This window comes from Solea solea, chromosome 18, assembly GCF_958295425.1.
Source record: "Solea solea chromosome 18, fSolSol10.1, whole genome shotgun sequence".
In the NCBI taxonomy this organism is placed as follows: Eukaryota; Metazoa; Chordata; class Actinopteri; order Pleuronectiformes; family Soleidae; genus Solea; species Solea solea.
This window is the reverse complement of record NC_081151.1, coordinates 24387299-24495781: the sequence shown is the minus strand read 5'-3', so window position 1 is coordinate 24495781 and position 108483 is coordinate 24387299. Positions and strand designations below refer to the sequence as shown.

Sequence of the window (108483 nt, the reverse complement as noted above, 5' to 3'; positions counted from 1 at the left end):
GTCCATTGGAAAGCCCATGGCCACATTAGGGGGGGGGGGACAAAAATTCAAGTCAATCCGAAAAAGTCAGATTTTGACGGTTTTTGGGAAATAACTCAAAAACTACACGTTTGGTCATGGGGTGTTTTAGGCTGGCTAAGTGCGGCTCCTCGAGACGCATCGTTAGACACCTAGCTCGGCTTTCTAGCACCTTCCTAACTCGAGATAAGTTCAGAATGACCGAAGAATTTTCGGTCATTTTTCCATATCTCGGCTTCCTTTTGTCCCACAATCACGGGGGTTTCACCAGGGGCTCCGGGGGGTGCCTAAATGGGGGGGCGGACGTTGGTTTGGAGTCGATCCCACCTTCCGTTCAAAAGTTATTCGCGGAATGACCGCAAAATGGTGGTTTTCATCCCTATACCTAACCCTTACCCTAACCCTTACCCTAACCCTAACCCTTACCCTAACCCTAACCCTTACCCTTACCCTAACCCTTACCCTAACCCTAACCCTAACCCTAACCCTAACTAGTCCATTGGAAAGCCCATGGCCACATTAGGGGGGGGGGACAAAAATTCAAGTCAATCCGAAAAAGTCAGATTTTGACGGTTTTTGGGAAATAACTCAAAAACTACACGTTTGGTCATGGGGTGTTTTAGGCTGGCTAAGTGCGGCTCCTCGAGACGCATCGTTAGACACCTAGCTCGGCTTTCTAGCACCTTCCTAACTCGAGATAAGTTCAGAATGACCGAAGAATTTTCGGTCATTTTTCCATATCTCGGCTTCCTTTTGTCCCACAATCACGGGGGTTTCACCAGGGGCTCCGGGGGGTGCCTAAATGGGGGGGCGGACGTTGGTTTGGAGTCGATCCCACCTTCCGTTCAAAAGTTATTCGCGGAATGACCGCAAAATGGTGGTTTTCATCCCTATACCTTACCCTAACCCCTAACCCCTAACCCTAACCCTTACCCTTACCCTAACCCTAACCCTTACCCTAACCCTTACCCCTAACCCTTACCCTAACCCTAACCCTAACCCTAACCCTAACCCTAACCCTAACCCTAACCCTAACCCTACCCTCCCTATACCTAACCCTAACCCTAACCCTTACCCTTACCCTAACCCTAACCCTTACCCTAACCCTTACCCTAACCCTAACCCTTACCCTAACCCTAACCCTTACCCTTACCCTAACCCTTACCCTAACCCTAACCCTAACCCTAACCCTTACCCTAACCCTAACCCTAACCCTAACCCTAACCCTAACCCTAACTAGTCCATTGGAAAGCCCATGGCCACATTAGGGGGGGGGGACAAAAATTCAAGTCAATCCGAAAAAGTCAGATTTTGACGGTTTTTGGGAAATAACTCAAAAACTACACGTTTGGTCATGGGGTGTTTTAGGCTGGCTAAGTGCGGCTCCTCGAGACGCATCGTTAGACACCTAGCTCGGCTTTCTAGCACCTTCCTAACTCGAGATAAGTTCAGAATGACCGAAGAATTTTCGGTCATTTTTCCATATCTCGGCTTCCTTTTGTCCCACAATCACGGGGGTTTCACCAGGGGCTCCGGGGGGTGCCTAAATGGGGGGGCGGACGTTGGTTTGGAGTCGATCCCACCTTCCGTTCAAAAGTTATTCGCGGAATGACCGCAAAATGGTGGTTTTCATCCCTATACCTTACCCTAACCCTAACCCCTAACCCTAACCCTCGATCCCACCTTCCGTTCAAAAGTTATTCGCGGAATGACCGCAAAATGGTGGTTTTCATCCCTATACCTAACCCTAACCCTAACCCTTACCCTTACCCTAACCCTAACCCTTACCCTAACCCTTACCCTAACCCTAACCCTTACCCTAACCCTAACCCTTACCCTTACCCTAACCCTTACCCTAACCCTAACCCTAACCCTAACCCTTACCCTAACCCTAACCCTAACCCTAACCCTAACCCTAACCCTAACTAGTCCATTGGAAAGCCCATGGCCACATTAGGGGGGGGGGACAAAAATTCAAGTCAATCCGAAAAAGTCAGATTTTGACGGTTTTTGGGAAATAACTCAAAAACTACACGTTTGGTCATGGGGTGTTTTAGGCTGGCTAAGTGCGGCTCCTCGAGACGCATCGTTAGACACCTAGCTCGGCTTTCTAGCACCTTCCTAACTCGAGATAAGTTCAGAATGACCGAAGAATTTTCGGTCATTTTTCCATATCTCGGCTTCCTTTTGTCCCACAATCACGGGGGTTTCACCAGGGGCTCCGGGGGGTGCCTAAATGGGGGGGCGGACGTTGGTTTGGAGTCGATCCCACCTTCCGTTCAAAAGTTATTCGCGGAATGACCGCAAAATGGTGGTTTTCATCCCTATACCTAACCCTAACCCTTACCCTAACCCTTACCCTAACCCTAACCCTTACCCTAACCCTAACCCTTACCCTTACCCTAACCCTTACCCTAACCCTAACCCTAACCCTAACCCTTACCCTAACCCTAACCCTAACCCTAACCCTAACCCTAACCCTAACTAGTCCATTGGAAAGCCCATGGCCACATTAGGGGGGGGGGACAAAAATTCAAGTCAATCCGAAAAAGTCAGATTTTGACGGTTTTTGGGAAATAACTCAAAAACTACACGTTTGGTCATGGGGTGTTTTAGGCTGGCTAAGTGCGGCTCCTCGAGACGCATCGTTAGACACCTAGCTCGGCTTTCTAGCACCTTCCTAACTCGAGATAAGTTCAGAATGACCGAAGAATTTTCGGTCATTTTTCCATATCTCGGCTTCCTTTTGTCCCACAATCACGGGGGTTTCACCAGGGGCTCCGGGGGGTGCCTAAATGGGGGGGCGGACGTTGGTTTGGAGTCGATCCCACCTTCCGTTCAAAAGTTATTCGCGGAATGACCGCAAAATGGTGGTTTTCATCCCTATACCTTACCCTAACCCTAACCCCTAACCCTAACCCTCGATCCCACCTTCCGTTCAAAAGTTATTCGCGGAATGACCGCAAAATGGTGGTTTTCATCCCTATACCTAACCCTAACCCTAACCCTTACCCTTACCCTAACCCTAACCCTTACCCTAACCCTTACCCTAACCCTAACCCTTACCCTAACCCTAACCCTTACCCTTACCCTAACCCTTACCCTAACCCTAACCCTAACCCTTACCCTAACCCTAACCCTAACCCTAACCCTAACCCTAACCCTAACTAGTCCATTGGAAAGCCCATGGCCACATTAGGGGGGGGGGACAAAAATTCAAGTCAATCCGAAAAAGTCAGATTTTGACGGTTTTTGGGAAATAACTCAAAAACTACACGTTTGGTCATGGGGTGTTTTAGGCTGGCTAAGTGCGGCTCCTCGAGACGCATCGTTAGACACCTAGCTCGGCTTTCTAGCACCTTCCTAACTCGAGATAAGTTCAGAATGACCGAAGAATTTTCGGTCATTTTTCCATATCTCGGCTTCCTTTTGTCCCACAATCACGGGGGTTTCACCAGGGGCTCCGGGGGGTGCCTAAATGGGGGGGCGGACGTTGGTTTGGAGTCGATCCCACCTTCCGTTCAAAAGTTATTCGCGGAATGACCGCAAAATGGTGGTTTTCATCCCTATACCTTACCCTAACCCTAACCCCTAACCCTAACCCTCGATCCCACCTTCCGTTCAAAAGTTATTCGCGGAATGACCGCAAAATGGTGGTTTTCATCCCTATACCTAACCCTAACCCTAACCCTTACCCTTACCCTAACCCTAACCCTTACCCTAACCCTTACCCTAACCCTAACCCTTACCCTAACCCTAACCCTTACCCTTACCCTAACCCTTACCCTAACCCTAACCCTAACCCTAACCCTTACCCTAACCCTAACCCTAACCCTAACCCTAACCCTAACCCTAACTAGTCCATTGGAAAGCCCATGGCCACATTAGGGGGGGGGGACAAAAATTCAAGTCAATCCGAAAAAGTCAGATTTTGACGGTTTTTGGGAAATAACTCAAAAACTACACGTTTGGTCATGGGGTGTTTTAGGCTGGCTAAGTGCGGCTCCTCGAGACGCATCGTTAGACACCTAGCTCGGCTTTCTAGCACCTTCCTAACTCGAGATAAGTTCAGAATGACCGAAGAATTTTCGGTCATTTTTCCATATCTCGGCTTCCTTTTGTCCCACAATCACGGGGGTTTCACCAGGGGCTCCGGGGGGTGCCTAAATGGGGGGGCGGACGTTGGTTTGGAGTCGATCCCACCTTCCGTTCAAAAGTTATTCGCGGAATGACCGCAAAATGGTGGTTTTCATCCCTATACCTTACCCTAACCCTAACCCCTAACCCTAACCCTCGATCCCACCTTCCGTTCAAAAGTTATTCGCGGAATGACCGCAAAATGGTGGTTTTCATCCCTATACCTAACCCTAACCCTAACCCTTACCCTTACCCTAACCCTAACCCTTACCCTAACCCTTACCCTAACCCTAACCCTTACCCTAACCCTAACCCTTACCCTTACCCTAACCCTTACCCTAACCCTAACCCTAACCCTAACCCTTACCCTAACCCTAACCCTAACCCTAACCCTAACCCTTACCCTAGCACCTTCCTAACTCGAGATAAGTTCAGAATGACCGAAGAATTTTCGGTCATTTTTCCATATCTCGGCTTCCTTTTGTCCCACAATCACGGGGGTTTCACCAGGGGCTCCGGGGGGTGCCTAAATGGGGGGGCGGACGTTGGTTTGGAGTCGATCCCACCTTCCGTTCAAAAGTTATTCGCGGAATGACCGCAAAATGGTGGTTTTCATCCCTATACCTTACCCTAACCCTAACCCCTAACCCTAACCCTCGATCCCACCTTCCGTTCAAAAGTTATTCGCGGAATGACCGCAAAATGGTGGTTTTCATCCCTATACCTAACCCTAACCCTAACCCTTACCCTTACCCTAACCCTAACCCTTACCCTAACCCTTACCCTAACCCTAACCCTTACCCTAACCCTAACCCTTACCCTTACCCTAACCCTTACCCTAACCCTAACCCTAACCCTAACCCTTACCCTAACCCTAACCCTAACCCTAACCCTAACCCTAACCCTAACTAGTCCATTGGAAAGCCCATGGCCACATTAGGGGGGGGGGACAAAAATTCAAGTCAATCCGAAAAAGTCAGATTTTGACGGTTTTTGGGAAATAACTCAAAAACTACACGTTTGGTCATGGGGTGTTTTAGGCTGGCTAAGTGCGGCTCCTCGAGACGCATCGTTAGACACCTAGCTCGGCTTTCTAGCACCTTCCTAACTCGAGATAAGTTCAGAATGACCGAAGAATTTTCGGTCATTTTTCCATATCTCGGCTTCCTTTTGTCCCACAATCACGGGGGTTTCACCAGGGGCTCCGGGGGGTGCCTAAATGGGGGGGCGGACGTTGGTTTGGAGTCGATCCCACCTTCCGTTCAAAAGTTATTCGCGGAATGACCGCAAAATGGTGGTTTTCATCCCTATACCTTACCCTAACCCTAACCCCTAACCCTAACCCTCGATCCCACCTTCCGTTCAAAAGTTATTCGCGGAATGACCGCAAAATGGTGGTTTTCATCCCTATACCTAACCCTAACCCTAACCCTTACCCTTACCCTAACCCTAACCCTTACCCTAACCCTTACCCTAACCCTAACCCTTACCCTAACCCTAACCCTTACCCTTACCCTAACCCTTACCCTAACCCTAACCCTAACCCTAACCCTTACCCTAACCCTAACCCTAACCCTAACCCTAACCCTAACCCTAACTAGTCCATTGGAAAGCCCATGGCCACATTAGGGGGGGGGGACAAAAATTCAAGTCAATCCGAAAAAGTCAGATTTTGACGGTTTTTGGGAAATAACTCAAAAACTACACGTTTGGTCATGGGGTGTTTTAGGCTGGCTAAGTGCGGCTCCTCGAGACGCATCGTTAGACACCTAGCTCGGCTTTCTAGCACCTTCCTAACTCGAGATAAGTTCAGAATGACCGAAGAATTTTCGGTCATTTTTCCATATCTCGGCTTCCTTTTGTCCCACAATCACGGGGGTTTCACCAGGGGCTCCGGGGGGTGCCTAAATGGGGGGGCGGACGTTGGTTTGGAGTCGATCCCACCTTCCGTTCAAAAGTTATTCGCGGAATGACCGCAAAATGGTGGTTTTCATCCCTATACCTAACCCTTACCCTAACCCTTACCCTAACCCTAACCCTTACCCTAACCCTAACCCTTACCCTTACCCTAACCCTTACCCTAACCCTAACCCTAACCCTAACCCTAACTAGTCCATTGGAAAGCCCATGGCCACATTAGGGGGGGGGGACAAAAATTCAAGTCAATCCGAAAAAGTCAGATTTTGACGGTTTTTGGGAAATAACTCAAAAACTACACGTTTGGTCATGGGGTGTTTTAGGCTGGCTAAGTGCGGCTCCTCGAGACGCATCGTTAGACACCTAGCTCGGCTTTCTAGCACCTTCCTAACTCGAGATAAGTTCAGAATGACCGAAGAATTTTCGGTCATTTTTCCATATCTCGGCTTCCTTTTGTCCCACAATCACGGGGGTTTCACCAGGGGCTCCGGGGGGTGCCTAAATGGGGGGGCGGACGTTGGTTTGGAGTCGATCCCACCTTCCGTTCAAAAGTTATTCGCGGAATGACCGCAAAATGGTGGTTTTCATCCCTATACCTAACCCTAACCCTAACCCTTACCCTTACCCTAACCCTAACCCTTACCCTAACCCTTACCCTAACCCTAACCCTTACCCTAACCCTAACCCTTACCCTTACCCTAACCCTTACCCTAACCCTAACCCTAACCCTAACTAGTCCATTGGAAAGCCCATGGCCACATTAGGGGGGGGGGACAAAAATTCAAGTCAATCCGAAAAAGTCAGATTTTGACGGTTTTTGGGAAATAACTCAAAAACTACACGTTTGGTCATGGGGTGTTTTAGGCTGGCTAAGTGCGGCTCCTCGAGACGCATCGTTAGACACCTAGCTCGGCTTTCTAGCACCTTCCTAACTCGAGATAAGTTCAGAATGACCGAAGAATTTTCGGTCATTTTTCCATATCTCGGCTTCCTTTTGTCCCACAATCACGGGGGTTTCACCAGGGGCTCCGGGGGGTGCCTAAATGGGGGGGCGGACGTTGGTTTGGAGTCGATCCCACCTTCCGTTCAAAAGTTATTCGCGGAATGACCGCAAAATGGTGGTTTTCATCCCTATACCTATTACCTATTACCTAAACCTAGCCTACCTGTCTCCTGTCCCTAAAATCTCCTATCTGTCTCTGACCCTGTCCCTAATAAAAAGAGGATAATTTTATTACAACTACAATAATTGAAAAAAAGAAAAAAGGAGGATTTTAAAGCACTACATTCAATTTTGCAACAAAAAATAGGTAACCAAACCTGAAAAAGTAGGAGGACAGCTGGCCTGCATCTCCTGGCTCCTAGGTGTCTGGGGCAATCCCACTCGGGGGCGTGTCCTAGGCTCCTAAGGGTATAAGAGGAGAGCTCTGCCTTCTGGAGCTCACTCGTCACGGCTTGCGAAAAGGAAAAAAACTGTCCCTCGTTAGCAGTGACTTCAATCTTCACAACACTGTGCCGAAAACAACCGCCTGCAGAAGACCTGTATTGGGTCGAAACGTTGCAGGTTAACAGCACTTGCATACATACGCATGCACATACACCACATTTGTTTACCTCATTGATTTTCTTTTTCTCTGTTTTTCTCTCCTTTTTCTTCTTTATTATCATTATATATCACTAAATATAAATATCTACCTAATAAATAAATAAACTATTATTACATATGATACAAAGCTGCCTGTAAAAAAACTTTTCTTTGGGAAAAAGAAACCTTGGATTAGGATTCACGATGGTCCATCCGCAGGATGGATTGTGGACGGAGGTGCGATATGGGAGGAGACAAAGGGACCCATATGCTGCCCACACAAGAGATGTGAGGTATTGGGATGTTGCTGGTCCTCGGTCTTGGGAGAGGGGGCGGGAAGCCGTTCGGGAAAAACCATGCTCTTCCTGCTCTGCTTCCTTTACCTAACCCTTCAGAAAAAAACCAGACTGTTTTAAAGACCGGTTTGCAGAGGTCTTTAAAACAGGAGATTTTGGGTTTTCAAAGAGCACCAACTAGACATGATCACTTAGATCATTAGTAAATACAATTGATGCCGAGTATTTGTGGCATATTTGAGAAAGGAAACAATTTGTCTGCACTTTTTGGGTTACGATAAGTGGAGCTTTCAATGATTTGAAACCAAGTAAAGGGGTTTCCCTGGCAAGCCTACAGGGAGAAAGACAAGCAGACACACACAAACACACCCACTCATGCAGACGGGGAGAAACAGACAGCCATTTAACAGGAGAGGAAAAGGGAAAGGAAACAGGAGGACAGACATTGCATGTAGATGCTAACAAGCAAAAGTATTCTTATAAACAATGTGTCCTTTTCACAAATGAACTCACTTTTTGCCACATCGTTTACTTTGGTTCACACACAAACACTGACAGAGATTTATTTTCAATTCAATTTTATTTGTATAACACCAAATTATTAACTCAAGGCACAACATCATGGAGAGCAGAGACACCCAACAGTTCACAAAATGAGCAAACACCAGGCATCAGTCGAGAGAAAAAAACTCCCTTTTAACAGGAAGAAATCTCTGACAGAACCAGACTCAAAGATGTGCGGCCATCTGCCTCAACCGGTTGGGGTGAAAAGAAAAATGGAGGACAGAAGAGGTGGGGGACAGAAAGGGGGGAGACAAAGGACAAGGGTTAGGGAGGGAGGTAGAGACAGGAGAGAGAACAGGAGCAGAAATACATCAACCAAAACATGTTACAGAAATGTAAAACACACAAGGGGCCCCCATTTTGTGCTGTGGAAGTGTCGATTAATGATTTTTGTATACGCTTTGTGTTGCTGTGGCAGCAACTTTGAGGTTTAAATGGCGTTGTCGCTTTGTGTAACGTTTTGTGTTGCTGTGGCAGCAACTTTGAGGTTTAAACGGCGTTGTCGCTTTGTGTTGTTGTGGAAGCAACTATGAGGTTTAAATGCCGTTGTCGCTTTGTGTTGCTGTCGCAGCAAACTCGAGGTTTTAATAGCGTTGTCGCTTTGTGTAACATTTTGAGTACGAGCAGACCCTAACCCTACAGACGTAAAAATTTAACATATCCTATAGATGTTTTGGAGATCTGCTAAGCGTCAAGCTCAAAACTATGTTGGGTACCCTTTCTGGAAGAACAGCAGCAAACATCCCAGTCATTTAAGTCACAGTAGGAGATTGGGATACTCACCACCATAAATTCTTTATGTATCATGCTGGCCACTGACCGGGGGGCGGACTTTGACATTGGTAGTTCTCTAATCTGGAATAGATTAGAAAAAAGAAAAAAATAACAGCAGCAAACATCCCAGTCATTTCAGTCACATAAGGAGATTGGGATACTCACCACCATAGGTTCTTCGCATATCATGTTGGCCACTGACTGGGGGGGGGGCTTTGACACAAGTAGGTCTCTATTCTGGAAAAGAGTAGAAAAAAAGTACAGCAGCAAACATCGCAGTCATTTAAATCACAGGAGATTGGGATACTCACCACCATAGGTTCTTCATGTATCATAATGGCCACTGACTGGGGGGGCAGGCTTTGACACTTGTAGTTCTCTAATCTGGAATAGATTAGAAAAAAAAAAAACAGCAGCAAAAATCCCAGTCATTTAAGTCACAGTAGGAGATTGGTATACTCACCACCATAGGTTCTTTACATATCATGCTTGGAGATCTGCTAAGCGTTGCCTCAAATTCAAAACCATGTTGTGTCTCCATTCTGGAATAGAGTAGAAGAAAGAACACTGACAAAGTAGCAACAAACATCAGTCACTTGTGCCACAGGAGATTGGGATTCTCGCCACAATGGGGTTTTTTGTCATGGTGGCTACTGACCGGAGGGGGGGGCTTTGAAGCAAGTAGGTCTCTATTCTGGAATAGATTAGAAAAAAGAACAGCAGTAAACATCCCAGTCATTTAAGTCACAGAAGGAGATTGGGATACTCACCACCATAAATTCTTTATGCATCATGGTGGCCACTGACCGGGGGGGCGGGCTTTGACACTGGTAGGTCTCTAATCTGGAATAGATTAGAAAAAAGAACAGCAGCAGCAAACATCCCAGTCATTTAAATCACAGGAGGAGATTGGGATACTCACCACCATAAATTCGTTATGTATCATGATGGCCACTGACCGGGGTGGGGGGGCTTTGACACAAGTGTGTCTCTATTCTGGAATAGATTAGAAAAAAGAACAGCAGCAAACATCCCAGTCATTTAAGTTACAGAAGGAGATTGGGATACTCACCACCATAAATTCTTTATGTATCATGGTGGCCACTGACCGGGGGGCGGGCTTTGACACAGGTAGGTCTCTAATCTGCAAAAGAGTAGAAAAAGGAAACAGCAGCAGCATACATCGCAGTCATTTAAGTCACATAAGTCTGGTATGCTCGACACATAATAGAAGGACAGAGACAACGGACGACATGTATGTGATATTTTTTGAGAAAAGAGATTATGCTTAGTCTCTTTAGCATAAATATAGTCCGATACATTTCCATTGCATTGGGTCCGATCCAGTTCCATTGCATTGTGTCCGATCCAGTTCCATTGCATTGTGTCCCATCCAGTTCCATTGCATTGTGTCCCATCCAGTTGCATTGCATTGGGTCCATTACAGTTCCATTGCATTGGGTCCGATCCAGTTCCATTGCATTGGGTCCGATCCAGTTCCATTGCATTGGGTCCGATCCAGTTCCATTGCATTGGTCATAAAGCAGCAACAAACATCCGTCACTTAAGCCACAGGTGGGTTTGGGGATATTTGCCACCCTTTTTCCATTCAGGTGTCGCAGATCAATTGGACAGCACCCAATACAATACATTTCAACCAATGCATTGCACCAACTCCAAAAAAATACATTTCACCCAATGCATTGCACCAACTTTTGTGTACACTTTATGTTGCTGTGGCAGCAACCTCAAGGTTTTAATGGTGTTGTCGCTATGTGTAACATTTTCAGTACGAGCAGACATTAATACAGATGTAACAATGGAACATCCTATAGATGTCTTGGAGATCTGCTAAGCGTTGCCTCAAACTCAAAACCATGTTGTGTCTCCATTCTGGAATAGAGTAGAAGAAAGAACACAGACAAAGCAGCAACAAACATCAGTCACTTGTGCCACAGGAGATTGGGATACTCGCCACCATAGGGTTTTTTGTCTTGGTGGCTACTGACCGGAGGGGGGGGCTTTGAAGCAAGTAGGTCTCTATTCTGGAATAGATTAGAAAAAAGCAAAGCAGCAGCAAACATCCCAGTCATTTAAGTCACAGGAGGAGATTGGGATACTCACCACCATAGGTTCTTTATGTATCATGGTGGCCACTGACCGGGGGGGCGGGCTTTGACACTGGTAGGTCTCTAATCTGGAATAGATTAGAAAAAAGCAAAGCAGCAGCAAACATCCCAGTTATTTAAATCACAGAAGGAGATTGGGATACTCACTACCATAAATTCTTTATGTATCATGCTGGCCACTGACCGGGGGCGGGCTTTGACACATGTAGTTGTCTAATCGGGAATAGATTAGAAAAAAGAAAAAAATCACAGCAGCAAACATCCCTGTCATTTATTCACAGGGGGAGATTGGTATACTCACCACCATAGGTTCTTCACGTATCATGGTGGCCACTGACTGGGGGGGCTTGGACACAAGTAGGTCTCTATTCTGGAATAGATTAGAAAAAAGCAAAGCAGCAGCAGCAAACATCGCAGTCATTTAAGTCACAGGAGGAGATTGGGATACTCACCAACATAAATTCTTTATGTATCATGGTGGCCACTGACCGGGGGGGGGCTTTGACACAAGTGGGTCTCTATTCTGGAAAAGAGTAGAAAAAAGAACACATTTATATTTCCAGATTGTGGCTATGTTTGCACTGAGAGTGTTTCTTTAATTTCAACAATGTAGCCATAATGGTCTCTGGTTTTATGAAGTTAATGTTGAGAATGTATCTTGTCTGCGGGGAATGAGTTAGTTCAACTTTAACCATTTAGGAAACCAATTAAGTTTATTAACTCAAACAATTTAAGCATACAAAAGTATTTGATTTGAGTACAAGTAACTCAAGTATTTGTTGTTAAAGTAACTTGGGTAAAGTGCATTGTACTAATTCCATTCAGTTAATGAAAACTACTAAGTATGTGACACTTATGTGAAACGGATTTATCTGAACTGAAATGATCTTCTTTCTACAAATGTTAATACTTAAGTTGAATTGACTCTTTTCTTTCTACTAAATCAAATTATTACATTCTACTTCTGACAACTTCAAATGGAGAGCGTAGATCAGTGTGTGAGCCATTACAACCTGATTGTGAGGACCAGAGACACATGGTGAGTTTCAAAGGGAACTCCTGCAGGAACCTGATCTTCATTCACTACTGCCACCAGAGCCACTGCCCCTCTTGGGTTGCTTCCAACTCATCCTGAAAAGGGAACAAACACATGTTCAGTGTTTTCAGTGTATTCAGACTGTTTATTTTGTGTATGTATTGTGTTGCTGTGGCAGCAACTTTGAGGTTTTAATGGTGTCGTCGCTTTGTGTAACGTTTTGTGTTGCTGTGGCAGCAACCTCGTGGTTTTAATGGCGTTGTTGCTTTGTGTAATGTTTTGTGTTGCTGTGTCAGCAACTTTGATGTTTTAATGGCGTTGTTGCTTTGTGTAACATTTTGTGTTGCTGTGGCAGCAACCTCGAGGTTTTAATGGCGTAACACTGTGTAACATTTTGAGTACGAGCAGACAATACAGATGTATGTATGTAACAATGTAACATGTCCTGGAGATGTCATGGAGATCGGCCAAGCGTTGCCTCAAGCTCAAAACCATGTTGGGTCTCAAGTGACAATCAGTCACTTGTTCCACAATAGGAGATTGGGATACTCACCACCATAGGTTCTTTTTGTATCATGGTGGCCACTGACCGGGGGGGCTTTGACACAAGTTGGTCTCTATTCTGGAATGGATTACAAAAAGAAAAGCAGCAGCAAACACCCTAGTAATTGAAGTCACGGGACGAGATTGGGATACTCACCATCATAGGTTCTTTATATATCATGGTGGCCACTGACCGGGGGGGCGGGCTTTGACACAGGTAGGTCTCTAATCTGGAATAGATTAGAAAAAGAAAACAGCAGCAGAAAACATCCCAGTCAATTAAGTCACTGTAGGAGATTGGGATACTCACCACCATAAATTCTTTATGTATCATGGTGGCCACTGACCGGGGGGGGGGGGGCTTTGACACAAGTGGGTCTCTATTCTGGAATAGATTAGAAAAAAGAAACACAGCAGCATACATCGCAGTCATTTAAGTCACAGGAGGAGATTGGGATACTCACCACCATAGGTTCTTTACGTATCATGGTGGCCACTGACTGGGGGGGCGGGCTTTGACACAGGTAGGTCTCTAATCTGGAATAGATTACAAAAAAGACACAGCAGCAGCATACATCGCAGTCATTTAAGTCACATGAGGAGTCTGGTATACTCGACACATAATAGGACAGAGACAACGGACGACATGTACATCATATTTTTTTGAGAAGAGAGATTATGCTTAGTCTCTTTAGCATAAGTATAGTCCAATCAAGTTCCATTGCGTTGTGTCCCATCAAGTTCCATTGCGTTGTGTCCCATCCAGTTCCATTGCATTGTGTCCGATCCAGTTCCATTGCATTGTGTCCGATCCAGTTCCATTGTATTGTGTCCCATCCAGTTCCATTGCATTGGGTCCGATCCAGTTCCATTGCATTGGGTCCGATCCAGTTCCATTGCATTGTGTCTGATCCAGTTCCATTGCATTGTGTCCGATCCAGTTCCATTGCATTGGTTCCGATCCAGTTCCATTGCATTGTGTCCAATCCAGTTCCATTGCATTGTGTCCGATCCAGTTCCATTGCATTGTGTCCGATCCAGTTCCATTGCATTGTGTCCGATCCATTTCCATTGCATTGGTTCTGATCCAGTTCCATTGCATTGTGTCCGATCCAGTTCCATTTTCAACCAAAAAAAATACATTTCACCCAATGCATTGCACCAACTCCAAAACAATACATTGTACCCAATGCATTGCACCAACTTTTGTGTACACTTTATGTTGCTGTGGCAGCAACCTCAAGGTTTTAATGGTGTCGTCGCTTAGTGTAACATTTTCAGTACGAGCAGACATTAATACAGATGTAACAATGTAACATATCCTATAGATATGAGATCTGCCAAGCGTTGCCTCGAGCTCAAAACCATGGTGTGTCTCCACAAAGAACACCCACAAAGCAACAAACATCAGTCACTTGTGCCACAGGAGATTGGGATACTCACCACAATAGGTTTTTTGTCATGGTGGCTACTGATGGGGGGGCTTTGACATAAGTAGGTCTCTATTCTGGAATAGATTAAAAAAAGGAAAGCAGCAGCAAACATCCCAGTCATTTAAGTCACAGGAGGAGATTAGGATACTCACCACTATAGGTTCTTTATGTATTAAGGCCATGACATCTCGTCTCCTGTGCCTCTCTGACCTGCTGCTCTGATCTGAACATGGATGGCCTCATTAAGGAAGTTGAATATTGGTGCCAATGGTCAGCCAATCAGCAAGTTTGTGTCAGAGTGGGAATTGTTGGAGGGGGAAAGGCTCATTATTGATACCTTATGAAACAAGGGTAAGATATCAGTCACAGCACACTTAAGTGTATTTAAAAACATTCCACAAGTGTTGACAAAAGGAAAGACAAAATAAGCAATATCAATACATAAACACATAGGTTACCTCTGCCATCCAGACTAGGACTTCCTTAGACCAAACCTGCCTCGAGCTCCCCTGCCATCTGGGCAAGGGCCTTTTGTCAGGGGATACAGAGGTGAACCATCAGGCTTGAGGAACCGTCTGTCTGAACACCAGGTCTCGGTGTGGGGAGGCTTGGCCGACAGGGGCCCTCCAATGGTGGGTGGAGGTAAAAAACCATGTTTGGTTTTGATTCTGGACTAGAGTGACCTCTTTTACCCATTTTGTTTCACATCACATTGGGAAAAAAACCTCAAAGGCACACTACCAAACCAAACGTAATACAATGTAACACCTCAGTCAAAAACCTGAACCCTGAGTCTGTGGGGGTGGGTTAGGGTAAACAAAAAGCATCTTACCCAAGCGCAGTCTTGGCGGTAGCCCCAACTTCCAGTTTCTTTTAATCTATGCATGAAGAGACAGAAATTTGGAATAAGAAAATAAGTAAGGTAAGGTAAGAAAGCAAACATTTTTAAAAGTACCCTTACACCATGAAAGTGCAAAACAGCAATTACTGGAGTGACAAATCATTCAGTGTTACATATACACCAGGTATAAGCACATTTCTAGGGTAAAACAAAGTACAGAGGGATATTTCACCCACCATGTGCTCCCTCCAAGCTGCTAATGCTAGCAGGTGTGAAAATCAAGGCTCTTAGGGATAAACAGTGAGCTCAACATTGCATGCATTGTGTTGGTATCTTCAAGTCCCATATTTTCAGCTGTTGGGTTAGGGTTAGCTGTAAGCTGTTAAGGTGCCACTAGGTGTTAGCAGATAAATGAATGCAGACACAAAAGTTAGTTGACAGTAAAATAAAAGAACATCTCATTTCAAAAATGCAAGTTGAAAGAAGTCAGTCCAAAAACAACAAAACCTAAAGACACAGGCTGGAAGTGATCCTGTATCTTGAATGTATCTCGGTTTGCACCGGCTCCGCGGCTGCTGTGCATTTCGCACTGCGGTTCCGGTGCCGTGCGCGGGGGCGACCTCATTTTATATTTCCAGATTGTGGCTATGTTTGCACTGAGAGTGTTTCTTTAATTTCAACAATGTAGCCATAATGGTCTCTGGTTTTATGAAGTTAATGTTGAGAATGTATCTTGTCTGCGGGGAATGAGTTAGTTCAACTTTAACCATTTAGGAAACCAATTAAGTTTATTAACTCAAACAATTTAAGCATACAAAAGTATTTGATTTGAGTACAAGTAACTCAAGTATTTGTTGTTAAAGTAACTTGGGTAAAGTGCATTGTACTAATTCCATTCAGTTAATGAAAACTACTAAGTATGTGACACTTATGTGAAACGGATTTATCTGAACTGAAATGATCTTCTTTCTACAAATGTTAATACTTAAGTTGAATTGACTCTTTTCTTTCTACTAAATCAAATTATTACATTCTACTTCTGACAACTTCAAATGGAGAGCGTAGATCAGTGTGTGAGCCATTACAACCTGATTATGAGGACCAGAGACACATGGTGAGTTTCAAAGGGAACTCCTGCAGGAACCTGATCTTCATTCACTACTGCCACCAGAGCCACTGCCCCTCTTGGGTTGCTTCCAACTCATCCTGAAAAGGGAACAAACACATGTTCAGTGTTTTCAGTGTATTCAGACAAATCATTCAACTTAAAAAAGAAAACATGATGTCATCATCACTACTTGCGATGCAATAGTCAAAGAGAAGCACTGTCAATAAAAAGGTAAACATGTTGCATGTATTAGTTGTGAAATGTGGCGTTACACTGTACTCACATCTTATACCAAACTGAGGAGACAAGCTTATTTAGGGAAGATCATCACCCTTCATTTCTCCTTCTATACGATGAGGAGATCAGCGGTCAGCCAGATCAGCCACCTTCACGCCTGAGCCCGAACAACGGCCCCGCCCACCTGCTGCTCATCCTAGCAACAGCTGTGTTTTATATACGTGGACAGCCTTTTTTCCCTTGGCACTGACGGAGAAGACGCCAACAGTCCCACAACCACACCACTGCAGCCCGTCCGGGCCTCTCCTCCTCTCCCATCCAGTCTTCCGACCAGCTTCCCACGGCTGACGCCGACCGCCAGGCAGAGGACCCTGGCCGGGCTCATGGAGCCCCCTTCCTTGGGCAGACGCAAAGCTACTCGCCATATTAGCACTCTGAGGAAGATGAAGGACTGGCACATCACGGTGAGGAAGAAGGTCCTAATTGTGGGGGACTCTAATGTTTGCAGGTTCCCGCCCTTCTTGGATCAGCACCTGCAGGTGGACAGCTACCTGGGGGCTAACTTTCGCCACGCTGCAGCCCTGTTGTCCAGAGCCATCGCCATCACACCACCGGAGCTGATCGTTCTGGCCTTTGGTTTGAACCACAGGGCACAGAGAGCACACATTACCTCTGAAGCAGCTGCAGGCAGCTTTAAGAGCTACGAAGCTGAGATTTCCCCTCGCCAGAGTTCTTGTCCTGGCCATTAACTTCTCCCCTGCTTTGCCACAGCAGGAGAAATTCAGTCTCCTGGCTCTTAATCGCCACATCCAGGAGCACTGTGACTATTTATTCCACCTCTGCCGAGGGAGAAGTTCAGCACTGAGTCTGACCAGGTCCACTGGTCCAAGGAGACGGCGGCTGCCATGTTCGACCACTGGTGTGAGCATTTAAACTGAGGGTCCCCACAAACCTCTCCTCTCAGGTGGGGTTTAAGAATGTGTTGTGTGATTCTGTTCACTTGTCCACCCCACAGCTTGCTCTTCTTAACAGAGGCCTTACTTTCATCCCCACTATTAATATTAACAGTAATATCAGGCAACAGTCTAGATTCGACTTACAAAAATACCATAGAAGATTAAAGTTGGCAGCTTTCTATGGTGATGAGGGTGATTCCAGGCCCCCCCCCTTTCACTCCCACATCTGATTGGGCCCCTCCCGATGCACAACTACTCCCCCAGTTAAGTTAATTAAAAAGGACTCAAAATATCTGGACCGTCATTTCAGGATCCAGCATGTGACTCCAAATTTGACAGGGGAAGAACCATTAGCACTAAAAGAGTTAATGGATAACAAAAATATCATTATTAAACCTGCAGATAAAGGCAGTGTAGTGGTAGTTATGGACCGAGTGCAGTATTTGTGGGAAGGATATAGACAACTAAATGACAAAAACTATTACGTTAAATTACAAAAACCAATATTTCTGGACACCATCCCATTAGTGACTAAAATCGTTAATAAACTTCATGAGAAGAAGTTTATTAGTTAATAAACTTCATGAGAAGAAGTTTATTAATTCAAAACAAAAACTATTTACTTGGTGATCCAGAACCCAGACCTAGACGTTTTTGCATGTTGCCAAAGATACACAAGGACCCTGTTAAGTGGAGCAAGCCGCACATTATGCCTCCAGGTCGCCCCATTGTTTCTGACTGCAGCAGTGAGACCTACAGAACCGCAGAGTACCTGGACTTTTTCCTGAATCCACTGTCCACTACGCACCCTAGTTATATTAAAGACACATACGATTTCATAGATAAAATTAAAAATGTAGACATTCCGGCAGATTCGATCCTCTTTACTATCGATATTGATAGTCTCTACACTAATATTGACATAAAGGAGGGAATTCAATCAGTGAAGAACATTTTTTCCAAAAATGATAAAAAAAGAACGGAGAAAGAATTATTGCAGTTATTAGAGATTAATTTAATGAGAAATGATTTTGAATTCAATAATGAATATTTTTTACAAATTAAGGGCACAGCAATGGGCAAGAAATTTGCGCCCGCATATGCCAATATTTTTATGGCAGATTGGGAGGCAGGAGCCCTCCGACAGTGTGAAAAGAGACCCATTTATTATTATCGCTATTTAGACGATATTTGGGGCGTATGGACACATTCAGAGGATGACTTTAAGATTTTCTTAAACACTCTTAATAATTACAATCCGTCTATTAAGGTTAAATCCACCATGGATCGAAATTCAGTAGATTTTTTGGACACAACCACATTTAAGGGGCCCACCTTTAATCAAACTAATCGATTGGACGTTAAAGTTTTTTTCAAAGAGACGGATACACATGCACTATTGCATAAGACCAGCTTTCACCCAAAACACACTTTTGCAGGTCTAATTAAATCGCAATTGTTACGTTTCCATAGGATCTGCACACAAAAAGAAGATTTTCAGAAAGCGACTAAAGTGCTCTTCACTGCTTTGGCCAGCAGGGGGTACTCTAGATCCTTCCTTAGAAATTGTTACAAGATGTTCCTCCAAATGAAACCTCAAATGGTGTCCTCTGTGGTGCCTTTCATCACCACTTATTCGGACTCCACGGTGAAGCTGGTCAGAGAAATTAAGAAAAACTTTGAAAATTCCTTTAAAGAAAGGGGAATTTTATATAATGACAGGATCATTGCTGCAAAAAACAAAAATCTGAAGGATTACCTGGTAAAAGCCAAAATTCCTAAATTAACTGATCCCAAACCAAAGCCACTGGATAAATTCTTTAAACAGCAAGTGTGGGTATCTAATAATAGAACCAAATTAATATACCAAATTGATAAGGGAAATATTAATTCCAGAAACTGTGTCCATATAATAATTTGCAAACAATGTGGTCTTAAATATGTCGGTGAGACTGGAAGCACAATTCGCACCAGATTCTCACGACATAGACATAATATCTTAAGAAAGAAAGACATCCATACTCACCTGGTTAAACACTTTCTGCAGCACCGCTGGGATGCAGTTCAGGTCTCCGTCCTTGAATCTAACCCAAATTGGAACACGACCCAGAGACAGAGAGCCGAGAGGGTCTGGATATACAAATCAGGCACTTTAGTTCTGGGGGACATCTTGAGAACCACGCATCAGACACTGCCGGCTAGGGTGTCCGTCGATGTGGGCAGTCCAGGCAGACAGTCACACGCCAGAACTGCCCCGCGTGTACTACTTCAAGATATTAACAAATCCACTCGGAAACCGGGCCTTTTCACTGGAGCCGCCCATTCCCGGCCCCAGACCAGGCCGGCGACAGTACCGTTAGAACCGCTGTGGCCCGATTAGTGGGTACTGAAGTTGATCCCAAGTTTCTGGGGGATACTGATAAACCCAATAAGCGGTGGTTTTCATCCCTATACCTCCAAGCTGCTAATGCTAGCAGGTGTGCAGGCTGAAAAATCAAGGCTCTTAGGGATAAACACTGACACAAACAAGTCAGCTCAACATTGCATGCATTGTGTTGGTAGCTTCAGGTTCCATATTTTCAGCTGTTGGGTTAGGGTTAGCTGTTAAGCTGCGACTAGGTATTAGCAGATCACTAAATGCAGACACAAAACTTAGTTGACAGTAAAATAAAAAAAATCTCATTTCAAAAATGCAAGTTAAAAGGAGTCAGTCCAAAAACAATAAAAACAAAAGACGCAGGCTGGAAGTGATCCTGGAAAAAATAAAACGCAAAATAACTTAACTTACCATGGCTGGGATCAAAAGCTGAGAAGGACAGGATGAAGGCTGAGTGTTACCGGTAGGAAGACAAAACAATGTGGCAAACACTGAGTGAGTGAAGGGTGGCAATCAGAGTAATCTGCAGCAGGTGAGTTGGAGGGAAACCAAGTAAAGGGGTTTCCCTGGCAAGCCTACAGGGAGAAAGACAAGCAGACACACCCACTCATGCAGACAGGGAGAAACAGACAGCCATTTAACAGGAGAGGAAAGGAAACAGGAGGAGAGACATTGCATGTAGATCCTAATAAGTAAAAGTATTCTTTTAAACAATGTGTCCATTTCACAAATGAACTCATTTTTAGCCACATCGTATAGCACCAAATTATTATCTCAAGGCACTGTACCCAGACAACATCATGGAGAGCAGAGAAACCCAACAGTTCACAAAATGAGCAAACACTAGGCATCAGTGGAGAGAAAAAAACTCCCTTTTAACAGGAAGAAATCTCTGACAGAACCAGACTCAAAGATGTGCGGCCATCTGCCTCGACCGGTTGGGGTGAAAGGAAAAATGGGGGACAGAAAGGGGGAGACAAAGGACAAGAGGAAGGTAGAGACAGAAGAGAGAGAACAGGAGCTGAAATTCAACCAAAACATGTTACAGAAATGTAAAGGCACAAGGGGCCCCCCATTTTGTGCTGCGGAAGGGTCGATTAATGTTTATTTTGTGTATGTATTGTGTTGCTGTGGCAGCAACTTTGAGGTTTTAATGGTGTCGTCGCTTTGTGTAACGTTTTGTGTTGCTGTGGCAGCAACCTCGTGGTTTTAATGGCGTTGTTGCTTTGTGTAATGTTTTGTGTTGCTGTGTCAGCAACTTTGATGTTTTAATGGCGTTGTTGCTTTGTGTAACATTTTGTGTTGCTGTGGCAGCAACCTCGAGGTTTTAATGGCGTAACACTTTGTGTAACATTTTGAGTACGAGCAGACAATACAGATGTATGTATGTAACAATGTAACATGTCCTGGAGATGTCATGGAGATCGGCCAAGCGTTGCCTCAAGCTCAAAACCATGTTGGGTCTCAAGTGACAATCAGTCACTTGTTCCACAATAGGAGATTGGGATACTCACCACCATAGGTTCTTTTTGTATCATGGTGGCCACTGACCGGGGGGGCTTTGACACAAGTTGGTCTCTATTCTGGAATGGATTACAAAAAGAAAAGCAGCAGCAAACACCCTAGTAATTGAAGTCACAGGACGAGATTGGGATACTCACCATCATAGGTTCTTTATATATCATGGTGGCCACTAACCAGGGGTGGGCTTTGACACAAGTAGGTCTCTGTTCTGGAATAGGGTTAGAAAAAAAAAGAGAACAGCAGCAAACATCCCAGTCATTTAAGTCACAGGAGGAGTCTGGTATACTCACCACATAATGGGAGGACATAGACAACGGACGACATGTACAACATATTTTTTTGAGAAAGGAGATCATGCTACACTAAGGTTAGTCCAATCCAGTTCAATGGCATTGGGTCCGATCCAGTGCCATTGCATCAGTCACAAAGCAGCAACAAACAACCGTCACTTAAGCCACAGGTGGGTTTGGGGATATTTGCCACCCTTTTTCATTCAGGTGTCACAGATCCATTTCCATTGGACAGCACCCAATACAAAACAGTGCACCTAATGAATTGCAAATACTCCAAAACAATACATTGCACAGAAATCACACCACACAGTCACTCTCACAGCTAAGTGGTGTTTAACAATTTTTTAGTTTTGTGCTGCAGCACATTTGAGAAACCCCTTTAGAAACCTTGAAACCCCTTGAGAAACCTTGTAAAACCTTGAAACATTAACAACCCCTGAAATGTTTTTTAAACCTTTAAAGCATACATTTTAAACCTGTTGCCATTTTATAGGGTGCACCCTCTGGCATTAAACTTATGATTCCCCTGAAGCTTTACTAATATTTTTGGTCCTATATAAACCTTTAAATAGACCTTTATGAAACTGGGTTTCTGTTGTGCCTACAACAGGAAAAACGACTCACGTCCTCGCTGGACTCCGGGCTGTGTGCAGCAGCTGAGATTGAAGCCTGTTGTGAAGAGATGATAAGAACGAGAGCAGAAAAGAACCCGTAAACCAGCCAAAGTCAGCATTTATTTATGGCGTATTTCCACCGGTTCAGGTTATGGAGGACTAAACCTGACTTACTGCATCAGGTGCTGCTGTCCCGTCTACCTCTGCACAGCCCAGTGACACAGCATCAGGTGCTCCTGTCCTTTTTAATTTTATCACTTGTTTCTTTCTTTAGTTTTTATTTGGTGTGATATTTTTTACTCAAAGAAATAAAATCTTGGATACACACATGCAGTTTATGTGTGATTGTATGAAAGTTGATTGTGAAATTGACTGCTGTGATGCAAGGGGGCGCCAGCTAAAATCTTGCCTAGGGCACCAAATTACTCAGGGCCGGCACTGGTTACAAGAAACTTTTTTCACTCTATGTTATTGACAAAATTACTCCGGTAGAACGTTAAAGATTAAAAACACATTTTAAAGTCTAAAAACATAGATTTCCAGGCATTTTTCATCCCATAATAGTCATAATACTGCACTTGTATATTGTGGACTTTTAGCTGTACATTAAACCTCTGTGAGAATTATGAATGCAATGGTACTTTTGTAATTTTTAATGTTATATCATCTGCCTTCAGCAGCATGAATGTACTTTTTACCTTATATATGCTTCCTCTAGGGAACATTATTAGGAAGCACAACATACACTTTCATTGTTATGCAGATGACACACAGCTATATTTATCAATGAGGCCGGATGAAATAAATCAGGTTGTTCAACTCCAGGGGGGTATTCCAGAAAGCGGGTTATGTGAGAACTCTGAGTTTGTTAACCCTGAGATGAGGGAAACTCTGAGTTATCCGTTCCAGAAAGAGAGGTAACTTAAACTCTGGGTCTGTTACTGCGGTAACTTACTCTGTGAACATAACCTGCTCCCTGGCAGGTTTACTATAAGAAACCCAGAGTTTCTACCTGTCTCCTCCCACACGAAGAAAGCAGTTAGACATGGATTGCCCATTCATTAGAAATCCAATCGACATCGAAGCCGTATTGATTAGAAATGCATTACGTCGTGAGAGAATCTTCCGACCCAGATTAGACGTTTTGATTAAAAATAAAAGACAAATTCACATGTGATTTGGTTCTTCTTTATTCCCTAAAAGTACAAAAGCAACAGTCAGGATTTGTAATATAGTTCCAACTATTAACATATTTCACATATTCACCTGTTTCACCATGACAATGCACCCACCTCAACTGGCGTTCAAGTAATAGAATTTCCAAGTCTGTTTTTCTGATTTGCCGGTCCAGGTACACCATTTCTTTCTCGGTTTTTTGAATGGTTTAGGTTTAGGTGCACCCTGTACAACCCTTTTACCGGCAACTCGGAAACATATGGACGACATTTAATTCCTGCAGTTCTACATACAGATTTAACATGGTATTGACCGAAAATCTCACTGTGTCAAGCTGTGCTCTAGAAGTTGATGGACCCTCCTCTTGGTGATGCCCAGCCATGTTCTGTTGAAGGACAAGAATGTGCTAGTTTGTCCATTATCTATGCTCATCACTTCAGTGTACATGTCAAACTCCAAATTCCACTCAAGAATGTAAATGAATATGAATGGGTAGAGCAGTGCCAGGAGCTATACATAATATTAAGACACACTTCAGTAGGCCCCTCCGGATCTCTCCCTGTGACAGCAGACAGCGTTTCCTCATCATCATCGTCCTCCTCCTCCTCCTCCATATTGTATGTGTGTGTATATATGTGCGCACACACACACACACACACACACACATATATAACTTATATATATGTTTTATTTTAAAAAAAGACATAAGTGTATACTTGCATCTGATGTATGCACTTGTGTCCTGGGGGGTGACAGGCTCAGATGAGCTTCCCCCGGGGATGCCTTCAGCCACAGGGCGACCCCTGTTTTGGCTGAGAGCCAGCTCCTCAGCCTCTGACAGAGGTGGTGGAGGTGGCCCTCCACCCGTTTTTCGGGCCTCTGCCTTCTTTCTGTTGGCTGAGCAGAACTCAATGTTTGCAATCTGAATTAATATTTACGTTACGTTTAATAGCCTTAGTCAATTAAAAATCAAAAAAATAAATCAAAGTGTTCTTACGGTTAAATGTTACGTCAATGGAATAGTACATTCAAACTTACGCGTTGACTCGGGCAGCAATTTTCTCCCATGCGGTCTCTGTCTCCTTCGCTGCTGCAGCTGTGTTGCATTTGCGGCGAAATATGTGCTCATATTCTCCGAAGGTCAGCATAAGGATCTCCAACTCCTTCGCACTGAAATAAGTTGATCCTTTTTTTTTCTCGGTTGTCATGGTGACTCGTGGTATCGGGGCTCCATTGATGATGGCTTTTTATAGTGGTTGTGCACGCGCGTACCTCGAGGTTAACATACTCAGAGTTGATTGAACTAACTCAGATCAGCTGTTCTGGAACCGGATATTCAGAGTTTCCCGACTCAGAGTAAGTCAACTCAGAGTTCAGGGATAGACTCAGAGTTTGTTGAACCTGCTTTCTGGAATACCCCCCAGGAATGTCTCAGAGACATTAAGTCAACACAGGAGTTTGAATATTGGCACGAATGGTCAGCCAATCAGGTGTGAAAGTTTGAAATGTTTGGGGTGGGGCTTATTATTGAAAACAGGTAAAGTTAACCATAACTTTATTTAAAACATTCCACAAACATTGACAAAGAAACAACACCCCCTTCAAAAAGAGGAAAAGGGGATGTTGTAAATAAACAACTTGATATAAAATAATTAGAGGCAGTTTGTGGATGCAGTTGAAAGAAAAGATCCTTTTACATCAACGTCACACTTGCACTCATGTTAAAGGACTTTTGTTTTATTTGTTACAAGAAACTTTCTTCACTCGATGTTATTGACAAACTTACTCCAGTAGAACGTTAAAGATTAAAAACAAAGATTTAATGTCTAAAAACATAGATTTCCAGGCATTTTCCATCCCATAATAGTGATAATTCTGCACTTGTATATTGTGTACTTTTAGCCGTAGATTAAACATCTGTGAGAATTATGAATGCAACAGTACTTTTGTACTTTTTAATGTTATACTTCAGCAGCATGAATAAAGACATTTTACATCCAATCCAACTTTATTTATAATCCCTTTCAAACAAAGTGCTGTGTGCTTGATTTTATTCAACAATAATAATGATGATCATGTATGTAAATACTTGATGATTGATGTGATTGTAAATGTTCCTTAATTTTTCAGACAGACAGATCAGAGACAGACACACACACACACACACACACAATCTGTAAAGTTCATATAAATATTTGTAAATGTGTGAAAATAAAGTGGTTTTTTTTCTTTCAATGACAAATCAAGTCTTATTTTGAAAGAAACATAGATATCACTTCCTTTCAGATTGTATGTGTAGAGAGCTTGATGCTCCTCCCACTCTGACACCCCTCCCCCTCAGGCCCTCCGTGTTTATGCTTTTTTTATGAATATTTTTTCTTTCATTATTTTTAAAGAAAAACATTTTTAGATCAAAATAAATATTAAAACATTATTTATTTGTTTTTCAAAATCAATTAAAAATGTTTGTAATCCAGTTAATAATCTGCATCACATGACACAATACCATAAACCTGCAAAGCATTCTGGGAGAGAAACAAGGCTCTGCCTGTGGACACCAGGGGGCGTCTTTTTGTTTAATGTGAACAACAAACAAACAAACCACGATGACAGTGAGTGAGGGGGCGTGTCCTTGTGACGTTAGTGGGAGGAGGAGGAGTCACTCATCTTCATCTCTTCTGCACAAAGTTTAAATATAAACATGAGACACTGTTTTAATATAACACACATTTATAAAGGACTTTATATTTGTATTATTATTATATTCTACGTTTTACACACACACACACACTCACAGAGACACAAACACACTCTGACATGACACAAACTAGAATTGATATTATTGATATTATTGATATTGATATTAAACTAAATAACAATAATAATAATAAAAAACTCACCAGTTTTTTTTCTGTTGGAGAGTTTGAGCAGAACAGAGTCAACCTGTAACACACACACACACACACACACATTATCTGTGTGTGTGTGAGAGAGAGAGAGAGAGAGAGTGCGCGTGTGTGTGTGTGTGTGTCTGACCTGTCCAATGCTCTGTGTGGGAGGAGAAAGTGAAAGGTCAAAGGTCAGTGTACCAAGTGGCTCCATGTTGATGGAGCAGTGGCTGACCTGTGACACACCTGAGAGAGAGACACACACATCTATATACATATATATATATATATATATATATACACACATGTGAATGGGTGAGTGAGTGGGTGACTGTGTGAGTGACTGACTGTGTGTGTGAGTGAGTGAGTGACTGTGTGAGTGACTGTGTGTGACTGTGTGAGTGACTGCGTGAGTGACTGTGTGAGTGACTGAGTGAATGAGTGACTGTGTGTGTGTGAGTGAGTGACTGTGTGAGTGACTGTGTGAGTGAGTGAGTGACTGTGTGTGTGAGTGAGTGTGTGAAATGTAAAATAAAATAATAGTGTTGAGTCATGCATGTCAGTGTCAGGTGAAGAACAGTGTTCAGTGGACGAGTAGAGAATTACACACAGATATACCTGCAGTGACCTGTCCAGGTGAGCGGCTGTTTTCACTGTCTCTGTCCTCCTCCTGCTCCTCCTGCTGCTGTCGCCCCCATGAGGCCTGAGAGTCACACTGCATGTCAGAGGTCACTGCACACGTGTGTGTGTGTGTGTGTGTGTGTGTGTGTGTACCTGCGTTTCCATCTTGCTCCTCAGACTCAGCAGGACACGGTGACCTCTGACCTGTCCCTCACTTGGCGGGTCATGGTCCTGAAAGACAAACAGACACCTTAGGCTCCGCCTCCTGGTGAAGAGCTAATGCAGAGCTAGCAGATGGCTAACATGAGTCTGCCAGCAAGAATCATGGATGTATTATAAGAACTGGATGGAGGACCGCACCCTCTGCCTTGAAGACAATTTTGTCATGGTGGCCACTTCTGGGTACTGCAACAACAAATAAAAAAAATTTTTTTTGACGTCACAGCTGTGTACGAGCACAGCAAAGCGCGGTCATGGGGCTTAATTCTTAAAACGTTCTTGGCATATGCACTGGGTTAGCAACTCCATAGGAATGAACGGAACCAGAGGGGCGGAGCGCTATCCAGTTTTTATAATACATCCATGACAAGAATCCACCTGAAAGGTCTGAACTAAAGGAGGCGGGATGTGAACTGAACTGAGAAACAGCTACAAAATGAATGAAGATGTGGCGTCAATCACCATGTCCTGCAGAGAACTGGACAAACTGCAGAGGGCGCCATCATCTGACAGAGAGACAGACAGACAGAGAGAGAGACAGAGAATTAAGCAAACATTAATAGGAGAGATGATGATGATGATGAAGTTTATGTCACCTGTGGTGGTGGTCAGCTGATTCAGGCTGATGAGCAAACGTCCCTCTGACATCACAGCATCCGTCTCTGTCGTCTCTGAGCTGCTGCTGCTGGAGACGGAGTCTGAGGAGCTTGATGCTGGTCTAAGGTCAGGCTCAGGGTCAGGGAGACGAGGAGAAGAGAAGGGGGAGGGGAGAGGAGGCTCCTCCTCTGCTACTGACATCACACTGGAGGAGTCAGAACAAACAACCAATCAGCTGCTGCCAGCCAATGTTCATGAGTATCTGTTTAAAGGGGACATATTATGCAAAATCAACGTTTTAATCGTTGTAAGTGTAAGTATAGGCGATAAAACACGCAATGTTGAATTCCCTGCGCATTGTGATGACAGAATGCGCATTCCACCGCGAATGTTGCCACCCGACCAGTGAGTTACGTCGAGAGCTCCACCTTAGCTCCACCTTAGCTCCACCTTAGCTCCACCTTAGCTCCACCTTAGCTCCACCTTGTCCCTATTAAATGCGAGAGTGCAGGCGAGGGAGGAAAAGCGGTATTATGTCAACGCGGAGGGACAAGTGTGCTGTTGGTGGCTGCACAGTGGAGCACAGTGTTTTACACAAACTTCCAGCCTCAGAGGATTTTATATATGAAGCTAATGTTCCGGATAAAGTCAGCAAACGTGTGTTTGTGTGTTCGCACCACTTCACATCAGACTGCGGCCAACGGTCGCCGTATTTAGTCAGTGACCGTATTTCACCGACGTACAAACACACACATTTTTAAGAAAAGGTCAAATAGAGGTCATAACTGAGCATTCTGACACATTCTAATTAAACATATTTGTTCAGTACGTCCTCCATGACCGGAGCACAGACTCAGTCTGATACAGTCACATACAGCGGCAGTTTATGCAGCGATCAGCGGTGGCGATCAGTGGTGTTGTCTGTAAGTGTTTTTAACTGATTTACAGTTGGTCAGTGTTCGGCTTGATACTTGTGTCGGACGTCTCTTCCTGTGACGACACTCTGGCTGTTTTCCGCACACGCTGCCATGTTGATATTGTCAGAGAACTAGTGGAGGGAGGGAGAGAGGAACGAGGGGAGGGAACAGGAGCTGAGTGAGTGAGCGCAGTAAAAAGGACAAATCAGAAACCCCCTGGAAGAAGTGGGTGTGTGTTTGCCTGTGTCTCATTTGCATATAAAGGGACCATGCACCAAAACCGAGCGTTCTGAAAGGGGCGGGTTTAGCAGGGTTATTGAACTGCTATGGTGCTTCATCCTTATGGTATTTTGACCAAAGCATGTCACAGACATGTTCATTAGGAAACCAGGGAACTATTTTAACTTGGAGAAGTAGGGTATAATATGTCCCCTTTAAATAAAGTTTGAACATACAGCGGTCGTGTGGGCGTGTCCACACGTTCTTCAGGCCTCTCCTCGTCCAATGGCAGCTCAGCTTGTCCCCATGCGACAGCATGCGAGGGTGGATGAAGGACAGTGGGACTTGCTGCTGAGGGGGCGGTGTCTGGACTGGGTGTGGGCGTGGTCATAAGCTCTGAAGTCACAGAGAATCACATCGGCATCGGTCATTTTTTTCACTTGAAGAGGGGGCGGAGCTATGTGTTCAAGAACACACACATGCACACACAAACACTAACATGCTAATCACTGCTAACATTAACATATTTAACTGTAACATGCTAATTACTGCTAACATTAACATATTTCACTGCTAACACGCTAATCACTGCTAACACGCTAATCACTGCTAACACTAACATATTTAACTGCTAACACGCTAATTACTGCTAACATTAACATATTTCACTGCTAACACGCTAATCATTATTAACATATTTAACTGCTAACATGCTAATCACTGCTAACATTAACATATTTAACTGCTAACATGCTAATCACTGCTAATGTAAACATTGAAATGAACTTATGTTTCTATGATGCAAAGCTAACAGGTCTGCTGCTAGTTTAGCCATGAAAGCTAAAACAATGTGCTAATGTTTGTCAATAAACTTGTTTTATTGACAAACACAGTACTTACATTTCTACGACTAATAATGTTGGCTCATGTCTTCTACAGCTAACCTCATGAATGCTAACAGGTTTCTCACCTGGAGCTGTGATTGGCTCAGGACACCTGTCTCTCTGGTCGCTGGTTTGTCGAGATGGTGTGGGTGGGGGTGTGGCTGGGGGTGTGGTCTGTCTCGTGGCTGTTTTGGGGCTGGGAGGAGGGGTGGGTTTTGGTGTGGGAACCAGAAGAACAGGTTTGTCCTGGAAGAGAAGAAGATCGAGTTCAGGAACACAACACACAGCCTGGTTTTTCTGTGTCCTCAGTGTTTGTACCTCTTCATCAGCTCCTGATCCCTGTGGTTCTGGTTCTAGTTCTGGTCCTGAAGCCACACAGTCCCTCCTTCCCAGCATCGAAGCCACAATCTCTGCCAGAACCTCGTTCACCAGCTGCCGGATCAGAGCCGGGTCCACTGCCATGCTGGAGTCCACAAAGAGCTGCAGACCAGCGCCCCCTGCTGCCTCCACTGAACATGTGACACATACAGGAGAAAACAGGCCAGTCATTGTGGACCTGTCCGCAGCCAAATCAAACTTTATTTGAAATAGTGCTGAGTCGCAGAGATCTGTGATCTGGGTTAGGGGCTTCGACTTTACCTCGACTAACGACGACAAAAAAAAAAAGCACTTCCTTGTACATCATATACACATGTACACTTATGACGAGCATTTAATAGTTTGGCTTATTTGAAGCACTTACTTAGTTCTTGTTTGTACACAAATGTTGAAATGCACTTATTAGCTACTTATATACTTATAACCAGTATGTCTGCTGAATGACATGTAATGTAACACGTAATGTAACACGTAATGTAACACGTAATGTAACACATAACATGTAATGATCAGTTCTCTCAACTCAGTCACTTCACAGTTCTTCCTCAACGTGGGCTGGGTTTTCATGAGTCTCCTGATTGGTCGGTCGATCTGTGACTCACAAATGTCCGAGGTCATGCTCTGCTCCTCCTGCTCTGATTGGTCAGAGGAAATATCATGGGTGGGGTCAAAGGGAAGGGGGCAGTACATCTGTGAGATCATCTTGGACATCACCTGCTGCTCCACCCTAAAAACACAATCACAATAAAAACCCCAGGATCCAGTTCAGTTGGGATCAGACCAGGATCTGCTCTCTTACCACTCCACCAGCCGAGTCTCCAGCAGGTCTCTGTGCTGCCCGGTGTCCAGGACAGAGGTCTGATCCTGGTCAGGGAGGGAAGAGGAGGACTGAGGAGGAAAGACTGGACCCTGGTACAGAACTGGAGGAGGAGGAGATGGATCTCCAACCAGCTCTACAGCGCTCCCCTCCTCCTCCTCCTTCTCCACCTCCTCCTGAGGAAAGGAAATAAAACCTCATATTTTAACAGGATCTCTAACAGGATTTAACAGGATCTCTAACAGGATCTTTAACAGGATCTTTAACAGGACCCCTAACAGGATCTAACAGGATTTAACAGGATCTTTAACAGGACCCCTAACAGGATCTAACAGGATCTCTAACAGAGCTTTTTTGAGCTGGAACTCTAAAACTCTCTTAATTTTACTCTCCCGCCCAGATTCTCTCCAGGACAGAGCAGACACACTTCCCTCTGCAGTACAATGTTACTCTCATATGAATATACACCCCGTATCATTCCTTCTACCTTTTATAACACCATATATATATTTGATATGTAGCCGAGTAGAAATATCTTCACTAAACACAAATGAGTTTGTTGCAAATCTTCCTTTCTCATTATTTTCTCGAGGTAATGTCTAAATTGCAATAATGTATTAAAATCCTGATTGGTTAAACTGAATCGATTAGATGTTTAAATCTCAGAAATCAGAGTCATATCTTATGACCCAGTTTAACTACCTTGTTAAATGAAATTGTTATTAATGTGTTCATGTCTGTTAGACAAACAAGCCACTGTCCCTGATGATTGCTTGTAATGGAATATCACTTGATATCCGACATTCTATGTCATTCCACTCCACATTATAAGGAGGGCTGCAGATATTAACTAAAATGTTTATCTACACTGCTTGGTAGTCGGAGAGCGAGGCTGCCTTTGTCTTTTGCTAGTTGAAGAGTCTCTGAGTGAATTTTTGGCCTCTTCTCCTGCCAGATGAACCGGGATATTCATTTGTCTAATTCTTGAAATTTCCCCTTTGGAAGTTTGCTGGTATGTTTTGGAACAGAGGTTCATTTTTATTGCTTCTATCCTCCTAACCCCATAGTCCTAATCCTATAATCCTAACCCTATAGTCCGAACGCTATAGTCCTAACCCTATAGTCCTAATCCTATAGTCCTAACCTTATAGTACTAATCGTAAAAAGGGCAATAGATTCCATTTGGTCAAGTTAGATCTGAACCCCATGATCATTTTCTGACAGACAGAACTTTGTGTCCAGCAGGTGGAGCTGTGGCGCGGCAGCGGATGGTTACCTGGGCGATGTCGGCCACAGACAGGAAGTCAGTCCCAGGAAAGTCGTCGTCCTCCTCCTCTTCCTCACTCTTCATCTCAATCACAGGAGGAGGAGGAGCTTCACCTGCGTCCGGCCGCTCCTCCCCCTATCCACAAAAGAACACCTGTTAGAGACCTCTGGCCTCTGAGAGAGGATGTGTGGAACCATGAGTGGCTTCATCTCACATGTGCGTGTCGCTCAGCTGTTTCATCGACCACAGCGGGCGGTGATGTCACTTCCTGCCGACGCTCTGTCACGCACCTGGAGGACGACTCTATCCAGCGAAGACCTGCGGGGAGGACGCAACGTCCACTTCCTGTTTGACCTTCAGTCATATTCACATCAACTTTGCAGGTAAATGAGGTGAACTAACCTAGTGGAATTACAGAGGCGGAGTCAGCTGACCTCATGAAGCCCGGGCGTCCAGGCAATGAACAAAGGGGAGGAGCCAAACGGGTCTGAGTCTTAGAAGACTTCATCTTCACACCTGAGACACAAACAACAGTAGTTTGCTCCGCCCCCTCACAGGTCATCAGATAAAAACATGAAAATTGTTTTAATTTATGAGTTAAACTGGAAAAAAAAAAAATGTATGAAAAGAAAAACAAACCTCTGACATTATCCAGCAGGTGAGGGCGGGGCTTCCTGGTGGGTGGTGACTGAGCAGGTGAGCTAAAGTGAAGGTATGGAGTCTTCTTCAGGGTCCGTCCCCCGCTGTCATACGGTGTTCGTCCGTACAGATGTGTCAGGTAAGACTCCGCCTCCTCCAGTTCACCTGGGACTCCAGCAGGCGCCGCCCCCTGCACCTGTAAACACATATCATCAATAAAACACACTGATCAGTTGTTACTGATCAAATCAATCAATCAAGAGTCCACTCTGACGTCATTCTGTCCAGCTCTCGGTCCTCGTCCTCCTCGCCCCTCTGTGGTTTTACTTCCTGTCTGTTTGAGTGCGCTCCTTGGCCTTCCCCTCCCTGAGGAGGCGGAGCTTCCTGCAGCAGCTGCTGTAGCTTCATGTGAGGACAATTCAGCCTGAGGACAGAAGATATCTCAAACCACTCATCAGCAACATCAGAGTCTGACATAAAGCACGGAACGGACTTGTTTAAAAATAAAAATAAAAAAGATCAACATCTGAAATTCTGACTTTTATACTGGACCTGTCTCACCTGGACCTGTCTCACCCGGACTTGTCTCACCTGGACGTGTCTTACCTGGACGTGTCTCACTCAGACGTGTCTCACCTGAATGTCTCTGGATGCAGTTTTGATCCAGGCATCCACAGTCTTCTTGATCCAGACTTTGTCAGAACAATCTCTGCGGACAGACACGGAGACACCATCACAGACAGCTAGTTAGCGTGGACAGTTAGCATGGACAGTTAGTGGATAGTTAGCATGGACAGGTATAACATTCATCACCTGTTACCAGCTAGCGCCTCCAGGTGGCAGTGGAGCACCTCTGTGTTCTTGGCTCTGTCCACAGAAGCCAGGTTCTCCTCCAGAACCTCCCTACGCCTCCGAACCTGACGCAGAACCTGACGTGCCTCCTCCAACACAGACGGTATCACAGGACCTTTGTGGACCGGATTTGGTTTGGACTGGATTTGATGGGACGGTGTTTTTTTGGACTGGGACTGAGAGACGTTAGGTTGAGTCTGGTTCTGATGTGAGGACACAGACGGTTGGGACCGGGACTGGATTATTTGGGAGGGAACATTGTGGTTAGGTGACCTGTGGTCAGGGTCAGGTGTGGTCAGGTGACCTGTGTTCAGGGTCAGGCGTGGTCAGGTGACCTGTGGTCAGGGTCAGGCGTGGTCAGGTGACCTGTGGTCAGGGTCAGGTGGGGCCAGGGTCAGGTGTGGTTAGGTGACCTGTGGTCAGGGTCAGGTTTGGTCAGGTGACCTGTGGTCAGGTTCAGGTGTGGTCAGGGTCAGGCGTGGTTAGGTGACCTGTGGTCAGGGTCAGGTGTGGTCAGATGACCTGTGGTCAGGTGACCTGTGGTGTGTTTTCTCACCAGTAGCAGTGTCTTCATGTCAGTCTTGAGATGTTTCATCTCCCTCAGAATCTGCTTGACCTTCGTGGCCGTCAGTAGACTGTGATTGGCTGAAGTTTCAGAAGTCATGGGGTCACTGCTGAATAAAACAGATGGACTTTCAGTTATATTGTTACACAGAGACATAACTTTGAAGAACAAGGAAGAACTTGTGACCAGTGAAACCTCAACAAGCTAAGATAAAAACTGGATTGACTTTATGACATCATGAGTGCAGTTGTGACCGTTTCCATGGCAACATCTAGAATCAGGGCTTTTGTGGATGTTCAAGATTTTGCATATATGTTAAAGCGTAACTAAACCCCTCTTCTGAGGTTAACTCCACCCAGTGCCTGGTTTTGAAAAATGCCACAAAGTGATCTGAGTGACAGAGGAGGGAGGAGCAGTGTAGGGGGCGTGGTCTAGTAGCCTCAGCTGTGGTGTCTGTGAAAGGGACGGACGGACACACAGACACACACATGCTGCAAATAAGGTATAGTTGCATAGATTAAAGGTTAATTTAAGTCTATATTTAAGTGGAAGAAAGAAAAACAACGTGGAGGTCAAATAGTGTTTGACGTACATGTTGGCTGCATCCGATAATGCACTGGGGTGTCCTCGGGAGGAGGATCAAAGCCAGGATGAGAGAGATCAAAGTGTGTGTGTGTGTGTGTGTGTGTGTGTGTGTGTGTGTGTGTGTGTGTGTGTGTGTGTGATGGGTGGGGATAAAATGGCTACCACTCATGAGAAACTCAGCTGCTGCAGACAGTCTGCTGCTGTTGCTAGGCAACACCTCCATTGTTTCTGTGGTGAGACAGCACTGAAGCTGAAGGAGGAGTACTAAAGTAGCTGACCACATCCCCAGCATTTCAAAATAAAAGTCACATTTCACAGAAAATATTTATAACAATGAAATGTATTACATAAGACAGAGAAACCAAAAGTCTGAACAATAAAGACATTTAATTCAGTAAAAATTACAATACAAAATTATTCAAATACCTTTAAAAATAATATATTACACATTTAAATGAATCTTTAAATCTGCTATAAAAACTTATTTTATAAACCTTTACAGACAATAAACTCTTTCCACATGTAAATAATTATGTTTTACTCATGGAAATATGTCACAATCTAACAAAACCTTAATCAGGTTTACACAAATATCAACGATAACTGATTATCAGTGAGGAAGCTGATCCACTGACATCACCAGTGAGGTCACCAGTGAGGTCGCTGGTGATGTCACGGTTATACCAGTGACATCATCAGTGACCTCACGGGTCTGTCTCCTTCTTCACCTTCACGTCTCCGGCCAGGATGGTGGCGATCTCCCCCTGCATGAAGGCCCAGGGCAGGTTGGAGCCCAGCAGGGGGCACTTGTCTCCGCTGGGACAGTAAACCTCAGTGGTGGCCCCCTGCTTCTTGATACTTTCTCTGGAACAGGGGAAACAGAACTTGTGGCTGTGGACGGAGGGACACTGGACAAAGTGCGTGTCCTCCAGCCGCTCATGGCAGATGGTGCAGCACAGAGGTCCGCTGCTTGCCATTGGAGAGTCTGACACGTTCTGTTCATGAGCCTGGTCCACTCCCCCTGCAGAATGAGACGGTGTGGTCAGTCCGAGGTCTCCGCTGCGGGAGGACAGGTGTCTCTGACTGGACATGGTGGAGGAGGACAGTGGACTGCTGCTGCTGCTGCTGAGTCTGGTGGTGGAGTGCACAGAGTCTCTGTCCTTGTTGGACGAGTGCACATTCCCGAGTGTATCAGTGACCGTCGGGACTGCGCCCATCGGGGACGTGGCAGTGGGCTCCGGGGGTGTGGTTCGACCAAGTGTGGGAGGAGCCCCGGTGAAGGAGCCCGCCCCCATGGAGAGCTTCACGGCCTCAGTCTGGCTACTGACCCACTGATGCCTCTGCTGCTCCTCCCCCAGTTTCAGCACACCCTCCGAGTCCAGCTCCGGAGACGCCTTCCTCTTCCTCGCCGCAACTCTGGAGCTGTTGTTCACAAAGCCTGAAGCCAGAGCTCGGCCCGAGAGAACCAGGGAGGTGGGCAGGGGCGGGAAACTGTCATCGATGTGCGACTGCGGCAGCATGTCTCCACCCAAATCCTCCTTAAAGACCCGCAGAGACTCTGGTAACAAATCCCCAAGCAGATGCCAGTCCCCAGAGCCGTACTTCCTCTCATACTCCAGGTACTTGAACCCTGATGACAAACTTCGGCCAAAGTCCTTCATGCAGTCCTGGTACATCTGCTTTGCCACACCTGAGGCGCTGGAGAACACATTCCCAGAACCACTTGGGTACTCGATAAAGATTTTCAGCTCATAATCCATCCCTGGTTTTGACACAGCGTCAAAGGCGCACACCCGGCCCACTAGCCCGTGGTCTTTCTTAAAGCGGACGTCAAATGGGGTGCAGCTGGACAGAGTGACCAGCATGTCCCGTACCACCTTGGGCCTGCTGCTCCAGTCCTCGTGCCGGTTCTGGAGGCTCTCGCTCAGCTCAGCCAGAGCCTCGGTGTTCCGTTGCTTCTCCTTCAGCTCTCGCTCCTGGTCCGTACTTGACACAGAGGCCGGACGATTTCCTGTTGGCTCAGGCAGTGTCACCTGTCCAGGTACTGGGCTCTGTGGAGTGGTTCTGTTCAGCAGGGTCTGGGGAAGCAAGTTTGGCGGAACATGAACGGGTCCCCCGTGGCTGCTGCTCCTTGAGTTGGGACTCTGGCGGTTCAGTTCTGGCGGTTCCTCATCTGGTTTGAACCCGGTGGGTCCTCCAAGTACGTTAATCATCCTGCTGCTGCAGCTGAAATCAAACGGAGGCCGGCAGTCCGAGTAACGGTCCAAACTGGACTGCTGAGACTTGACCAGTGCATCAGTGCGGTGGTGGATGTGGTTCAGTCCCAGCGACTCCTTCGCATTCTTTGTCACCACTTGCTGCTGTGGCGCTGCACTGTCCGAGGACCGGCAGTCCTGAAAACCCTGAGCGTGCTTCTGGTGCCGGGCCGTCTCAATGACCAGCTCCACCCGGTCCACTCCCTCGTAGTTAACACAGCCACGACACACGGGCTCTGTGAAGTCCCAGATCACAGCCCAGGGCATCCGAGGAAGATCACACAAATAACATGACTGTCGCCGTGACGACGACGACGGAACCGACATCTCTGCTCCAGCGCCCAGAGAAACAGAGAGAGAGAGGAAAATATAGGGAGATGAGGAGGAAGAGGAAAAGAGATACAGAGAGAGGGAGACAGGGAGAGAGGAAGAGGAAAAGAGACAGAGAGAGAGAGAGAGGGAGGAAGAGGAAAAGAGAGAGAGAGAGGGAGACGAGAGAGAGGAAGAGGAAAAGAGACGGAGAGAGAGAGCGGGAGAGAGAGAGAGAGGAGGGAGGATGAAGTGCAGCCTCCTCTTCTCTGCTCGATTTCTGATCAACAGTGATGCTGAGCTCAGAGGGAGGGGGAGGGGTGAGGGGGCGGAGCTGCAGCTCTTCTCTCTCTTGTTCTGTTGCTGCAGCGATGAGGAGAATGAGGAGGGGGGATTGATATTTCCCAGCATGCTTCACTGTAGCTGAAGCTGAGGAATTGAAATGGACTCCTCCTCCTCAGGGTAGAGTCAGTGATGTCACTGTCCCCACCCCCTCGGAGATTAAATGATGATGCAGCTAGAATTTGTTTTGCAGTTATTTGACCTCTGTATTTATACACACACACACACACACACACACACAGCAGGTTCAGAGACTTTAAGGTCTTATATTTAATTAAATACATGCTTTTATTGTGTTGTTATTTTTAGTGTTACTGTTATAAACAGGAAGTGGTCATACGTCACACATGAGCAGAACAACCCTCGCTGAGCATCATGGGAGATTCTACCATGTTTATGTTACATTATGTATCAAGAAAAACCAGAACAACATCTGGACCTGGTCTGACCTGAAACCCTTACCTGGTGTGTTGAGCTCTTTGGTTGGGTGTTACCATGGTTACAGGGCCACCGGTCACCAGATGCTGTTTACTGGAGACTGCGATAGAAAAGAAAAAGGTCAAAGGTCACAGTCACAATAGTTCACCTTTGACCTGTGTGTGACTGTGTCTCTCTCTGTCTGTCTGTCTGTCTGTCTGTCTGTCTCTAGTGTGTTGTCTTTGCATAATAGGCGACATAATAAAACATGGTCAATTTATTTGTAGAAAAAACAAAAAAATAATTTAATTTATAAATTAAACTCAAGATGTAAGCATTAGATAAAATCTACTGAATTTGTGCTCTTGTTTCTTCTTTTTAAAGAAATGGCTGAAAAGAAGGGTGACACTTCACTGAGCCAACACCAGGCAAGGCTCGGTGCAAGCTTTGTAATTCATTGGTCAGCATGGAGGCTGATACAGGAAAGAAAAAAACACTTCTAATATGTGGACTCATCTCAACATGTTCTCAGAAATTTGCATATTTCAGTGTTAAAATTGTTTGTTTATTGATAAAAAATCGGCTGCACGTATTGGACATCGGCTAAGGCTGATGTCAGAAAAAATGGGAATCGGCATCAGCCATAAAAAACCTGTATCGGTCGACCTCTAGTTCAGGTGTGTGTGTGTTTACCTGCAGTGTTAAGGTGTGTGTGTGTGTGTGTGTTTACCTGCAGTGTTAAGGTGTGTGTGTGTGTTTACCTGCAGTGTTCAGGTGTGTGTGTGTGTGTGTGTGTTTACCTGCAGTGTTCAGGTGTGTGTGTGTTTACCTGCAGTGTTCAGGTGTGTGTGTGTGTGTTTACCTGCAGTGTTCAGGTGTGTGTATGTGTGCGCATGTTTACCTGCAGTGTTCAGGTGTGTGTGTGTGTGTGTGTGTTTACCTGCAGTGTTCAGGTGTGTGTGTGTGTGTGTGTTTACCTGCAGTGTTCAGGTGTGTGTGTGTGTTTGTGTGTTTACCTGCAGTGTTCAGGTGTGTGTGTGTGTTTGTGTGTTTACCTGCAGTGTTCAGGTGTGTGTATGTGTTTACCTGCAGTGTTCAGGTGTGTGTGTGTGTGTGTGTGTGTTTACCTGCAGTGTTCAGGTGTGTGTGTGTGTGTGTGTGTGTTTACCTGCAGTGTTCAGGTGTGTGTGTGTGTGTGTGTGTTTACCTGCAGTGTTCAGGTGTGTGTGTGTGTTTACCTGCAGTGTTCAGGTGTGTGTGTGTGTGTGTGTGTGTTTACCTGCAGTGTTAAGGTGTGTGTGTGTTTACCTGCAGTGTTCAGGTGTGTGTGTGTGTGTGTTTACCTGCAGTGTTCAGGTGTGTGTGTGTTTACCTGCAGTGTTCAGGTGTGTGTGTGTGTGTTTACCTGCAGTGTTCAGGTGTGTGTGTGTTTACCTGCAGTGTTCAGGTGTGTGTGTGTGTGTGTTTACCTGCAGTGTTCAGGTGTGTGTATGTGTGCGCGTGTTTACCTGCAGTGTTCAGGTGTGTGTGTGTGTGTGTTTACCTGCAGTGTTCAGGTGTGTGTGTGTGTGTGTGTTTACCTGCAGTGTTCAGGTGTGTGTGTGTGTTTGTGTGTTTACCTGCAGTGTTCAGGTGTGTGTGTGTTTACCTGCAGTGTTCAGGTGTGTGTGTGTGTGTGTGTGTTTACCTGCAGTGTTAAGGTGTGTGTGTGTTTACCTGCAGTGTTCAGGTGTGTGTGTGTGTGTGTGTTTACCTGCAGTGTTCAGGTGTGTGTGTGTTTACCTGCAGTGTTCAGGTGTGTGTGTGTGTGTTTACCTGCAGTGTTCAGGTGTGTGTATGTGTGCGCGTGTTTACCTGCAGTGTTCAGGTGTGTGTGTGTGTGTGTTTACCTGCAGTGTTCAGGTGTGTGTGTGTGTGTGTGTTTACCTGCAGTGTTCAGGTGTGTGTGTGTGTTTGTGTGTTTACCTGCAGTGTTCAGGTGTGTGTGTGTTTGTGTGTTTACCTGCAGTGTTCAGGTGTGTGTATGTGTTTACCTGCAGTGTTCAGGTGTGTGTGTGTGTGTGTGTGTGTGTGTGTGTGTTTACCTGCAGTGTTCAGGTGTGTGTGTGTGTGTGTGTGTGTGTTTACCTGCAGTGTTCAGGTGTGTGTGTGTGTGTGTGTGTTTACCTGCAGTGTTCAGGTGTGTGTGTGTGTTTACCTGCAGTGTTCAGGTGTGTGTGTGTGTTTACCTGCAGTGTTCAGGTGTGTGTGTGTGTGTGTGTGTGTTTACCTGCAGTGTTCAGGTGTGTGTGTTTACCTGCAGTGTTCAGGTGTGTGTGTGTGTGTGTGTTTACCTGCAGTGTTCAGGTGTGTGTGTGTGTGTGTTTACCTGCAGTGTTCAGGTGTGTGTGTGTGTGTTTACCTGCAGTGTTCAGGTGTGTGTGTGTGTTTACCTGCAGTGTTCAGATGTGTGTTTACCTGCAGTGTTCAGATGTGTGTGTGTTTACCTGCAGTGTTCAGGTGTGTGTGTGTGTTTACCTGCAGTGTTCAGGTGTGTGTGTTTACCTGCAGTGTTCAGGTGTGTGTGTGTGTGTGTTCACCTGCAGTGTTCAGGTGTGTGTTTACCTGCAGTGTTCAGGTGTGTTTGTGTGTTTACCTGCAGTGTTCAGGTGTGTGTGTGTGTGTGTTTACCTGCAGTGTTTAGGTGTGTTTGTGTGTTTACCTGCAGTGTTCAGGTGTGTGTGTGTGTTTACCTGCAGTGTTCAGGTGTGTGTTTACCTGCAGTGTTCAGATGTGTGTGTGTTTACCTGCAGTGTTCAGGTGTGTGTGTTTACCTGCAGTGTTCAGGTGTGTGTGTGTGTGTGTGTGTTCACCTGCAGTGTTCAGGTGTGTGTTTACCTGCAGTGTTCAGGTGTGTGTGTGTGTGTGTTTACCTGCAGTGTTCAGGTGTGTGTGTGTGTGTGTGTGTGTGTGTGTGTTTACCTGCAGTGTTCAGGTGTGTTTGTGTGTTTACCTGCAGTGTTCAGGTGTGTGTGTGTGTGTGTGTTTACCTGCAGTGTTCAGGTGTGTGTGTGTGTGTGTGTGTTTACCTGCAGTGTTCAGGTGTGTGTGTGTGTGTTCACCTGCAGTGTTCAGGTGTGTGTGTGTGTGTGTTTACCTGCAGTGTTCAGGTGTGTGTGTGTGTGTGTTTACCTGCAGTGTTGAGGTTTGTGTGTGTGTGTGTGTGTGTTTACCTGCAGTGTTCAGGTGTGTGTGTGTGTGTTTACCTGCAGTGTTCAGGTGTGTCTGTGTGTGTGTGTGTGTTTACCTGCAGTGTTCAGGTTTGTGTGTGTGTGTGTGTGTTTACCTGCAGTGTTCAGGTGTGTGTGTGTGTGTTTACCTGCAGTGTTCAGGTGTGTGTGTGTGTGTGTGTGTTTACCTGCAGTGTTCAGGTGTGTGTGTGTGTGTGTGTGTTTACCTGCAGTGTTCAGGTCTGTGACCCTCAGACGTTCTGTGTGACCCGAGGCTGTGGAGGTGGTGGGGGCGTGGCCTGACAAGATTCTCACAGCTGAATCCAACAGCTGGCTCTGTTTGGAGGATAAGAAGAACCAATGAGCTGTCAGCAGAGAAATGCTGAGTCAGCGTCAGATGAAGAAGTGGTTGTGATTTTACCTGCAGGTATGGACAGGTACTGCAACCTGCTACTCAATGGCCTTGGGGTTAACTCTAAAGTACTGTAATATCTTTACTATCTTTAGAATCTTTACTGTTTTACGATCTTTACTGTCTTTACAATCTTTATTGTCTTTACTATCTTTACTGTATTTACTATCTTTACTATCTCCACTATCTCGACTGTCTTTACTGTTTTACTATCTTTACAATCTTTACTGTTTTACGATCTTTACTATCTTTACTGTCTCTACTATCTTTACTGTCATTACTATCTTTACTGTTTTATGATTTTTACTGTCTTTACTATCTTTACTATCTTTACTGTTTTATGATTTTTACTATCTTTACTGTTTTATGATTTTTACTGTCTTTTAGAGATGTAACGATATGAAAATTTCATATCACGGTTATTGTGACCAAAATTATCACGTTATCAATATTATCACGGTATTGTTAGATGTGTTCAAAATGTTCCAAAAGTACTGAACACACACACTGAAATCTTTTAACCAAGTTTTATTTAAAAAAAGATATTTTATATTATATGATGATTATTATTGTTGTTGTTGTTGTTGTTGTTAATGTAACAAACACATTACATTACATTACATGTCATTTAGCAGACGCTTTTATCCAAAGCGACTTACAATGGAATTGAGTACAATCAGCCAGGGGTGAGATCGAACTTGCGACCATGATGTCTTTCGCACACAGGGTAGGGTCTTAACCACTGAGCCACTCGACACATTTTGCTCTGCTACAGTACGTGTCATCTGCACACTACTCGCTTTCGCTGATAGCGCCCAATAACATGTATTTTTACAGGAGTAACGTTAGGTAACACTCAACTTAGGTTTCCGTTTCCGTTTTACAGACAAACCATGACGTTTCCCACTATTCTGAAATCCCGTTTTTGTTGACTTACTCTCTGAAAAGTTGTGGGTAGTGGTCACGGAGATGGCTCATCATATTGGAAGTGGCTTCGCGGAGATTTTTTTTTTTTGCATTTTCTGCACAAGGATTGATTGTCTTCAATTATTTTACCGTCAACATCGTTTAAAAATACAAAATATGCCCAGACTTCTGATCTTGTTTTTTTTACGGGGGGGAAATCTCTGGAGCGCAGGTGGCTTCAGCCGTGTTGTCGCTGGACAGACAGTGGAAACTGCGCATGCGCGCCCGCTGAGCGAGTGCCGTTCAGGTGCTGCTGCTTCTCCAGGAAAAGAGCAGTATCACTGTGAGTTTTTCGGTAATCAGTTGCGGTAATCAATCACGGTTTTAACAATAATTAAAATTTGAAACGGTAGTACTAACCGTCGGGAATTTTACCGCGGTTTATCGTCATACCGGTAATCGTTACATCCCTACTGTCTTTACTATCTTTACAATCTTTACTGTCTTTACTGACTTACTATCTTTACTGTATTTACTATCTTTACTATCTTTCATGTCAAGTAAACGATTTTTACTATCTTTACAGTCTTTACTATCTTTACTGTTTTACGATCTTTACTATCTTTACTGTCTCTACTATCTTTACTGTTTTATGATTTTTACTGTCTTTACTATCTTACTAATGTTTTAGTTCTGCTAAATGTAAATAATGAGAAATTAAAAAAATTTAAATAAAAAATAAATGAGAAATTTAAAAAAACAGTAGTAGTTAAAATGTTACCTGCAGCTGCAGCTGCTGACTGTGCAGCATCTCCATGTGCTGCAAAACCTGCTGGTTCAGGCTCCGCCCACACTGCCTGCCCACAGAGCAAACAGTGATGTCACAGTGATGTCATGGTGATGTCACAGTGACACTTCATAATGATCAGCTGATTTATTCACCTGTCACTCTGCAGCAGCCTCTGAATGTCACCTGACATCTGACGCACCTGAGCCTCTACTGATGACTGTACACACACACACACACACACACACACACACACACACACACACACAGTAAAATTTGACCACAGTCACTCTGAATGGAAAGTGCTGAGCTATCACAGGATCATGTTTACATTCATCAGTGGAGCGCTGATGGAATCACCACGGCGACCACAGGATGGCCCCGCCTCCAGACCTACGGCATCCTGGGAGCTGGTGTTGACAGGCTCCTGGTCCAGTGGCTTCACCTTGACTTCCCTCCTACAGGGGGTGCTGTGAGAGCTGAGCACACACACACACACTTTCTAAACACTGAGCTGTTACTTTGTATTTAAATGTTGTCTTTGTGTGTGAGCTGACCGTTGTTTCAGAGCGGTCAGTACGACCCCGCGACCTCCGGCGCTGAAGCGTGACGTCACCACCTCATCACCTGACAGTGATGATGAAAGCAGAGGCGGAGTCAGTGATGTGCGATGTATGTTGGATTCACAAACGGAGGCGGCTCTGTCACCGGGCTGTCGCTCCCTGTGGGTCCTAGCGTGGAGCCGCATGTCAGGGCTCAACTTCGCTGGAGGAGGAGCAAGAACTGCAGGGGGAGGAGCCTGATAGAAACAACCATCCAGTTTGTTCAGACTTTTCTCCTCCAGTCACAATAAAGTTTCAGGTTTACACTTCATCACATTATTATATTCTCTTTAAAATGGACCTTACCGGAATGACTCGGTGCTGCTCCCCCGGGCTGCTGCCGGACGCTGATCTGGATCCTGGTTCTGGTAATGGTCCTGGGTCCGGGAGGAGGATCCTGGTGGAGCGGATTAAAACGTCACCGGCGTCCGAGCTGCAGCAGGACTGATCCGGACTGAAATGGACCGGGTCGGACTGTCTGAGCCTCAGTGACATTTAAATTAAGTTATTAATTCAAACACTTCGACTAGTTAGCATACAGGCTAACTGCTGCTAGCATCGTTTAAACTTCCCGCCACATAATCAACCGCGAGTTGATCGTCGAGAGAGAAAGTCGTCTAGAGGCGGGAAACCGAACAGGAAGTGAAAGTTTAACATAAAACTAAAATCAGAATGTAAACAAAATGACTCGTAACAGAGGAAAAAAAGAGAAGAACGAAAGCGTAAACAGCGACAGTTCGTGACAACAACTCAGCACTTCCGCTTCTTCTTCTTTAGTTTCCGGTTAGACGGAGCGTCCTCTGCTCTGCTGCCACACAGCGGTGACTTTAGGTAATCACAAAAACTTCATACAATAATCAAACTTTGAAACATTTTAATAATGAATAATAACCCAAAACCTTTGATTTAAAGGATAGAAGATGATGAAAAGAAATAAGAAAACATTGTAATCTATTTACATATGTTGGAATAATTAAAGTATTTACGTCCTAAAGCAGATTAATATTTTTAAAACTTTTAATCCTCAAAGGATTCATGAAAGATGTTATCATTTTAAATCAAAGCAAAATTAATTCAAAACCTCGTGACTTTTACTCTGAGAACAATCTTTGATGTGGAAAATAATTAATAATAATATTAGTAAGAATAAGAATAAAGTGATCATGCACCCACAGAGCTCACAGGGCCTGACTTTGAGTCATGTGACATGGACAAGAGAACTGTAAGTATATTACTAACAAATAAATAAATAAATAAATGAATGTGCGTGTGTTAGGTTATTGTAGAGGAAAGTTCATCGAGGACCAGGTCTCCAGTTCACCAAGGACCAGGTCTCCAGAGTGAGTGATGGTATTCTTGCAGCATTTTAAATCCTCAGACAATAACAAGTTCATATTTTGTATCACATGATTGTGTTTCTGAAGCTTTAGCTGAATAAACTTCCACAGAAGCTCAGCTCACTAGCTTTGAGTCATCGTCCAGCTGCAGGAAGACAGAATCTATAATATGCTGTGGTTCTTCACAGTCTTCTATCCATTCAGTGGTGGATCCTAAATCTCAGAGTTATTGGTGTCTGTTGATCACAGTTAGCTGGAAAGTGTTCTGTTAACAGAAGATTCTTCAATTTTAAATGTGAAAACCTCCCACTTTGAAACATAGATATTAAAGTGTCCTCAGCCATCACATTTCATCAGGTTAGCCCTCGTTTCTACAACGACCACCAGTGGGCGCAAGAGTCGACTCAATAAAGAATATGGACAAGACTACTGTGTATATGTGTGTATATATATATATATTATATATATATATATATATATATATATGTATATATATATATATATATATACATATATATACATATATATGTATATATATATACGTATATATATACGTATATATATATATATATACGTATATATACATATATATCTATGTGTTATATAGATATGTATATGTATACATATATCTATGCATATATGTATACGTGTATATATATAGATAGGTAGATATACATACAGTATATACACAGTATAAATGTATATACTGTATATATATATATCTATATCTAAATATAGATATAGATATATATATATAGTATACATAAATATATCTATAAATATGCAGTAACAGTTCCGTTAGATCCACTTTGAATCCCACAGTTTGAGTCCAACTCCTCACCAGATGGTGGCAGTAATGCACTAAACCATCATAAAAAGCTCAAAGAAGAAGAAAGAAGACGGAAGAGTTTCCTCCGGACGGTGTTTAGTGTGACACACGGTCGGACTCACGGTCACAGTTTCGTCACGAGCCGTTCTTTAAACACTATTTTCAAACTCAGTGTTTATACGTTGATCTGCACGCGAGCGTTCATTTACCGGAAGTACAATTATCGAACATTGGACCTTTTTTCACTCGGTGTTTCTGAGCCAGGTTTGTGTGTGTGTGTCTCTGTCTGTGTGTGTGTCTCTGTCTGTCTGCGTGTGTCTGTCTGTGTGTGTGTCTCTGTCTGTCTGCGTGTGTGTGTCTGTCTGTCTGTGTGTGTGTCTCTGTCTGTGTGTGTGTCTCTGTCTGTCTGCGTGTGTCTGTCTGTGTGTCTCTGTCTGTCTGCGTGTGTGTGTCTGTCTGTCTGTCTTCGGCGTGTCTCTGACTGTCTGTGTGTGTCTGTCTGTCTGCGTGTGTCTGTCTGTGTGTGTGTCTCTGTCTGTCTGCGTGTGTGTGTGTGTGTGTCTGTCTGTCTGCGTGTGTGTGTCTGTCTGTCTGTGTGTGTCTGTCTGTCTCTGTCTGTCTGCGTGTGTCTGTCTGTCTTCGGCGTGTCTCTGACTGTCTGTGTGTGTCTGTCTGTCTGTGTGTGTGTGTGTCTGTCTGTCTGTCTGTGTGTGTGTCTGTCTGTGTGTGTGTGTCTGTCTGTCTGTCTCTGTGTGTGTGTGTGTGTCTGTGTTCACTGACGGTGTTGTTTGTTTACAGAGTGAGTGATGGCTGTGCAGGTGAGCGAGTCTGATCAGATCAAACAGGTGAGTGACACTGTAGTGTGTGTGTGTGTGTGTGTGGGGGGGGGGGGGGGGGGGCGTGTTATAGCCTCGTGTTATAACCTCCTCCTCTTCCTGTTTCAGTTTAAAGAGTTTCTGGGGACGTACAACAAAGTGACGGAGAACTGTTTCATGGACTGTGTCAAAGATTTCACGACCAGAGACGTCAAACCAGAGGAGGTGATGTAACATGTGGGCGTGTCATGTATAACGTATGGGCGTGTCACGTATATTGTGTGGGTGTGTCACGTATAACGTGTGGGCGTGTCTGGTTGTTTCAGTCCAGCTGCTCTGAGTCATGCCTGCAGAAGTATCTAAAGATGACTCAGCGGATCTCCATGAGGTTCCAGGAGTATCACATCCAGCAGAACGAAGCTCTGGCAGCTAAAGCCGGACTTCTGGCTCAACCTCGCTGAACTGCATCATGGGAAACTGTGGAATTGTCCTTTCTGTTTTTTTGGAATAAAAATGTTGATACTGATGTTTACGGACAAGTCACATGATCATTATTATTGTCATTATTATTATTGTTATTATTAATAATCTACAACACATGATGTCATTAGATAACATGCAGGTGAAATGAGGACAGTCATCCACAGGAGGGCAGTGTGTGTGTGTGTGTGTGTGTGACTGTGTCTGTGTGTGTGTGCGTGTTGCACTTACCAGGGTTCTTTTGCACCACAGATCCAGAATCAGGGAGTCAGTTGAGGGGGCGGAGTAATTTCCTGTCTGTGTTCATCAGGAAACAGGAAAAGCACTTTGTAATCATACTGATCACACTTCCTGTCCTGGACATTTTACACACACAGAGTCACACAAATACAAAGAGACAGACACACACACAGTCACACAAATACACAGAGACAGACACACACACAGTCACACAAATACACAGACTCAGACACAGTCAAACAAATACACAGAAACAGACACACACACAGAGTCACACAAATACAAAGAGACAGACACAGTCACACAAATACACAGAGACAGACACAAATACACAGAGATAGACACACACACAGTCACACAAATACACAGACTCAGACACAGTCAAACAAATACACAGAAACAGACACACACACAGAGTCACACAAATACAAAGAGACAGACACACACACAGTCACACAAATACACAGAGACAGACACACAAATACACAGAGACAGACACACACACAGTCACACAAATACACAGACTCAGACACACACAGAGGCAGACACAAAGTCCCACAGAGACAGACACACACAGTCACAAATACACAGACTCAGACACAGTCAAACAAATACACAGAGACAGACACACACACAGTCACACAAATACACATAGACAGACACACACACAGTAACACAAATACACAGAGACTGACACACAAATACACAGAGACAGACACACACACACAGTCACACAAATACACACAGACAGAGTCACACAAATACCCAGAGACACACACACACACAGAGTCACACAAATCCACAGAGACAGACACACACACACAGTCACAGAAATATGCAGAGACACACACACACAGTCACACAAATACACGGAGACAGACACAGTCACACAAATACACAGACTCAGACACACACACACAGTCACCCAAATACACAGAGGCAGACACAGAGTCCCACAAATACACAGACAGACGCACACACAGTCACACAAATACACAGACTCAGACACACAGTCAAACAAATACACAGAGACACACACAGTCACACAAATACACAGAGACAGACACACATACACAGAGTTACACAAATAAACACACAGTCACACAAATACACAGAGACAGACACACACACAGTCACACAAATACACAGAGACAGACACACACAGTCACACAAATACACAGACTCAGACACACACACACACACAGTCGCACAGATACACAGAGGCAGACACACAGTCCCACAAATACACAGACAGACGCACACACAGTCACACAAATACACAGACTCAGACACACAGTCAAACAAATACACAGAGACACACACAGAGTCACACAAATACACAGAGACAGACACACATACACAGTTACACAAATACACACACAGTCACACAAATACACAGAGACAGACACACACACAGAGTCACACAAATAAACAGACACACACACACAGTCACACACATACACATAGACAGACACACACACAGAGTCACACAAATACACAGAGACAGGCAGACACACACACACACAGAGTCACACAAATACACAGAGACACACACACACAGTCACAAATACACAGAGACAGACACACACATAGTCACACAAATACACAGAGACACACACACACAGAGTCACACAAATACACAGAGACAGACACACACACACACACAGTCACACAAATACGCAGAGACACACACACAGTCACACAAATACACAGAGACAGACACACACACACACACACAGTCACACACACACAGTCACACAAATACACAGACTCAGACACACACACAGTCACACAAATACACAGAGGCAGACACACAGTCCCACAAATACACAGAGGCAGACACACAGTCCCACAAATACACAGAGATAGACACACACAGTCACACAAATACACAGAGACAGACACACACAGTCACACAAATACACAGACTCAGACACACACACACACAGTCGCACAGATACACAGAGGCAGACACACAGTCCCACAAATACACAGAGACAGACACACACAGTCACACAAATACACAGACTCAGACACACAGTCAAACAAATACACAGAGACACACACACAGTCACACAAATACACAGAGACAGACACACACACAGAGTTAAACAAATACACAGAGACAGACACACACACACAGTCACACAAATACACAGACACACACACACACACACACAGTCACACAAATACAGAGACAGACACACACAGTCATACATATACACAGAGACAAACACACACACACAGAGTCACACAAATACACAGAGACAGACACACACACACAGTCACACAAATACACAGACACACACACACACAGAGTCACACAAATACACAGAGACAGACACACACACACAGTCACACAAATACACAGAGACAGACACACTCATACACACACAGAGTCACACAAATACACAGACACACACACACACCAAAGTTTAAATGAAAAATACTTTTACAGACGTTTTATTTTCAGCTTTAACATGTTAATATTCATGTGTGTTAATAACTCACACACCAAACCTCAGAGAGAAAAACACTGATTTTAACATCACACACACACACACACACACAGGAGCTGCTGCTCCTCTTCTGCCTCGTGTGGTCACTTTGTGTCACTGAGTTCAGTCTAAATGAAATATTTTAAATGCAGAATTTTACAAAATCAGACATTTGACAGTGATGTAGGCAGCAACAAGTGTGTGAGTGTGTGTGTGTGTGTGTGTGTGTGTGTGTGTCTCTGTCTGTCTGTCTGTGTCCAAAGTCTAACAGTGAGATAAAGACACGATCATGTGACGCAGATAAAGACGCGGTCATGTGACCTAGATAAAGACGCGGTCATGTGACGCAGATAAAGACGCGGTCATGTGACGCAGATAAAGACGCGGTCATGTGACGCAGATGAAGACACGGTCATGTGACCTGGATAAAGACGCAGTCATGTGACCTAGATAAAGACGCGGTCATGTGACCTAGATAAAGACGCGGTCATGTGACGCAGATAAAGACGCGGTCATGTGACGCAGATAAAGACGCGGTCATGTGACGCAGATGAAGACACGGTCATGTGACCTGGATAAAGACGCAGTCATGTGACCTAGATAAAGACGCGGTCATGTGACCTAGATAAAGACGCGGTCATGTGACCTAGATAAAGACACAGTCATGTGATGCAGATAAAGACGCGGTCATGTGACGTAGATAAAGACGCGGTCATGTGACGTAGATAAAGACGCGGTCATGTGACCTAGATAAAGACGCGGTCATGTGACCTAGATAAAGACGCGGTCATGTGACCTAGATAAAGACGCAGTCATGTGACCTAGATAAAGACGCGGTCATGTGACACAGATAAAGACGCGGTCATGTGACCTACATAAAGACGCGGTCATCTGACGCAGATGAAGACACGGTCATGTGACGCAGATAAAGACGCGGTCATGTGACGTAGATAAAGACGCGGTCATCTGACGCAGATAAAGACACGGTCATGTGACGCAGATAAAGACGCGGTCATGTGATGCAGATAAAGACGCGGTCATGTGACACAGATAAAGACACAGTCATGTGACGTAGATAAAGTGACGTAGATAAAGACACGGTCATGTGACCTACATAAAGACGCGGTCATGTGACCTACATAAAGACACGGTCATGTGACCTACATAAAGACACGGTCATCTGACGCAGATAAAGACGCGATCATGTGACGTAGATAAAGACGCGATCATGTGACGTAGATAAAGACGCGGTCATGTGACGTAGACTGGTTCTCAGCAGCAGGGGGCGCTCACAGCACAGACAACCAGAGTTTAAAAACACATACAGACCCTTTAATGATTTAGTGTTGAACATTTTGATTAAAGTGAACGTAAAGTTTTCTTCTGGACCAATCACAGCTCACATGTCTCTCTTCACAGCTCACGTGTCTCTCTTCACAGCTCACGTGTCTCTCTTCTCAGCTCACATGTCTTTCTTCACAGCTCACGTGTCTCTCTTCTCAGCTCACGTCTCTCTTCACAGCTCACATGTCTCTCTTCACAGCTCACATGTCTCTCTTCTCATTGGTCGCTGCAAATGAATCCTGACCGTCTCGATTTTTCATCGGCATCTTCTCCGACGTCTCTATGTCGTGTTTTTTTGCTCACATCAGGCAGCACTTCACCGTCACCGCAGCGACGACCACCAGAACCAGCAGAACCGCCACAGCCGCCAGAACCGGGATCAGGATTCCCGACAGCGACCCGCCCTCCTCCACGGTCACCATATCCACGCACGCTGACGAGCCCTCGTCGTGGCGCCGCCCGTCCTCGTCGGCGCAGACGCACCTGTATGAACCCTCGGTGTTCAGGCAGGTGTGTCTACAGGGGGCACCACTGCACTCGTCCACGTCCATACAAATTCCAGAAGCGTCTTTGTGGAAACCGTCAGGGCACGGCTGGCAAATGGCGGTGAGGTCGGCGGGAGCGTCGTCGAGGAGACGCCACAGTGCGGGGCGACCGCGGCAGTAAAGCTCCAGCTGAACCTTGGACCAGCACTCGACCAATATCCTGCTGCTGTTGTCCGGGTCCTGACTGAGGGAGCGCGCTCCGTCCACCAGGGGGTTCTGACACATCTCGGACCACATGCTGGGACCAGAGCCAAGTTTAGGATCAGATCCAAAAACAGATGGAGAGCCAGGTCCAGAAGTTGGTCCAGGATCAGGTGCCTGCAGTTCAGTCCTGGAGTCGGGAAGTTCAGGTTCAAGTGTAGCAGATTTAGATGGTTCTGGTTGTGGTGGATCAGGTTTAGATGGGTCTGGTTGCGGTAGATCAGGTTTAGATGGATCTGGTTGCGGTGGATCAGGTTTAGATGGTTCAGGTAGCGGTGGATCAGGTGTAAAGGTGATGCTACTTGTAGACTCACTGTCTCTGAGTCTACAGATGAAGGGATGAAGTTTTCTGTAGGTGATCTCCGAGATCAGACCCCACCTGGTCACGCTTGACCCATCACTGAGTCCCTGCAGCGCCGCATAGAGGACCGTGGTGCAAGTAGACTCAGGTTCTTTGGCCCAGCGGCTCACCTGAGAGTCCTCGCTGCCATCCTTCGTCCACTGAAAGCCTCTGAGGGGCAGTGTGGAGACCACACACCTGTTCTTGGCTTTTTTCAGTCCAACCCAGAAGGTGAATTCGCTCTGAGGTGGCAACGACTCTGCGATGTGTCGCAGGACGTCGTCGACCTCGTGCTCCGTGGTGAGGCTGGCGAGGACGCCGGGAGAACACCTGTCCACGGCCTGGTCAAAGCTGAGCGCGGCACGGTGGACGGCATAGGACGGCGGGGACGTCTCGGCACAGGCGACCAAACCCACGCAGACCAGCACAACTCTGAGCCACGACGCCATCTTTCCTGACTCCGACCACACTGATGATGTCACAGAGTCTAAAGAGAACGTGAAAAAGAGGCGGAGTTTGGGATTAGGGTTAGGTGAGATGAAAGTCTTCATTCATGTGATCATTCATTAGAAGAACCTTTCGAAAACGTGAATAACGATTTATGGAAGAATGTGGGAGGAGCCTAACTGACTGTCAATCACAGCCTCCGTCTAACTCTGACCATGTCAGTGAGTGAGTGAATAAGTTAACGAGTGGGTGAGTGAGTGATAGTGAACGAGCGAGCAAGTGAACGAGTGAGTGAATGAGCGAGTGAGTGATTGAGTGAATGAGTGAGCGAGTGAACAAGTGAGTGAACATTGAGTTAGTGAGTGAACGAGTGAGTGAGAGCGAGTGAATAAGTAACAAGTAACAAGTGAGTGAACGATTGAGTGAGTGAACGAGTGAGTGAGAGCGAGTGAATAAACAAGTGAGTGAACGAGAGTGAGCAAGAGAGTGAGTGAACAGTTCATGTGTTTTTATTCAAACATGAACTGTCCCTTTAATCTGAATTTACATGTGGAAAAGGAAGCATCCTAAAGAGAAGGAGACAAGGAAGCTTGTTCTTACCTTCGACTGAATCCTTCCTCTTCCCTCCGTCCTGTGATCGTTCTTCTCCTCTGAGCTGACTGAGGGACAGTCGGCCACACCCCCTCACCCCCTCGACAGGAAGTGTGCTGAGTCTTGATACAATGACCTCATTTCCTTGACAGAATCAGGGCCGCACTCTGGACTCGAGTCAAATCTGTTTTTCAAATGAACAGAGACGTCCACGTTCAGAGACATCCAGAGACTCTCAGAGATGTCCAGAGACTCTCAGAGACGTCCACATTCAGAGACGCTCAGAGACGTCCAGACTCTCAGATATGTCCACATTCAGATACGTCCAGACTCTCACAGACATCCAGAGACTCTCAGAGACGTTCAGAGACTCTCAGAGACGTCCACGTTCAGAGACGTTCAGAGACGTCTAAGTTCAGAGACGTCCAGAGACTCTCAGAGACGTCCAGAAACTCTCAGAGACATCCACATTCAGAGACGTTCAGAGACTCTCAGAGACGTCCACATTCAGAGACGTTCAGAGACGTCCAGAGACTCTCAGAGACGTCCAGAGACTCTCAGAGACGTCCAAAGACATCCAAAGACTCTCAGAGACGTCCACATCCAGAGACTCTCAGAGACGTCCACGTTCAGAGACTCTCAGAGACGTCCACGTCCAGAGACTCTCAGAGACGTTCAGAGACGTCCAGACGGTCCTTGGCGAGGACAAAACTGTTTGATCTTGTTCTTCTGTCCTTAAGAAGTCCTGGAGGAGAGACGAGGCACACACCCACAACGAAAGAACAGTTGTCACGGCGACGCAGATGCTTCCTGGAGGAAGTGAACAAGAATGACAGGAAGCCAAAGGGCATGGTGGGCGGAGCCAAAAGAGAGAAACTGTGACTGACGTTGTCATGTTGACACAGATTGAAGCAGCAGGTGATAAATGATATAAAAAAAACAGTTTCTCTGTTTTTATGAGACTTTTATTAGAAACCAGAAAAAAAACTTTAGTGTTGTCTGCGGAGTCATGAGCAGGAACATGTGACGTCACTTCCTGATCATGCTCACACACAAGTGTTACTAAGAGACAGAGAGCAAGGGGCGGAGTCAGTAACTCAGGCAGCAAATGCAACACGGTAAACATAATGTAGACAGGTCAAAGGTCAGAGGTCATGTCATCAGGTCAGAGGTCACGCAGCGCTGGACACAGCCAGTTTCTTCAGGTGATCCATGAAAACCTGGAGACTGACGTCATCGGTGAGGATCGGAGCTCCAGACTCCTGGACACAGACACACACACACACACAGTTAGCACATGACAGGTCAAAGGTCACAGGTCATGTTTGTAGGTGATGCTCTCACCTGACCCCAGGAGAACATGTTGTTATGAGTCTGAGACGGATTCACTTTAGAGAGCAGGAACCGAGCCTGAGAGAGAACACGCACACACACATTAAGTGATTATGGTTTACATGAGTGTATGTGTGTCACCTGGCTGCCTCCGTCCTCTGTGTCGATGTAGTGTGTGTGCGTGTGCGCGTGTGTGTGCGTGTGTGTGCGTGTGTGTGCGTGTGCGCGTGTCACCTGGCTGCCTCCGTGCTCTGTGTCGATGTAGCGTGGCATAGGGAAACGTGTGTGCAGCAGCTCCTGAGCGTCATCTACTGGAGCCTGAAGAAGGTGTTTGAAGTTTTCATACTCAGACATTTCCTGGTAACCAGCCTTTCTCCACTGAGCCACCGTCTGCACACACACATGAACACACACATGAACACACACATGAACACACACACACACACACACACACACACACACGTGTTCATGAGTGTGTGTGTACCTCTCCATGGTAGATGAGGATCTGGAAGAACGTGTCCATCAGGAGGATTCTGTCTGGAAGAATGCTGCTGCTGTCCAACAGGACAGGCTGGAACACACACACACACACACACACACACAAACACACACACAGACATCAATAATGGTCAACCTGTGCCAACAGGTGCTTACCCCGCCCCAACGGCGCGTGGGCGTACCTCTGGCGGGCCGTTGAAGGAGTAGGCGTAGAGCAGCGGCTGCACCATGATGAGCGCCTGCGTCAGGTCCTGACGGTTGAACTGGTGTCTGTAATACGAGCTCTCGTCAGGACTGTTGTTGAAAACCTGCAGGAACGGCGAGCGTCGCAGGTGGAACATGAACTACAACAAACAAACAGGAAGTCAGACAGGAAGTGGAGCCACTCATCACAGCAGAGCATTATGGGACGTGGATCACCTGAGGGTAGAGAGAGAAGGTCTCTGAGAACCTGAAGGAGTTTGGATCGTCTTTGTGGTAATCTCCAAACTTCTGACACTGGAAAACAAAAACACAAGGTCAGAGTCTGACAGCATAGTCCAGCTCCGTGTTTTCACTCTCTCAGTCGTACCAGTCTGATCAGCTGTCTGTCCAACCACCTCAGGACGTCCGGCCCCTCCTCGGTCTCGGCGCGGTAAACCGCCAGCCTCGCCATCAAGATGGCTGCCGCCTCCTGGTCAAAGGACGCCGCGATGTTCTGGATCTGAGTCTGAGCGTCTGCCCAGCTGAGGGGGAGGAGTCGAGAAAGAGACCAGTTTTAAACGCAGCCTCACACAGACAGTGCACACCTCAACCAAGTGGGCGGGGCTTGCAGTCTTACTTCCTGGCCGTGGTGGTCACTCTGATCCGCTTCTGTCCTGACGAGTGCTGGTACTGAGTCACGAACTGGATCGCTCCACGACCACCCTGAGGGATTGGAGCATTGTGCTGCAACACACACCACACCCAGGTCAATAACCTGATCAATAACCTGATCAATAATCCATCAATAACTCACCAATAACCAAATCAATAACTCATCAATAACCTGATCAACAACCCAGGTCAATAACCTGATCAATAACTCATCAATAATCCATCAATAACTCATCAATAACCTGATCAGTGATCAGTTCATTTCAGAAGAAGAAAACGTCGTTTACTAAAGTTAGGAATCATTTTGGTGATCGAGGCGCCCTCTGGTGGACACTCTACACAATACAGTGAGAATGTGTGTGTGTGTGTGTGTCAGTGCTGCGCTCTGATTGGCTGCTTCACACCTCAGCTCTCTGTGGGCTGATGACACACACACACACACACACACAGGATATTGGATGTACAGAACTGTTGACATTACTGTGTGTTTGTGTGTATGTGTTCTCAATCATCTCAGCAGGTGACGGACAGGTGCACCACGGCAACATCCTCTCTGGAGACAGACACACACACACACACACACACACACACTCTCAGTCTGTCCTTCTCTGTCTCTCTGTAAAGATCAAAGTGATCAGTGATTGATAATCTGATTGTTTAACAGCTTCAAACTGGACTAAAGTGGACTGGACAGGACTATCACAAGTTCCACAGACATTTTCAGTATCCAGGCTCTGCCCTGACACAGGCAGAGGAAGAAAGTGGAGTAGTGACAGGATTAAGTGAGATGAGATGACAGACTGTTGCCATGGAAACAGTTTGAGGTGGTAAAGATGGTGGCTGCTCTGAGGACAGTGTACGGCGCTCTGATGCTCGTGTCCAGCGTGGCGTGCGTGTGCGGGAACCTCCTCCTGCTGGCGGTGCTTCTGCTCAACAAGGAGCTGCGCTCTGAAACCACGGGTCTCGTCGTGAGCTTCAGCGTCAGCGACCTCGCCCTCGGACTCTCTGCCCTCCCGCTCGCCGCCCACACCAGCCTGACGCGGCCGTCCGGTTATGCCGGCGCCGGCGTCTTCTGTCAGGGCAGCGGCTTCCTCTTCCTGCTGCTGCTCACCTCGTCCATTCACTCGCTCACCTGGGCCACCGTGGACAAGTTCACTGAGATCTGTTTCGCCCTCAGCTACCGTCGCATCTGGACGAGGGGGCGGAGTCGGGCAGTCCTGCTGGCGGTCTGGCTCTTCTGCGTGCTGAACGCAGCGCTGCCCCTGGTGGGCTTCGGCAGCTACGACTACAGCGAGCGGCGTTACCTGTGCTGCCCGAGCTTCGGGCCGGAGAACTGCGTATTCGTGTTACTGTGGATGTCATTGGGGATCGTGGCGCCGATCGTCACCACTTGTTCTCTGTACGGATACATGGTGTACGCGGCGAGGAAACAGGCGCGCAGGGGAACGTTCGTGTGCAACGAGCTGCACTGCTTCTACGTCCCCGCCAACGTTTACCTGAGGAGCTCTGTGGTCATGGTCGCCACCTCAGGTGAGTTCACGCTCACTGACACCAGCACCTTTCACATCCTGAGTCCTGAGGTCGTGCGTAGGCCTGGGACGATAACAAAATTTACTGGACGATATACTGGCCCACAGATTATTGCCGATAAACGATATTATTGTCAACATGATAATATATCATCATAATGCACACCCTTTCAAATACAATAAACTTTTATTCCTCAGTGTTTTTTACCATTGTAATTTACGTTTAAATAAATAAAACAAACAAAAAACAGTAAAGGACTCTCAGTCTGTTAGCAAAAAATTGCACTCAGGTCTCGGAGTTCTGGAATTGCCGTTTGTGACACGTATTTTCTTGCAGGCAATTCGTACTGTCCGTCAAACGTTTGCAGCATTTCTCTAAATGCTGGCTTTTCAACTGTATTAATGGGCAGCGTTTCTTTTGCGATGTAGCAAACTACACTTTCTGTGAGCGCTGTTCCGTTTATATTTACTTTGCCGACCAAACGCCTCAGTGAGCGTTGACTGTCGGGACATAGGCTCTGCATCTCGAGGTGCAGTTTTTTCCCCAGCTGGGAAAACTGGGTCAGGTGGTTATGCCTCAGGTGGGCATGCAAGTTTGTTGTGTTGTCTTTTTTTGTTGCCACCACTTTAGAACAAATTCGGCATACTGGCTCGTCCGTGGTGATGGGCTCACATTGCTCATTCGGTTTGAAGCCGAAATATTCCCACACCGGGACTGTGGCATTTGGCTGTGCAATCATCTTTCTTCCTTGCTCCGCACAAGGCTCACTTGCTGCACTGTGTGTGGTTAGCCAATGCTAGTGGCCCAGCCTCCCCTCACAGAGACAAAGAGACTGGATGACTGACAAGAGGTTTCACTCAGTTCATTACGCTCTGGAACAAAAGCGCCCAGGTGCTGAGACCGAGCACAGAGTGAACCCTCTTGTCATCTAGCTTGCTTGGAGGCGTGAGACGAGGAAAACGAACATGCATGCACATGGCAATATATTGAGGCTGGCAAAATTATTGAGTTCATTGATCATTGATTGAGTTCATTGATCGCAAGTTCATTGATCGCGTGATCAGAGTCCTGAGGTCGCGCAATCAGACTTTCTTTTCTGCTCCTCAACGCAGGCAGATACATCTTTTCCTCTCTCCCTCGTCTCTCGTCTCACCCTGTCTTGTTTTAACTTTGGGAGCCTCCCTCCGCAGTGCTCTCTTAAACTTTAATCATGGAATTAGTCGACTGGTCTCTCAGCGTAACTGAAAAAATGTTCTCGACGAGAAGTTTGGATTCGGGGGAACCCCAATGCCCTGACGGAACGTTTGCCGCTGGGTACATGAGGGACTCCTGGGAGGAGTGGAGGGTCGTGTGCCTGGCGATTCTTTCCGTGGAGGATGTCCAAGAAGTCTACTCATTCGGAACCATGATAACAGACTATCTGCTGATGGCATGGCTCTGAGGTGACGGTGACAGCAGTCAAAAGCCCCACGAAGCTGCCCGATATAGCTGCCTGATATGATTGACAGCAGGTAGAGCTGTCAGCAGTCAGACTGTGGTTACTATGGATAACATCTGGGAGAGGCTTTCGACTTTGACCACGCGGCACCGGTCACGGACAAGGCCGTTGCTGGAACAACTCCCCCAGGTGATCGCTGCAGTGAGATGTTCTGTATTCCGACCTCCCTTCCTTCACGGACACCTGGTGATTGTTGACTCTGTCTGGGACCCGATCAAGGACGTCTCCATGGCAACCTGCTATGTTATCGCAATGGCATTCCGCAAACTGAGACACTGATGGTGAGCTAGGCAAAGCGAAGTCTCCAGGCTTATACACACACACGCACTCATGGACACAAACACACACATGCACATAATAATAATAATAATAATAATAATAATAATGATAACTTAGATTTATAGAGCGCCTTTCACGAAACCCAAGGTCGCTGTACAATTGAGAACAAAGTAGAAAACAAACAGTCAGGTGGCAAAAGCTTGATGGAACAAATGTCGCTTCTTCAGAGATTTAAAAGACTCCAGAGTTGGTGCCTGGCGAACAGCCAGAGGGAGTAAGTTCCAGAGGGTTGGAGCCGTGACACTGAAAGCCCTGTTGCCAAAGCTTTGCCTGCAGGTGCGAGGAATGGAGAGGAGACCTAGGTCAGCAGACCGCAGGTTCCGGGAGGGACGGTGTACATGGAGGAGGTCGGAGAGATAGTGTGGAGCGAGAGAATGAAGAGACTTGTAGCAAAGGAGGAGAAGCTTGAAGGTGATCCGGAACTTAACGGGGAGCCAGTGCAGTTGTTTCAGTGTGGGGGTGATGTGTTACCAAGGTTTGGTCCGAATGAGAACCTTAGCAGCAGAGTTCTGGACATGTTGGAGCCTATCCAGGGTTTTCTATCGGGACCCCAAACAGGACGGCATTACAGTAGTCCTGACGTGATGTAATGAAGGAATGGATGAGGGTCTCAGCGACAGAGTCAGTGAGCGAGGGCATATACTACACATCCCTGTACCCCCATCCCACGCCATGGCCACTTTTCACCCACCAGCACGGTGGGCGGGGTCCGCAGCTGTAGCTGCCTGCCTGCACTGGTACACCTCCACTCCCCTTCCCCCTCCCCGGTGCAAGTTGTCTCGAGTTCTCAATAGTAAAGTGTATTATGTGTGCCTATGTTGCTGAGGTTTTTTTCCATTCCCACGCTGTACTCCCCCACAGGAGCATAGCATGGGAGCTGCTCTTTTTTCCTCCTCCCTCCCTCTGTCTCTTCCCTTTTCTCACCCCTCTTATATTAGCACCAGTCATCTTGTCGGGTCTGTCTCTGTATTGTATGTACGGACGAGTTGTGGGTTAAAATTTCGCTGTACTTCTGTATCAGCGACAATAAAGCTCTTCATTCATTCATACTGAGGTCACGTGATCAGAGTCCTGAGGTTCTCCTCTCCTGTTGTGTTGCCATGGCGACAGTGTTGACTCTGTGTGCGTGTGTGTCTTTGTGTGTGTGCGTGTGTGTGTCCTCAGCTTGTCTTCTGCTCTGCTGGACACCCTTCATCTGTGTGTGTTTGTATGAGACACTCAGTGGTCAACAGACTCCGCCCCTGACCTGTGCCCTGTCAGTCTGGTTGGTTCTGACCAGCTCCGCCCTCAACTCGTGGATCACCTGCATGACGCAGACGTAAGTCACTGAGGCCACGCCCTCTCTTACTGCTCGACGTTCCGTTAAAACACTGTTAGCTTGGATAGCATAGCTGAACCCGTGTCCATCCGTCCTCCAGCAGGTACCGGGGGGCGGTGCATCGCAGTGTGGGCGTATTCATCCACAGGTGTTGCTGCTCTGACACACCTCTGGAGCCCCACCCACAAAGCTCCACCCTCCACCTGCACCCGACGAATCGCATGAGCACAACGACGACATCATCATCATCAACACGACCAACAACAACACCAGCGGCACCGTGACGCACACAGTATATACACACACACACACACACACACACACACACAGTACATACAAAACACACACAGACAGTATTTACACACACACACACAGACAGTATATAACTCTAGACTGTTCACTGTCCTAGCTCCCAAATGGTGGAACAAGCTCCCCATCGACATCCGGACAGCAGAAAGCCTCCACATTCTTCCGCCACCGACTAAAAACACATTTCTTCCGACTCTACCTTGACTAAGACGACGACGACAAAAAAAACAAAAACAAAAAAAAACTTGCTTATACATCGCACTTATGACTAGCACTTCATAGTTTGTCTTACTTGAAGCTCTTACTTACTTCTAGCTCTTGTTTTTACCCAAATGTTTAATGCACTTATTGTAAGTCGCTTTGGATAAAAGCATCTGCTAAATGACATGTAATGTAATGTAATATATACACACACACACACACAGTATATACTGTACATGTACACACACACACACAGGATGGTGGTCAGGGTCAAAGGTCAGACGTGTACCTGGTTGACGACCTCGAAGTAGAGCGCCAGCGTGGAGCTGGGATCTAAAGCACAGATCTTCCACTGACACGTTCCTCCAGTCCCGATCTCCTGTCACAGCACAACACACGTTTGAACCATAATGATGAGGTCACTGCACTGAAAAGTCAGAGGTCAGCTGTGTGTGTGTGTGTGTGTGTGTGTGTGTGTGTGTGTGGTGACTTACGTTTTCAGACACACACGGCCCTTTAGCGTTCAGAGACACACACGGTCCGATGGCTCCAGACACTTTGATTTCTCTGGACGTCTGAAACACAACACAGCTGTCTGGTCACCTGACTGAGGGGGTGTGGCCACTGTGATGTCAGCGGTCACATATACACACCTTGACCTCCAGCGTGGCGGCAAATGCCATTTTAAAGGATCCCTGGACGTCTTTGTTGAAAACTCTCTGGAAGGTTTGTTTGAACAGAGACGTGTTGAACGAGTCCGCCATCACCACGTAGCCCCTGTGTGTGCACAGCACATACACACACATGTATATACGTTACATCACATGTCATTCAGCAGACATGCTTAGAATAAGTGCATTTCAACATTTGTGTACAAACAAGAGTGAGAAGTAAGTGCTTCAAGTAAGACAAACTCTAAAGTGCTCGTCATAAGTGCACGTCATTGTCGTCGTAGTGGAGGTCACGTGATCAGAGTCACGTCATTGTCGTCGTAGTCGAGGTCACGTGATCAGAGTCACGTTGTCGTCGTCTTAGTCGAGGTCACGTGATCAGAGTCACGTTGTCGTCGTCTTAGTCAAGGTCACGTGATCAGAGTACTAAGGTCACATGATCAGAGTCACGTCTTTGTCGTCAAGGTCACGTGATCAGAGTCACGTCATTGTTGCCTCTGACCAGAGTACTGAGGTCACGTGTTCAGAGTCACGTTGTCATCGTCGTAGTCGAGGTCACGTGATCAGAGTACTGAGGTCACGTGATCAGTCACGTCGTAGTAAAGGTCACGTGATCAGAGTCACGTCGTAGCCGAGGTCATGTGATCAGAGTCATGTCGTAGTCGAGGTCACATAATCAGAGTCACGTCATTGTCGTCGTAGTCGAGGTCACGTGATCAGAGTCACGTCGTAGTCGAGGTCACGTGATCAGAGTACTGAGGTCACTTGATCAGAGTCATGTCATCGTCCTCATAGTCAAGGTCACGTGATCAGAGTCACGTTGTCGTCGTCTTAGTCGAGGTCACGTGATCAGAGTACTAAGGTCACATGATCAGAGTCACGTCTTTGTCATCGAGGTCACGTGATCAGAGTCACGTCATTGTTGCCTCTGACCGGAGTACTGAGGTCACGTGTTCAGAGTCACGTTGTCATCGTCTTAGTCGAGGTCACGTGATCAGAGTACTGAGGTCACGTGATCAGAGTCACGTCTTTGTCGTTGAGGTCACATGATCAGAGTCACGTCATTGTCGTCGTCGTCGAGGTCATGTGATCAGAGTACTGAGGTCACATGATCAGAGTCACGTCGGTGTAGTTGAGGTCACGTGATCAGAGTCACGTCGTTGTCGTCAAGGTCACGTAATCAGAGTCACGTTGTCGCCATAGTCGAGGTCATGTGATCAGAGTCATGTCGTCGTCGTAGTCGAGGTCATGTGATATGAGTCATGTCGTCATCGTAGTCGAGGACATGTGATCAGAGTTATGTCGTAGTGGAGGTCATGTGATCAGAGTCATATCGTCGTAGTCAGGGTCATGTGATCAGAGTCACGTCGTCGTAGTCGAGGTCATGTGATGAGAGTCATGTCGTCGTAGTCGAGGTCATGTGATCAGAGTCACGTCGTCGTCGTCGTAGTCGAGGTCACGTGATCAGAGTCACATCGTCGACATCGTCGTCATGCAGAGGCAGAGGCAGAGAGAGAGAGAGTGTTACGACTGACGAGTGAGGTCATCAGCATGGGAGAGTGTGAAAAAATGATCAGAGACATGAAGTGTGTGTGTGTGTGTGTGTACCCAGTGTAGTTAGCGCAGCACTTCATCTCCAGCAGACCCGTCTGATCCAGAGCGCAGGCGTATAAGTCGATGACGTGACCGTTACTGGACGCTCTGTTAGCAAGAGACTCGTAATGCTGCAGCACACACACACACACACACACACACACAGGCTCAGTCATGTGACCATGACACATAAACTAAACTAATAATAATGTTGTTTTAAGGTACTGGTGTACAGTCAGAGCTGAGTGTGCTATGAGCGCCCCCTGCTGCCGAGACACAAGCTCACTCAGGACAAGTCACATGACAAAGTGTCATTCAGTACAGACAGGAAGTGATGTCACCTTGGTGGCTTTCTTCATGAACTTGGCGTTGTCCTTCTCAATGTCATGCCATGACCTGATGGGCGTCTTCAACTCATCTCCCACCACCATCCCAGGACCCTGCGTCGCCGGGCCGCCGAGGAACGCCATGATCCGAGCGCCCGTGTTCGCAAACGTGCACTGTAAAAAAATTCACTCTTCAATAAATTCATTTAAAAGAAAGGTTATGTGATCATGCTGTGGCTCCTCACACACTCACACACACAGACACACACACCTCCAGCAGGCCGACAGCGATGGACATGGCCACGCCCAGAGAGCGCAGCGGTCTCTTCCCCTGAGTGACAGGCCACGGATCACGCTGCAGCTCCCCCAACAGTTCAGTCAGGTTCATGTCAATCTTCTGCAGTGGCTGCAGGAACCTGAACAACAGCGTTAACAACAACATTGATTAACAATGTCGTGTATGTGTGTGTGTGTGTGTGTGTGTGGGGGGGTGTGTACCTATTGGACAGAGGCTGTTGGACACTTTGAGGTCCTCGTCCCTGATTGGCTGAAGGTTTGGTCAAACCAAGCATCTCCTGCAAGTAATAACAATAACAATAATACATCAAATTTATATAGTGCTTTTTTAGACACTCAAAGACGCTGTACAAACACAAAACAAAACAAAAACAAAACAAAAGACAGGACTGAAATAAAACAATGGGAAATAGACAGTTAGGTGTAAGCAGTACATGGGTTTGATGCATTGGAGTGTATTATTTGGGAGAAGTAGTTTGACCGGGCGGTGTTTAAAGCTGTGATGTAGGTGGAGGTGAAGTGTTTATATGCATCAGCGTGGACAGTAAGACCGGTTTTGTTATGGAGTCGTTCGAGTTGTCTGTCGTTTGCGTTTGAGTTGGTGGAGATCAGGAGTAAACCATGGGGCAGAGGCAGAAAAGGAGACTGTTTTTGTTTTGAGGGGAGCAAGTTGGTTAAGGCAGGAGAGGTACTGGTTATAGTGATTGACGAGTTCTGTAGTGGTGGAATCTGTGGAGAGGGAGGAGCGAGATAGTGATTCAGACATGGAGGATGAAAATGAGAAGGGCTTGAGTGATTCGAGATTGCGAAAGGTTATTGACCGGGTTTGACTGGGTGTTGAAGTGGGGGTGACAATGTCCATGGTGATGGCTCGGTGGTCCGATATTGTGAGGTCGGATAGTGTAAGGTTGTGGACTGAGAGTGGGGCTGAGGAGCAGACGAGGTTGAGGATATGTCCATGGGAATGTGTGGGTGAGTTGACATGTCGTGTGAGGTGAAGGCAATTTAATATGTCCAGGAAGTCTGCAGTGAATTTTGAACTCGGAGTGTTGATGTGGATGTTGAAATCACCAAGGAGGAGAATAAATGGAGAGATGGAAGAGAGCTGGGTATAGAAGTCTGTGAAGTCTGAGAGAAATGATGAACAGTTTTGGGGGGGGACAGTAGATTATGGCAATGAGAAGTGACCGAGAACCAGGAAGTCGGAAAACCAGGTGTTCAAATGATGATGTGGGTGGAATGGCGATGGGGCGGAGATTGAGTCTGTTGTGGTAGATGACAGCGATGCCTCCCCCCCCTACGGTCAGGGCAGGGGTTGTCCAAATAAAGGTATCCATATGGTGTTGTTTGATTGAGTGCGATGTAATCTGATGGTTTATGCCAGGTTTCGGTAAGAATAGAGTAAATCTAATTCATTGTCCAGTATAAATTCGTGCAGAAGGAGACTTTTATTGTTGACTGACCGGGTGTTGAGTAGAGCTGTCTTGAGAGGCTTTTGTTGTGAAGTCCTTGTGACGGAAGTTGACACAGGGAGGAGGTTGAAATTAGTCATGTGACAGTTGCACGGATGACGTATGCGGATGTTGTTGTGCCGGTGTCCAGGGTGATGCGTGCTGCGGTTGGAACAGAGTGTGGGAATGCTGTTTTTCGGTGGTGGAATGGAGGATGAATCTGCAACGTGAGCCACGGTGGATGTATGGGCGACGTCGGAGGAGGCAGAGCTGTTTCACTGTTGTCAAAGTGTCCGAGGAGGGAGGTGCACGATGGTTTAGGCTGAGGAGCTGCGTGGACGTGTACCAGAGTGCCATTGCTGGATGGTGAATAGTGGCGTGAGATGACACTGACAGTATGGTCAGCAGACAGGCAACGACAAGCAGCAGCAGCATAACTGACTGGCTGCTCCGGAGTGCGGACCGGCCGGTGACCTAGCTGTAGGCCGCTGCTTGGAGCAGAATACAGCGAGGTCGGGCCACATTGGCGACCCCCGGGAGCTAGCTCTGTTGGTAGTCACTGCAACACCACAGCAGATGACAGGCTAAGGTACTGTCAGATAGGGCAGGATCCGTGCAGAACCACCACGAGGTAAGAACACTTTTGACAGGAGCTGTTCAAATGTTCAAAAATGCAGACAGAAGTTTTTCCTCCAATGGAATGGAGAAGCGGCAGCTAACGCGCGCCAGCGTCCTCTCCCGTCGACAGACAGAATGATCTGTCTGTGTCAAGTGAAGTCTTGACTGAAGTAGCCAACATCTGGTTAACATGTTAACTACCAACCATGTTATTAACATTACATACCAACAGTGTCAGCTAGTGTAATTAACTACAAGTGTCAGCTAGTGCCATTAACTACCAGTGACAGTGGTTAGTCAGTGGCTGGTCAATGACTGGTCAGTGGTCGGTCAGTGGTTGGTCAATGACTGGTCAGTGGCTGGTCAGTGACCGATCAGTGCTTGGTCAATGACTGGTCAGTGGTCGGTCAATGACTGGTCAGTGGTTGGTCAGTGGTTGGTCAGTGAACGGTCAGTGGTTGGTCAATGACTGGTCAGTGGTTGTTCAGTGGTTGGTCAATGACTGGTCAGTGGTCGGTCAATGACTGGTAAGTGGTCAGTCAGTGGTTGGTCAATGACTGGTCAGTGGTTGGTCAGTGGTTGTTCAGTGGTTGGTCAGTGGTTGTTCAGTGGTTGGTCAGTGGTTGTTCAGTGGTTAGTCAATGACTGGTCAGTGGTTGGTCAGTGGTTGGTCACTGACCTGCAGCTGTTTGGCATTCAGGTCTTTGGTTCCTCTGAACACGTAGCTCTTGGAGATTCCCTCACAGCCGAGCTCGTGGACCTGCACCATGCGACCGAAGGTGATGAGTCCGACGAGTGCAGTGGGCGGCAACAGAGACAGAGACATCTGCAGAGACTCCTTCAATGCCTGCAGGTCTTCATCCTCCATACAGGTGTCCACCACATACAGGAAGACCAGTGGCATCTGAGGACCTCTCTGAGGACACAGAGCAAGGAGGGTCACATGGTCTGAGGAGATGTGTTGAGACATGTCTGAAGACAAGTCTATCTCACCTGGACCACATACTCGATAGTAGAGAACTGAGGAAGCAGCTCAGCAGGTTGGTTTACCTCAGAGATTCCAGCGTAGGACGGAGGAAACTGAGACACACACACACACACACACACACACTAAGGAATATTGCCTCTGGGAGGACCAGAGTCTGAGTTGGTCCTCATGTGTAGAAGAAGACATGCGTTTACCTGGTTTCTCTGGTAACAGAAGTTACACGCCCACAGTTTAGCTCTGTAGTCCACCTGACTGAGAGAAAGAGAGACAGGTGAGACAGGTGAGACAGGTGAGACAGACAGGTGATGAGAAGTGATCAGTACCAGAGCGGGTTGAGAACGGCGCGGCAGGTGGCGCGGCTGCACAGAACCGGTTCGTACTGGATGGGCGGCAGATCCGGTCGCTCCTTCAGTGGTGTGAACAACGACGCCACGGGAACCACCATCCGCGTAGCCTCCAGACGACTGGACGGCCAAACGTTCCAGCTGAAGCGCACGCCGTCACGCTCCTCATTCTGAGCGATGTACTCAGGAAAGGTCGCCATGGCAACTCAGGGGCACAGGGTCAGACACACCAACAGGGAAAAGCTGAAAGGGGCGGAGTCACACAGTTGTACAGTAAGTAACAGTATGTACTTTTACTGTGTGTACTTTACATTTAACATTGGGTACCTTTACATGTACATGGTGTACCTCTACATTTAACATTGGGTACCTTTACATTTACTGTGTGTACCTTTACATGTACATGGTGTACCTCTACATTTAACATTGGGTACCTCTACATTTACACTGTGTACCGTCTGTATGTAAAGTACAGTAAACTACAGAAACAGTTTGGAGTTGTTTTGAAAGCACCACCACACCCAGGCTCCAACCAAACCCTATTGACTTTTTAGCCATTAAAGAGATGGGAGTTTCACTCGTAAACACGGAGCAGTGACATGTTCAATCACAGCTGATCATCATGACATCAGTTCAATCATCAGTCCTAATGAGCCGAAGCCTCTGATGTCAGCAGATTCATGTGTGACGACACATATAACGATGCAGGTTATTGTTTCAGGAGTTTTAATTCGACTCTAAATTAGACTTTTTCTGCCCAGAGTTCAGTTAGCATTACAGCTAACAGCAGCGAACTCATCACTTTAGTACCCCGTCATGACGTCACACAGGTGACAGGAGGAAGAGTGACAGTCAGGTGAGCGGAGAGAGTCCGGTGACATGTCACTAAGGTGTGTGTGTGTGTGTGCGCGTGTATCTTACCCGCTGCTGCTGCTGATGATGATGATGATGATGCTGCTGCTGCTGCTGCTGCTGCTCTGACGACGTAGCAAAACAACATGGCGGCGACCCGGCGCCACGTCAGGACACAGAGAGAATAAAAACACAGAGGTCTCACTCTGACACGGATTCAGGGACCATACTGCTGCTGAACAAACCTGATACAGTCTCACCTGTGGTCGGCGCTACAGGACTCTGTATATGAGCACAACCACGTTTTCTTTCCTCAAGTCATCACACGCACGGCGCGCACAGGTAGACACTAGGTGACACTGCTATAGCACCTGCCCTTTGCCCTCTGGACCAGTGTATGTGGCCCATGCTGACATGATCATCTATAAAAGTGTGTGATAATATTGCCCCAATTAATAAACATTTAAAAGTTCCAATTGGCTGCAGAAAAAGTAGCCTTGTGTCTTGTTTTAACGTAACCAAGCAGTTTTCTTCATACTGTTCTGTTCATACTGAGGCTGGACCCTCTGGTGACAGTGGCAGAGAGAAAAACTGTGGACAAACTGCTGAGCATCCTGGACAATGCCAGCCACCCTCTGCACACTGTCATCAGCAGCCAGAGGAGCCACAGAAGCCTCAGCAACAGGCTGCTCCTCCCAAAGTACAGGACCAACAGGCTGGGGGACTCGTTTGTCCCCCGGGCCATCAAACTGTAACTCCTCACTGGGGGGGGGGGGGGCAAACAAAACAAACAACTGTCCATAATCACAACTCACTGAAATGTGCAATAACCACAACAATAACAACATAATAACATGTGCAATAAAACCTTAAAGACATGTGCAATAAAACCCTGGGCAATACGGGGTAACTATAGGTGTGTGTGTACCTATGTGTGTGTATGTATAAGTATGTGCATATATGTATATATGTGTGTATATGTATGTATGTATGTATGTATATAGTATATATGTGTATATATATATATGTATGTGTGTATGTATATGTATATATATATATATGTATATGTGTTGTTTGTATGTATGTATGTATGTATACATACATACATACATACATATATATATATATATAGCATGGGTCACTTATGTTTGTATTTTTATACTTTTTTAGATTTTTATTTTATCTTTATTTTTAGCTTATTTGATTCTATTCTATATTTTATGGTGTTTGGTACCTGGGGTGTTTCTCTTTCCAGTCACCTGTAAAGTGTGACTCTAATCTTAACAGTGCTGTGTGTTGATGTTGGAGCTGTTAATTTCCCCGAGGGAACCTCCCAAAGGGATCAATAAAGTCGTCTGTCTGTCTGTCTGTCTGTCTGTCTGTTCTCTCTGTTTAAGAGGAGAGAATAAGAAAGGGAAAAGGAAGAGCAGCATCCACCAGCAGCAACAAGGAAGATGAAGATGAAGATGAAAGGAGTCATGTTAACTATTTAAGGCCTTTTAAAGCTCACATGTTAAAGATGAACTACACAACGTTAACTACACAAAGTGGTTTGGTGGGACTAAATCAGGCATGAAGCTGTTTCTACGTTACAAGACTTTGACTTCTGAACATGTCGACATAAATAAATATATGTTTGAATCTCCCACTGCTGTAAGACAGCCGAGCACCTGCGTCACAAACGCCACCGACCACCTGCGTCACGCTCTCGTGACCACGCCCGCGTTGCGCTCACGTGACCACCACCTGCTGGGTAAAGCTACATAAGGGTTACAACTACTGACAGGAAATGACAAACAGGAAGCAACGGGCGACAGTAGCTCAGTGGTAGAGCGTGTAGTCTTTCAACTTTCAACTGGGTTTGATTCCCGGCTCCACTGGTCTACTTGCCAATGTGTCCTTGAGCAAAGACACTGAATGTCACGTTGTTCCTGACGAATGTGCCAGCAACATGTGAATGATTGTGAGTGAATGAGTGTGAATGTGTGAGTGTGAGTGGGTGAATGGCACCACTGTAGTGTAAAGCAGCTTTGAGTGATCAAGACCAGAAAAGTGCTTTAAAAATACAGACTGTGTTACACGTGTGTGTGTGTGTTGACTCATACGAACAAACCGTTTAAAATGTTACAAATGTTTATTTGACAAAACACTGTCACTAATGTGGTCATCGTCATGGCAACAGCTCGTCCATATGGGACTCTCTCTGCTCTGACACAACATAAACACGGTTAAATTAAAGGTCATCTGTGTCCCCGCCGCCTCTTCCTGTCAGGAGGTGGGTGGAGTTTCAACATCTGTAGATAAGGCAGCTGATTGGTCAGTGAGCGGTCACATGTTGTTGAATCCCATCATGCCTTTCATGTTTCCAGCAGCGCCCTGTTGAAACTGACGCATCATCGACTGGAGACCTGCCATCCCACCTGAGGACACACATGAGAGACACATGAGAGACACATGAGAGACACATGAGACACACATGAGAGTGACATGAGAGACACACAAGATACATGAGATGTATATATATACACATACATATATATATATATATATATATATATACACACATACATATATATATATACACACATACATACATACATACATACATACATAGGCTATTTAATATTTCCCAACACAAAAACATGAAAGTGTCTTTGACGGGGGTTCCGGTGACATCATCACCCTGAATGGCTGCCTAAAGTAAGCGCTCCCTCGCCCCGTTCGACTGTCAAATACCACATTTTCAGATGATACTTGAATAGAAAAGAGGGGCAAGAATGGTGAAGACGCATCCAAACAAAGAATGCACCGGTGCAGAGTCGGCCAATGAAGTCAATCCAGAGAACAGCTTTGATGCGCAGGTACAGGATGACGAAGCTAATGCTAACCCATGCTCAGGTGACGCCGCAAGACTGGCTAAAGTTTTGAACAACTAAACAAGATTAAATCAGAGATCACTAACCAAAAAATAGCGGAGGAAAATGGGGGGAATTGTAAAAGTCAAAGACTGCGTTCAAAACGTGGAGCAGGTGTTGAACAAGATGATAAAAGTCATGCCTCTGCAAGAACACAAGCTACTCCGCCATGACGGGAGAATTTAAGGATATACAATGTTCCCGAAGAAGCCGAGGTGGAGTTTGTTCATTTGGTTGATACACAAGTAAACAAGTAATTAAGTATGGCTAGTGACAAAGTCAAATTCATTCCGTTTAATGTCAATGGGCTGTTGAATCCAATTAAACGCAGTCAAATCTAAAGTGAGACCAGAACAAGCCCATGTGGTTTATTTAGAGGAGACAGATTTGACAGATAAGAGAACGGGTGTTCCAACTCTGTTTACTCTTCATACAAATCAGGGCATAGAAGAGGAGTTGCTATTCTAACATTTTGAAAAAGCATTTGAAATGGCCAATAAAGAGGGCAGATTTATTTTAGTAAGGGGTAAGATAGATGGGAATCCCTTATTGAATGTCTAGGGTTAGGGTAAGGGTTAGGGTTATCAAATATGATACACACACATGATACACACACGACACACAAATGACACACATGATACACGCATGACACACACAGTTACTGTACTAACCCTAACCCTAACCCTAATTATTTGAATTAGGGTTAAAATCACTCCGCCAGGGAGTGATTTTAGTCTCTTCCAAAAAATGACCAACATTATGGTTGTGAAATTATGAAACAGAAGGCCTCTTGATCGGTACAAATCGCCAGGATCTGAAAAAACTCTGAACTGGGCTTTAAGAAATTGCCACCCAGCTAGAAGGAGGCATCATTTCAGCCATACCCAAAGATGGCAAGGATAAAGTGGAGTGTGGCTCTTTTAGGCCAACCTCTGTTGTATTATGGCCAACGGTTAAAAGAATTCCTACCGACACTGATACATAATGATCTAACAGGTGTCATACATCAACGCCAAACACAGGACAATATATACACAAAAGACACTACATATTATGGATCATGTACAAAGAAATCAAATTGAAGCAATTGTGATGAGCGTAGACGCTGAAAAGGCCTCTGGATTTTTCTCTACAGAGTTTTACATAGATTACAACTATTAAAACCATACGGGCACTATATGACAAACCTACCTATTTATCAAATAGTTTGACCCTAGAAAGGGGCACCAGACAGGGCCGTGCACGGTCACCACTACTCTGCACTATATTTGGAACCACTAGCTCAGTACATCAGACAGAATGAAGATATCAAGGGAATCATTATTAAAGAGACAGAATATAAATTGGCCTGTTATGCAGACGACGTCTTGATATACCTTGAGCAACCAACACACTCTCTGCCTACATTGATGTAATGCTTTGAACAGTATGGCCAATTATCAGGGTACAAAATCAATATGAGTAAAACCCAATTACGCTCATATAATTATTGCCCACCAAGAGAAATCTAAAGCAGTTACCCCTTGACGTGGCAAACAGAGTCTTTTAAATACTTAGGCATCAGCCTACCAAACGATCTCACACAATTATCGGAATACAACTATCCACCCATACATAAATAAATATATGTATGGGATGATATAGCAAGATGGAACTCGTTAAAACCAATTTAACGAGTGGGACAAAATGCTGTCCAGGTATATATGGCAGTGTTGTTTTCGTCAACAGACATCGATGACGATGACGTAAACTACACTGATATATGGTAAAAGACAGAGAGTTCGCCTCAAAGCCTTACAGCTGGAGGATGGGGCTTACCTTATCTTAGATATTATTATTTTGCAGCGCAGATGAGAGCAGTGATATGCTGGTGCAACCCGTCATATACGGCTCAATGGAAAGGCATTAGCTGATAAAAAGGTACAAACCCACATCCATAACAGTGATATTAGGAATCTATCGATACCTGCAGTTATGGCATTACGTTACTACGAGGATGAAAACTGGAACAAAGATAAACACGTGTGACTGACTTATTTACAAAAGCCTATGATTCAGAAACTAGTGTTTCATGCTTGTATAAGGGTCTGTCCAATTTGAAACCACATTCAACTTCATATATTCACATAAAAAGGGAAGAGGAAGGAGGGATAACTATATCTGAGGAAGAATGGACCACAATTTGGAGGTACGAACGGAGATGTACCGGCTCACAGAAGTGGAGGGAATTTGGATGGAAAAGCCTGATGAGGTACTTTATTACACCTTCGTGTCACTATGATGATAATTCCCCCGTCTGCTGGAGGAACTGTGGAGATCAAAATGCAAACCACTACCATGTTTTCTGGGACTGTCCTGTCATTAAGGGCTATTGGAGAGAGATACATAACACCCTACAGGATATCTTCAACTGCCAAATACCCCTCGAGAGTAAGGCTATGTTTTTCGGACACATACCTGAGGAACGGCCGAAAGGGGATAAACATTTACTAAATATCTTTGTGGTGGCCTGTAAACAGAGTCTAACCAGGAAACGGTTATCACAAGAGAGCCCAACTGTAAATCTGTGGATGGACATTACAATGGACATGAATAAGACAGGAGAGGACAACTGCAGTTGTGAATACTGGGAGAACTGGGTCAAATAGAACGGATTTTATTTTCACAAACCAATGACTGCGCTGTACGAAAAGGATCACTCCCTACCTGTACATAGTTGGATTGTCGTTGTGTGTTTTTTCTTTTCTTTCTTTTGTATTATTTGGACACTTAGAGCGGACAACAGATGTAAGATGTCTGCATCTATGTTATACCAGATGTGAATATCTGATTCTGAATGTCAATAAAAAATAAATTACAAATAAAAGAGAGTGTCTTTGAATGATCAAAATACCATAGCTTCATGTTAAGGCCATTCTATTAAATCATTTCTCTCTAGAAAAGAGAGGTTTTGATTGATTTGTGTGAGGAAAAATTCAAGCTTTACGGAACGAGATTAGGCTACTACCCAGACGTCAGGGCAACGGCTGCCTGCCCTACATAGCTAAGATTTATTGATCGGCCAAAGTTTACCCGACATATGACCCATGCAGCTTAATCCCACTCACTGACTTCACACTGGAACAGGCTACAGCTGATTTTCAGCTGCATCGTCTGAATGCAGCAGGATCACACCGTTATATAGTCTACAGCAACATCTTAGCCTTATGTAACACGTCCCTGCACGGTGTCTCTGTGTCTCTGTGTGTGTGTGTGTGTGTGTGTCATACCCATGTGGTGCAGGACTCTTGGATCCATCATCTTTGCCATCTGCTGGTTTAGCTTTGCCATCTGAGACGGGTTCACGTTCTTGGACATGTCTCCTCCTGAGAATAACACAGTATGTGTGTGAGTGCTGCCCCCTGCTGGAGTGCTGTCCTGTGACCCCGCCCCTCTCACCTTTGAACAGTCCTTTGATCCCGCCCATCTTCTTGACCATCTGAGCAAACTTGGTGTACTGAGTGAGAAGCTCCTGGACGTCTCTGGTGGACACTCCTGACCCTCGAGCCACTCTCTGGATCCTGTTAGGCTGTTTACTGAAGAGCTTTGCTCCGTCTTTACTGTCCAACTCTACACATGACACACACACACACACATGACACACACATCATACACACATGACACACACATCATACACACACGACACACACATGATACACGCATGACACACATGATACACGCATGACACACGATACACAAATGACACACACGATATACACACGATACACACACAAGACACACATGGCACACACATGGCACACACACGATACACACACGGCACACATTATATCGTGTGTAGTGTATAGTGATTGTATAGTAGTGTTACCTTGGTCATTCATACTGTCCATGATGGTCATCAGTTTCTTCAGTCTGGACATCGACTCCTGTTCATTTCCTTTACTCATGAAGTCTGTACCAAAACCTGGAATCATACCCTACACACACACACAACATTAAGATTGAAGATTATTTAAGAACTCATATACAATTATGTAGAATTAAACAACAAACCAGATTATGTTTTATCATTTACAACATGTGACTGTGACCTACAGGGGTCAGCACTAGGGATGTAACGATTACCGGTATGACGATAAACCGCGGTAAAATTCCCGACGGTTATTACTACCGTTTCAAATTTGAATTATCTATAAAACCGTGATTGATTACCGCAACTGATTACTGAAAAACTCACAGTGATACTGCTCATTTCCTGGAGAAGCAGCAGCACCTGAACGGCACTCGCTCAGAAGCGGGCGTGCATGCACAGTTTCCACTGTCTGTCCTGTGACAACACGGCTGAAGTCACCTGCGCTCCAGAGATTTTCCCCCCAGTAATACAACAAGATCAGAAGTCTGGGCATATTTTGTATTTTTATAGGACGTTGACGGTAAAATAATTGAAGACAATCAACCCTTGTGCAGAAAATGCAAAAAAAAAAAAAAAAACTCCGTGAAGGGGGGTAACACTTCTAATTTGATGAGGAATCTCCGTGACCACCACCCACAACTTTTCAGAGAGTGTAATGTAAGTCAACAAAAACGGGATTTCGGAATAGTGGGAAATGTCATGGTTTGTCTGTAAAACGTTCCTATTTTCTCAATAAAGGAAACCTAAGTTAAGTGTTACCTAACATTACTCCTGTAAAAATACATGTTATTCAGCGAAAGCCAGTAGTGTGTGCAGACGACACGTACCGTAGCAGAGCAACATGTGTTTGTTTCTGCTGCTACTTCATTATTACCCGACACAGAGTGAGGACCTGTGTGTGTGTGTGTGTGTGTGCGCGCGTCAGTCAGTCAGTCAGTCAGATGATAATTAATAATAATAATTCCTTCAATTACAATAGGTCCTTGCACACTGTGTGAGTGCTCGGTCCCTAATAATAATAATAATAATAATAATAATAATAATAATCATCATATAATATAAAAAAACATTTTTTTTTAAATAAAACTTGGTTAAAAGATTTCAGTGTGTGTGTTTAGTACTTTTGGAACATTTTGAACACATCTAACAATACCGTGATAATATTGATAACCGTGATAATTTTGGTCACAATAACCGTGAAATGAAATTTTCATATCGTTACATCTCTAGTCAGCACACGCTGAAGCCTGAGTCATGTGACTGTGTGGGGGCGTGTTTACCATGATCTGTCCGAACGGTCCCATCTTCATGATGTTCTGGAACTGCTCGTACATGTCTCTGAGCGTGAACTGACCTGTGGGACAGAGTTCACTCACAGGTCAGAGGTCAATCACAGAGGTCAGCCATTTCACCCACAATGCACTGCAGCATTCTCTCACCATGTTTGAGTTTGTCGATCAGCTCCTCGTTATCGTCCAGTTTCAGCTCGTTCACTCTGTCGATCAGTCCTTCGATGTCTCCCATGCCTGACAGGAAGAGGAGGAGTTACTGAGCGTTTCCACGTAAAATAACCTACACAACATTACCGCCTGTGACCAGCAGGTGTCTCTGTTCTCACCCAGCAGTTTGCTGATGAACGGCTGCGTCTTAAACGGCTCAAAGTCGTCGATGTGCTCGCCTGTTCCGATGAAGATGATGGGACTCCTGGTGGCCGCCACACTGACAGGAAACAAAAACAGTCTTAACACGAGTCAGGTCATAATAACACTGCTGTGACATCATCACCACATCATCGCCTTACGCGCTCAGAGCTCCTCCTCCTTTGGCGTGTCCGTCTAGTTTGGTGACAATCACAGACGCCACATCCACTTTGTCCTTAAAGGCTTTAGCCTGAGACTCACACGCCTGTCCAATGGACGCGTCCATCACATACACTATGTTGTCTGGTTGCTGTGGAAACAGGACAAGTTCAACTGAAACTGGAACATGTACCTGAACACACCACCAGACACTGCAGTGGTGTGTTCAGGGGCTCACCACAGACCTGCAGTGGTGTGTTCAGGGGCTCACCACAGACCTGCAGTGGTGTGTTCAGGCTACTCACCACAGATCTGCAGTGGTGTGTTCAGGCTACTCACCACAGACCTGCAGTGGTGTGTTCAGGCTACTCACCACAGCGTTGGACACTTGCAACATTTCCTCAAACAGCGAGTCCTCCTGTTTGTGTCGTCCACTCGTGTCCACGATGATGATCTCAAAGTTCTCACCTTTGAACTTTTCCACCCCCTCAGCAGCGATGACCACAGGGTCCATTTCTGTGTAACTGAACACAACACACATTAGAACAGACCACAGGGGGAACCTAAACGCAGCACACAGGTTACAGCAGTGGGGGGCGCTCTATGTGAACTTACCTGCCATAAAAAGGGATTCTGGCTTTGGTGGCGTTTTGTTTGAGCTGATCGAAGGCACCTGAGACAGAGAGAGGCGGGGCTTATCACTTAACAATCACAGCACTAGTAAAGGTACTACAGGTGACATGGACGAGTCCAGTGGGGCGTTCACTGTCTTCACGGACAGACAGGTGTTATTTTTCCATGTTGAATGTTGACTCGGGTGTGATGTTACGATTACTGTGTGATGTCACCATGACTGTGTGATGTTACCATGACTGTGAGATGTCACCATGACTGTGTGATGTCACCATGACTGTGTGATGGTATGGTGACTGTGTGATGTCACCATGACTGTGAGATGTTACCATGACTGTGTGATGTCACCATGACTGTGTGATGGTATGGTGACTGTGTGATGTCACCATGACTGTGAGATGTTACCATGACTGTGTGATGGTATGGTGACTGTGTGATGTCACCATGACTGTGTGATGGTATGGTGACTGTGTGATGTCACCATGACTGTGAGATGTTACCATGACTGTGTGATGGTATGGTGACTGTGTGATGTCACCATGACTGTGTGATGGTATGGTGACTGTGTGATGTCACCATGACTGTGTGATGTTACCATGACTGTGAGATGTCACCATGACTGTGTGATGTCACCATGACTGTGTGATGTTACCATGACTGTGAGATGTCACCATGACTGTGTGATGTCACCATGACTGTGAGATGTCACCATGACTGTGTCATGTCACCATGACTGTGTGATGTTAGCATGACTGTGAGATGTCACCATGACTGTGTGATGTCACCATGACTGTGTGATGTCACCATGACTGTGTGACAGTATGGTGACTGTGTGATGTCACCATGACTCGGGTGCTTACCTGCTCTGAAGGTGTCGGCACAGATCAGACACGTCTTCCAGCCTTTCCTCTGGTAATAATACGCCAACTGCAGTGAACAGAGCAGAGTGAGCACAGGCAGCAGGGGGCAGAGTAGGGTTGTGTTTCAGGTGTGTGACATCACCTTGGAGCAGGTGGTGGTTTTCCCGCTGCCTTGGAGACCAACAAACATGATGACATTGTTTTTCCCTTTGGTCGGAGTCCACGCCTTCACGCCGGGGTCCACCAGCTGAACACACACACACACACACACACTTAATAAACACAGACCAGGTCCAGTCCTGAATCAGGTCCAGGTGCAGGTGAACTGACCTTGACAAGCTCTTTGAAGACTGCGTGCTGGATCATCCTCCTCTTGTTCAGACCTGAGGCCATCTCCTCCAGGTCTATGGCCGACCTGCACAAACAAACACCAGCTGATTCAGTCACTGCTGGACCAGAACCAGAGTTCAGGACAGGATCAGGACTCACTTCACATTCTCTCTCAACTGTTTCACCAGTTTGATGTTGACGTCAGCTTCCAGCAGGGCGGCGCACACCTCCTTCAACATGGCATTCAACACCTGTAACACAGAGAGACGGTCAGAGTCCAGGTCCAGGTGCAGAACCAGCCAAGAACAGGATCAGGACCCAGGTGACCTCTGACCTCTTCATTGATGATTGTGGCATTGCTGAGGGACCTCAGTGCCGACGTGATCTTCCTGCCCAGGTCTGCGAGCACCATGGTGACTTCTGAACGGTTCCTGGAAAACAGATTCTGGACTGGATCAATAAAGTGGATCAATAAAGTGGATCTGATCATAAATGATGCAAACTTACTCTGTGATGCAGTAGACTGTGTTGGAGGGAACCCCCCCACGGACTGAGCACGCTCAGCGAGTCAGCACGTCAGCTGACAGGAAGCTGCCTCACACTTCCTGTTGACATAATAATTAATAACCTATCAATGAGTGATCAATGACACGCCCAGAAAGACACACGTCCATTTGAAGCTGATCACAGGAGAAAGTGCGTGTTTTCCTGCGTGGCGGCGGTTCAGTGACGTCACCTGAGATACACGGACACACAACTTCAAAACACCGTGTCACGTGATCGTACCAATAATCGATCGTCTGACATACGTACGTCACGGATCGATACAATAAGATCAGCTGTGAATCACTTTGACACAAACAGGTCAGCTGTTTACGGATCTAGCTTAGCTCAGTTAGCCGTGTGTTAGCACGCAGCGTCTGTGACGACATTGGCAACATTAAAAAAAAAATAGCATCGTTAGAATCATTAACAACAACGACGATTTAAAACAACGACAGAAATAAAGCGGCGGCTCGTTAATTTACCGGCTCCCGGTGAAAATAATCCCGATCCTAATCCAACAGCAGCTGAGACTGAGAAGAGTCATCAATCCAGACCGGAAGCACCGAGCAGCTCTTCTTCTGCTGCTCTGCTTCACTTCCGGTAACAACACAACACCGCTGCCACCTACCGGCCGAAGGATGACACCACACGTGTTTGTTCTTGATGGCGTGTTCTTACCGGCTCGTCACGTCACGTCACGTCACGCCACGTCACGGCTCGGTTCAGTTGCGTTTCGACTGAGACAGAACCTGGTCCCCGCTCCTTTTTTTAGTTCCGGAGCTGAGGCGAACACTGTGTGTGACGTCACCAGACCGCCGGCCACTACTTGGTCAGTGGGGCTTTGTGTCTTTAAAGATCAAAGTTGTTGTAATGAGCGTGTTTGCAGCAGGTGGCGCTCTACAGGTGATGACGTCATCAGCAACGCTGGTAATAAAGAATAAACTAAATAAGTCCAGCAGGGGGCGCAGAAAAACAAAAGGAGAGTTGTCTGAAATCAGGTGAGAGTTTGTGACGTGAGCGAGCGTATGTGATCACGTGATTTCACTCGTGAGCAGACAGACGAGCCACTGCGGTAGTGTAATCTGCTGTATCACCACTAGATGTCAGCAATTGTCACTCATTCTTACAGGAACAGGCTGAAAATCTCATTTTCATCTCATAATAACTTTACTCATTCACCAACCTTCATTTTAAAAACACACATTTGTATTTATTAATTGATGTGAATCCAGGAGGTCACGACCCCTTTACGACCCCTTTTTACACATTTACACAGTTACACTTTGACACTTTTACACTTTTACACATTTACACATTTACACTTTTACACTTTTACATATTTACACATTTACACATTTACACATTTACATATTAACACTTTTACACATTGACATATTAACACTTTTACACTTTTACACATTTACATATTAACACTTTTACATATTTACATATTAACACTTTGACACTTTTACACATTTACATATTAACACTTTTACACATTTACACATTTACATATTAACACTTTGACACTTTGACACTTTGACACTTTGACACTTTGACACTTTTACATATTTACACATTTACATATTAACACTTTTACACACACACACACACACACACAGTAAATAGTAACAAGGTGTAGGAGAGGTCATGAGCTCACTTCCTGTCAGCTGGAGTCAGTCAGTCTGCATGGTGAGGTCATGGTGAGGTCGTGGACAGGTGACAGGTGAGTTAGTCTCTGCAGGAACATGATAATTATCAGTGTGACGCTTTTAGTGAGACAACTGTAGATTTACAACCTCAACCTCAACCTGAACCTGAACTTCCTCCTTCACCCACACCTCTGGAAACACACAGTTCATACCAGGGCCAGGACCAGGACATAAACATATATATATATATATATATATATATATATATATATACGTATACATATATATGTGTGTGTGTGTGTGTGTGTGTATATATATATTATATATGTGTTTGTATATAGTCATGGGGCGGAGTGATGTGTTTCCTCTCCTCCTCTTTGTGTCCTGGCAGGATTTTGGTGGAAGAGCCCTTTAATCCCGTGGATTATCAGTTAATCTAGTGTGAAAATGAATCAACATGAGATTAGTCACAATCTGGAAATATGTCATTGATTATGTTCAATAAAATATTAAAAATCTGATCACATACAAACTGTGTGTGTGTGTGTGTGTGTGTGTGTGTGTGTGTGTGTGTGTTAGAACTTGATACAGTTATTTAATCCGGAAACATTGACATCGTTTTATTTTTCTTATAAAACAAATAAAACATTTAAGTCATTCATGAGTTTAAAGTGTTTTGAGGATGAGGATGAGGATGAGGATGAAGCAGTGAGGGCTGGACCTGCAGCAGGAGGAGGATCACTTCAGTCCGCAGGTCACCATCACCTCCTTCTTCTCCTCCTCTTTCTTCAACTCCACTGTTCTCCGCTTCTTTTGTCCCGTTTCGGCACGGCTCAGCTCGGAACTGATACCCGGACCAGGAGAGTCTCAGACCAGGGACAGTAGCGGGACAGAAGCGGGAGGATTCCGTGTTGTGATGCTGGGAGCCGTGAAGATGGAAGGACACGAGGCTCCGGACTGGAGCGGCTACTACAGTGAGGAGGTGAGAAACCGTACCAAGACCAGAACCAGGGAGAACCGGGGTGGACCAGTTCTGACCCGAAACAAACTGAAAAAAGCCTAAACATTTTGAATCTGAGCTGAAGTGAAATTAAACATATGTATACATATATATATATATATATATATATATGTATGTAAAGCGTAAAGCTTAATGTTTATTTTTAAAGGTTCTAAATTATTTTTTATCAACTTAAATAAATTCCATTCGTTTCGTGAGAAAAAGATTTTTCATTTATTGATTTATATTTGTTCTTTTTTGTTTCTATAAAAAGTGAAACTTCCCTTTAATTAAAGCAGAACAATAAATGAATAATAACATTAATATTAATAATAATATTAATAAATCCAAATGAATTCAACTTAAATTTACACCAAACAAACAGAAGCGGCGAAGATCAAAGGCGCCGCGGAACAGCGAAGTCGCGCGCTCCGTAGAAAAAAGATCCCACTCTTTATATTTATTTATATGTACTTATATTTATTTATATGTATTCATATTTATTTATATGTATTTATATTTACATTTACACACAACTCAAACTTCAGAAAATGTTTATATATTTTACACACACACACACGAGAGAGAAAACTAAACTAAATCAAGTTAAATAAGTAAATGAAAGGTCAATAAATCATCATCAGTTTGTTTCATTATCACGTGATGATCATATTTATTATAATTATTAATGTTCTATTGTAAAACTCTTCAAATAAATACAATACAAATTACAAAACATGTTTTTTTCATTCAAAAGTTCAAATAAAGAAATGTTCGTCACGTGACATTTCATTTTTTATTTTATTCTGTGATGTCACATAATAATAATAATTATTATTAAATGTTTTAATGTATCCATTTTTAAATGAGAAGAATGTTTATTAAATATTATATTTAATGTTCAATCATATGTTAACATATATATCTAATATATAGTTTATTATCATTATTATTATTACTGCGTGAGTTAATTAAATGATGAAGAATTTCAGAATACAATCCATCACTTGGTGTTTGTCAATGATCAATAATCGATATTTAGCTGGTAAAATATTTGACATGAAATTATTTAAATAAATGAAGAAAAAAATCATCTTTGTATTTTAGATTCAGATAAAACTTCATTTCTTTTTATTAACCATCATCTTCATCGTCATCATCATCTCAAACATTTATTTACGTTGATTTTCGCTGAGAAACAGTGTGTGTGTGTGTGTGTGTGTGTGTGTGTGTGTGTGATAATATTCTGAAGATTTGGTAGATTTTATTTTTGTTAAAATCACTTTTTTTCCTTCAAACTGAAATTTGTAAACCACACACACACACGCACGCACACACACACACACACACTGCTGCCTCCATCACTAAGTTCAAATGTCTGATTTTGTCTCATCACTGTTTGAAACCAGTGACACAAAGTGACCACATGAGGCAGCAGACGAGCAGCAACAATCACTGGTTTTCTCTCTTTGGTGTGAGAGAGTGAAGATGAAGAAGTGAACATTATTATTGTTTGGTTTCTGTGTCAGGCTGGTTCTCAGCAGCAGGGGGCGCTCAGAGCACCAGTACACACACTCCAGAAAACATGAACTGTTCCTTTAAGTCTGAGAGTCTGCTCTGTCCACAAAAACAGGAAGTTGGCTCCAGAAAAAAGGGGCGTGGTCACTGACTGAGACTTTTGAAACAACAACAACAATCGGATTATTGGATAAAACCAACCTGAGTTCTGGGAGTGCTGCCCTCTAGTGGAGACGTCTGGTACTCTGAGCTGTTTACCATGGGATGGTTTTAATGAAGGGTTTTACAGGATCCTGTCCAGGACTGTTCAGGGTCAGGGTTTTACAGGATCCAGTCCAGGACTGTTGAGGGTCAGGGTTTTTGATCAGATTCCAGTGTAAATGTCCTGGACATTTCCTAGAGGAAGACCAGGGACAGAGCCAGAACCGGATCAGACCTAATCAATATCTTCATTATTTAAAAAGATAAGTTTAGACTGGCCTAACTGATTGTGGAATCTCTGGTTCTGGACTTTCTGGTATTGTTCTCACAGATTTAGTTCTAACTGGTTCTGGTCTCTCTGCAGGTGTACTCTCCAATGCCAGGTTCTGGTCTTGGGATGGGTTCCATGTCTGGCTACATGCCCAGCAGCGGGACTACATCGGGCTCCTTCAACATGTCCTACAGTGGGACCGCCTTGAGTCCCACCTCTGTGGGTGGGATGGGCGGCTCAGCTCCAGGAGCCATGTCAGGTCTGGGTGGGGGCGTGGCCTCAATGGGCGGGGCCCTGAGTCCGTCAAGTATGAGTTCTCAGCAGGCCTCGATGGGCTTGAATGCGTACGGGGGCATGAGTCCCACCATGAGCCCGACCATGGCGTACGCCGGTGGTGGACTAAACCGAAGCCGTGACAATAAGACTTTTAGGCGGAGCTATCCGCACGCCAAGCCCCCCTATTCCTACATCTCCCTCATCACAATGGCAATCCAGCAGGCCCCCAGTAAGATGCTGACTCTGAGCGAGATCTACCAGTGGATCATGGACCTGTTCCCGTACTACCGGCAGAACCAGCAGCGCTGGCAGAACTCCATCCGCCACTCGCTGTCGTTCAACGACTGCTTCGTCAAAGTGTCGCGATCACCGGACAAACCGGGAAAAGGCTCGTACTGGACCCTCCACCCGGACTCCGGCAACATGTTTGAGAACGGCTGCTACCTGCGGCGCCAGAAGAGGTTCAAGTGTGAGAGGAAGATGTCCACCAAGTCAGAGGGGAGGAAGGAGGGGGGAGGGGCAGGAGGAGGAGCGTCCCCTGCTGGAGACTCTTTGCTGCCCTCCACCAGTCAGGCAGCCTCACCTTCCAGTCTGGACCTACGGGGGGCAGCAGACCTGAAGGTGTCCAGCTCTCAGCTCCTGTCCTCTCTGTCGCTGCCCCCCCACTCCATGGCACATGAGTCCCAGCTGCACCTCAAGGGCGACGCCCACTACGCCTTCAACCACCCGTTCTCCATCAACAACTTGATGTCGTCGTCGGAGCAGCAGCACAAACTGGACCTGAAGGCCTACGAGGCGCTGCAGTACTCTTCCTACAGCAGCGGGGCGGCGCCAGGCCTCGGGCCTCGGACCATGGAACCACTGGAGGTGTCGTATTACCAGGGTGTTTATCCCAGACCACTCCTCAACACGTCCTAGTACCCGCCCCCACCGGCCCTGCACGTCCTCACATGACTCTGCATGGACTTCCTGTCTGACTGTGATGATGCTACTGGTCTCTGAGGTCCTGACCAGACCAGGACCCAGACCTGGTCCTGGTTTCTCTTTTTACACACAGTCAGTGACTCATTGCACTCGTCTCCTGCCTGACCCACGCAGGGGTCGTGACCTGTGCATGAGGTCATGACCCTGTGTGTATTAAAAGGTCACTTCATTAAATTGGGTCAGACAGATAACCCCGCCCCTCTGTGTGATGTCATTTATTTATCAATACAAATGAAAGTACTAATCAATAGTCAATAAGACCTGGACGCTGTGATTATTGATCATTGATTGTAAAGGATCTTTGTTAATGACTCTCACTCTGTGTGGAAAAGGAGAAACCACTTCCTATGTGCGTTTCCTGAGCTATGATGTATTTAAACCACTGATTATTGATTATTGATGATTGATGATTTCTATGTGCATGAATGAAGAGGGCGCTCTTTTCTTCTTCTATCGTTTCTTCTTCTGTCGTTTCCTCTTCTGTCGTTTCTTCTTCTGTCGTTTCCTCTTCCGTCGTTGTTTCTTCTTCTGTCGTTTCTTCTTCTGTCGTTTCTTCTTCTATCGTTTCTTCTTCTGTCGCTGTTTCTTCTTCTGTCGTTTGTTCAGTTTATTGCTCTGTTGCATGTTTTTAAATTATTCTGTCATTTGCAAATAAAATAAGAAAAACTGCAGTCATTGATTGATTGAATTCCAGCCTCATGAGTGATCAATAACGTCAGAGCAATAATGAAACAATTATGAATGAGTTATGACCAAACTATTCATACTATAACTAGGTATAATTATTATTATACCTAGTTAAAATAATAAGTATAATAATGATGACTTTGTTTTTATTTTACATTTTGTTTTTAAATTATTTTATTTCATTGAAAAATTTTACTTTTTGTTGTTTGTGGAAAACTTTTCCTTTTTATTATTTCTCTCACACGCGCGCTCTCTCTCACACACACGCGCTCTCTCTCTCTCACGCGCTCTCTCTCACACACGCGCGCTCTCTCTCTCTCTCTCTCTCACACACACACACACAGTCACGCGCGCTCTCACTCACACACGCGCTCTCTCTCTCTCTCTCTCTCACGCACGCTCCATCTCACACACACACAGTCCCGCGGCCTCACAGCTTCAAAGCGCCGCCGCTTTGTCGCGTGTCAGTGAACGTGAAAACATCCCCGCGTGTTTTCTTTGATCTTTCTCTGACTTTTCTAATCATCATGTAATTATCCGTTAATTACCCGCCAAAGCACGCGCGCACACACACGGAGCCAACGATAAAAGACAGAATTAAAGGAAGATTACAAAAATCACCGTTTTATATTTTATCATACACAACATTTTATTTTGTTGCATTTATATTTTAGAATAAAGATTCTAAAATACAGTAATGACGTCACATCATCACAAAAATGTGTGTGATTTTAGCGACCTTTAAGGAGTAACTCAGTTTAACCTTTGACAGCAATAACAAACTGTAATTATTATTATTGTTGTTATTATTATTATTGTTATCATTTATTTTATTAAACTTTTTCTGCAGAGACATTTTTAGAAATGTTTCACAGATTAAAAGGTTTTTTTCTCAGGATGGGTAATTAAAATGAAACTATTATAATAGTTATAAGTATTATAATTATAACTATTATAGTTTTAATAACTATTAACTATTATAATAGTTTTAAATTATAATTATAATAGTTATAACTATTTTAATTATAATAATTATAATTAAAACATTATAGTTTTAATTATAATTATTACAATAGTTATAACTATTATAATTATAAAAATCACAATAAACATAATAATAATACTGATAATAATAGTTTTAATAGAGTTGGAATCTAATGTTTTAAAATGATTAGAAAACATCTGCTTCACTTTTTTATTACTAAAGACAAAATAATTAATTTTTTATTTGTTTTTTTTGTATCATTTTAGAATAAAAAATGAGATCTTTTATTATTATCATTATTATTATTATTATTAGTAGTAGTAGTGTGAGTGATGAAGATGAAGATGCCACCCACTCTGCAGCCGCTGTAACTGCAGCATATGTTGTTGGCCAGCGTTCACCACTTCATCACCACTTCATCTTATGGACACAAATGTCCAACACAAAACCTTTTCTTCTACTCGCCTTTCATTCTGCCACGATCAGGGGCCCCGGGGCCTCAGGGCCACTCCGGCCTTTTCATGGGGATCAGAATTAATTATCTCCAATAACACGATTGTTCACAGGCGAAGAAAAGACAGAGCAACCAAATCCCCTCAGAGTGAGAGAGAGAGAGAAGAAAGAGAGGGAGAGAGAGAGAGGGAGAGAGAGAGAGAGAGAGAAGAAAGAGAGGGAGAGAGAGAGAGAGAGAGAAGAAAGAGAGGGAGAGAGAGAGACAGACAGACACACAGACAGACAGAGCAGCTGCTCCATTAAAATTATACCAACGAAGTTTATTAGATCTTTGAGAAGATGATGAAACTGAGCTGGTGGTCCCTGTGTGTGTGTGTGTGTGTGTGTGTGTCTCTGTCTGTCTGTGGGTCTATCTGTGTGTGTGTGTCTGCCTGTCGGTCTGTGTCTCTGTCTGTCTGTCTCTGTCTGTGCGTCTATCTGTCTGTGTGTCTGTCTGTCTGTGAGTCTATCTGTCTGTGTGTCCATCTATCTGTCTGTGTGTCTATCTGTCTGTCTGTGTGCGTGTCTGTCTGTGAGTCTATCTGTATGTGTGTGTGTGTGTGTCCGTCGGTCTGTGTGTCTATCTGTATGTGTGTGTGTGTGTCCGTCGGTCTATGTCTGTCTGTGTGTGTGTGTGTCTGTCTGTGTGTGTGTGTGTCTGCTCAGATAAAGAGAAAATCCTTGTGAATGATTCTCTCAGATTGTCTCACTGTCCATCCTAACATGTCGCCTTTGTCTCCTCTTGTCTTCCTTCGTCTTTGTCTTTGTCTCAGTCTTGTCTTCGTCTCTGTCTCGTCTTCTCCTCGTCTGTCTTGTCTTCGTCTTTGTCTCGTCTTCGTCTTCATCTCTGCTTCGTCTTCTCCTCGTCTTAATTCTTCCCGTCAAGTCGTTTTGTGAAATGAGATAAAACTTTGTCTCATTTTGACGAAAATGTTGAAAAGTTGTTAAAGTAAAAATGTTAATTTGAAGTTTTCCAAGAAACATGAAGAGAAAGTTTGTCAAAGAGATCGAGACAAAAGAACGACGAAGACTAAACCAACACACACTCACTGCAGTAGGAGGACGAGGAGGAGACAGAGGGGAGAGAGGAGAGAGAGATGAGAGAGATGAGAGAGAGGAGAAAATTGACTATATAAATTCATAATTATTGATTATTTTGACAGTTTTATTAATCAATCATCACATAAAATATTCATGATCACATGACATCACAGAACATCAGCTGATTACATCGTTACATCAGCAACACAATCTGTCATAAAAATAAAAACATGTGATCAATAATCAGAGGATCATCAATAATCAGAGGATCAATAATCAGATGACAGCTCGGACGCTTCCTGTCCCAACTTTCTTCCTTAAAACTTCCACCAGTCGTTCCAACCTGAGGACGAGAGGAGACATGAGGTCACTGCAGTTACCTGTGCCGTGGCCCCGCCCTGTGCCGTGGCCCCGCCCTTTGCCGTGGCCCGAGGTCAAATGTCCTCATATACAGGTCCTCAGTATCATTGAGTTCTACATTGTTATCGTTGTGAATTCATCGTCATTTTTAATGCTTGGACGTTTGACTTTCACTCTTTCTGCGCCTCGCTCTAATCCGGATTAAAAGGCCGGTTTTTCATGTCAACCTCACACTGACTCACTCTAGTTGTGTCCCATTCCAGGGACTGGACCCTGCGGAGTGTGGATTCAACGCAGTGACGTCAGCTGTCCCGATTCAAACACTCTACGTCGTGTGACGTGGCTGACGTCAGCTTGTTTGGGAAGGATAGGTCTAGTGTACCCTTCTCAGCCGACCATATCCCATAATTCTTTGCGCGCCAGCGGCAAATCTGTTCCCATACAAGCAAGATGGCGGTGGGAAGTATCTCGAGGGGCAGCAGCGACTTTGTTATGAAATGTAAGTTTGACAAAACGAATGAAACGTGTTTTCTGGACTCAAAGTCACTATTGATGTTATTAATAAGCACAAGTCACAAGACTGACCACCGCATCTGCTGTTCACTGTCTGCTGTTCAGTGTTCACTGTCTGCTGTTCACTGACTGCTGTTCACTGTCTGCTGTTCACTGTCTGATGTTCAGTGTTCACTGTCTGCTGTTCACTGACTGCTGTTCACTGACTGCTGTTCACTGTCTGCTGTTCACTGTCTGATGTTCACTGTCTGCTGTTCACTGTCTGCTGTTCACTGACTGCTGTTCACTGTCTGCTGTTCACTGTCTGATGTTCAGTGTTCACTGTCTGCTGTTCACTGACTGCTGTTCGCTGTCTGCTGTTCGCTGTCTGCTGTTCACTGTCTGATGTTCACTGTCTGATGTTCAGTGTTCGCTGTCTGCTGTTCACCGACTGCTGTTCACTGACTGCTGTCTACTGTTCACTGACTGATGTTCACTGTCTGCTGTTCACTGTCTACTGTTCACTGTCTGATGTTCGCTGTTCACTGTCTACTGTTCACTGACTGATGTTCACTGACTGCTGTTCACTGTCTACTGTTCACTGTCTGATGTTCGCTGTTCACTGTCTACTGTTCACTGTCTGATGTTCGCTGTCTGATGTTCACTGTTCACTGTCTGATGTTCAGTGTTCGCTGTCTGCTGTTCACTGACTGCTGTTCACTGTCTACTGTTCACTGTCTGATGTTCACTGTTCACTGTCTGATGTTCAGTGTTCGCTGTCTGATGTTCACTGACTGCTGTTCAATGTCTGATGTTCAGTGTTCGCTGTCTGCTGTTCACTGACTGCTGTTCACTGTCTGTAGTTCACTGTCTGATGTTCAGTGTTCGCTGTCTGATGTTCACTGACTGCTGTTCAGTGTTCGCTGTCTGATATTCACTGTTCGCTGTTCACTGACAGTAGACAGTGAACAGCAGACAGTGAACAGCATTCACTGTCTGCTGTTCACTGTCTACTGTTCACTGTCTGATGTTCACTGTTCGCTGTTCACTGTCTGATGTTCACTGTTCGCTGTCTGCTGTTCACTGACTGCTGTTCACTGTCTGCTGTTCACTGTCTGATGTTCAGTGTTCGCTGTCTGATGTTCACTGTCTGCTGTTCAGTGTTCGCTGTCTGCTGTTCACTGACTGCTGTTCACTGTCTGATGTTCACTGACTGCTGTTCACTGTCTGCTGTTCACTGTCTGATGTTCAGTGTTCGTTGTCTGCTGTTCACTGACTGCTGTTCACTGTCTGATGTTCAGTGTTCGCTGTCTGATGTTCACTGTTCGCTGTCTTCATCACTTCACAAGTGATGAAGTGTTGAATGATGAAGTGATGAACAGTGCTGGGAGTAACGGCGTTTAAGTATAAAGCGTTACTAACGGCGTTATTTTTTCAGTAACAACGGAGTAATCTAATGAATTACTTTTCCTATCGTTGCAACGCCGTTACCGTTCCTGAGAATGTAAAGTTGCGCGTTACTTGTGTTACAATTCGGTTGAATGAAGCGCAGCAGTGTCGGGCTACAGTATCTGACAGCCACACATCAGCTGCCGGGAGAGAGCAGGGGTGGAGATGATTGATGACGACACCGTTGCAAATGCGATGATGATAGGCTGGGTGGACGGGTGCCCTGCATACGCTGTCTCACTGCACGCTCTAAGACAGAGACAATGGCGACGAGCCAGGGAAGCGTAGCGTTTTTTAAGTGGAAATATCGACACTACTTCTCCCTTACCGAGGTAAAAGGAAAGAATGTATATGTAACGTGTGTTGTGACTTCTTATGTCGTCAATAAATTCAGATACACGCAGTTTCCTTGGGAGCTTCTGCTAGCCACACTTTATTGTTTGTTTACATCCTAGCATGTCATGACGTACTTCCTATTTCCGGTGTATCAAAATAAAAGTCAGTAGCATTAAACATTACAACGTGCACACTATGTCCGGGGAAAAGGAGTTTGTCCACGTCAACCTCGAGCAACTCTAACTTAATGAAACATTTGTGTGTATTGGTTTAGTACTTGAATGCAAGGTGTGTGAATATTGTTTATTTTCAATATTTAATTTTGTTACTTTACTGAATATTTAAGAGTTGGACAGTGCCCTGTTTATTGTGCAAGGGTATACAGATACAGAGATTTGCACTTCTGAAAGGCCACATGTTTCCTTTCTTTCTCTTTAACCAAGTTTACATTTGTGTGTCAGTTGTGCCTTTCAATTCAAAGTTCAAATAAATACCAAATGCTCTAAAATACTCTACATAGGGTTTTTATTCTTCATTCAGGTATTATAAACATCTTTGACATATAGGATGTTAAAGAATGTTATAGCGTTATAGAACATTAAAAAATAATGTCAGTTACTTTGCTGAGTAACTAATTACTTTTACAATGTGGTAACTGAGTTAACTGAGTTACCAACTCAGTTACTTTTTGGGAGAAGTAATTTGTAACTATAACTAATTTCTTTTTTAAAGTAAGATGCCCAACACTGGTGATGAATGATGAATGATAAAGTGACGAATGGCGAGTGATAAAGTGATGAATGATGAGTGACGAATGATGAAGTGACTAAATGACGAAGTGATGAATGATGAAGTGATGAATGACGAATGATAAAGTGATGAGTGACTAATGATGAAGTGATGAATGATAAAGTGATGAAGTGACGAATGACAAGTGACGAATGATGAAGTGATGAATGATAAAGTGATGAATGATGAGTGACGAATGATGAAGTGACTAAGTGACGAGTGACGAATGATGAAGTGATGAATGACGAATGACGAATGATGAAGTAACTAAGTGATGAATGATGAACGATGAAGTGATGAATGATGAAGTGACTAAGTGATGAATGATGAAGTGATGAAGTGTTGAATGATGAAGTGACGAATGATGAAGTGACTAAGTGATGAATGATGTGATAAATGATGAAGTGATGAATGATGAAGTGACTAAGTGATGAATGACATGATGAAGTGATGAATGATGAAGTGATGAAGCTAGAACACCCCCCTCTCTAAATCAAATTAAAGTTCAGTAATAAGCAGCAGCAGCAGCAGCAGCAGCTTTTGATCACCCCCCCCCCCCCCCCCCACGTGCACACACACACAGTGCAAACATTCCTCTCTCGCTCCTCTTCAGAGGCTCCGCCCCCCTGCTGGCAGCCAAATTAGAGCAGAAAGCCGCAGGTTTGAGTCCGGGCGAATTAGGCGGCACAGACGGACGAGTTAAGCTTCTCTTCATCACGAGTCTCATCCCTTCATCTTCAGGCTGATGAGAGGATGACGCAGAGAACAAGTTGTCGTGGCGACCTGGACGATTAATTCTTCTTCATCACTATGACGACACGCGCTGAATAACAATCATCACACACTCACACACACAATCCAGTTTCATTTAGATTGTGAATGTGTTAAAAGTCACCAGCAGGGGGAGCTGTGGGAATCATGAGCATCTTTGGCCAAAAAAATCTAAATGAAATCAATGTTTCAACTGAACACACACACACACAAATAAACATACCTGTGGACTCTCTCATTGGCCTCTTGCTCCACCTCCTGACAGCGTTTAAGCTCCGCCTCCACACGCTGCTTCTCCTGTGAGAGCTGCTCCAGCTGGACCAGCAGGGGTGGAGCCTCCAGTGAGTCACCATGAGCAGATGATGAGGGCGGGGACACAGTGAGGTTCTGAGGGCTGTCGATGACAAAAGAGTCAGCTGATAACTAGTCTCAGAGTCTGTAACTAGTCTCAGAGTCTGTAACTACCCTCAGACTGTGTAACTAGTATCAGAGTCTGTAACTAGTCTCAGATTGTGTAACTAGTCTCAGAGCCTGTAACTACTCTCAGACTGTGTAACTAGCCTCAGAGTCTGTAACTAGTCCCAAGCTGTGTAACTAGTCTTAGAGTGTGTAACTAGTCTCAGAGTCTGTAACTAATCTCAAGCTGTGTAACTAGTCTCAGATTCTGTATCTAATCTCAAAATGTGTAACTAGTCTTAGGGTCTGTATCTAATCTCAAGATGTGTAACTAGTATCAAAGTCTGTAACTAGTCTTAGGGTCTGTAACTAGTCTCAAGCTGTGTAACTAGTCTAAGAGTCTGTAACTAGTCTCAGACTGTGTAACTAGTCTCAGAGTCTATAACTAGTCTCACACAGTAACTAGTCTCAGAGTCTGTAACTAGTTTAAGACTCATATTTTTATATCTGATTTTGTTTGTATATATATAAAATGATCTGATCTTGTTTATATATATAAAATAATCTGATTTTGTTTGTATATGAAATAATCTGATCTTGTTTGTATATATAAAATAATCCGATCTTGTTTGTATAGAAAATAATCTGATCTTGTTTATGTATATAAAATAATCAGATTTTGTTTGTATATATAAAAGAATCTGATTTTGTTTGTATATATAAAATTATCTGATATTGTTTATATATATAAAATAATCTGATTTTGTTTGTATATGAAATAATCTGATCTGGTTTTTATATATAAAATAATCTGATTTTGTTTGTATATTAAATAATCTGATTTTGTTTGTATATATATAAAATAATCTGATTTTGTTTGTATATATATAAAATAATCTGATTTTGTTTGTATATATAAAATAATCTGATTTTGTTTGTATATATAAAATAATCTGATTTTGTTTGTAAATATATCATAATCTGATCTTGTTTAAATATATAAAATAATCTGATTTTGTTTGTATATGAAATAATCTGATCTTGTTTGTATATATAAAATAATCTGATCTTGTTTGTATAAAGAAAATAATCTGATATTGTTTATGTATATAAAAGAATCTGATTTTGTTTGTATATATAAAATTATCTGATCTTGTTTATATATAAAAGAATCTGATCTTGTTTGTATATATAAAATAATCTGATTTTGTTTGTATATTAAATAATCTGATTTTGTTTGTATATATAAAATAATCTGATTTTGTTTGTATATATAATCTGATTTTGTTTGTATATATATCATAATCTGATTTTGTTTGTATATATTAAATAATCTGATTTTGTTTGTTTATATAAAATAATCTGATTTTGTTTGTATATATATCATAATCTGATCTTGTTTGTATATATAAAATAATCAGATTTTGTTTATGTATATAAAATAATCTGATCTGTTTGTATATAAAATAATATGATCTTGTTTGTATATATAAAATAATCTGATTTTGTTTGTATATATAAAATAATCTGATTTTATTTGTATATATAAAATAATCTGACCTTGTTTATATATAAAATAATCTGATCTTGTTTGTATATATAAAATAATCTGGTTTTGTTTGTATATATAAAATAATCTGATTTTGTTTGTATATATAAAATAATCTGATTTTGTTTGTATATATAAAATAATCAGATTTTGTTTGTAAATATAACATAATCTGATTTTGTTTGTATATATAAAATAATCTGATCTTGTTTATGTATATAAAATAATCTGATCTTGTTTGTATATGTAAAATAATCTGATCTTGTTTGTATATATAAAATAATCTGATTTTGTTTGTATATAAAAAATAATCTGATTATGTTTGTATATATAAAATAATCTGATTTTGTTTGTATATAAAATAATCTGATGTTTGTATATATAAAATAATCTGATCTTGTTTGTATATATAAAATAATCAGATTTTGTTTGTATATAAAATAATCTGATTTTGTTTGTATATATATAAAATAATCTGATTTTGTTTGTATATATAAAATAATCTGATCTTGTTTGTATATATAAAATAATCTCATCTTGTTTATATATATAAAATAATCTCAATTTGTTTGTATATATAAGACAATCTGAAGTTGATGATACAAATAAGATTTGATGTTTAGTACATAAAGTGTGAACGTGAAAACTCTCTGACCTGTGATTGGCTCGTAGGGCCTGTAGCTCCACCTCCAGACGACGCCTTTCGTCGAGATCGCTGTCCCTCTCTGTCTGAACCCTCAGCAGCTCCTCCTGGTGGTGAAAACAGTCACACACCTGTGTGAGTAAGTATGTGTGTGTTGATCACACAGACCAGAAAGTGGAGTCTGTCCCAGGACTAAATGTCCTCCTCTGTCCCTCACTGTCCTTCTGTGTCTCTCACTGTCCTCCTCTGTGCACCTCTGTCTTTCACTGTCCTCCTCTGTCTCTCACTGCAGCCTCACAGGGAGGACGTGGTCTCCTGTAAAGATGACAGCATGACCCTGACCCCCTCCTCCTCCTCCTCCTCCTCCTCCTCCTCTTCGTCCTCTATGTTAATGAGTGTCTCAAAGTTAAAAGTGAGACATCAAAAGAGAGTCAATATGTGTCTTCTCCAGCCGGGACAGACAGCAGAGAGCTGACCTTTCACCTGAGGAGTGAAGGTCAACACAGGAGGAGCACGAGGAGGAGGAGGAGGAGGAGGAGGAGCACGGGGAGCACGACGAGGAAGAGCACAAGGAGGAGCAGGAGGAGCGCAACGAGGAGCACGAGGAGGAGGAGTTGGAGGTCGGATAGGCGGGGTGTGTGTGTGTACCTGACTCCTCCTCTGTACTCTCTCTTCATTCAGATCTTGTTCAAGACGTTTACACTGAAACACAAAGAGGGTTATTATTAGAGACGAGTACTACTCTACTACATTACTACTACTACACTACTACAACAACTACAGTACTACTACAGTACTACTACTACTACTACTACTACTACTACTACTTCACTTCTACGAGTACTTCTTCACTTTTACCAGTACTACATCACTTTTACGAGTACTACTTCACTTTTACCAGTACTACTTCACTTCTATGAGTACTACTTCACCTGATAATCTTGTTACATTCCTCTATCTTTGCTCCCTTACCAACTGTTGCCATGGTTACCGGCTTCTGTAGGCCTGTTGCCGCGGGAACATATGAAGGTTTCTGATGTGATGAGAGGGAGGCGGGGTTTATGCTTGGAGGATGCAGCTCCTCCCCCTCCTCCCACAGAGAGCAGGATATGAGTTTTTTTTTTAATAATCACAAGAGTCTGGATTTTTTTTTTCTTCTTCACTTTTACTATGAGTGTATGTGTGAGAGTGTGTGTGAGAGTGAGTGATGTTAAAATCACTGAATTTCTCTGTGGGCACACACACACGCACACACACACACACACACACACACACACACACACACACACACACACACACACACACACCCACACACACACACACACACACGTACGGACCTTGTTGACACACCCCTCTCTCTCCTCCATCACAGCCTTCATTTCCTGAGCTGTGATGTCATTTCGTCGTTGCTGTGCTGACTTCAGACGCTCAACCAGAACTGACCCAAACTGCTCAACCTGCTGGACTGAGTGTGCATCACACACACACTGAAGGAGCTCGTCCACTTCCTGTGAAAGATCAGAACGATGATCAGTGATCAATGATCAGTGATCAATAATACGTCACCAGTGTGAAAACAGTGTTTACCATTTCAGCAGCATCAACATTCACCCTCTCTGACCTGAAAACAAACACAAACATGTTATTTGTTTATATATATATATATATATATATATATATATATGTTTTAATGTTGACTCCTCCCTCAACATCAGTAGCCCCGCCTCCTCGACATCGTCAGACACCGCCACAGCCTCCACTGCCATGCTCCGCCCTCCTCTTCCATACCTGCTCTCTCTCTCTCTGTCGTCATCACGTGTTGATGTAAACACAGCGGTCTATACTCTTAGCGTCTGAACGCGACGTGACGACATGCTGAACAGCAACAATCACGTGATCACATTTCCTGATTTTCCGTTTCCGTTCCCTCGCCATGTGCTCCCCATAGTGACCCCGATATTTTCATGTTATTCAAACCACAATATTTAACTCACGACATGAACACAACATTTAAGCCACAATGTGATATTATCACGATACTGAAGTCTCAATATTATCATGACTCTGATTTCACAATATTATCACGATACTGAAGTCTCAATATTATCATGATACTGAAGTCTCAATATTATCATGACACTGATTTCACAATATTATCACGATACTGATCTCTCAATATTATCATGATACTGAAGTCTCAATATTATCATGACACTGATTTCACAATATTATCACGATACTGAAGTCTCAATATTATCATGATACTGAAGTCTCAATATTATCATGACACTGAAGTCTCAATATTATCACGATACTGAAGTCTCAATATTATCATGATACTGAAGTCTCAATATCATCACGATACTGAAGTCTCAATATTATCATGACACTGAAGTCTCAATATTATCATGACACTGATTTCACAATATTATCACGATACTGAAGTCTCAATATTATCATGATACTGAAGTCTCAATATTATCATGACACTGATTTCACAATATTATCACGATACTGATCTCTCAATATTATCATGATACTTAAGTCTCAATATTATCATGATACTTATGTCTCGATATTATCACGATACTTATGTCTCGATATTATCACGATACTTATGTCTCAATATTATCATGATACTGAAGTCTCAATATTATCACGATACTGAAGTCTCAATATTATCATGATACTTCATCATCACCACCACCATCATCTTCATCATGAGTGAAACACAGGTTCATGGTTTAGAGTAAAAGGGGAGGAGGTTCTGACCACTCCCCCCTTCTCCTTGATCAAATTAAAAGTGGACCAATCAGACGACAGCGTGTGAGGAGCCTCCTGCTCCCTGACGTCCACCTGAAACAATCAACTCTGCTGTGAGAGCAGCCATAATGGCGGCCGTGCTAACTCCTCCTCCTCCTCCTCCTCCTGGGAGGAAGCTCTTTTCATTTAGCTGCTGTTTTTCTGTAATAAAGTGTAATAAGGTGGCAGCAGCAGCAGCGGAGGAGGAGGAGGAGGAGGTGTCTGTGTCTCTGCTGCTGCTGCTCTGCAGGGAAAAGCAGGTAATGAAAGAACGGCCGCTCCAATAAAACTCTACTAACACTGAGCTCATAGACCAGCAGACCGGATCAGACCGGATCAGACCGGATCAGACCCCATTAAGTCTCCTCCACCTGACTCACTCACTCACTGGCCCTTTCTCAGTATGTACTTGTATACTTGAGAAGTACTAGCGCAGTACACACTCACAGAGTACACAAGTTCGATCTCTGCAGTTAGAACAGCAGCTACTTCCTTGTTCTACTGTTTGACTTGTGGGTGACGCCAAGTGCTTAAGCCTCATTAGCGCAACCTACAGTGTTGATGAATGAACATGTAAAATATTTTTAATAAATGCATATATATTGTTATTTTCACATTTTAAATATTTAACAAAATACAGATACAATGACCGTGCAACTTTAATATAAATCTAAAATTCAAAGTTAAACTAATAAATCAAACATTAATAATATACAAACTTTCAAAACATTTACATTAAAAACAAAATAACACGTCACCAACAAATCTATGGATCACACCAAGCATGTAATGACAGCGACGACAGGCCAAGGTCACGCTTCCCTCTGCTGGACACAGTGAGGCGGAGCTTATCACCTCTGACCACGTCGCTGCCACACGTTTGAATTCTAAATGACTCAAATGATCCGGGACACAGAAAAATTATTACTTTATATTTGTATTCTCTGCTGCTATGTTCCGCCCAAATGCATTCTGGGATACATGGCTTTCCCAAGTACACTCAAGTCACCACCTGACACTTCCGGGTATGAGAACTGTCCTCGCTGCTCGCGGACTTGAGAATTGGAACAGAACCTGGACTGAGACTGATGACGTTTCACAAGTACGGGAGTACGGAAGTACGCACAAGGGCAGACAAGGACAGACAAGTAGTTTTAGTCAAAGTTCTGGTCATAGTTTTAGTCAAAGTTCTGGTTGTAGTATGAGTCAAAGTTCTGGTTGTAGTTTTAGTCGCAGTTTTAATCAAAGTTCTGGCCGTAGTTTTAGTTGCAGTCTTAGTCAATGTTCTGGTTGTAGTTTTAGTCATAGTATTAGTCAAAGTTCTGGTTGTAGTTTTAGTCATAGTCGTAGTTTATCACAGGAAACATTACATTACATGTCATTTAGCAGACTGCTGAGGGGTGCAGTTGAACAACCATGAAGACTTTGGCACACAGGGTACCTGTCCTAACCACTGAGCCACTCCACCCCCAGTGTTGCTGGTTTATTAAAACAAGGTAATGACTGTGAAAGTTGTGAAATGACAGCGAGTCCGTCTGTTTGACCTTTGACCCCGCCTTTCATGGCCAGTGACCCTCATGTGGATGAAGTGGTAAAAGTGGAACGAGTGATCAGATAAACGAGTGATACGTTAGAAAAACACACACACACACACACACACAAAACACACACATTAACTAGGGCTGCTACCACCATTAGAAAAACACACACACACTCTCTGACAGATGGAACATGCCCCTCCATATTCTGTGCCTCATAAAAAGGATCGTGGCTCCAAATATCAATTACCCTCTCATCCTGGGGGGAGGAGAGGGAGGAGGGGGAGGAGGAGAATTATCTCTAATGAGATTTTCTGGTCTATTTGACAGAAGGAGAACTCGTTATACAGATCTTAACACGAGGAGGGGGTGAATAATGAAGAGGAGGAGGAGAGGAGAGGAAAGGAGAAAAAAAAGAGGAAAGGAGAGAGGAAAGATTAGAGGAAATGAGGAGGAGAGGAAAGAAGGGTTAGGTGTGAGAATGGGTGTGTCTTACTGTGTTGTGTGTTGAAGACGTTGTATCCTCAGCAGAGCCTCATCTCTCTCCTCATTGGCCAGCAGCAGTCGTGACATCAGAGCGTGATCTCTGTCCTTCTGAGAAGACAACACCTTGTCCAACACAACTGACAACAGAGTAATAACAATCAACATTAGTCATAAACATGTAGTAATAATAATCAATAATCATTAGAATGAGACATTAATCATAAACATGTAGTAATAACAATAAATAATCAAACAATAACCTTTTCAATAAAAACAATAATCATCATTACTAATAATCATCATCATGTCTAAGTGAATAAAAGAATAAGGTGACATCTTCCTCATCTCCCTTACCTTTAGAACCCTTCACTAGCTCCTCCCTTAGCTCCTCCTCCACCATCCTCCTCTGTAGCTCCTCCTCCTTCTGCAGCAGTTGCTCCTGCAGCTGAAACAACATATACACATACACATATGTATGTACATATGTACACACATACACGTATGTGTGTACATATATGAACATATGTACATACATATGTATATACATATATGTACATACATACATACAGTACATACATATGTAACATCACTGAGGATGTGTCCAGGTTGCATCATAGTTGGTGTAAGTGGCAAGCTTCTGCCTGGTACAACCATTACATTACATTACATGTCATTTAGCAGACACTTTTATCCAAAGCGACTTACTGTACAGGTGAATTGAGTACAACCTGCCAGGGGTAGAGTTGAACTTGTGACCTTGTGACCATGATGTCTTTGCACACAGGGGTACCAGTCTTAACCACTGAGCCACCCCACCCCATCCAGTGACTAGTCTGGTGGAAAGTCTGGTTGACGACCAAGAATAGAGTGACGACAGCTGGAGAGACAGCGGACAGCCCGAGGGAAGGCAACAGGGCAGTAGGGTTAGCAGCCTGATCTTGCATCTTCTGAGAGGAAGAACCCATCCTGAAGCTACAGATCAACCTACAGAAAGATACTCCCAGGGATCCCCGAGAGGGGGGGGAGGATGAGGATCCCAAGAATGACGACCTTAAGCAATGGAAATACGATGACGAACGCAGAATGTCTGTGAGGCAAAGTGTGCAAGAACCCACGAGGCCTGAAGATCCATCAGGCCAAGATGGGATGTGTGCGGAGGGTGCGGGCAGCACAGCGCACAGGGATTCTCCCTGGTGAGACGCAGGAGGAGCTAGGCCCGGAGTCAACCCACAGTGCCCAGAACCTCCAGGTGGCACCAGCACCAAACCCACACAGACCATCAGAACATCGTTGGGTCAAGTGGCCCCAAGCCAACAGAGAGAGGGAAAGACTCCTGTTTGATGCTGATGCCGACAAGATCTTGGAGACAACTGCCAAGGCCGATCGCCGCCTCCACACAATGACCACCATCATCATCATTCTAGCAGCTGAGAGATTTGGGCTGGAAGAGAAGAGAGCAGAGGAGAGGCCCCCCTACACCAAGAACAACCGGGCAAACAAGATCCACAAGCTCAGGCAAGAACTCAAGAACATGAAGCGGCAGTTCAAGGAGGCAAGGGAGGAGGAGAGGGCACCCCTTGCGGAGCTGCGCAACATACTCCGCAAGAAGCTCATGACCTTGTGGAGGGCCAAGTGGCACAGGAGAAGGAGGAAGGAAAGAGCCAGGAAGCGGACAGCTTTTCTGGCGAATCAGTTTGGTTTTGCAAAACAACTCCTGGGGCAGAAGCGTAGTGGCCAGCTCACTTATCCCAAAGCTGAGATGGACCGCCACCTCAGCGATACCTTAAGGGATGCATCCAGGGACCAGGATCTGGGCTATTGCCGGTCCTTGATCAACCCACCTGAACTGACACTGGACTTCGATGAGAAGGAGCCTAGCCGGAAGGAGGTCCAGAAGGCAGGTGTGTCAAACTCAAATGACCTGGGGGCCAATGAGCATCTAGTCTGGTCAAGCGGGGGCCGACATAGAGGGAAAAAAAGCGGGAAAAACAACTATTTAGTAGCCAGTGGGCAATATAAGATATTCATTATGATATTAGACAGAATTGCAAAGTAAAAGTGCTTGTTTTGATATAAAATGATTCACAATAAAAACATATTTATGATGCACAAAAACGCAAATAATATAATGACGAGGATAATTGTGATTAAAACAGCTTAAATATGTAATTTCATATTGAGTGTAATACATTTAATAAAGCAATGATTACAACCGAATGTCTTATTACTATTATAAAAAATATTGCCGGCAAATACATTTAGTCTTATATTCTGTCTCTATTCCATCACCTTGCACAGTGGTGGGCAGGCCGCATGTAATTGATTGGAAGGCCACAAGTGGCCCCCGGGCCACCAGTTTGACACATTTGCTATAAGGTGTACAAGAACTGCCCAAGGTTACTCCATAGGCTCTGGAGGATCATGAAGGTGATATGGAGGAGGGGAAAGGTCGCTGACCAGTGGCGGTTTGCGGGATGGATTCCGGAGGAGGAAGAGTCAAAGACCATTGACCAATTCAGAACCATCAGCCTGCTCAGTGTTGAAGGGAAGGTATTCTTCAGCATCGTTGCCAGGCGTCTGACAGACTACCTCCTGAGAAACTCCTACATTGACAGCTCGGTCCAGATAGGCAGGATCCCGAAGGTACCGGGGTGTCTGGAGCACACAGGAATTGTGACACAGCTGATCAGAGAAGCCTGTGGGAACAAGGGCGACCTGGCCGTGCTGTGGCTGGACCTCACGAATGCCTATGTGTCCATACCCCACAAGCTGGTAGAAGAAGAACTGTGTCGCCACCACATCCCAGGAAAATTCAGAGACCTAATCCTGGATTATTATGATAAATTCAGTTTGAGAGTTTCTTCAGGACTCTTAACATCGGACTGGCATAAGCTAGAAAAAGGAATCATCACTGGATGTACTATTTCAGTGATCCTTTTCGCACTCGCCATAAACATGCTGGTAAAGTCGGCCGAGGGTCAGTGCAGAGGGCCCCTCACCAAGTCCGGTGTTCGTCAGCCTCCCATCAGAGCCTTTATGGATGACCTGACTGTCACAACACCACATGTCCCTGGGAGCAGGTGGATTCTGAAAGGCCTGGGGGAGCTGGCCACATGGGCCCACATGAGCTTCAAGCCAGCAAAATCCAGATCCCTTGTGCTGAAGAAAAGAAAGGTCACTGACAAGTTCCACTTCACACTTGGCAACACCAGGATACCATCTGTCATAGAGAAACCAGTGAAGAGCCTGGGGAAGGTTTTCGACTGCAGCCTGAGAGACATGGCCGCCATCCGCTCTACCAACCAAGATCTGGAAACTTGGCTGGCCTCAGTGGACAAATCGGGCCTTCCAGGCAAGTTCAACGCCTGGATTTACCAACATGGCATCCTCCCAAGGATCCTCTGGCCCCTCTTGGTCTACGAAGTCCCAATCTCCACAGTTGAGGGCTTTGAGAGGAGAGTCAGTCGGTACCTGCAGAGGTGGCTGGGTCTACCTTGGAGCCTGAGCAGCATCGCCCTGTATGGGCAGAGCAACATCCTAAGGCTCCCTAATGAGGATTTCATGGTGAGCCGTACAAGGGAGGTGCTGCAATACAAAAAGTCCTCTGACCATAAGGTCTCTTAGGCTGGGATTGAAGTCCAGAGAGGTTGGAAGTGGAAAGCAGCTGAGGCAGTGGACGTGGCTGAATCCCGCTGCGGCACAGAGTACTGCTGGGCAGGGCGGGCCTAGGTAGCAGCATGACACCTCACTACGACAAAGCGAAGGGGAAGGACAGGAGAGCACTGGTTCAGGAAGAGGTGCGAGCATCAGTGAAGGAGGAGCAACCCAGCAGAATGCTTGGGATGCGGCAGCAGGGAGCCTGGATGAGATGGGAGCAAGCCGTAGAGTGGAAAATCTCATGGGTTGAGCTGCGGAAGGCCGAGCCCCATCGTATTCGCTTCTTAAACCAGGCTGTCTATGATATTCTACCAAGCCCATCCAACTTGTTCTGCTGGGGAATAGTGGACTCACCAGCCTGCGCTCTGTGCCAGAAGAGAGGGACCCTGGAGCAAATTTTGAGCTGCTGTCCAAAAGCCCTGGGTGATGGGCGCTACCGCTGGCGTCATGACCAAGTCTTGAGGGCTATAGCGAACACCATCTGCAGTGGAATTGATGAATGCAAGCGCCGTCGCCCAGTAAAGAAGAGCATTGCTTTTATGAGGGCTGGGGAGAAGCCTCCAGTTACAGCCAGAACAACCTCCCTCTGGCCTTCTGGCAACGGCACAAGATTGGGAGCTCAGAGTTCACCTGGGGAAGCAACTGAAGTTCCCAGAAAATGCTGCCACAACAACACTCAGGCCGGAGTGGTCCGCACCTCAGCAACATGTAAGCAGATTGTTCTCCTGGATCTTACTGTCCGAATTATGCTGCGCTGGTGAAGGAGTTCCAGCAAAACGGGTGGAGAGCCAGATGCCATCCCATTGAGGTGGGATGCAGAGGGTTCGCAGGCCAGTCCCTCTGCAGGGCCTATAACATGCTGGGCATCACTGGAGTCAGAAGGTGAAGGGCCATTAAGGAGGCCACTGAAGCAGTAGAAGTTGCTTCAAGGTGGCTGTGGATCAGGAGAGGAGACACGTGGGTGGGGTAGCGCTACCTGGACACAAGCTGGGGCTTGATCATCCCCGGCTGGGTCGCCTGGACGAGAGTGTATGATGTTTGAAAGACCCAAAACACTCAAGGACTCCAGGTAACATCACTGAGGATGTGTCCAGGTTGCGTCATAGTTGGTGTATGTCACAAGCATATGTATATATATACATATGTATATGTGTATATGTATATATATATATATATATATATATATATATATATATATATATATATACACACACATAAATATATAAAAACATATACATACACATATACTGTATATGAGTATATATATTACCTTATTGTTGGCGTCCCTCAAAGTGTCCACCTCCTTTAGAAGAAATGAGACGTTTTTGTTCCAAACTGAACTCTGACGTCCTGAAGAGACATCCTGAGGAAAACTGAAAAGACAGAGGACAAAGAGGAGATAGAGGATACAGAGAAGACAGAGGACAAAGAGGAGACAGAGGACACAGAGAAGACAGAGGACAAAGAGGAGACAGAGGACACAGAGGACAAAGAGGAGACAGAGAAGAAGACATGACACCTGAGCGTAAACATGAACATAAACCATGAGCCTTGGTCAGCTGTGATTGGGTAGGATGGTGTTGGTGGGCGTGTCATTGCTGTGTCACATGTACAGTAACTTTAATAAGTAGCAGTAATTCTCTCATATCACCTGAAAGGTCACAGGTAATAAAGCACGTAAATATGACGATGACACCTCCGCTGCTTTTACTCTGTATCTATTTCTGTCTGCGATGCTGCACGCACACACACGCACACCCTCACACACACACACACACACACACACATACACAGACACACACACGTAACAATGTGAGGACGTTTAATGAAAAGTAATAAAGTGACAGAGAAGAACATTGTGGAAGACTGAGAATCAATAATGAGGTTTAATAATAATCTATAACTATCACAAGTTCACCTCTGACCTTCATGACCTCTGACCTTCATGACCTCTGACCTTCATGACCTTCCATCCATCTTAAGTCTCACCTGTCATCCAACACTCCTCGCTCTCCTCCATCAGAAACATCTCTGCCACGCCCTCTGCTGGAGGACACCTCCCCTTGCATCACTGCTGGACACCTGAGGATAGGAGGAGACATACATGAGGGGAAGGAGACATACAAGAGGGAGAAGACATACAAGAGGAAGGAGACTAACCTCCTAATGGGGAAGACAGAGGAGGAGCTGAGTAGATCTGAGAGGAGGACAGAGAGAAAGACAGGTTCAGATTATCATTGAAGGTAATAATGCTGATTGACAGGTGATTGACAAGTCTTACCCTCACTGTGGTCAACACTCAGACTGATCTCTGATCTGAAACAACAAACATTCAGTGAGACAGGTGAAAGTGAGACAGGTGAAGGCGAGACAGGTGAAGGTGAGACATGTTCATACCCGATCGGTGAAGGTGAGACAGGTGAAGGAAAGACATGTGTAAGTGAGACAGGTAAGGGTGAGACAGGTGAAGGTGAGACATGTTCATACCTGATCTGTGAATGTGAGACAGGTGAAGGTGAGACATGTTCATACCTGATCGGTGAAGGTGAGACAGGTGTAGGTGAGACAGGTGAAAGTGCGACAGGTGAAGGTGAAGCGGGTTAAGGAAAGACATGTGTAAGTGAGACAGGTAAGGGTGAGACAGCTGAAAGTGTGACGGGTGTAGGTGAGACAGGTGAAAGTGAAACAGGTGAAGGTGAGACAGGTCTAAGTGACAGGTGAAGGTGAGACATGTTCATAGCTGATAAGTGAAGGTGAGACGAGTGAAAGTGAGACATGTTCATACCTGATAGGTGAAGGTGAGACAGGTGAAGGAAGACGCTGTTGTAGCTCTGCATTGACTCTGGGATTAGCTGAAAACACATGAGGAGGAGACATACATTATTTTTTTAAGCTGTTTTATACATTTCTGTAGTGGTGACAGGGTTAGTGGTGACAGTGTTAGTGGTGATAGTGTTAGTGGTGACAGTATTAGTGGTGACAAGGTTAGTGGTGATAGTGTTAGTGGTGACAGTATTAGTGGTGACAGTGTTAGTGGTGACAGTATTAGTGGTGACAGGGTTAGTGGTGATAGTGTTAGTGGTGACAGTATTAGTGGTGACAGTGTTAGTGGTGACAGTATTAGTGGTGACAGGGTTAGTGGTGATAGTGTTAGTGGTGACAGTATTAGTGGTGACAGTGTTAGTGGTGACAGGGTTAGTGGTGATAGGGTTAGTGGTGACAGGGTTAGTGGTGACAGGGTTAGTGGTGATAGTGTTAGTGGTGACAGGGTTAGTGGTGACAGGGTTAGTGGTGATGGTGTTAGTGGTGACAGGGTTAGTGGTGACAGTGTTAGTGGTGACAGTTTAATTGGTGACAGGGTTAGTGGTGATAGTGTTAGTGGTGACAGGGTTAGTGGTGACAGTGTTAGTGGTGACAGTTTAATTGGTGACAGTGTTAGTGGTGACAGTTTAATTGGTGACAGGGTTAGTGGTGACAGGGTTAGTGGTGACAGGGTTAGTGGGGACGGGGTTAGCGGCATGGATGTATTATAAGAACTGGATGTAGCTCCGCCCCCCTGCCACTTCCGTGTACTGCAACAAAAAATACTCCCAGGCCCAAAAAGCAATTTTCCCATTGACCCCAATAGTAAAAGAGACGCCTCTAAAACTGTTCACAGAGACATGGACACAGGCATGTATAGATCTTTATATTCTATATGTTTAATTCATGGAGTTTGATATTTGAAAAACCTTCCTAAAGGCCATAAAAAGCCCAGAAAAATCTTATTTCTCAGAGTGACGTCGCAGCTGTGTACGAGCACAGCAAAGCGCGGTCATGGCGTCAGGGGAACGGCTACTGTCAGGGAACCGTACGATGTGAAAACTTTACGAGAAATTCTGAATAAATGGAGGCAATAAGGACACGCCGAGCAAGTCCAGAACACAGACGGCTCGTTCACATAGCCCAAAGGTATCATGGGGGGTAACACTACTGTGCATGCTCATGCTCTACACAACCCGTAAATAAACACGGAAGTCAGAAACTTTTTTGGCATATGCACTGGGTGAGCAACTCCATAGGGATGAACGGAACCAGGGGGGCGGAGCTCTATCCAGTTCTTATAATACATCCATGGTTAGCGGCTGTGGCGGCAGTGCTGCTACTTATTATTCATGTACTATTACAGAAGTGATAAATCCTC

At 44.9% G+C, this 108483-nt stretch overlaps 9 protein-coding genes across 19 annotated transcripts in view; 3 read left to right on the top strand and 6 right to left on the bottom strand.

Moving 5' to 3' along the window:
- Nucleotides 1-25499: 25499 nt before the first annotated feature.
- Nucleotides 25500-45062, bottom strand: kiaa0586 (KIAA0586 ortholog). Of its 6 annotated transcripts, XM_058615036.1 has the most exons (28): nucleotides 44552-45061; nucleotides 44352-44442; nucleotides 44201-44270; nucleotides 43975-44122; nucleotides 43799-43863; nucleotides 43638-43713; nucleotides 41766-41874; nucleotides 38375-38450; nucleotides 34413-34530; nucleotides 33818-34092; nucleotides 33641-33713; nucleotides 33279-33428; nucleotides 33005-33200; nucleotides 32768-32881; nucleotides 32580-32683; nucleotides 32375-32500; nucleotides 31081-31274; nucleotides 30884-31008; nucleotides 30222-30412; nucleotides 29990-30149; nucleotides 29256-29415; nucleotides 27883-28088; nucleotides 27749-27792; nucleotides 27221-27298; nucleotides 27065-27149; nucleotides 26595-26713; nucleotides 26459-26501; nucleotides 25500-26236 (listed from the first exon to the last, which is right to left on the bottom strand). In XM_058615036.1, the coding sequence occupies exons 1-28, from the start codon at nucleotides 44738-44740 to the stop codon at nucleotides 26199-26201; spliced, it is 3423 nt and encodes a 1140-aa protein (XP_058471019.1). In that variant the 5' UTR covers nucleotides 44741-45061; the 3' UTR covers nucleotides 25500-26198. The 6 variants fall into 6 exon arrangements, with proteins under 6 accessions (XP_058471019.1, XP_058471016.1, XP_058471015.1 ...); XM_058615033.1 differs by having other exon boundaries at nucleotides 34413-34527; nucleotides 44201-44442; nucleotides 44552-45062; XM_058615032.1 differs by having other exon boundaries at nucleotides 44201-44442.
- On the bottom strand, nucleotides 35442-38363 carry irf2bpl (interferon regulatory factor 2 binding protein-like). Its single transcript, XM_058615038.1, has one exon. The coding sequence runs from the start codon at nucleotides 37979-37981 to the stop codon at nucleotides 35711-35713; it is 2271 nt and encodes a 756-aa protein (XP_058471021.1). The 5' UTR covers nucleotides 37982-38363; the 3' UTR covers nucleotides 35442-35710.
- Nucleotides 45063-46483: 1421 nt separating the features above from the next.
- Nucleotides 46484-47758, top strand: timm9 (translocase of inner mitochondrial membrane 9 homolog). The gene is made up of 4 exons (XM_058615701.1): nucleotides 46484-46675; nucleotides 47210-47256; nucleotides 47356-47451; nucleotides 47553-47758. The coding sequence occupies exons 2-4, from the start codon at nucleotides 47218-47220 to the stop codon at nucleotides 47685-47687; spliced, it is 270 nt and encodes an 89-aa protein (XP_058471684.1). The 5' UTR covers nucleotides 46484-46675; nucleotides 47210-47217; the 3' UTR covers nucleotides 47688-47758.
- A 2622-nt stretch (nucleotides 47759-50380) lies between these two features.
- clec14a (C-type lectin domain containing 14A) lies at nucleotides 50381-54164 on the bottom strand. Its single transcript, XM_058615372.1, has 2 exons — nucleotides 53922-54164; nucleotides 50381-53361 (listed from the first exon to the last, which is right to left on the bottom strand). The coding sequence occupies exon 2, from the start codon at nucleotides 53321-53323 to the stop codon at nucleotides 52088-52090; it is 1236 nt and encodes a 411-aa protein (XP_058471355.1). The 5' UTR covers nucleotides 53324-53361; nucleotides 53922-54164; the 3' UTR covers nucleotides 50381-52087.
- Nucleotides 54165-54844: 680 nt separating this feature from the next.
- Nucleotides 54845-69094, bottom strand: sec23a (Sec23 homolog A, coat complex II component). The gene is made up of 20 exons (XM_058615371.1): nucleotides 69002-69094; nucleotides 68060-68323; nucleotides 67931-67988; nucleotides 67742-67828; nucleotides 67428-67664; nucleotides 64881-64957; nucleotides 64654-64798; nucleotides 64398-64556; nucleotides 64072-64187; nucleotides 62446-62569; nucleotides 62287-62367; nucleotides 62082-62171; nucleotides 56563-56669; nucleotides 56314-56467; nucleotides 56163-56240; nucleotides 55925-56086; nucleotides 55729-55815; nucleotides 55479-55634; nucleotides 55257-55322; nucleotides 54845-55174 (listed from the first exon to the last, which is right to left on the bottom strand). Exons 2-20 carry the CDS (start codon nucleotides 68278-68280, stop codon nucleotides 55085-55087), a joined length of 2295 nt encoding a protein of 764 aa, XP_058471354.1. The 5' UTR covers nucleotides 68281-68323; nucleotides 69002-69094; the 3' UTR covers nucleotides 54845-55084.
- Nucleotides 57380-61394, top strand: LOC131444752 (melatonin receptor type 1B). Its single transcript, XM_058615373.1, has 2 exons — nucleotides 57380-58127; nucleotides 61129-61394. Exons 1-2 carry the CDS (start codon nucleotides 57431-57433, stop codon nucleotides 61284-61286), a joined length of 855 nt encoding a protein of 284 aa, XP_058471356.1. The 5' UTR covers nucleotides 57380-57430; the 3' UTR covers nucleotides 61287-61394.
- A 1953-nt stretch (nucleotides 69095-71047) lies between the features above and the next one.
- Nucleotides 71048-80564, bottom strand: srp54 (signal recognition particle 54). 2 transcript variants are annotated; one of them, XM_058615826.1, is made up of 17 exons: nucleotides 80408-80564; nucleotides 79887-79984; nucleotides 79714-79810; nucleotides 79539-79630; nucleotides 79380-79464; nucleotides 79192-79296; nucleotides 79050-79116; nucleotides 78172-78229; nucleotides 77930-78080; nucleotides 77559-77707; nucleotides 77376-77476; nucleotides 77197-77283; nucleotides 77038-77111; nucleotides 75713-75821; nucleotides 75286-75456; nucleotides 75117-75212; nucleotides 71048-71352 (listed from the first exon to the last, which is right to left on the bottom strand). In XM_058615826.1, exons 3-17 carry the CDS (start codon nucleotides 79789-79791, stop codon nucleotides 71261-71263), a joined length of 1515 nt encoding a protein of 504 aa, XP_058471809.1. In that variant the 5' UTR covers nucleotides 79792-79810; nucleotides 79887-79984; nucleotides 80408-80564; the 3' UTR covers nucleotides 71048-71260. The 2 variants fall into 2 exon arrangements, with proteins under 2 accessions (XP_058471809.1, XP_058471811.1); XM_058615828.1 differs by lacking the exon at nucleotides 80408-80564 and adding an exon at nucleotides 80116-80299.
- Nucleotides 80565-82257: 1693 nt separating this feature from the next.
- On the top strand, nucleotides 82258-86515 carry foxa1 (forkhead box A1). The gene is made up of 2 exons (XM_058615644.1): nucleotides 82258-82559; nucleotides 84661-86515. The coding sequence occupies exons 1-2, from the start codon at nucleotides 82494-82496 to the stop codon at nucleotides 85759-85761; spliced, it is 1167 nt and encodes a 388-aa protein (XP_058471627.1). The 5' UTR covers nucleotides 82258-82493; the 3' UTR covers nucleotides 85762-86515.
- Nucleotides 86516-89135: 2620 nt separating this feature from the next.
- The window catches only part of mipol1 (mirror-image polydactyly 1), a 24998-nt gene continuing 5650 nt past the window's right edge, over nucleotides 89136-108483 (bottom strand). For 3 of the 5 annotated variants that reach the window (XM_058614580.1, XM_058614581.1, XM_058614585.1), the window contains 13 exons: nucleotides 107086-107152; nucleotides 106582-106616; nucleotides 106461-106497; nucleotides 106290-106382; nucleotides 105571-105673; nucleotides 100998-101088; nucleotides 100654-100780; nucleotides 97405-97438; nucleotides 97155-97325; nucleotides 96466-96519; nucleotides 95830-95924; nucleotides 93453-93623; nucleotides 89136-89375 (listed from right to left, as the gene is read on the bottom strand). In XM_058614580.1, the coding sequence (XP_058470563.1) occupies nucleotides 89309-89375; nucleotides 93453-93623; nucleotides 95830-95924; nucleotides 96466-96519; nucleotides 97155-97325; nucleotides 97405-97438; nucleotides 100654-100780; nucleotides 100998-101088; nucleotides 105571-105673; nucleotides 106290-106382; nucleotides 106461-106497; nucleotides 106582-106616; nucleotides 107086-107152 (1145 nt within the window). In that variant the 3' untranslated portion in view covers nucleotides 89136-89308. The remainder of the gene's footprint in view (nucleotides 89376-93452; nucleotides 93624-95829; nucleotides 95925-96465; nucleotides 96520-97154; nucleotides 97326-97404; nucleotides 97439-100653; nucleotides 100781-100997; nucleotides 101089-105570; nucleotides 105674-106289; nucleotides 106383-106460; nucleotides 106498-106581; nucleotides 106617-107085; nucleotides 107153-108483) is intronic. The other 2 variants (XM_058614582.1, XM_058614584.1) reach the window with 1 other exon arrangement.

Excerpts from the sequence above, each read along its gene's own strand:
- irf2bpl (XM_058615038.1), bottom strand. The coding sequence starts at position 37,981 with ATGCTGGGAAATATCAATCCCCCCTCCTCATTCTCCTCATCGCTGCAG.
- kiaa0586 (XM_058615032.1), bottom strand. The coding sequence starts at position 44,740 with ATGTCACTGAGGCTCAGACAGTCCGACCCGGTCCATTTCAGTCCGGAT. Across the intron at positions 34,093-34,412 it reads ACATGAAGACACTGCTACTG|TCCCGGTCCCAACCGTCTGT; the intron begins GTGAGAAAACAC and ends CAAATAATCCAG. Across the intron at positions 32,684-32,767 it reads CGCCTCTGTAATTCCACTAG|GTCTTCGCTGGATAGAGTCG; the intron begins GTTAGTTCACCT and ends TCCTCCCCGCAG.
- timm9 (XM_058615701.1), top strand. The coding sequence starts at position 47,218 with ATGGCTGTGCAGGTGAGCGAGTCTGATCAGATCAAACAG. Across the intron at positions 47,257-47,355 it reads AGTCTGATCAGATCAAACAG|TTTAAAGAGTTTCTGGGGAC; the intron begins GTGAGTGACACT and ends TTCCTGTTTCAG. Across the intron at positions 47,452-47,552 it reads GAGACGTCAAACCAGAGGAG|TCCAGCTGCTCTGAGTCATG; the intron begins GTGATGTAACAT and ends TGGTTGTTTCAG.
- clec14a (XM_058615372.1), bottom strand. The coding sequence starts at position 53,323 with ATGGCGTCGTGGCTCAGAGTTGTGCTGGTCTGCGTGGGTTTGGTCGCC.
- LOC131444752 (XM_058615373.1), top strand. The coding sequence starts at position 57,431 with ATGGTGGCTGCTCTGAGGACAGTGTACGGCGCTCTGATGCTCGTGTCC. Across the intron at positions 58,128-61,128 it reads GGTCATGGTCGCCACCTCAG|CTTGTCTTCTGCTCTGCTGG; the intron begins GTGAGTTCACGC and ends GTGTGTCCTCAG.
- sec23a (XM_058615371.1), bottom strand. The coding sequence starts at position 68,280 with ATGGCGACCTTTCCTGAGTACATCGCTCAGAATGAGGAGCGTGACGGC. Across the intron at positions 67,989-68,059 it reads GCCGTTCTCAACCCGCTCTG|TCAGGTGGACTACAGAGCTA; the intron begins GTACTGATCACT and ends TCTTTCTCTCAG. Across the intron at positions 64,799-64,880 it reads CAACAGCCTCTGTCCAATAG|GTTCCTGCAGCCACTGCAGA; the intron begins GTACACACCCCC and ends GCTGTTGTTCAG.
- srp54 (XM_058615826.1), bottom strand. The coding sequence starts at position 79,791 with ATGGTGCTCGCAGACCTGGGCAGGAAGATCACGTCGGCACTGAGGTCC. Across the intron at positions 78,230-79,049 it reads TGCCGACACCTTCAGAGCAG|GTGCCTTCGATCAGCTCAAA; the intron begins GTAAGCACCCGA and ends TCTCTGTCTCAG. Across the intron at positions 77,477-77,558 it reads GGAGGAGGAGCTCTGAGCGC|TGTGGCGGCCACCAGGAGTC; the intron begins GTAAGGCGATGA and ends GTTTCCTGTCAG.
- foxa1 (XM_058615644.1), top strand. The coding sequence starts at position 82,494 with ATGCTGGGAGCCGTGAAGATGGAAGGACACGAGGCTCCGGACTGGAGC. Across the intron at positions 82,560-84,660 it reads GCGGCTACTACAGTGAGGAG|GTGTACTCTCCAATGCCAGG; the intron begins GTGAGAAACCGT and ends GTCTCTCTGCAG.